We start from the raw sequence: 128,307 nt of genomic DNA, 5'->3' as shown, positions 1-128,307 counted from the left end.
TGCCCTCTTTCACATAGTGTGGCACGTGTAGCTAGATAATGGTTGGATTATCGCTGGTGATCGATTGTTTGTGTTGTAACCCATTTTTGGGTCCCCATACAAAAAATAAAAATAAAAATATAATAATAAAAATAAATATAAATATATGGTCGGAAGAAATTGGAAATAACAGTAGGAGGTTGGAGTGCTCAGAAAATGGTCAGAAAAATTGATTAAGGAGGTTCAAAAATACAAGGATTGAAATTTTGACAGTATATACTTGAATGATGAGAGCCTTGTTGGAAAAGAAAATTCAATTTGGGGAGAAAAGTCCAAAATTGGATGTTTATAGACTCAATTGGATTTATTGAAAGTTTAATTGAATTTATAGAGGGTTTAATTGCAAGAAAAATTAATTTTTAAGTCAATTTGGGCTTTAATTGGAAGAAATTAAAGTTATGGGGTCAAATTATAATTTTTGAGAGTTAATTTGGTCAAATCAGGGGCTTAATTGCATAAATATTGAAGTTTGATGGCCAATTAGGGACCTAATTGAAGAAATCCGAAACCAAGGACCAAACTAGAAAAGACGCGTAAATAGAGAGGCTGTAATTAACCAAATCAGGGGCCAAATTGAAGAATTAAAAGTTTATTGATCAATTGAGAGTCAAATTGCATAAATCAGAAACCAAGGACGAAAGTGGGAAAGACGACCAACTATAGGGCCGACGATTGAAGTTGGCAGGGATGTAATTGAATTGATTCTTAAAATCAAAATTGCATTTGAGGACTTGAGCGGACAAAGGATAAATTGGGGATTGATTTGGAAGTTGACGTGTTGGCGCCATATCATATATAAATGAAACGACGCATTTTATAGTATTGTCACGATGTACTTGTTATTTTTTAATCAAAAAGTTGCGGGCTAGTGTTCCTCACGCCCTAGCAAATGGGCAGTGCCCATGCCATTAAGGAGACGCGTATGATGCTTCTCAGTGGTCAAATCTGGCCAACCACCATCTAATTAGAAGCATAGTCGTGCCCTCTTGCAAATGGTATAGCGCGCGTAGCCAGATAATGATTGGATTGCCCCTTGGTGATTGATTGTTTGCGTTCTTTCTTTATTTTCTCTCTCCTGACAACTAAAGTGCATAATTATCCCACTAGTTTATTGTGCGCAGGTCTGGCAAGACTGTCAGACCCAAGGTGCTTGAGACACAATTAAAGTACTCTTTTACCCCTAAAGTCAACAAAAATTAGAACTGTTGACCAAGGACTTTCTTGGTTTTTCACAATATTCATAACAATAAAAATACTTATTTGTCCCCAAAATAATAATAAAAAAGGATATGCTCCCAAAAAAGGGTATTTCAAGTTTTTACAATTTTCATATATAATAAAATAACACTTTTAGCCTCAGAAAAGATAAAAAAAAAGTAGCTTGCGTCTGGTGTTATTGTCAGACCCAAGCGCCTTGGGTCTGGCTACCATGCCTAACCCAAGCTACTTGGGTCTGACAACCACTCCAGACCCAAGAGACTTGGGTTTGACAACTACGCCAGACCTAAACACCTTGGGTCTAGCATGCTACTTGACTCAAGGCTATTAAAATATTTACTATTGTCGCGGGTGCGCGGCGTCGCGACGAGTATTCCACTTTTAAAACTAGGAAGTGTGTATGATATTTATCTGGCAAATGTGGGGAGACAAGAAAATATTGTCTTTTGTTGGAAGAAAATGGAATGGGAGTCGCCACCTAGTATTTTGGTCACTAGGAACCCTAACTGGTCTCAGAGATTGGGTACGGGGACTGGTTGCGTAAAGGGAAGGTATTAGCACCCCAAATACGCCCTACCTAAGGTAAGCTGCATTGTTTATTTGTCTGATAAAATTCAAGTTCTCGTTATGTTTCCTAGTTGTTGGTCCGTCTATGGTTCAAGAAAAGTCCTCCTCAATAAGGAGGTTCTTATCTTATCGGGTAAAACCTAACCGTTCTAACGTCTATGTAAAATCATATTTTTAACATCAGGAATACGTTTTACGTATAAATTCGTAATCCCATATACTAAAAGAGGACAAAAATATTTTTTTAGAATTTTTGAAATATTGGCCTAGTTCTCATGGCTTGAATAAACTGGTTATTAAAGCCAAAATGCATGCTAATACATATATTGTTTTGAAATTTTCTTTGTTGTGTGAAAAATATGATGTTATAATATTTATATATATATGTTGGAGAGACTAGGCCGTATGCATGAAAACAAAACATTTTTTTTTTATGTCTTGACGAAAACCGGGTATTTTAATACCGGATTTGTATCTTTACAGTATAAAAATACAAACCGATATTGATCAAAATACAGTAATAAAAATTACATAAAATCACATATTTTTTGAAATAATTTTTCGAAGAAATTAATTAAATTTTTTTATATATATATATCTATATATAAATAAACAAAACACAATATAATATACATAATATATAATGACCTGTACAGTAACCGCGCATATTAACCAGGTGCTTATAATTAGCTGGTTACTGTGCAGCGCACAGTAACCAGCTAATTATATTTCCATTGCTGCAGAACGTGAATTCACGTTCTGCATGCCGAGGAAAACAACAGGGAAGAGGGGACAGAAAAAAGGGAGAGGAGAGGTACCTGGAATGAGTGATCGTGGCTGCTGTCTCCGGCTATGGCTCACGGTGGCGCTGGGTGGCGACAGGCGTGCACTAGTCCCGGCTGAAAGAAGCAGGAGCAGATTCCTGCAGAGGAGAAGGAAAGCTCTCGGCTGGATCTGTTGGTGTGACTGAGGAAGGAGCTGTTACTCCGGTTGCTGCTGGTAGGAGTGGAAGAGAGCTTTTGGGCAAGATGGTTGCTACCTCTGCTGTCGGTGTGGAGGCTGTCTGAATCACGATGGCAGAGGAGGAGATTTTTGTAGAGAGGAGAGGGAGGAAAAGAGGGGTACTGTGGCCTGTGGTGAGGCTGCTGGGTGATGGATGGGATGTGGTGTTTTGTGGTAAGGACAGTGGAGAGATCAGTGGTGGCGGCTGGAAGCCACGGCGGAGAGAAAAAAAAGAAAGAGAAGGCTGGTTGCAGGAAAACCGAGCAGGAAAAGCTGATTTTATCCCAATTTTGAGCTCCCTCCTGCCAACCGTTTCAGCATGAAAATTTCTCCTAGGGCTGGAAAGAGGGTAATCTTGTCTTCAATGGGGAAAAATTCTCAGCCCTTGATTCGACTCGAGGAATCCAAACCGTTGGTTCAAAGTGTGCACCTCGAGCTGCCAAATTTGGCAGCTCAAGGCTGTGAACTGCCCGAGGTGGCCACTTAGAGCCACTCAACGGAGCCGTTTCTAAATTTTTCGACCCGACCGGACCATTCTCCGGGATAAAGGGGTTTCAGGTGGAGATGTTGGCGCATTTTTTGTCGGATTTGGGGGCCAAACGAGGCAGAAAACACGCCTGGAAGTCGGCCACTCGGGCAGCTTGGTGGGGAAGAAAATGAACAGTAACTGGTTCTTTTTTTTTTTTAAAAAAAATGCAAAACGGCGCCGTTTTTGATAAAAATAGGGATTTCTTTGCCAATTCTCAATTTAGTCCTCCGACTTTCAGTTTCGTTCAATCTCATCCCTACTTGACCATTAAACTTTCAATTTCTTCAATTTGGCCCCCGGATTTTGTTAATTGCAGCCCCTATACTTGCACGCCTTTTCCAATGTGGTCCTTGGTTTTGAATTTCTTCAATTAATTCCCTAATTGGCCCTTAAACTTCAATATTTATGCAATTAAGCCCTTGATTTAACCAAATCAACTCTCAAAAATTATAATTTGACCTCAGAACTTTAATTTCTTCCAATTAAAGCCTAAATTGACTTAAAACTCAATTTTCCTTGCAATCAAAACCTCTATAAATTCAAATAAACCTTCAATAAAATCCAATTGAGTCCATAAACATCCAATTTTGGCCCTTTTCTCTTCAAATTAAATTTTCTCTTCCAACAGGGCTCTCCTCAGTCAAATATATACTGTAAAATTTCACTCCTTGTATTTCTGAATCTCCTCAATGAATTTTTTTCTGATTCTTTCTGAGCGCTCCCACCTCTTATTATTTTTCTAAACTCCTTTGGCTATATATTTTTGTATATATTTTGTGGGGACCCAAAAATGGGTTACAACAGATGCCCCCTCTTTATAATGCTTACGGAGCAGAGGTTTTGCGCAGTAAGTTTTATAAAGATAAACCCAAAACAGTCCCGAAACTGATTAGTTTGAAGCTTGATTGATCTGAAACTTGTCTTTTATAGCAATCCTCCTCAACTTGGAATCCCATAAACTATGATCAAAATTTAGTCATCTCGAGATCCCTTCTGGTGATCTCCTTTAACCCCAAAAACTTGGAATCTCATCTGGCGATTCCTTTACCCATAACCAAATACAAAAACACGTTTGTGGTCTCATTATGATGGGTGACCCGCCCGAATGGGAGAAGGAAAGAGTGGTCTCATTATTATGGGTGACCTACCCAGGTAAAAAAAGATGAAGAATGGTCTCATTGTATGGGTGACCTACCCAGGAAAAATGATGGTCTCATTGTATGGGTGACGAACCCAAGAAAAATGATGGTCTCATTGTATGGGTGACCTACCCAAGAAAAATAATGGTCTCATTGTATGGGTGACGAACCCAAGAAAAATGATGGTCTCATTGTATGGGTGACCTACCCAAGAAAAATAATGGTCTCATTGTATGGGTGACCTACCCAAGGGGAAGAATTCTTAGTAAACTCCATGCTTTTCTAAGAAATAGTTTCAATACGAGGTCCCTTCTAGCGACCTTCCTTGATGAATGTCGAAGTACGAGATCCTTTCTGGTGATCTCAAATAACTTGGAATCCCATCGGGCAATTCCTTTTACCAAAGCTAAAACATGAAGTTCCTTCTGGCGACCTTCATCGAAATACAAGATCCCTTCTTGCGATCTCCTTTATCCAAACAACTTGGAATCCCATCTGGCGATTCCTTTTATACAAAAGCCGAAATTTAAGGTCCCTTCTGGCGACCTCCATCGAAATACGAGATCCCTTCTGGCGATCTCAACAACTTGAAATCCCATTTGGCGATTCCTTTTTATCGAATGCTATCGATGTCGTTCTTCCTGCTAGCATGGTTTGAAAACCATTATCTTCTCTTCTTGTATGTTCTAGAATCAACTCAATGATTCTTTCTTCGTCCATAATCTTGTTGGAATGCGCTAAGATCTCCTTCTGTAACGATCCAAAAAACATACATGCAATGATTTATGATTAGATGCAATGCATGCATTCGTACCTGGTTTTGAAACATAGGCCCCATCCTCTTCTTCTAGTTCATGAGACTCCCTCTTAACATGAGCTTTACTTTTGAAGTCGTATGCTGAATTCATCTCTCGTGTTGCCTATCATATTCTTGGAGAAGAAGTCTTTCAAGTAGTCCTTTTCTCAAAATGTATGACTTGTATTTGCCTCTTTGTCATGCTTTTGTCAAATGTTTTAGCTTGGTTTTCAAATCTAATGGGCTTCCAACCAATTTTAAACACGTAAAACTTTTCAAAAAACAACTCGTTTTGCCCCCAGTGTAGGGGTGTGATCCTAGTCTGGGCTTTTATAGAGAAGAAATTCATTCAGCCAAAGATAAACTTTTTTAGTGCGTGAAGGGATAATGATGAATTTTTTTTTTTTTTTCAAAATGCACATTGTTATGGTTGATAAAGACAATTACAGATGATTATAAAGTGACCACTTAATCATTTATCCATTCATTACGCTATCAGAGGTAGGGATGTACTTTAGGGTTAGCTTTTCTTAAATTTTATATTAAACCATTTTATGATATAACCACTCAAACTTGTTCAAAAAAATGCATAATCTCATCATTTATTAAAAAAAAGGTAGGCTCAAAGACAAACATAAAATCTGGCTGAAAACATGAGCCCTGATTGCCCAACAGAGAAAATAAAAGCAATGACAAAAGCAAATGACAAAAACATGCTAAGGCAAATAAAGTTGTTTTACATTTTGAAAACTACGAGAAGTTCTTGGGTCAACCCGTTCTGTAAAGTCAACCGAGGCAATGCTTCATCTTCCTTCCCCACTTGCGTTTCCTTGTCTTCTCCTTCGATCTCGCCTTCTTCATTATTGACGATTCTTGACCAAGGTTTTCCAACCCTTTGTCGCACGTCAAAATCCGCGCGGCATCTGCTGGCGATTTTTCGTTTGTTCATTTTGCTTTGATTGGTTCGTTGGAGTCGCCACCTAGTAATTTATTGAGGGCTACTAGGAAACCTGATGTACTGGTCTTGTCAAAGATTCGCGGGTAAGGGACTGGTTGTGGTTAGGGAAGGTATTCGCACCCCTAACGCACCCTACCTGAGGTAAGCTGCTTCGTGGACTTGATGCGTTTTAAAAATAAAATTTTAGCCCAATTCTAAGGCTTTGATAAATCAGTTATTAGTTCCCAAAATATATGTAGATACATGTTCTACATTTTTATGGAAAATACAACATGATTTTTATCTGTCCTTTAGATATTTGTGCATATAAATTAAATTCATTTTTTTTCTTTTTATTCAATAATATACATAACAAAAAAACAAAACACGCACAACTCTTTTTCTATTAATATTTGTTTTTTTCTTTTCTTTTCTTTTCTTTTCTTTTTTTCTTTTTCCTCCACATTTACACAAAGTACAAATTATAAAAAAAAACTCAAAATTACACAAATATTACATTAAACAATTTGAAAATTACAAAATGAACCAAACAACCCGGAACAGTGTCAGGCCGACTTCTGGAGCTGCCAGAACAGTGGCGTCACTGGCGGCGCGTGGTTCCACGCGCCGCCGCCGATGAAGGTGGCAGAAACCGGTGGATCGGGAACCTCTTCTTCTTCTCTGTCTCCCTACGTCGGCGGTGAAGGTCACCGTCACCTGCAACAAGGAGAAACAACGCACAACAGCAGTTGATTTTAATTTTTTCTTTTTGGTCCAGATCGGCTTCTCTCCCTTCTCCTTCTTCGACTACACGGCGGGTCAATTTGTTGTGGGTTTCGTCTTCTCCTCTGCTTTGGGTGGCAGGTCTGGCGTTTGGGCGGCGATGGCTGTGCAGCAGCTGGTGGCCGGTTCGGGTCTGCTGGGTTTGTCGGGTGGAGATGGGAACGGCTGTTGACTCTGTGGGTGCTGCCGTGTGTTGGCTGCTGCTGGATGAAGCTTCGGTGTTGATGGAGATGAAGAGATCGGGGAAGATGAGGAGGCGGCCGACGAGAGGGGAGAACGAAGGGGAACGGCTCTGCCCTCCTTTTGGTCTGGCGAGCTGGCGGCTGGAGAAGGGAGCAGCTGAGAGGGAAGATCTGTTGAAATGGGGGAGCGGCTGGAGATGGCGTTCACAGTGGCTGAGGGAAAACCGGCTGTGAAGGAACAGCCCTGGTGAGATGAGGGGAGAGTATGGCTGGGTGAAGGTTTAGCTCCTGTGAGGGGAAGAAGGGTGTGGCCTGGTTTGTGTTTGGCAGAGGACAAGGGGAGGAGGAAAATCGTCTGGTCAGTGGGTTTCGGTGAGGCTGATTTGTGAGGGTGGGGAAGATCGGTTGTCCGGTTGAGGGAGAAGAGAAAAATAATCCAGGGGGGGCTGGCGGCTCTCTCTTTCGGTGAGGGAGAAGAGAAAAATCAAACGGTGGGGGGCTGGCGGCTGCCTCCCCCGTGAGGGGAGAAAAAATTAGGCTTTTAGGGTTTCTGTTTTTGTGTTGCCTCTCCCCTCAAATTTCAAAATTACCCCCCCCCTTTTGTTTGAGTTGTGAACCAGTATTTATAGGTAAAATGTTGCATGGATCTCAAAATTGGTCCCTCAACTTTCTTTCTTTTTTGTAAAATTTGATTTTTCTTAATTTTTTTGTATTTTTGAAAACGAGCAATATCAACGTCGACTCAATGAAGAAAATCAATGATTTTAAAAATAACGCGTTAAAAGTTGAACGCGTTCCAAATGTCGTTGAAAATTTAAATTCTTTTAAGATGATGCTAAAAATGCTAAAAACGATGCAAATGTATTAAAAATGTATTTTTTTGGATTTTCAATGTTTTTCGCTATTTTTGGATTTTTTAAAAAATTTATCAAAACATGGGTCAAAAATTGGGTAGCAACAGATGCCCCCTCTTTACAATGCTTACGAAGCAAAACTCCTCAATGTTTCGCATAGTAAGCTTTGTAAAGAAAAACTCTAAATGTTTCTTTTTCTTTTTTTTCGTTAACTTGAGATCCCATCTGGCGATCTTCTTTTTCAAAACCAAAGAATGTGTGTAGCTCGGTCAACCTGAAATCCCATCTGGCGATTCCCTTTAACCAAAGCTACATGAGATCCCATCTGGCGACCTCATTCAACTTGAACTTAAAAAAATGTGTGGTAGCTCGGTCAACCTGAAATCCCATCTGGCGATTCCCTTTAACCAAAGCTACATGAGATTCCATCTGGCAACCTCATTCAACTGGAACTAAAAAATGTGTGGTAGCTCGGTCAACCTGAAATCCCATCTGGCGATTCCCTTTAACCAAAGCTACATGAGATTCCATCTGGCAACCTCATTCAACTGGAACTAAAAAATGTGACGTAACTCGGTTAACCTGAAATCCCATCTGGCGATTCCCTTTAACCAAAGCTACATGAGATCTCATCTGGCGACCTCATTAAACCAAAACAAAGAATGTGGAACAAATGGTCTCATTGTATGGGTGACAAACCCAAGAAAAATGATGGTCTCATTGTATGGGTGACGAACCCAAGAAAAATGATGGTCTCATTGTATGGGTGACGAACCCCAGAAAAATGGTGGTCTCATTGTATGGGTGACGAACCCCAGAAAAATGGTGGTCTCATTGTATGGGTGACGAACCCCAGAAAAATGATGGTCTCATTGTATGGGTGACTAACCCAAGAAAAAAAATGATGGTCTCATTGTATGGGTGACGAACCCAAGAAAAAAAATGATGGTCTCATTGTATGGGTGACGAACCCAAGAAAAAATGATGGAAAACGGTCTCATTATGATGGGTGACCTACCCAAATGGAAAGAATGTGAAGTGCGGTCTCATTATAATGGGTGACCTACCCAGGTGGAAGATAGAAAAAATGTGAAGTGGTCGCGTTATAATGGGTGACCTACCCAGGTGGAAGATAGAAAAAATGTGAAGTGGTCGCGTTATAATGGGTGACCTACCCAGATGGAAGATAGAACAAATATGAAGTGGTCTCATTATTATGGGTGACCTACCCAGGTGGAGGATAGAAAAAATATGAAGTGGTCTCATTGTAATGGGTGACCTACCCAGATGGAAGATAGAAAAATGTGAAGTGGTCTCATTGTTATGGGTGACCTACCCAGGTGGAAGATAGAAAAAATGTGAAGTGGTCTCATTGTTATGGGTGACCTACCCAGATGGAAGATAGAAAAAATGTGAAGTGGTCGCGTTATAATGGGTGACCTACCCAGATGGAAGATAGAACAAATATGAAGTGGTCTCATTGTTATGGGTGACCTACCCAGGTGGAGGATAGAAAAAATATGAAGTGGTCTCATTGTTATGGGTGACCTACCCAAATGAAAGATGTGATGTGACAAGTGTGAGAAATGGGACTTACCTGGCGAAGTCCTGAAGGGATGATAGAAGAAGGGCCAGAAAACTTGGTGCTTCTTGATAATTCTTGATCGCAGGGTTTGAAAACTCGATGCTTCCTGATTGCAAGGTTGATCTTTTCATTTCTTTGAGATTTTCCTAACAGTAAGGTTTATCTCATCTTCTTCCCGTTTCAAGGTCACAACCATGATTCTCTGTTATCAACTCAATGATTCTTTCTTTGTCCACAATCTTGCTGGACTTCATTGAGGATCTTTCTGTAACAAATCATAAGTATGTGCAATGCTTTGAGGTTAGATGACATGCATGCATCCTTACCTGATGTGAAATATAGGTCCCCTCTCTTCGATGTTCCATCATCACAGGGTGCCTTTGTTTGCATTCCAAAGCTTTATTTGTCCTTCCCATGTACTGACTCATTCATGTGCTAGCCATCCACTCAGTTGTAAGTGCAGTGCCCAATCTAGGCTGTCTTCAACGGTTACTGCTCTTGTGGTTTATCAAGCTTGACTCTGCCCCCAAGTGTGGTGTTGCTTGATTCATCGTGAAGGATTTTCTCTCCTGGATTCTTCTAAGAATTATCCTCTGATTGGTTGTGTGCATCATGCCAACACCCATCATGATTGTCCATCAGTCATAAACTTGCCTCAAGCTGAAACAATACTCTTCAAGTAATGTTATCACCAGTCTTCATGGAAATTATCCAATCGTCCAGACATGCATCTCATAGCTTGCAGTGAAAGACTCATCGTTGTATGCTCAATGTTCTTTCTCATGGATTTCTCTCAGCTTGTCAAATCAGATAGTGAAAAGAAATGTCTCGACATCATCAATGATGTTCATGTTATCACCCATATTCATACGGTGAAGTGCGCATTGAGCTCCAAAACATATGGTCCCACAGTCAGTCTTGGTGAGTGCATCCTTCCAATATTCACAACTATGCGATAACATCGTTCAAAAGTCATAGCCAAGTTGGAGATGATAATATGACATTATCCTTCAAGTACAACATTGTTCCGCAATCAATCTTGGTGGTGTGCATCTTTTCATATTCGTTCGAATGCAACTGTATGCCCACATCGGTCGATAGCCATGTTTCAAAAGATTTCCTTGAAGTGTATCTTTGCTTTCCCGATTGTTGACGGGGTTCACTAGATCATGGACTATCTTTGAACAACATTGCCCCCAGTAATGATCTGAATGTTTGTCCTGCTGATTAGCTTTCTTTAAACACTATTGTCCTTAGTGCATTGATTCATCATTTGATCATCTTTAATTGCCCCCAGCTGATCTAAATACTGCTTGTTTTCCTACCCATGATCCACTGTATTGCCTCCAGGTGGTCAACTTTTCAAGGAGTGTCAAGAAGTGTTGATGTCATTCTTGTCAAGGATTTTGCAAATTCGGTCGATGTTCTTGTTGTTTAACAATCTTTCTTGTTCTGGAATCAACTCTCATATTTCAAAGATCATGTCAATTCAAGTCTAATTGTTGAAATGAAATCAGAGAGATGTCAGTTTTTGAAAATCAAGTTTCTTCGGTCAAAGATCCAACACACGTTATTCGAAATATACAGTCCTTTGATTGTCATGTATTTTGAAAACAGAAATTGACCCATTGTAAGACTAAAATGGTTTTTTTTTTCATGGTTCTTTGTATCCATTTTAGACTCTGATTTCGGGTATATCTTTTGATGGTCTATGATGAGGTGACCTTCTGTGAATTTCAAAAAACAAAAGACACAAGTCAAAACTTGAGGACTTATCAAGAAAGATTGTTTTTTTTTTTTAACACCAATTTTATCAGCATGCATAATAACCATTAGCTTAATCCATGAAGCTATGACTCTTATGGAAAACTCTTCAAGTTTTGAGATCGCCATTTATCGGTTCAGATTGCTTACTTGATTAAAAAGGGCTTTTAAAAGCACATAATGCAAGCTATGGTTCATGGCTATGAAAGAAAGGAATTTCACAAGCTCAAAAAGTGTTTGAGGATTTCAAAGACTTAGGATCAACATCAACTATTCATCAACTCTCTTTCTTGTTGTCATTGTGGAGAAAGTGACATATAACCTTGTTAATCTCAAAGATCAGAATTCTCTTAACATAGGTCATAATGTAAATCCAACTTTTTCTATGATGAATAATCAATCTAAAAATTTTTTTTTAAAGACACTAAAGGCTTTATCCTAGACACACCAAAAAACATGAAACTTGATTTTTTTAGTGTTGACTTTTGGCATTTGTTGTGTCTTTCTTCAATTGAAACCTCTTTTGCCACTCTTAGAATTGATAGGCATTCTCCTTCCTTTATCTTTGACTTGCCTTTAAGTGAAGGCAGATTCAACTTCTTCTTTTTTCAATCTCTTTTTTTTCTTTTCTTTTTTTTTTTGCTTTCTCACAGCCTTCCTCAAAGTTTTCTTGGATGGCCCTCAATCTATGGCTTTTATTCTTCTAGCCCTTTCTCAATCATTTGACTTTTGTTCTAAGCCTTTCTTTTATCCATTAGTCCAATCAGTGTCTTCAAAATATCTCTCATTTTTCCCCAATGTAGGGTGTGATCCTAGTCAGGGTTTCTTTTTGAAAGAAAATACTTTACCAGGCTCAAAATGGGACTGCAAGGGATAATATTTCAAGAAATGTGAAAGTATAACAAAGATGGCCTTTTCTCATTTCAAGCAAGGTCGGTTAGAATCGATAAATTTTGACCTCATCCAGTGCAATGATTTGGACTTGTAAGAATCATGATTCACGAGTCCATAACTATTGAATCCACTACATGTCATTATGCATACTGCTAAAACTAGCTATATGATGTGTGGTTCAGTTTCAGGAAGTATGAGTTCAAAAATTGTTTGGTCACCTCATGTCATTTTCAAGCATCAAGTTATTTCTGCAATCAAAATACTTTTAATCTTCAGGATTGATTAATCTTAATCGCATGTTGGAGCTTGATCAAAATATTTTGTAAAAATACCCTTTGAAAGAAGCATCTCTTGATTTCAAAACAACAGGAAGACAAAGGAAAGACATGTTTCGTTCAAGGAGGAGATGTGATCCCGAAACAAAATGCAGAATGGCAAAAATTCATAACAAAAATGATTGACAGTTTAACCCCTTCTTAGATCAGCCTCTTTGGCAATATCTCTGTTTTGCCAAGCAATTCCGATCACTCGTCATTCTGAGGATGTTCTAGCGACAATTTAGCCAATGACACCCTCCTTCGCAAACTCCACTCGTCTTTTGCTCACCAATTTGCGGACTCGATTCTTGCAATTATTCAATTGAAATGGCTAAGGACCCCACCATGACATCACATCTCTTGTCTGGATTATACCACCTAGAAAACGGTGGTTGCATGGGTTTTGTCGGAGTCAGGAAAAAGTCTGGAATCTGGCAGATGCTGGTAAATAAACCCACATGGCAAAGGAATGACTATCTTTGGCAGAGACATTGGAGTAGTTGATGCTTGAGCGAGACTTGACTAGGCAAAATAACTGAGGTTTCTCAATTGAGAGTCATCTTCTGATTCAACTCTCTTCATAGTTCTGGAATCCATGGCAAAACCTTCAATCTTTCCTCTCTTTATAGCTTGTTCAATTCTTTTGACAATCTTCACAACATCATGTCAATCTTCCCCTGTTGTTGTGGTCGTTTGTGGATTGTTGGAAACCTTCCAACAGCTAGGTAATCTTGGCAGCACCCGGAGACTTGCAGCATTGCCACTGCCGACGTGTGGAATCACACATTGTCAAAACTGGAAGAGAACTTGATGAATCTAAAACTCCTTTGTCTCCTCTTTGATTCCTCACTGATGGTGCAGCAAACAGACACCTGTAGAGGGAGCTCTGCTCTGTTGAAGTTTCAATCTTCTTTCTATTTTTCAGCCGAGGTTTGTCTCTTTTCCCTTCTTTTGCATTTTCAAGCTAACACCGATGAGAGAAAATTATAGATGATCAGAAACTGCTGCATCCCTTCTTGGATTCTCCACTTGCAGATCTACAAACAGGTTTCTGCAGAGAGAGCTCTGCCACGGTGAAGTTCTATATTTGCTCCTGTTTTCTAGCTCAAGTCTGGCTTTTCTGCCTACTACAGTGTTTCGATGCGGAAACTGGTGGCATAAATTTTCACATTTTCTGAAACTACTACATCCCCTCTTGCATTCTCCACTTGCAGAGCTACAAACGGGTTTTTGTAGAGAGAGCTCTGACACGTCAAAGTTCGACGACTGCTCATGTTTTCAGACTAGGTCTGACTCTTCGGCCTACTCCAGTGTTTCAGTGCTGAAACTGATGAGCCAAAGTTTTGTAGCATATGAAAGTACTGCATCCCCTCTTGCATTCCCTACTTGCAGAGCCACAAACGGATTTTTGTAGAGAGAGCTCTGCCGCGTTGAAGTTTAATGACGGCTCATGTTTTCAGACCAGGTGTGACCCTTCTGCCTACTCCAGTGTTTCGGTTCTGAAATTGATGGGGCGAATTTTTGTAGCATATGAAAATACTACATCCCCTCTTGCATTCCCCACTTGCAGATCCATAAAGAAATATCTACAGAGAGAGCTCTGCAACGTAGAAGTTCAGGGTCGAATCATGGTTTTTTTTTTCAGTTTTTTTTTCGGGGTTTTTTTTTTGTTTTTTTTTTGTTTTTTTTTTTTACATCTTGTGCCGCTGAACTGGAATTGAGCTAACAGTTGGGGTAACTTCAAAGAAGACTAATGCACCATGCACAGAAGGCTAGCAATTATTTGGTGTCATTGAAAGATATGGAGGCGATGAACAATTAGCAGTGCAACTGAACAAGAACCAAAGTTGTCCTTAGTTGATGACTGAAGGCATTGCTGTTGTTGTTCAGGACTAAAATGGAGATGTAACTTCAATGAGACATGGACAAGCAGTGTTCCCACAGAAGACTGTGTAGACATTCCCTTTCCCTTTGATGCTCTACACTTGATCAAGCATATCTGATTCTGGCTACTTCACCTCTGATGCTCTCAACTTCCTTTTGACAATGAGCCTTTCTCCGACAACTTTCTTTGCTTCTATCATCTTTCTTCATTCGCGCGTAGCACAACTTGTGTGGGAGAACCTATCTTTCAACCCGGTACATGCATGATAAATGTATGGACATGTAAACTATATGATGAACTCGCCCTTCGAGGGGTGACATATGGTCGTAACTCTTGTATGATGAAACAAGAATCTTGATTCTTGCCCAAACTCTACAATGAAAATTTTCTAAGTGACGGCCATTGGGTCACCCAAAAGTCTTGAGTTCAAGATGCTTCAAGAAGGGTTTGCCCTGATGCAAAACAATATATACGGAGCACACATCCTAAAGGCAGGTTCTAATTTTTTAAGTGAGACAAAAGGTAGGTTTATTACTTGGTCTCTAAAAAGGGTCTCTTGTTGTCCCAGTGATTGCCCTCGTGGAGGCAATATGGGGGCTTGTAGGCAATGAGATGGCACATGTCCAACTATTACCAGTCTAAGCACTCAACGAAGAGTTGGGGTTTACACAAACTTAAACCTTGACTAAAAGTCATAAGGTAAGCTGCTAGTCCCCCTCCTAACCTGAAGCTTGTGTGTGCTTTAAAAAATTAAAATATGTGATGCATGAGACAATTCTACAAAATGCATGAATAAAACAAAAATAAAACAAGACAAAAATGCAAAAACATAAACACATCAAATACACAAAGCTTAGTCCAATATCATCAGAAACAATACCTTCCCCAGTGGAGTCGCCATTCTGTCGCACGTCAAAATCCGCGCGGCATCTGCTGGCGATTTTTCTGTTGTTATGTGTTTTGCTTGCTTGGTTCGTTGGGGTCGCCACCTAGTAATTTATTGAGGGCTACTAGGAAACCTGATGTACTGGTCTTGTCAAAGATTCGCGGGTAAGGGACTGGTTGTGGTTAGGGAAGGTATTCGCACCCCTAACGCACCCTACCTGAGGTAAGCTGCTTCGTGGACTTGATGCGTTTTAAAAATAAAATTTTAGCCCAATTCTAAGGCTTTGATAAATCAGTTATTAGTTCCCAAAATATATGTAGATACATGTTCTACATTTTTATGGAAAATACAACATGATTTTTATCTGTCCTTTAGATATTTGTGCATATAAATTAAATTCATTTTTTTTCTTTTTATTCAATAATATACATAACAAAAAAACAAAACACGCACAACTCTTTTTCTATTAATATTTGTTTTTTTCTTTTCTTTTCTTTTCTTTTCTTTTTTTCTTTTTCCTCCACATTTACACAAAGTACAAATTATAAAAAAAAACTCAAAATTACACAAATATTACATTAAACAATTTGAAAATTACAAAATGAACCAAACAACCCGGAACAGTGTCAGGCCGACTTCTGGAGCTGCCAGAACAGTGGCGTCACTGGCGGCGCGTGGTTCCACGCGCCGCCGCCGATGAAGGTGGCAGAAACCGGTGGATCGGGAACCTCTTCTTCTTCTCTGTCTCCCTACGTCGGCGGTGAAGGTCACCGTCACCTGCAACAAGGAGAAACAACGCACAACAGCAGTTGATTTTAATTTTTTCTTTTTGGTCCAGATCGGCTTCTCTCCCTTCTCCTTCTTCGACTACACGGCGGGTCAATTTGTTGTGGGTTTCGTCTTCTCCTCTGCTTTGGGTGGCAGGTCTGGCGTTTGGGCGGCGATGGCTGTGCAGCAGCTGGTGGCCGGTTCGGGTCTGCTGGGTTTGTCGGGTGGAGATGGGAACGGCTGTTGACTCTGTGGGTGCTGCCGTGTGTTGGCTGCTGCTGGATGAAGCTTCGGTGTTGATGGAGATGAAGAGATCGGGGAAGATGAGGAGGCGGCCGACGAGAGGGGAGAACGAAGGGGAACGGCTCTGCCCTCCTTTTGGTCTGGCGAGCTGGCGGCTGGAGAAGGGAGCAGCTGAGAGGGAAGATCTGTTGAAATGGGGGAGCGGCTGGAGATGGCGTTCACAGTGGCTGAGGGAAAACCGGCTGTGAAGGAACAGCCCTGGTGAGATGAGGGGAGAGTATGGCTGGGTGAAGGTTTAGCTCCTGTGAGGGGAAGAAGGGTGTGGCCTGGTTTGTGTTTGGCAGAGGACAAGGGGAGGAGGAAAATCGTCTGGTCAGTGGGTTTCGGTGAGGCTGATTTGTGAGGGTGGGGAAGATCGGTTGTCCGGTTGAGGGAGAAGAGAAAAATAATCCAGGGGGGGCTGGCGGCTCTCTCTTTCGGTGAGGGAGAAGAGAAAAATCAAACGGTGGGGGGCTGGCGGCTGCCTCCCCCGTGAGGGGAGAAAAAATTAGGCTTTTAGGGTTTCTGTTTTTGTGTTGCCTCTCCCCTCAAATTTCAAAATTACCCCCCCCCCCTTTTGTTTGAGTTGTGAACCAGTATTTATAGGTAAAATGTTGCATGGATCTCAAAATTGGTCCCTCAACTTTCTTTCTTTTTTGTAAAATTTGATTTTTCTTAATTTTTTTGTATTTTTGAAAACGAGCAATATCAACGTCGACTCAATGAAGAAAATCAATGATTTTAAAAATAACGCGTTAAAAGTTGAACGCGTTCCAAATGTCGTTGAAAATTTAAATTCTTTTAAGATGATGCTAAAAATGCTAAAAACGATGCAAATGTATTAAAAATGTATTTTTTTGGATTTTCAATGTTTTTCGCTATTTTTGGATTTTTTAAAAAATTTATCAAAACATGGGTCAAAAATTGGGTAGCAACACCCTTTATCCCCTATTACTTTTGTCATGACCAGGCAATGGATTTGAATTGATATTGGGTGTGTCTTCAAACGACACCCATCCTATCTTGATGAGCTTCAACAACATGTTCTTGAAAGCGTAGCACGTTTCAAGACAATGTCCGGGAATACCAGCATGGTACTCGCAAGTCAACTCGGGCTTATACCAGATGGGGAATGGTGGTTGTAGTGGTAATGTAGGGATAGGAGCTATTTGTCCAATGCTCAGTAGTTTGGCATACATTTCCTTCAAAGGCATGGGTAATGGCGGTAGTTGTTCTGAGATGTACCTTGTATTTGGTCTTTGGTAGTTGTTTTGGTTGTTTGACTGGTTATTTGCTCGATTAGAGGAAAATGGTTTGTTAAAGTTTATGTGGGCAACATGAGGGGTAGGTATTTGTGGGTTGAGTGAATCCATTATATTGCCCTTGGACCCACCTTCAAAGTCGTAAATGTGACCTTCCATTTTTCTTCCAATAAAACCCTTTATCTCCAATGGCTCAGCTATACGTCCAGCTTTAATCCCTTGCTCTATTCTTTCAGCTATGCGTACCGCATCGTAGAAATGCTGAGATGAGCTACCCATTAGGTGCTCATAATATGGTGCTTTAAAGGTATTGGCAAACAAGGTCACCATCTCTGTTTCTATCAAAGGGGGTTGGACATGCATTGCCTCATCTCTCCACCTTTGCGCATAGGCCCTTACCGACTCTTGGCTCCTTTTCTCCATTGACATTAGACTTGTTCGATCAGGAGCGATTTCCATGTTAAACTTGTACTGTTTAAGGAAAGCCTCCACCAAGTCTCTCCAGCTCCTAATCCTGACACTGTCTAACTTCATGTACCAGCTCAAAGCGGATCCTGCTAGGCTATCTTGAAAGAAATAGATTAGCAATTTATCATCATGGATTACTTCTGCCATTTTGTTGCAGTAGGATCGAAGGTGAGTGTTTGGGCATTCCAAACCAGTATACTTAATGAACTCTGGTATCCTAAAATCTTTTGGCACCACGATGTTTGGTACTAAACATACTTCGGCTGCTCGCATAGGGTCAAACCAATCATTACCCTCAATTGCCCGTAATCTTTCTTCCAAAGCAGACAGCTTGTCTTGGTCCATCAAACCGGGAGACCTATTATCCGGGATTCCCTCCGCTGTTAAGTCCACAGTGACTGGAGCATGAGTTGGCTGGATAGGGGCGACAGGCACAAAATGTTGTTCATTGGCCGAGTTTGCCCCCTGGTTTTGAGATGCTTGAGGGATGTGAGCTGCTGGCGCTCCTTCAGGCTGTTGTGCTGATGTTCCCTCCCCATTCTTAGCTCTTAAAAGCTGCTCGAGTAAGTCGGTTAGTCGAGAAACTTCATTTTTTACGGACTCCAACTCGGTCTGATAATGTGACTCTAAGTGAGCTCTTTCTTCGTTCTCCATTCTCGATCTAGACCGGGTGTTGTGGACTTTGGATGTGGGACCTATGTTTCACGATCTGTCGTGCATATGATGAATTAAAAACAAATGCGTGATGAAAATATGATGCTCGTGCAAATGTATATCTTAAAGTCGATTCATGACTTTCGTAATCCTTTGGCAAGATTTCGGCTTAAAAACCTGGATTGATGAATTATTAATCATGATGCAAATGAACGTAAGATAGATATCCTAAGGACAAGTTCTATTTATATAGGTGAGAATGGGTAGGTTTTCTATCTGGTCTTTAAAAGGGTCTCATATCTGCCCAGTGACGTTCTTCGTAAAGACAGTATGGGGGCGTCGCAAGGAACGGTTAAAGTACGTATACCCACCATTACCAAGCGGGCACTCAGATATGAGTTGGGTGTTTCACGCATCTGAACCCTGACCGATAGTCATAGGGCAAATCGCTAATCCCCCACCTAACTTAAAGCTTGTGTGTGCTTCTCAAAATCAAAGTATGTGATGCATGTGACAGTTCTATAAGATGTATGAGACAGTTCTATACAAATGCATGAACAATATGTGTAAAAATATTTAAAGCATATAAGCATATAACAAAAGGAAAGGTATATTAAAAACACAAGAGAACAAAAAAACAAATCAGACAAAAACAAAGCTTAGTCCACAAGGTCCCCAGTGGAGTCGCCATTCTGTCGCGGGTGCGCGGCGTCGCGGCGAGTATTCCACTTTTAAAACTAGGAAGTGTGTATGATATTTATCTGGCAAATGTGGGGAGACAAGAAAATATTGTCTTTTGTTGGAAGAAAATGGAATGGGAGTCGCCACCTAGTATTTTGGTCACTAGGAACCCTAACTGGTCTCAGAGATTGGGTACGGGGACTGGTTGCGTAAAGGGAAGGTATTAGCACCCCAAATATGCCCTACCTAAGGTAAGCTGCATTGTTTATTTGTCTGATAAAATTCAAGTTCTCGTTATGTTTCCTAGTTGTTGGTCCGTCTATGGTTCAAGAAAAGTCCTCCTCAATAAGGAGGTTCTTATCTTATCGGGTAAAACCTAACCGTTCTAACGTCTATGTAAAATCATATTTTTAACATCAGGAATACGTTTTACATATAAATTCGTAATCCCATATACTAAAAGAGGACAAAAATATTTTTTTAGAATTTTTGAAATATTGGCCTAGTTCTCATGGCTTGAATAAACTGGTTATTAAAGCCAAAATGCATGCTAATACATATATTGTTTTGAAATTTTCTTTGTTGTGTGAAAAATATGATGTTATAATATTTATATATATATGTTGGAGAGACTAGGCCGTATGCATGAAAACAAAACATTTTTTTTTTATGTCTTGACGAAAACCGGGTATTTTAATACCGGATTTGTATCTTTACAGTATAAAAATACAAACCGATATTGATCAAAATACAGTAATAAAAATTACATAAAATCACATATTTTTTGAAATAATTTTTCGAAGAAATTAATTAAATTTTTTTATATATATATATCTATATATAAATAAACAAAACACAATATAATATACATAATATATAATGACCTGTACAGTAACCGCGCATATTAACCAGGTGCTTATAATTAGCTGGTTACTGTGCAGCGCACAGTAACCAGCTAATTATATTTCCATTGCTGCAGAACGTGAATTCACGTTCTGCATGCCGAGGAAAACAACAGGGAAGAGGGGACAGAAAAAAGGGAGAGGAGAGGTACCTGGAATGAGTGATCGTGGCTGCTGTCTCCGGCTATGGCTCACGGTGGCGCTGGGTGGCGACAGGCGTGCACTAGTCCCGGCTGAAAGAAGCAGGAGCAGATTCCTGCAGAGGAGAAGGAAAGCTCTCGGCTGGATCTGTTGGTGTGACTGAGGAAGGAGCTGTTACTCCGGTTGCTGCTGGTAGGAGTGGAAGAGAGCTTTTGGGCAAGATGGTTGCTACCTCTGCTGTCGGTGTGGAGGCTGTCTGAATCACGATGGCAGAGGAGGAGATTTTTGTAGAGAGGAGAGGGAGGAAAAGAGGGGTACTGTGGCCTGTGGTGAGGCTGCTGGGTGATGGATGGGATGTGGTGTTTTGTGGTAAGGACAGTGGAGAGATCAGTGGTGGCGGCTGGAAGCCACGGCGGAGAGAAAAAAAAGAAAGAGAAGGCTGGTTGCAGGAAAACCGAGCAGGAAAAGCTGATTTTATCCCAATTTTGAGCTCCCTCCTGCCAACCGTTTCAGCATGAAAATTTCTCCTAGGGCTGGAAAGAGGGTAATCTTGTCTTCAATGGGGAAAAATTCTCAGCCCTTGATTCGACTCGAGGAATCCAAACCGTTGGTTCAAAGTGTGCACCTCGAGCTGCCAAATTTGGCAGCTCAAGGCTGTGAACTGCCCGAGGTGGCCACTTAGAGCCACTCAACGGAGCCGTTTCTAAATTTTTCGACCCGACCGGACCATTCTCCGGGATAAAGGGGTTTCAGGTGGAGATGTTGGCGCATTTTTTGTCGGATTTGGGGGCCAAACGAGGCAGAAAACACGCCTGGAAGTCGGCCACTCGGGCAGCTTGGTGGGGAAGAAAATGAACAGTAACTGGTTCTTTTTTTTTTTTTTTTTTAAATGCAAAACGGCGCCGTTTTTGATAAAAATAGGGATTTCTTTGCCAATTCTCAATTTAGTCCTCCGACTTTCAGTTTCGTTCAATCTCATCCCTACTTGACCATTAAACTTTCAATTTCTTCAATTTGGCCCCCGGATTTTGTTAATTGCAGCCCCTATACTTGCGCGCCTTTTCCAATGTGGTCCTTGGTTTTGAATTTCTTCAATTAATTCCCTAATTGGCCCTTAAACTTCAATATTTATGCAATTAAGCCCTTGATTTAACCAAATCAACTCTCAAAAATTATAATTTGACCTCAGAACTTTAATTTCTTCCAATTAAAGCCTAAATTGACTTAAAACTCAATTTTCCTTGCAATCAAAACCTCTATAAATTCAAATAAACCTTCAATAAAATCCAATTGAGTCCATAAACATCCAATTTTGGCCCTTTTCTCTTCAAATTAAATTTTCTCTTCCAACAGGGCTCTCCTCAGTCAAATATATACTGTAAAATTTCACTCCTTGTATTTCTGAATCTCCTCAATGAATTTTTTTCTGATTCTTTCTGAGCGCTCCCACCTCTTATTATTTTTCTAAACTCCTTTGGCTATATATTTTTATATATATTTTGTGGGGACCCAAAAATGGGTTACAACAACTATATTCTTAATATTGATCTGCTGCGGAGCAAGAGCCAATATACTACTAACAACTAGTACAAAAGTTGCTTAAAAATGATGTAATTACATTTATGCAATAGCTTTTGGAGCCATAAAGTACCCAATAGTTATTCTTAACATCGATGATAATTACTCTAGCTTATAACATTTGTACGTGTTAAAGAACTAATTCAACTCATTATTCCCTAACACACACCCTCAAAAGAAAGCCTTTTGGGCTTGAGCTCATATTATCTTATCTTTAATTTTTCTCAAATAAATGAGGGTGGTGAGATTTGAACTCGTGACCGCTTGGTCATCAAGGCTCTGATACCATATCAAAAAACCAATTCAACCTAAAAGTTTAAGATGTTAAATGAGGTCTCAAGATATAATTTATATTATTCTCTAATAGTACAAAAGCAATTCATCAAACCGTTTGAAATGGTAAGACCACTCATCTATGGTGGGACGATTGGTATCCTTTAAAACTCTAGTCAGTGTTAGAAAATTATTAAATACTAACAAAAAAAAATATCATCGATAAATTATGGTGATGTTTTTCAATAAAAAATAATGTTGCTATTTTAGTCACTATTTATTGATAATATTTTTTGGTTGGTAAAGACCGAGAAAATTAGAAATAAAAATTAATAATTAAAAAAACAATTAAAATATTACATGTTAATATTACAGCCCGAAGAGACATGTTCAACTGAGTATTGCATTAATGGAAAATAAAATAAAAAATAATAGAGAGATTCTTGATAAATTATGAAATCACTTTCTTTTCCATGTCATTTGACAAAATTAAAGGAAAAAACCCCACTCAAACAAGGGCTGTGCAGCTTTGAAGTTAAATTGATATGGTATTAGAGTTAGAGAGTGTTTGTTTTTGTGATTCAATGTAATTTTCAAACAGAGGACTGCATAATGACCGAAATTAAAACCTCAAAAGATACCATGAAACTCACTCACTAAGAACTTCATTTATTTTTCTCACATAAATAGTTCCCATATCAACATAACATTAATTTTACATATTGATAAAGACACTATGAGCCGTCCATACTTCACAACTTTGCTTGCTTCTTCTAATCCACTGGAGAACTTTATTTAGTATTCTCACATAAATAGTTCTGATCATTTTACATATTGATAAAGACAGCAGAAGCTCTCCATACTTTTAAGCAGCACTCAACTTTGCTTGCTTCTAATCTTAAGGGCGCCCACAATTACGCTTGTAAGGATTTGGGCAACCTGCTGGTTTATAGGTGGGGATGGGATCTGCAAGATTCACGCATGTTATAGCAAATTCATGTTCACATAATCTGATATTATAGCAGAATCATCTTTATATATATATATATATATATATAAGATAGCTTACGACAGATTAATTAAATAATATATACATACAAAACATGAAATTAATGATTATCTTAACTTAATTAATGCTGGAAGTAAAAGTAAAGGTTGACTCATCAGTTTTATAACAAAAGTTTGTTTGCATGAAAAAACGCCGGCGTACACAGAGATTACACACACAAAATGAACTGCTTTTCTTAAGTTAATGTTGGAAATAAAATCTCACCTCGCTCGGCCAATTCTCGAGCAGTGCAAGTGGACGGGGGAGAGAAGACGATGGTAGCTAAGAGAATGCATGCGATAAGAAAGGCCTTCGAGTTCATCTTGGAAATATATGTGACTAACTAAAATGGTTATGCTCTCCTCCATTCCACCGCTCCTAGCTATTTATAGCCACCATGATTTTTAGCAGCATGCATTCCAAGGGAACTATATATTCTTGAAATTAAGTCCACACGAGCCCAAGATAATTAACGAACGTATCAAATACTTCGCATTATTGAATAAGACTACTTTGAAAAGTAAGAGTGCATTCTATCCACATATGCTGGAAGTAATCTTTATTTGAAATTTCTTTCCTTGTATTTTTTAATAAAATTACAACTCAGTCCTCATGATGAAAAACTCTTTGCAATCAGGTCCCTGCATGATTACTCCTAATCATGTAATGGCTCATTACACATATATATTTTTTTAGTATAATACTTGTAATTTAATGTAATAAGTCATTATAATTGTAAAAAAATATACAATACTTAAGAAGTAATAAATCAGTATATGATATGAATTATTATCACCTCCAACAAAACATGATGCGACTTTACGTGAGTCTCCAAAACCTAGAGAAAGACGGTTCAAGCATGTTATTATTATTATTATTTTTTTAGTATCACCTAATCCTTTGAAATTCTCAAATTAACAAACATGCAAGTCTTTAATAACCTGAAATTCGATCGAATCGGTGACCTCAAATATGTTATTCTTGGCCAGATAAGCAGTGGTCATCCAACGAAAAGCCTATAAGTTTTTATCGCACTCCAACTTGGTTCTACAGCTAAACTTACGAGTCCATATACAAAATGATCAATTATTGATAGTTAAAGGGGCTTGAGTCTCACTTCTCTCATGTACACAGATTGGTGGATACTTAAACAGCTCACAAGCCCATCCAAAATGAATTATTTTGTGCAGCAAAGTCCCATTTCAATAGCTGCGAGAATGAGTGGCCTCCGCCGATCTTATTCTTAAGTTTGTGCCATCATCTGACCAACTGCTCTCTATTCTGACGAGAACAAGGGCTGTCTTCTCTTCGCTTGAAGGAGAGTGTGAGATTATATATATATATATATATGTGAGTGTGAGTGTTTTCAAAAGTAGTTTGACATAACATCACAACATAATTCATCAATATAACTGATCAATCTCAGATGGGCCGGATATTACAGACAAGAGAACTTTCGAACGATAGAAATTATAAAACTTCAAATGCATATAACATAAATAGTTCTTCTGACGTAAATGGTTCTCATTTCAAAATAACATAGTAACACAACTTTCATATAGATATACACTACTAGCAGTCTATACTTTTTTTTTTTTTTTGATAACCTGGGGTGTTCGGGCCAGCTTACGTGCACCACGATTAATTCCCGGACTTACTGAACACCCTGCAAGCCCAGTAAATAGGTAAGGCACCGCAAGGATGACAGACATGCACACAAAAATTCGAACCTAAAATGCAGAAATAATAAATTCTCTACCAGGACCGCTAGGCCAAGAAACTGGGTGCACTAGCAGTCTATACTTTCAAGCACACAACTTTGCTTGCTTCTGATCCAAAGTGTTCGATTTTCAAGGGTTACCACAATCACGCCTCTAATTAAGGCTCACAACGTTTTTGTCTTGGCTTTCCATGGACATGCAATCTCGCCTATATTTTCATAATTATTCGTTGATTATAATGCTATTAAAACCTTTGTATTCTAGTATAAAAATATTTAATTTTATTTTCACTATACTTAAACATCTTTAAATTTATGAAGTATTATCTTGTAAGATATAAAAATATTAGAAATTTGAGTTGTATTATTCACTTTATTGAGAGAGTTAATCATGATAATAAAATCACTCCTGTATACCTTTAAAAGTTAGGTGAAAAGATCTTAGAATTGGTGAGGTGTTTCCACTAATGGATAATCTTGAAAAAGACATATCTTCAAGTGAAAGAAAAATCTTGAATAGGAAAATCTTCAAGTGTAGTAAATAGCTTGGTGTTAATTCATCAGATGATTTCCATAGAAAAAGATTCTTAGAAAGTGGATTTTTTTTATGTTTGGTAGTGTTATGAAAAATGAGTTGAAAAACACTTTCTAGTGTCTGCCTATGCCATGAAAAATGAGCTGGAAAATAACTTATTAATGTTGGAATTTATTTTTTCAAGTTTATTAAAAGAATGAGGATCAACTTTGATAGATGAAAAAATTAAAGGATGATGAAATTGAAAAAAAAATCTTATTTCATAATTATTTCAAATAAAACAAAGAGCAATCAAAAGAACAAAGGCCAAATCTGGCATATTAAAAATTTTAATTAAGAAAAGAGTAAGAGGAAAAAAAAATAACAATCAAAATAATAGGGATCAAAGTTGATATAAAAATCAAATTTTAAGAGATGAAATTGAAGAAAAAAAGATTCAAAATAAAATATATAATAAAAAAATTGAAGATCAAATTTAATATAATCAACAAATAACATTATATTTTTAAATTTTTTACAACTTCTGAAACGCATACTATTTACTATTCCATCCAAAATTAGAATTTAAAAAAAAACACTTTTTTAAAATTAAACCAAACCATTTTATTTTTACTAGAAAGTATTTTTTCTTAATCACCTTTTTAATTACTAAATAAACAAGAAAAAGTTCAGAAGATAGCCTAATTAAAAAACTATTTTACATACAAATTGGTGGCCAAAAAAAGTCAACAAAATCATGCCACCGAATTTGTGATGAAGATTGTCAGCAAAGACATGCCAGAAAAGTTTAATCCAGAAAAACATGCCAGAAAAGTCGATGATAATGGTGACGGGATACACATGCAAGGCATACTATTAGCTGTAAAGAAGATCTGTAAAGATTTCTTTTTGACTAAATTACTTCACCATTATTGTAGAAATATGTATACTTTGATTTAATAATAAACCACCTTTGCATTATTCAATATAAGCCACCTTCGAAAAGTATGGCTGCAATTCTATTTAATTACACGTGTATGGATGAAAATAATAACAAATTAACTCCAGTTTTTTGAGGTTTTTAATTAATAAAAATATATATATTCTATGTGTATAAGGTAAAGATTATAATGTCCAATTATATCTCCCGGGTGAATCATAAAAATAGAATGGAAAAAATAGAAGAAGCTTAAAGATGATAGTTACTCTCAACAATACCATTTATATGAACCTAAAATTATACTTTTCATTCTCACTTAGACAAGACCCAGTGAAAATTATTTATAAACTCTAACGTTTCGCGAGGATAGCCCCAAAACTACTAATCCAAGAACAGTTTAAAGATGATATGATTGTTAGAGAATAATATAAATTATTTCTTGGGGTCTCACCTAAAAGCTTAAGCTTTTGGGTTGAATTGGTTCTTTGACATGATATCAGAGCCTTGATGATCAATCGATCACGAGTTCGAATCTCACCATCCCCATTTATTTGATAAAAATTAAGCACAAGGTAATATGGGCATGTGCAAGTTTCAAGCCCAAAGGACACTTGAGGGAGTGTGTTAAAGAATAATATAAATCATATATTGAGACCTCACCTAAAGCTTAAGCTAGCTTTTGAGTTGAATTGGGCTTTGATGACCAAGCGGTCACGAGTTCGAATCTCACCATCCCCAATTTATTTGATAAAATTAAGCACAAGGTAATGTGGGCACGTGCAAGTTTCCAACCCAAAGAGCTTTCTCTTGAGAGGGTGTGTTAAAGAATAATATAAATCATATCCTGAGATCTCACCCAAAAACTTAAGTTTTCGAGTTGAGATAATTGTTTAATAATCATCATTTCTACATAAGTTTTTGGAGCCATAAAGCACCCAATAGTTGTTCTAGAAACTGGTGAAAATTACTTAAGCTTATAACATTAATTTGTATGGAAGCAATTTCATCAGACCGTTGAAAATGGTAAGAGCTCTCAGTATCAGTATCAGAATTCTTATATTTACCGATGGAATTTGGAACACAAGATTGCCTTCACAGGCTAGAGTTTCTGAGATGATATATATGTTATGCAAAGCACGCAAACTGAATACAATTTGTATTCATTGTGGTAATGGAGTGCGAAGATATAAATCATTTGTTTTTTTTATTTTATTTCCTTTCTCAAATTAAGGAGTTTTGGGTTAAAGAAAAGTTGTTTGAGGAGGACTGGCAGCCGGATGGTTGCCTTTTATTTTCATCAATTCAAAGGATGTATTAGTGGAGAATATAAATTATATATTAAATTTTATTTAATAATTTAAATTTTTTTATTAAAAACATTATATGAAAATTTTATTAATCAAATAGTTACGAATTCAAATTTTATTATTCTAATAGATATTAGATATATAAAAAAAAAAAAAGGTACTTACCTCCTATTATCTGCAAAATCTTGGATTGCATCAATTCATGGAAATTGAAAAGAAAATAATCATAATTGTAAAAGCATAATCATGGAGGAGGATGACACAAAACCGTACTGAAGTTTCCTGCTTGGATTAACAAGAATGTTCAATATAGGCTATTTTTTGTTTCATTATTTTCCTATAGTCTTTGAGGAACAATCCCAACAAACAGTTGAGATTTGCGTCGGTGACATTGACATATTAGGATAGCAATCATCTGAGTTTATTTAAATTAATATTTTTAAATTATTTTAAATTATTTTGATATGATGTTGTCAAAAATAATTTTAAAAAAATAAAAAAATATTATTTTAATGTATTTCCGAGCAAAAACCACTTTGAAAATCAACTACTACCATACTCTCAAACACCCACTTAATTACACTCTCTTAAAACTAAAAAGAAAAAAAGGAGGCATGTATAACACTCGAATGAGCAACAGAGAAGATAGCTAGAACATAGTCTAGCTAATTAAACACTTTATTTATTTTTGCATCAACATCAGTACGATAATACAATATAAAACCCGACAGAAATTAAAACCTCATGATCATACCAATACATGGTTGTTGACATGTGTTATGAGAACTTCATAGTTTATTTTTCTTACATAAAATGTTCTCCTATCATATTACCATGTTAATAAAGATACTACTAGCTGTCGGTCGACACTTTACTGGCTTCTAATCCGTAGTGTTCCATTCTCAAGGGATTTCACAATTCCACTTGTAAGCATTACTGTGACCCGGGAGGTGGCTTCTTTCCAGGTGGTGGCTTGACCGGGCCACGTGGTGGCTTCATCGGGCCAGGTGGTGGCTTGACCGGGCCACGTGGTGGCTTGACAGGGCCACGTGGCGGCATAATCGGGCCACGTGGCGGCTTCATCGGGCCACCTTGTTGCATGGAAGCGTCAAGTGTCCTGTATGGACCTGCAAGATTTACTCACACGTGTTAACGTGCTATGAAAATTATCACAAACTCAGTAAATATACGGTGCCGTGATGAAAATACTGTTAACAGAGGAGAAAGCAAAATATGGAGGACCAGCTCGGAAATCAAAGCAGGCATAGATGCAGCGTTATACATAAACATACACTCATATATGAACTGTTATCTGAACATATATTCAAATAAATATGAACTAGATAGGTGCATGATTATCTTAAATCAAAAGATCAATGGAAACGAAAGCAGATAGAAAAGGTGGGTTCACCTTCATGGGATAATTCTAGGGCAGTGGTAGTGGAAAAGGGAGAGAAGACAACGGTAGCCAACAGAATGCATATGATAAGAAAGGCCTTCATCTTGGAAATATTACTTTGTGTTTAAAATGGATATTGCCTCTTCTCTGCACTCTTATTTATAGCCACCACCACCGAAAATATCTAGGTGCTACTAATACTTTTTTAATATAATTGTTTTGAAAACAAATTATGTGGGAATTGATTTGATGTGATCTAATCAATTTGATGAGTCTTGTTGCACTTGTACAATGTTACGGCGATCATCCTCTCGGATCGGGATCGTCGAGAATGATGTGGGTGAAAAGGACAAGGAATTATTGTTCTTTATCAGTAAAAAAAGAGAATAAGAGTTTGTGTGTCTAAGGTATAAGAAAAGTACTTCTTAGTAAGGATGTCTTTATTTTATCAGATTAAAAACAAAACCGTTCTAATGCCAGCATAAAAAAATAAACTATCTTTTTATTTAATATCAGGAATATGTCTTACTTATAAATTCATAATCTTGTATATTAAAAGAAACAAAAAAAATCTTTTTTAATTTTAATATCAGGAATATATCTTTCGTATAAGTTCATAATCCCATATATTAAAATAAAAATTTTTGGTATTTTTAAAATGTAGACTAAAATCCTTTCAAATTTTACAAACTTGTTGTAAAATCCATATATTATTTTAAAAAAAAACATGTCAAAATATTTTAGATTTTTAAAAAATAAAAGCTTAAATAACTTTAGGATTTTTAGCCATATGCAAGAAAAAAAATATTTTTTTATTATTTTTTTAGGCTTTGTTTGACAAAAACTCAATTTCTTTTTTAATAAAACTACCAAATATAGCTTAATGGGTGTTTGCCAAACACACCCTAAAACCCAAAAACCCTTTAACAAAATTTATGGCAAACCAAATAGGGTATTAAAACCTTTGACCCATTTTTTTTTACTTGACTCGATCAAGTTGACTCGACTGGGTTGACCCGAGATTTTTGGTTTGACCATAAATCGAGCTAGAAATCCTAGTTTGACCCGAAAACAACCCAAAAAAAAAATCAAAAACAAAAAAAAAATAAAACACCCAAGAACATTAAAAAAAAATCAAAAGAACTTGAGCAAAATGAATCAAACACAAAAAAAAATGAATAACACCAAGAACAGTCAAGAAAATCGAACAAACCCAGCAACATGAAATCCAAAACAAACCAAATTTGATCAAAACGAAGGCATATACATGTTGGAAATCATGCAAGGATCGGTAATCTGACATCTATTTACTTCGATTATCACTTAAACATAACAATTTTATCAAAATAGGTTTCGGTTCTAAACCAAAACTCTAGGATTAAAAACCGTTAAAATCATGTTATTGATGCAAATAAACACTGGATTAATGGTTAATCATATAAGAAAGGGTTATATGCAAGGAAATTGACCGAAATTGGTCTGAACCTATAGGCTAAGACAACTTTCTTCTCAAGAACACAAAGAACATTGCCTAAAAAACCTAAAAAAGTTCCTAGCCAAGCCAGGCATTTTTTGTTTTTAAAACATGTTCTTTTTATCTCAAGAATTCAAAATAACATACACAAACATGTTTGAACCAAAAAACTAACTAAAAAAAAAACATCAAAGCATCAAAATCAAGCATGAGGTACCAAATCAAAAAAACTTTCAACTTAAAGCAACATATATGTTCATGCAACATGGATTCAAAATTGATTTTTTGAACTCATTAGGTGCATAAACAGACCTAGTAAACCCAGGATAAACACCATTGTTTTAACATGCATAGCTTAAGTTAAACAAAACTAAAACAATATTGTATATGAAAAACAAACTTAAATAATAACTTTCATGTATCAAAAACATTAAAAAAAACACTTCAAAATAGCTTCTTTAAATAAAATCATAGCAACGAAGAGGTGAATGCAACATCATTTGTTAAACATTTCAAACCTCTTTTCTATGCTTGTAAACATGAATATAAAACCAAATAAATAAATAAAACAACAAAAGCAGTCCACAAAGGACCTACTTTTGGATCAACAATGTATACCTAGAATAACTACTCTCTCTTGGCTTTTCTTTGGAAAATGTTGCCTCTTACAAACTTGCAAAGCTTAAGAAAACTTTTGTTTAGGCTTTTAGACCTCTACACTTATGTTTTTTATTGATATTTTTCTTCCCTTTCTTATATTTTTTCTTTTTTTCTTCCCCTCTTTTTCAGCCTTTTTTTATTTGAGGAAGGTATTTCTAGGGTTTTGGGAGGTCTTGAATCCATTTCTGACCTCTTAATCTTGAGGGAAATGATGTAAACCCTTGATAAGAACCCATAAGGAGCCTTTATATATGAACACACGAAAACCAAATCAGTTTTTGCATTAGGTTGCATTGTCAGGGTTGACTGAGTTGTCCATTTTCAAGGTCTTGTTGAAGCAATTATGACATCATCATCTTCTGAAACCACCTGAAGTTGGTAGAGGGGGTGCACACCTTTCATTTAGATCCAACTTTGCTCAATTTAAAAGTTAGTAACTCCACATTCATTCGTTTGAAGTTGTCGATTCGACCCGCCAAAACTGTCAAAATAGAGATTCAAGCTGATGAATGATGTGTCGTTCACCTTCTCTTCATTAAGTCTGAACAACAGTCATTTAGGGTTCTTAATTTAGGATTTGGTAAACTTCAATTAAGCCCCTGTTCTTTCAATTGCTTTTAATTATACCCATAAATGCCTCCAAACTTTTAATTTCATGCAATTTCACCCTTACCAAACTCAATTGCCAGCCCTAAAGTTGACTGTTATTTTCATTTTAATCCTTGGTTCTGAATTTGTGCATTTCGACCCTCAATTGACCAAAAAAACTTTTAATTTCTTCAATTTAGCCCATAATTAGGTCAATTTCAGCCCTTACATTCACATGTGTTTTTCAGTTTGGTTCTTGGTTTTGAATTTCTTAAATCAAGTTCTTAATTGTTAGAACTTTGTTATTTATGCAATTAAGCCCTTGATCTAACCAAATTAACTCTAAAAAATTGCAATTCGACCCATAGACTTTAATTTCTTCGAATTAAAGTCTAAATTGACTTCAAAAATCAAATTTTCTTGCAATTAAGCCTTTAATAAATTCAATTAAACCTTGAAAATTTTCAATGGAGTCCTAAACATTCAATTTTAAATTTTTCTTCTTAAATTGAATTTTCTTTGCCAATAGAGACTTCATCAATCGAAGATACCTTTCAAAATTTTTAATTTTATATATTTTGATCTTCCTCAACCAATAATTTCTTGGGTGTTCTAGTATATTCTTCTCATATATATATATATATATATATATATATATATATATGAACTACTCATCTCTTAACATATGTTCACATAAATATGAACCACATATATGCATATCTTAAATCATACTATCAATGAGGAGAAAATATGATTATAATTATTGTTATTTTGCTTTAATCCATCGTATATCACATAAAAAAAATTGGTCCTAACACATTTTGCAAAGGCTTTATGTATGATTATAGGAAAATTACTACACATTAGCTACTTTAATTTTACCTTCCAAGTTACTACGTTACAATAGTCTCCAACTTTCTTGTCCCTTTCTGACCTCAAAACAATTACTACGTTAATATTACCATCGAAGATTTGTAGGCGACGTTACTCTCTATACACATTGCCTTGTTGGATCCTTATACACTGAACTTGTTTCTATGCATGTTGACTCCAAGCCAATACAAAAGAATCATTTATACTCCAAGTCAATACTTACTCCGACTTGCTTGTCTCTTTGTACACGGAAGGCATCTTCGTGCAATCATCCTCAGTTCATGTCATGCAACACTATGGTGATATAACCTTATAAGATAGGTTGTTGATGTGATTACTAAATCCATAATTACTCTCAACAATACCATTTATATAAACCTAAAATTATACTTACTTATTCTCACATAAACATATATAAGACACACCAAACGTGTAATATATTTATTACACATATACGACGTCGCGGTGATCATCCTTTTTAATCAGGATTCTTCGACATGGGTGAAAAGAAATTATTATTTTCATGAGAACATCCAAGCAACCCTCCTCTATTTCATTCTCATTTGTCTTTCGTGATTTTGCTGGCTATGCGTTCATTTATAATGGTTTCCAGCAAATATCATGTGTCTGGATGCTGCCTCGCGAATCCAGACCTTGCCCAGCCGAGTGAGCGAAACAATTTAAAATGTTTGAATTTTTTGCTCAACATTCCAGTAAAAAGATTTTTAAATTATTTTTCAACAAATATTTAATAAACAATTAATATAAAATATCTATCTTTTTAAAAATACTTATATTTTATACCATTTGAAATTAATATAAAGATCCTTATAACAAAATAAATGATTTCTATAACAAGAACAATATCTAAATTAAAAATAAAATAATTAATTCAATTTTATTTCAAACATAAGTTATCAATTAATTGCTTCCAAATCAAATTCAATTTGGCATCTCATTTGATTCCAAACAAGGTGTTCAAGGTTGATTGTGGCGTTTGCATGGTATATCGTAAGGCAGTGAAACCTGAAATATTTTGTGCATCCAAGGAAATGGCCACCGGAAATGGCCGCCTAGTTGATGTGGTTTTCAGGTTCAAGGTGCGCCGATGCAAGCCAAAAGACTCTAATGCTAATCCCGTGCCAGAATGATAGTGCATCTACTGATCAAATTAGGATTCAAGTTTGTGCAAAGGGCCATACAAGATTAAATAAATTGTTTTTAAGAAACAAATAATAAATAACAACCATCGATTATAAATGACTACAGAGAGGCCCTCCGAAGAATGAATATACCCAGTGGCTATGTATAGATGTGCAAATAGTAAGGCATGCACAGCAGAAATGGCCTTTTTCTGATATGAGAAACAACTATTGGTGTTCAAACCTTAGAAAGGGCTGATATGGCTGGCCATCCTTAGCAGAACCTCGGGAACTAGTCGCCTTCTCGGAGGTGCCGTAGCATCCTTGGCTAGAGCTTCCTCATCACCAGCATGTATCACAGCGACCAGATGGCTGAACATTTCATCCTTACCGCCTCTTAGAGGATCCTGAGTGATGTGACCCCATCATTAGGATGAGTTGGATTCTCAGTGTCATAAACGAGTTTTGACAGCCAAGTAAATGAGATTATTAGTTGTCAATATGCCTAAACATCATGATGCTAAGCCAATTTTAATGAGATTCAGTTTAATCTAGGTGATTAGAAACAGAATATCAGTGGCATCTAATGAAGTGGTAGCAGGATTTGATTGATTAAAAAATGCACAATTTAGCTGAACATTAAACCAATCATAACAACAGCACTTACTTGAAGAAACAAGTCTGTATGGGTTTTTCCATCAAATAAAATTAGCTCAGCTTGTGCTCCTAACCTTTGAAGAGCAGCTGCAAAATCTATACTGCAAACAGAATAAAAAAAAAAGATATGTGAATATAACGTAGTGAATTGTCCAGGAAATTGAAATTAATGTTAAATTTCTCCCTAGAATATCTAAATCCAAATGGATTATGAGGCAACTTCATCTCTAATTTCGTTTTCGTCATAATTTTCAATTGAAATTGTATGGATATCTGAGACATTAAGGAGGCTGATTATTTCTAAATTAAATAACCCTTTTTTTTTCGTCATACAAGAAAGGCATTGAATGGAATAATGATAACAAACTTGATGTCTATTGAACTATAATCCACTTATATATCTTTGTAATATGAAGCACTTGATGTCTATTGAACTACAATCCACTTATATATCTTTGTAATAGGAAGCACATCATTGATGCCGAAAACAAGATATTCTAACCTGGCAGATGATGGTATTGAATAATCTGCTGTTCCATGAAAGAGAATAATAGGAGGCAGAAGAGAAACAGCATTTCCAATGCTTGGGTCTTCTATTCTAAGTTCAGGAGAAAAAGATTGCAAGGATTCTTCACCTTCCATCATGCTGTAACCACAAGTCAGAAAAAAACCTTATTCAGGAAAAATAACCTTAGGCAATAATTACATACTAGCATAATTCATCAGTAAATAGTGATCAGCATCCAGTGAGCTTATAAACAAACGGTACCTTAGAAAAAGAGCACGGTACAGGCCACGGTTGTTGAAATGATCGACTAATTTGCATAAATTGTACCTGTTCAGTGTTTCCAGGTAATCCATGTATGAATTATAGACCATAATGCCATAAACAAGCAGATAAGAAAGAGATGCTGAAACAAACAAATTACAGATGTCGAAACCAAAAATCCTCTATATATCATCGAATATACCAATGACTCATGATTAATTTGTAGTGTGCTGAACCAGACAGTGTTTTCTCTAAGACATCGAACTTTATTTTCCAAGTTATTTTGATCAATAGTTTATAAAACAAGATGACCAAAATTCGAAAAGAAAGTGATAACATAGCAGAGAACAAAGTACTGCAAAGGAAATTTCGTTGATTGATGTCCTTATGCTGGATTGAGTGCCATTTATGTACAGAGCACACACAGATGCTTAATAACTAGTGGAACTGGCAGATGTAATGACTCTACTCATTATCATGAGATTGTTGAAATATATATGCAGCCAAAGTAGTTAGGAAAACAGTTTATAGTGCTAAGGTGTTTAAACATAACCATTGATCCCACAATTTGGTAATATCATAAGCACATATTTCTCTCTGTTTAACTAAACCGCTCAATATAAGCAAAACAAACCAGTAAATAGTAGGGATCTTCTGAAAGAAACAGAAATCACATTGGTGACTCGTACTCTCAATAAATCATTCCACTTGTAAATGGTAAATAATGCTTTCCTTGATTTTAGTGAACTTCCACAAGAATCATGAAATAGTAACAGATGAAAGCTTACCCTCCAGATAAACCAAAATATGCCTTTATCTGGGAGACACTCCAGGAGATCCCCTCCTCTCCCTTAGCTTCTCTTATTGCTTGCTCCAAGAGGGCACAAGCAGAAATGTGTGCACCAGCGGATTGTCCCATTAGATAGATCCTACACAATAATAAGCAAGATGAAATCAGGGAAATAGTTTTAAGATAAGAAGCAACATGGAAGAACGAAGAAAAAATTATCCTATCACCTGTTAGGGTCACCTCCATATTCAGAGATGTTGTTACAAATAAAAGAGATCCCCTGAGATGCATCTGCAACCATATCACCAATGGTTCCCTGGGGAAAATTTCTGCAAAAGCATGTCGAACAAGTATGGTTGATGGAGGTAGACAATAAGTGGGCAATATGCAAGCAAGAAAATGTAAGTTCAGGATAAGTAATATTGCCAAAATAGAAAAGGCTCACGTTCTTCAAGCTATCATAAGTAAATATGTCCCTTGAAAATTTAAATGTGTTCTCCCCTCCCACGATAATGGATTTACATGATTAAAAACCAAGAACTACAATATGGTTCTGCATAAATTGAAACCAAATACCTGTAATCAATACATGCCACTATGATGTCTCTTTCTGCCAGCTGTTGTCCTAGTAGACATCCCCATGCTTTATACCTAGATCAGCATGAACACACAGCAATTTAATTTAAGACACAATAAATGGCCTCGTATCAAGCAAGAAAATTCATGACCATGTCATATTCTTGGGTCTTAAGTCCTGCATTCTTGAGGCTGTTTTGTATCAGGTAGCAATACTCCAAATGGAAAAAAGATTCATACATGGTATTAACAAATTGTGCCTTGGGCAGCTTACAAATGAATAAAGCGAAATCATCACAAAATCCAAGATGAAAAATGGAGAAATTCAAACTATGCAAATTCATCATGAACTCGAAAGGAAAGTCAGACAGCTACTTAAGATGGCTCACCCAATAATCCAGGCACCACCTGTGACAAATGCCACAACTGGCTTTGGTCCATCTAATGTTTTTGGTAAATAGAGATCCAACCTGTAAAATCACCAATGCATTAGCAAAATATAGCTTTGAGTCTCTGATGTATGGCATGCACAAGTTTACAGGTTATGAAAAAATAATAAAAACAGATTCAAATACCTGTTTCTTGGTTGATCACCATAAACAATACTCCGTCGAACCTGACTTGAGAAGAAATAATAATATGCAACTGCAGAGATCAAAGGCAAGTTATTTTTCATCAATCTAATCACTTCACAGAATCTAAAAAAACAAATTTCCCACAACTTCTTGAGAAGCACAACATTCAAGATTTCCCTGCCCATCTAATCATGATCTCCAACTTATAGTCAGATACATTGTTGGACATATCATTGAAAGAAATGTAAAGGTTACTTGTTAGAGGCACTGGAACTAAAGAAATTAATCTTTGAAGTTATCAACCAGGGAAAAGAAAGGAAAAAAAAAACAAATAACAATGTGCAGAGTATGATCAATGCACACAATCGTACCAAGATATTTACAATTGGTAGTTTAATGATCGGGTTTCCAAGTGAAAAAAAGTAGAAAATAGATCTAGATATGAAAAGCTCGGCAGGTTCCATTTAAAGTTCATGAAACTGAACCAGTTTAATTCATCTGAAGTAAAACAGAAGAAAACAGAATCTTTTTCCATGAAGAATTCTCAGTTCTATAAATTTGCTTACATTACATGTAGGGAGATTAATTTTCAATGCTGAAACAAAAAAGGCTGATTCACAACCACAAGCTTATAATCATTAGCTAATACTCATGTAACGCAAATGCACACCTTGAAGAAAGCCAGGCATAAGTAGAGCAGCATAAAAACCAAGTGCTGCTAATCTCGTGATCCACCGGTAGCCTACCCTGAATGAAAACAAATGATTAAACCATGACATAAGGCAAATGAAATTAAGCAACTATAAAATAAATAAATAAATCTTCTTTATTCCCCATCTCCTCTTCTTGAAATACTAACAATTTTAACCAAACCAATCATGACCAAGATAAGATCCAGCACATGCGACAACAAAAATCTGTCCAAGCAAGTTAACCAGATGGAGGCAGAAAGGGTGGCTATAGAAACAAGAAAATCATCAGATTCCCATGCCCTAGTTTTCCAAGATTTCATGTTTCTCGCTCAAAACAAACTCACGCTAGCTATCCACAGCAGTTGTTAGAAAGGAATCACCACCCTTTCACACATCACCATGAGCTAAAAACAAAGCAGTAGCTAAATAAAAAAAGAAGCCAGGAGAACCAGGCCACTATGGCTCCACCATGAATAACACAAATAGAGCTCTCCAAATTGATCTCAACACAAATTACCATAAAATGATCATACCATAAATGCATACATAAGCAAGCAAGAAAAAAATTAGTTTTTTTTCTTTTATTTCTGTTTAAATGAACATCAGGAAAAAAAAATTCCTTTTCCTTTTAATATGGATCTTTTCCTTTTTTATATCATCAAACAAGGAGAATTAACCTTCAATAAGAATACTCTAATTTACATAAATAAATACAAATTCAAGCAAAATATTCCTATACAGTAACAAATACACGTATAGATAAATGCATACATAAGCAAGCAAGAAAAAAACTGCTAGTACTGCTAAATGATACTCAAAGAGACGAAATGTTACCCGAGGTATCGGAGAAGAGTGATGGTGAGGCGAGTGATCATGTAAGTCTCAGCGGCAGCGTGACCGATATCTCGACTATAAGATCGCCGCATATCCGGCTTACCGGGAACTCGTCGCCGCGGCATTTGTTTAAAACTACCGCTACTACTGGAATACAGAGAAAGAAGCGGTTTAGCGTCCGTTTGATCGTTGCCGCTCAGTTTGGATTCAGTTCCGAATGAACGATTGCGATTTGGTGCCGGATCTGATGACGACATCGTGGCGATTAGATTTGGATGATGGTGATGAAGTGTGTTGTTGTTGGAGAGACAACGTTTGAGCTTGAAGCAGTGGGTAAACGAAATGGCTGAAAATGGATGGGCAGACGTCATTTCTCCAATTTTAAAAAAGGAATAATGGACTGTGGAGCTTGACAAAACTCCATTAGCCGCAAATCTGCAGTTACTCTTCCCAGGAAGAGGCCCCCTTGCCTGCTCTCTTTTGGAACATCGAGTGATTTTTTTCCATATAATTATCTTATTTCTTTAATATCTTTATTTATATATATATACACACACAATAATCAAACACAACCTAAATAAATTATCACATTATAATAATCTTATTTATACGTAATTTACTTAAATTGCAATTCTATCTTAATTATCATATTCAATAATATTGAAACTCGGTATCGTCTGTTTTGGTGTGAGAAAAAAACACACTCAATAACTCGAACTACAAAAACACTCCATCGTTTCACGTGTTTTGATTTGCTTTACAGATCAACTCACTAATATAATATAATCAATCCATGCAAAATGGGCATCCTATGTGCTTTGGTCAACGGTCAAGATCAAAATTATGAAGAAACACGGTATAAATCGGTGCATGAGTTGCCTGCCAGATAGAAGAAATCATGCGCCAAGGGGTTTTTTCCGCCATGACTGAAAGTGACTCGTGCATGGAACACTCTTGCAAGCAAACTTTACTCTTCTTTCTTGAGAACAGATCATGTAAGGCAATTCCTGCACGTAATTAAGCAGACCTGGCGAACTTCATTTTCAACTAGTATAGATGGCTGGCAGACGCTATCTTCGGGTCAGACTAAATTATTTTAAGGTGAAAAATAAGTCTAGTTCATGAGAAATTCTTTAACGGAGTAGTTGAATCAATCTTCTTATCTTAATCTTAAAATCTTTTGATCGAATTACTTGTTTAATAATTAGAATCACAAGGGAGTTTTTTTTACATCATTCCGTCAACTTGACAAATCTAAATACAATTTAGATAAGTGATAAAAACATAATTTAATTTTAAAAAAACAAATTTGAGATGGTCTTTATTTTAATAAAAATTTGTAAAACTATTTTTATTTATTACATGATATAAAAATAGATGCTCGTAAAATCAAACATCGACTCAAATACTCGTAAAATCAAACACCGACTCAATATTAGGATATTTGTTTTAGATTATGATAATCCTATAAAAAGCAAATCAAAATAAATTATGAAACTTAATTTTTAATCAATTCAATATTGGAGGAAGAAAATGAAAAAAAAATAAGTTAAAAATATTAACTCGAGTTAACCTAACAAACTCATAACTTGAATCATGGACTCCATTGAATTTAATAATTTTAGTTAACCTGTCAAACTTATATATAACCTGGAGTCATAATTCAATCGAGTTTAATAATTTTATTTTTTAAAACTATATTTTATTTAATAATACAACATAAAAAATAAACATTCATAAAACTAAGAATCGATACAATGTTCAGACGCTTTGTAAATTACAAGCATCGTGTTCAAAACAAAAATCAGTCATGAATTTAAAAGCAAATTAAAAAATAAAACCATTAAAACAACTCTAAGTATTTTATATATGATTGAAAATAACAACAAAACAAGAAATAATTATGAATTGTTACAATAAAAATATATAGATGTACAATAGGTTTTTTTGTTTTATTTTTATTTTAACGGTGCACATCTTATGATGTAGAAATAAATGGCGTTATTCTGCCTCAACTTTCTCAAAGATGCTTTTGTCCTCTCAAAAAAGAATCCAAAGAGATTGACACCACCAACACAATTGATGAAAGAATATGATGCTCGTTGAAAAATATGAATAAAATGAGTACAATTATTAGTAATTAATATCTCCACAACCGTCTAACATATAATTTTTATGATTTTATGATAGCATTTGTTCATCCACAAAAATATAATATGGAAAGCCTTGTTTATTAAATATAATATTATTGTAGTTTGTGGTAATATATTTACCATTCTTAAATTTATTTCTTGTTTTGTTGTCATATACAATTAATAAGTTAAGAGTGTAAAGACAATATTCTCGCGATACGATAGAGAAATATTAAAAAAATTACTAATATTTCTTTGACAAATGATATTTTTTAGGTATTTAAATTTCTTGTATGATTTAAAATTCTATCATAAATATATATCATATAACTCTATTTTAATATAATAAAAAATAAAAACTCAGTATTTCTACTAAATCAAGCACATTATTTTATCATGTTAAATCTTGTATTTTTTTTAATTTTTTTTTTACTATTATACTCATCAATAATTATTACAAATTTGTCATTATTAGATATGAAGAGGCCGGTGCAAAGAAATATGTCGTGGACGACAAATCCATTGACCAAGCTAGAAACTTCATGATGATTGTTGGAGAGTTAAGATTTATGGCTCCATTGACGAACTACCACCTACCTAGAAGTAGCTTCAAAGGAACATTCCTTGTATTTTCTTGAAGGCACTCATTCCTAGTATTTTCTTTCAAGGAAGAGACTAATCTCATGTTTGAGATTGTGGTTTCAATATAAGGTGTGGTTAAAATATAATTTTTTTTTTGTTTTTTTGAATTATTTAGATATATTGATATTAAAAATAAATTTTAAAAAATAAAACATATTATTTTGATATATATTTTAAAAAATAATTATTACCACACTCTTAAATATCCTTTAAAAAACAAGATGGTATTATTGTACAAGAGAGCCATGTACAACCTCCTACCACAAGTAAGGTAGATTTAATTTCTAAAAATAAAAGCTTATACTAAAAAATGATCCCTAAAAATGCTCGATGGAAGCTGAGAAAAAAACCATGAAAATAATTGATAGACCTCCAAAATATAACGTTGGAAAGGGAACCAAGCATAAATTTGAGGTAGATTCGCCACTCAATTCTCTATCATATAGGTGAAGTAGGAGTAATTATTTTTATTTGGGTTTAATTTTTATCAAAAAAAAATAACCAAATCAAAAAAATTAAAAAAAAAAACTCGAAACCGGTTCAAATCGACCGGTTTTGGTTCAGTTCGGTTTTTTGACAAAAACAAATTCAAACCGGTTAGGCTCGGTTTTTTTGGTTTGACTCGGTTTTTTTCTGGGTTTTTTTCGGTTTGGGTTCGGTTCGGTTTTTTCAGTTTCAGGCTTATAAACCCGAAACCGAACCGGTTAGCTTTTTCAAAATTTTAATCTGTTTTTTTTTACGGTTCTGTTTTTTCGATTATTTTTTTCCGGTTTTCTTGGTTTTTCGGTTTTTTTTCATACCCTAATGAAAAGTAAGAAAAACCTACACTGGTCCAAAGAGCTATGGATTTATCATTCATTCATGGAGGTCTCAAACCCTAGATCTATACTCGACTTTGATGCACATGGATTCGATTTAATTAATTATAAGACAACGCAAATCATGAATAAATTAAACATACGAAGAGGACATATCACACAGCTATATAAAAATCAAAACAAAGTCAACTTCATACACATAAAAAATAAAAGAGAAAAAAAAGAGAAAAATACCAGCATATTACTAGCATCATTATGGATCAAAGATATATGTATATATGTGTTTTTACTATTTTTTTTCTAAAATTCCATAAAAGAGAGATCCATATATTCATATCAATTCATCCAATTACATATTACCCAGATCAAGTTTAAACCAAACTGACCTTATATATTGATTTATATTAGATCCCAAGAAATCAAAGCTTGGATAATAACCCTAATATTTAAATAAAAATACTCTATAATATTATGAGATTTTCCCGGTGTTGTATAAAATTAAATCAAAGCTTGAATAATCACCCCAATATTAGAATAAATCTATTCAACAAAATATCATCATGAAAAATTAATCATCATAGATTTAAATAAATGTTGATCAGATTTTAGAAATCATTAAAAACTGCAGTAATTATTAATTTTTAAAATGTTTTTCATTTATAATTTTTTTAATTTTTTAAAATTTATTTTTCATATCAACATATCAAAACAATTTAAAAACACTAAAAAACCTAATTCAAAGTACAAAAATTTAAATTTTAATGAAAAATATATTAGGCAGCAACCTCAAACAAACAAACAGGATCTTAATCATGAGAGAGATGTTAATACTGTTTTTGTTTTAATTTTTCTTGGAAGTTATTGAGCCCGCAACAGCCTGTGTTCGCTTCTCTCAAGAATGTTACTGCTATGTGATCGTTCGAATACATTAATGACGCATAAAGACAATGCAGAGCAAGCAGCTATTTGGAGTTCATGGTCTACATCATTACAGCAAACTATAATTTAAGGCCAGTGAAATTCAAAAACATTATCCTTTCCCTCGATACTCTTTAAAAATAGTGTAAAATTTAATGCATTAAAATGAAAACTTCTGATCCTGAATCCAGACAGGAGAGGGAATGGGAAGAGGACCACTTGTGATCGACAGTCAAGGTTTATCCATCCAGGACCAAGCTGGCTCGTTGGCCACACATCTAGCTTTGGTCTTTTTCTTCCCGATAACAACTAACATCTCACAAGAGTCTTTCTTCCTTTCTCTCCATTGCTATCTATGGACACTTACCTAAACCACCATCTTTGAACAGCAGAGAGTGGAGTGTTCAAGAATGGGCAGTAACGGTGGATAAGCGGATTGACGATCCTTCCAATCTTTGCCCACACGCTCTGATGGTAACCAGCAGTCACAGGGGCATTATACATGAGCTTCAATAGCTGTCAGAAAAATTTCAAAAACAAGAAAGAAAGGCTTAGTTAGGTCATGTTTCTAAAATATTTTAGAACCCAGGATGAGGTTCTCCGTAGTGAAATAATGTACCCAAAGGAAAACGTCAGTTTACTATCTTAGCTGTAAGCAAGCATATGTCATCAACTAAACACAACAAAGAAAATTTAAGTGTCCCGTGAAAATCAAAGAACAGTTGGAATGTCACCACATTCTAACAACCACCAAGGACATGTTTAGGAGCAGAACCTAATAGTAGTAGCCCTTCCTGAAAACAAACTCTCACATGTTTTTGGTGTCATTTTCTTCATTTGATCAGTACACAACGACATAATTGTACCATCAATTTCTCATAGTTTGCTTCAATCATTTTGGCTTTTGCAGGATCAACAATTTTCAAGCTGGCTCCAAGTTCTTTAGTGGTAATTCAATTTCATATGTCCACACCTTCAGAATCCCATGAAATTTCCATGAATTATATAGGAGGAACACATTTGCCTAAGTATATGCGTTAATATTCTCTGTCTTCTAGCCTTCATTTCTTAAACTGCACTACTACAAGGTACTTATATTAGTACACTCACTTTTCAAAAGATCAATTTTTCCATCAAAACTTTGATTCAGTTTAAATGGATGAGCTCTGATTGTTTCCTTGCTTCCCCAACAAGAATGTCGGGACAATAAGCATGTCCTATTTAGACCCCCCCACCCACCCCCACCAAAAAAAAACAAGAAGAAAAAGGAACGGAAAGGGAAAAGGGGAGTTTGTGTACATTCAACAATAAAATTCATTCAGCACTGTCAAAAAACCATCTCAACCCAAAAATTTAAGCTATCAGGTAAGGTCGCAAGATATGATTTGTATTATTCTCTAACACACCCCCTCAAGTAAAAGCTTTTTGGAGTTGAAACTTATATAGATCCACTACTGTCTTGTGCTTAATTTTATCAAATAGAATAGGAGTGGTGAGATTCAAACTCGTGAACGAGACTCTGATACATTGTTAAAGAATCATCTCAACCCAAAACCTTAAGTTATTATAAAAAAACCCCAAAATGTAATTTATATTATTCTCTAAGATCAGAAAGTAATTTACCTGCCAATACATGAATGTTTGTATTATGTTGCGTTGCCACCTGCATACATCAAACCATGATTATAATTCCAAAAAGATAGAGGGTCAGATAAAAAAGAAAGGAATAGGTTTACCTTTAACAACTTATAATTCCAAAAGGATAGAAGGTCAGATAAAAAAGAAAGGAATAGGTTTAACTTTAACAACTTACGACAACAGGGAAATAATTAAGAGGAAGCCAAGTGCAATTTCGGAATGAGAGGACAGAATGTTGAGGGTAGTTGTGTTGGACTCCACCCATACACAAGGGTCTTCAAGGTACTTCCTACATAACCAAATACAAGCTTTTTAAGAATAGAAAAAAGAAGAATTACAAGATGGATGCTACAACTTCATTAGTTAAGAAAACAATCTAAAAATGAAACAACAGTAACACTAAATCAACTCCAGTCGAATACCAAGGACAAACTATAAAAACTTGTGCGAGTCAAACTACTGAAACTAAATATTGCATTAATTTAAGTGAAAATATGTTACTTCTCTACCTGTACAAGGTGGAACGACTGAAATTAGACCTCAAGAATTTGGCAACATGCTCCAGTGATCGGCACAAAATTGGAATTAAAGCAACTGCAAAAAAGGTCAACATCAATATTCCACATAACACTGAAACCAAAATAACTGGCCAATTAATGGAATTCAGAATCAGAAAATTACTACTGAGAAAATAGAAAATCAGAATAAAAAAATTAGAAGCCAATTAATGCTCACATCTGAGGCAAAGATGTGAAGTGACAAATGTAAGGCAGTAGATGACGTAGATAAAATCTTTGGTCGCAATTATTGACTGCAAGTAAGCTTGAATACCCTGCAAGTTCCATGCTCTGGGTCTCTACAAAAGACAAAACCCTAGTTAATGATGAATAACAGCAACTGTAATAACAGGAAGATAAGACTGAAAAATATGAGTTATAGGATAGGAAGGGGAAAAAAGAAACTGAAGCATATGTATTTTTGGTTACCCCATGTAGTGCGTATAAGGAATACAGAGATGAGCATGCAGTGCCCATAAATGACAGCCGAGATGCCCTACTTGAAAGATTTTTAGGTACGAGGGGAATAATTGCAAGCACAGCCACAATGAAAACCTGCAGGCAAGGATGGAAGCATATTAAGAGAAACATGTATTGAGTTGAAAGTACAATAGGGGTAAGAGATAGCCCAAATTACAAGGAGGGCTATTCAAGATGTTGATTTCCTATGGTCAAAACTTTTAGGTGAGAATTTTTAGTTCTCTAACACCAAGTGGTAGTTTATATTGGAAACTTAAAACCTATTCTCAAGAAAAAGAAAATAAATAAATAAATAAATAGCTATAGGTTTAAAGAAGAATAACCTATTAACCCCAACCCTTCTCTGGATGGGATACAAGAACCAGAACCAGAACCAGAACCCCCTTCAGTTCTCTTATCTCATTCTTATTTTCTGCATGGGATATTTCTTTTTTTTTTAAAAAAAAAAAAGCAGAAGAGAAAACCTAACAAATCTTACCACACCTGAAACAGGCTCTGAAATACGCGAAATTAAAATCAAAACATCCTAAAATGTTCTCTTGAAATTTAATCAGGACAGCCACATGGAGCCCTTCAGAAGTCAAGAGTGTTTTCTGATTATATCCAACTAGACTAAAAAAGATTTGATTCATCTAAATTAGGTCTATTTAATTTTACAAGCCAAGAGAATTGTTGAGTTTCCAGGTTTGTAGGTACAGGATGAATGTTTATCAGAGACTCATAAATTGAATGCGTTCATATTTTTGGGATTTTGACCAAACTTCATACAGGCTTCAGAGTTAAGATTAAATGACACTTATAAGATGCATCCATATAATGCTTTAATCCAAAAACAGGAATAGTTACACAAAGTTTAAGAAAATTCATGGCCCTAACCTAAGAGCAAAGCTGTCAGGACCATGACTGCAATGCCTGAGAAATGCGGATGGAAAACTCCGAAATTTCTATACTTTTCTTAATTCTACCAGGAAACCAACTCAATCTAATTTTTTATTTTATCAACCCTGAAATGCTATGTTCAAAAGGCCTAGGAGGTGGGAAGAGGCAAGGCCTAGGAGGTGGGAAGAGGCAGAAGGACGGTGGGTGGAGAAGGAAGTAGCTAATCATGTACAATGAGGAGCTCTTATAGTCAGAACCAGCTTTTGACCAATCTGACAAACATGAAATTTGAAATTACATCTGATGAGAGCTGCTCCATTATAACGAGTGTCTATCCAAAATTGATGTCCCATCTGATCAAAACTTTACTAGTAATTCAAGGAGTTCAACTACCAACCTAAATAAGAACAGACACGTGGAAATCAAAATTGAGGTTTCATCTAAGTTCTATGAGAACTTGGGAATTCAAAGAGAATGATTTGGATATTGGTAAAGTCTAAACAGGTAAAAGAAGAACAGCTTATGCACAAACAATCAGCTGAATATGTTGACCATCTAGTTTACCATTGCTAACAGGCTAGAGAATTTTGTAAAGTCATGAATGGAGCCGTGAGCTTTACTTGGGTAGTGGAAATGATTACCCAGTGTATGATCAATACAGAAGAAGTCATATTTTTGGCTACATCTACAGTAAAAAAAATTGAACTTGCTGAAGGGGATAAAGATAGCATTTCAAGGAGAACAATCATCTCTCACCTCCATTGACTTCTATATAATTAATATGCTAGATAGTCTCGGGTCAATAAAGCAGATTTTCTAAACTTTTCTGATCATTTAGTTTACATGTAGAGAAAAAGTACAGAATATAGATGAAGTTTTATAAGTTTTTTCTCATTCCTTGTGGAAAAAGTCAGCAACTCGTAAAAAGGTAAAAAATTGACAGTCTATAAACATCTAGAAATATGTAGCACACTTGCCAAAGTATTTCCAGAAAAGATTACACATGCAAACATATGAAGGAAAAGAATACCCTACCCAAGCATTGATAGAAAATTGTATGGTTTGTCGATCCCAGCGAACAGGGCTTGGATTTTGACCTGCAGTAGCTGATGGCCCAGAGGTTCTAGTAGTTGACCCTGCAGGAGAAATAGTTTGGTACAACTACTCAATCATATGGAAGAAGCAAAATGACAGAACAATAACAAGAAATTGAACTCAACTTTTATTACATATGCAGACAATGGGATCCATGTGACTATATTTTAATCAATTAAATAACTGGAGCAGAGCGTCAGACCTGTATTGCGTGGTCGAGGCTGGTCATTTGAAGGGGCTGATGATGAAGAGGATGAACCAGATGACTTTGTCGACTGAGATGAACCATTTGTAGACATTGCCTCCACCACTAGATCAGGGTCCTGCCAATTAAATGTGTACAAAGATTATGAGCACAGCATATAAATATGCAGCACCTCTTAAGAATTACTTCCCCAAGAAAACCAACAATCACACTAAGTGACAATGCAAGCACAAATGAAAACAGCAAAATGAAAAGGCAAAAAAAATCATCATTTGGCATGTATATGCGAGTAGTTAGTCATACGGACACGATATAAAATGTTAAAAGAAACATTGCAAATGTCATCAAATGACTAAGCAATACTCTATCCATCGTATCACAAAATCCCAATTGCAGAAACAAGTGCATTATTCAATTAAACCCACATATTATACAATACTAAAGAATTCAAAACCAAAATTCCAAACATTGCCGAAAACCCACTGATAATTTCAACCAAGATTCAAACTTCAATTATTTGTTCTGGCTTCTAGACAAATCAAGAATCAAGAAACTAGAACTGTCAATAACAGTACCAAACCTTATATTAGAAAAATAAAAAGAAAATCTGGGATTCAATCAAAATACTACATACATGCAAAAGTAATCAAATTGTAAGTAAGATTCTAAATCCTAAAAAACCGAGACCCATTTAAAATTAATCCGGAAAAACCCAAGAGTCAAGAACCAAAAGCAAATCAAAGTGAGAAAGAAAGATATGGTGTACGGACGATGTAGCGTTGGTAGAATTTGCGCTTGAAGTGATCGATGACATCAGAGCGAGAAGCCAGGTGAGGAGGGATGAGGATGTTGGACCAGTACTCAGCCCATCTAGGGTCGTTCTCGTAATCAAAAGCAGCCGCTGCTATCCTCTTAAGCTTCTGTGGATCCTCCCTTTCTTCTCCCATTTGTTTTTGCTAGCAGTATCTGATCTCTCTCCGGAGGATGAATAAACTTGCGAGGTTGAAAACTTTCTACACTCGACACAAATGATACAATTGGACACAATATAGTATAGTCAATGGATTTTTATTTTATTTTTATTTTACAAATGAGTGACATTTTACATTGACCTAAACCCGTTCACGACACAGTTTAAAATTTAAGTTACTGGATGAGAGGGTTAATTTTATTTTTAAAAAATTATTTTATTTTAAAAAATTAATTAGGTTTCACCAAATTTTGACCGTTAGGTTGAGTTTTAGGAATATGAGAATGGGCACATATTGGCAAATTTGATAATATTAGGGTTGTATCAACATTCTATATTTAAATTAATGACCGTCATATGAAAAAATATATCAATCTAAATCTATTACAAAAATTTGTGTTAATCTTGTAATTCCACACCTATATGTTAAATATAATTAGCTCAATTACTTACTTATTTAGTCGAAATAAAATGAATTTATAATAAGTTAGAAAATTATGATAATAAGTTTGAATTTTGGGTCATTATGTTTTTTATTAAAAAATAAATATATAATGAAAGACAGTATTTAAGAGAATTTTAAGTTTATATATTCACTTCAGAATAGAAAAGTAAGCTGTTTTTTTTTTTAAGAATAAAAAGAAGTTGATATTTGCATAAGTTAGGATTGATTTTTATATGATAGTTCTGAATTTTTATCTTTTGTTTGTGTGGGACTGACTTTTAGAAATATAGTAAAAGAAAAGGTTATGATTCAATAACTATAAGTTCAGTTAAATACTGAACCTAAACATATATCGTTAGACCCACCATCTCCTGACTCAGCCAAGCCTTCAACCTAAACAAGCATGAGTTTAATGAGCTGCTAAACTCATCATCTCTCATTGTCTATGAGTCTACAATCTACCTGACTCACCAATGCTAGGCCTATGCTCTCTTTAACTTCAAAGAAATCTCAAGTTCCCTAATGGGATCATGGGTTAGAAATATTTTATTCAGACAAATTAGAGATATTTTTATCCTAATGAATCAAAGATATTCTACTTGACAAGACAAGAATTTCTTATCCTGATACATAAGAGATTTTATCTTGACAAAATGAATATATTTTGCTAGTACGCTGACTTTTCCTTTTTAAACGGAGAAAGGGACCTCAGAATGGATATAAAGATAGGAAAACGATAACCTTCAAGGAGAGAGTTTTTTCTTATCTCTATTTTTCATATAATGGCATATCTATTCTAAAAAGCCATTTTCTTTCTAAAAAAAACTATAATGGATCTCTCTCTCTTAACCGACACTAATTTAATCGTTGGAGAGTCTTATCACAAGCTTCAATGTGGCCTTTAAGCTCATAGGATAATATCATATTTCATCATTATGTTAGTAAACTTTAAATAAGGTTAAAAAATGAATCAAATTTATTTTTTTTAGTCCTTGGAGATAGTAAAATAAGAATCTTTAATGTCTTATTATCAATTTTGGATTTTTTGTTAAACATCGTTGCTCCCAGGTTTATAATCTTATAGTATTAGACTAGGTTAAAGGGTTTTACTAAATTGAGATTTCAATTAAAAAAAGAATTAATGCAAAAAAAATGTTCTAGCCATAAAGAGTTATTTGATATTATTATTAAAACGCGGTTCAACAATTAAATCTTAAATCATTCAGACCTGACTCCTTATCTAGCTAAGGGTTAACACTAAACCATATAAGAGTTGTCTAGATGTTATTCAATCGACTTGGAGGGTCCAAATGCAACCTTAACGACTAGTAAAAAGTATAATTTTATTTTTTAAAAAAAATCAAGATGACCTTTTTTTTTATATTGAGACGACGACATATTGAATTGACCTAGGCTTCGCGATTAAACCCATCAAATCCATGATCTAGGTGATAGACTCTACTGGATTTAATAATTATTTTTTAAATTATTTTTTTATTTAATTATAAGATAAAAAAATATACGCTCAGAAAACCGAGCATAAACTAAGCACAAATCAAATGTTTGTATGTTTATTTGAAATTACGATAACCTTGTAAAAGCAAATCAAAATAATTTATAAAGATAAATTCAGAATCAAGCAAATATCAAATAATAAAATTAAAAAAATGACATAAATGAAAGGAAAACAAACGGGGGAAAATGCAAAAAAAAAAAAAAAAAAACCTAATTCATTGTTCATATGAACAGTGCATGCACTCTAAATCTTTTATAGTTATATTAGTATACAGGTCCACGCTACGCTACAGATCGAATTAAATTTTTTTAACATAATAAAAAATATCCAAGATGTAGAGAAGTAATTTGCATTTTTGTTAAACATGATCTAGCAGGTCAACCTTAAAACCTCTTGATTTAACTCCTTTTCTAGCCCAGTTTTAAAATTAAATACTATGGGCAAGTTGACTTAGCCCATCCAATGGCATCATGGTTAACCTATAAAAGAAGTTTGATGATGAAATTGACATAAAAAATCTCTCGACTAAAATTTTTACCTAACTCGAGTTTAAAATTAAACCTTGTGTGAGTTGCTCTGACGCGACTCAATCGACTTGGTTAGTTCAAAGGCAACCTGGCCAAACAATAAAAAAAAAATGATGATGAAATTGAAAGAAAAAAATGATGAAATTAAAAAAAAATCTCTCAACTCAATTCCTTGCTTAGATCGGATTTAAAATTAAACCACATGAGAGTTTTCTCAACGTGATCCAGCCAACTAAACTTATTCAAAGACAACTCAAACAATTATTAAGAAAAATCTGGGGATGAATTTGAGAAAAAAATGACAAAATTGATATAAAAAAAGTGGAATGAAAAAAAAAGCAACTAAAAAAGAAAAGGAGGAGTTTCACTGTTTATGTGAATAGTAAAACTCCATATTCATTTCCAAGTGTTTTAGTATAGAAGTGGTAATATAGTAATACTTTTTCTTACTCTTTCACAACTACTCTTAATGAAATAATATACGGTGAATGTTATATTATTTATTTAACTAAATGATATTATACATTAGTAATTTACATGTAAGACAACAAAAGTCTTAGGCTATGTTTGTTTTATGAAAAAATATTTTTTTGAAAAATAAGTTATTTTTCATTCTTTCGATGTATCAATGAAAATATTTTTTTGAAAAATAAGTTATTTTACATTTCATGATTTTTGAATGATGATAATAAGATAAGAAAAGTTGAATATTTGTAATAAAGAAAATGATAGTGGTTGTGTTGATGTTAGTTACAATAATAACAAAAAAATTTATGGTGCTCAAGTTATAACTAGTGGCATCCTATTAGTTACTTAATGGTTTCAACTTTAAAGAAATAAATAGATATAAGTAGGAGAGAGAAATCATAGATGGAGATATTCTTATTATTTTTTGTAGGTCATGGGTTTGATTCTCTCTCACTCACTTGTGTTTTTCTTTTTCTTCAAAGTGAATCACATTGAGTAACTAATATAATATCACTAGTTACAGCATGAGCACCATAAACTTTTTCTAATAATAACATTAGCTATGCTGGTAGTGTTTGTGATAGTAATAATATTGGTTATGATAGTTGTAATTGTAATAAGATAGTGGTTATTGTGGTAGTAGTGATGATAACTACACTTATGAAATGATAATTGTTTTTATAAGAAGATAGTGATGTTAGTGATAAAGATAATGACGGTGGGGTGACATCGTGTGGTTGTTGTTGTGGTGATGAAGCTTTTAGAAGGTTATCGTGGATGGTGATAAAATGATGGTTATATTAGTAATAAGATAGTGGTTGTGGTGAAAGCCGATGGGACTAGACAGTGATTATGATAGTAATTATGAAGATAATTCTAGTTATAAAGGGTTATGGTGGAATGATGATGAAGTGTTAGTTGTATTATAACAAGATCGTGACTAGATTATAGTAGTAAGGTGATAATGGTTATATTGTTTTTTTTTTTTATATGGTTGTAACCATAGTAGTGATGCAATAATAATTGTTGTGCTAGCAACGGTGATATAATGATAATAATAACGATGGTGTTAATGAATACTATAAATTAATAATTATATTTTAGTATTTATTTCCCATTGAAAAAGAATAATTTTTTTAAAAATATCAACATACTTTTTAAAATCTTATACTCAAATAAAGAAGCATAATTGATTAATGCCTTCACAAGATAACAATTTAATCAACACAAGATAGAGGTTTTTATGTTAATGGGATACGATTCCACCGAGTGAAGTATTATTCCATTTGAGAGGGAAATCTCTGTGATTATATTATATATCCTGGAGATGTTTGGAGCCTCTAAAGGGAGTCAGGTGAAATTTTTCCACGATTACCCCATTTAGGGGCAAGGGTATATGAATCTCTGATGCTAATGTTCCAAAAAAAAAAAAAAAAAAACTATTCTTTATCATGATAAGAGATTGCAGAAAGTTCTATATGGGACATAAATATCTTTGTTCTGTTGCTGCTCTGAGAATCTGACAGCTGACTATATTTGTTAGTTTTGGTTTTCCTAAAGCCGAATTGTTTCCTGTCTGTCAATGTCGCTGCCATGATAAAAACTTCATTTCTGGGGTGTGAAAAGTGTTCTTAAGAGCTGTAAATCAAGCAGGGTGGTAACGGATCAAAATGGACTTGGCTCAGATCAACTTCCTCGGCTGTTATGCCATCAGCATGAAATGATCTTTACTTGTTACTTTCCCTGTAGTTTAAGATAGGGTGTGTTAGAGAATAATATAAATTATATTCTGGGACCTCACCTAAAAGCTTAAGCTTTTGGGTTGAGAAGGTTCTTTGATATGGTATCAGAGCCTTGATGACCAAGCGGTCACGGGTTCGAATCTCACCATCCTCATTTATTTGATAAAAAATTAAACACAAGGTAATGTGGGTCTGTGCAAGTTTCAAGCCCAAAGGGCTTTCACTTGAGGGGGTGTGTTAGAGAATAATATAAATTATATTCTGGGACCTCACCTAAAAGCTTAAGCTTTTGGGTTGAGATGGTTCTTTAATAGGGTGGTTCGTCATTCTTGTAAGTGATTATTTAAGCGACCCCCCCCCCCCCCCCCTGTTTCTTTCCGAAGCAAAGAGTTTTTCCGTGAGAACCCATTGGAGACCAGACCATTCTTGAGACTTAATGGTTGGTAAAAACTAACAGCAGCCATTAGCTTTTATTCTAATTCAATTTCTTGCTCACTTTTCAATTGCTTTGGTGGTCAGCTTCCACCATACGTTGATGAGAAATACAAGAATGGTTGCAGTCTCCTGCACGACTTGAAAGCTAATTAACTTTGATCAACAATCCCCCATCCCAATAAGAGATGTGTATATAGGGAATGCTGAACTTCTGTTTCATTGATTGCAAGACATTTGAGATGCCTGATATAACAATCTGGCAAGCTTTGAATTACTTAGATTGCTGTGTATTTCTTCTGATAAGATTCCACTTCTTCCTCCTGACACCAGACCTTGAATATTCAATTCATTTTCAAGTTGAATGGCTTCATCCAATCTCTGTACTACTCTTTCATAGCATATATATCGTCCACAAGCTCCATTATCCATAGCTTCATAAACATGGACATGTGCTTCCGCCACCTTCCTCACATCTGATATTCCTAGGAGGCCCTGTCGTAGCATGATTGGACCACCTATCCATGAGATCTTATATGTTAAGTTTCAGTTGTAGTGAACAAAATCCAATCATTTCTTTTGGATTCTCTAGATGTTCCATTATTGCCTAGTTGTTATGTTCTAAATACAAGTATAAGTGTGATTCAGAGACAAACTTGAAAAACTGGAACTTCTTCTCAGAATCTTGGATTCGAACTCAAACCAAGTGGAACAAAAATGGATTAAATGTTGTTATTACCTTTAAGATATGGTATAGAGGTTTCTTTGTGAGCATGGGGGAACGATGTAGCTATGAGAAGGCCAGGACAAACAGTTACGAGTCTCACTTTCAATTCTTTTGACTTCCTCCAAGCAATCTCTTCTGCTCTCACCTTACCCAAAGCAAGCCAAAGCTGTTTTACATATTGAAAATCCATGGAGAATGAATACTTCACTTTTTAATCAAGTACCAAAATAATGGTTTAAATGGTCCTACCAAGAAAATTCCTACAGAAACGATTTATGCAACAGGTTTGAGTACCTTATTTTCTCTGCAAAATTCTTCACTGCTCCAACAACTCTCATCAACAACCCTGTCCAAATTGGAAGAAGTCCAGATGGAAGCAAGAAGAGAAGAAGTGAAGATACATCTCCTTATGTATGCTGCCCTACTACATGCCTCAATAACATTCCTTGCGCCTTCAGTTTCAAGGAATGCCATTTGTTCCTGCAAATTATAACGCGAACAGCATTTGAGTGATCTGGGATTTTTCTAATTATACTATGTTTGAAAAGCATTTGGATTTTTAACATTTTTTTTTGTGCCTGCAAAGTTCACAAATCACACCTAAAAACTTCAAATTCCCTGCATGATTAACATTAAAACTTGTTCCTGCACTATGATACTGCAGTAACTTACTGAATAACCTGAGATCCCGTGTGGATCAACAAAGGAAGAGGTGTGAAAAACTGCATGACAACCTCTAAATGCATCACAAAGACTTTCCAAATCTTTCATCTTTGCCACTACAACACTCTCTAGTTTATTCATGTCGTCTTCTTTCATCTGCCCTTTCAAGTCCTCAAAATCCACTGCTAACAGAAAACCAACCATGGTCAACAAACACAGAGTTAGTACTATCTGGTGGAAAACTACAAGCTAGGCTGCTGATCCAACCAAATCCTTCTCAGCTCTGACATATAAAGGAAGAACCCAAGAAAACGAACTCTTCTACAATCCATTTCCCTACAAGTGCAGTTATTTTCCCCCCAGAAACTGTATATATATATACTTACTCACCTTGGTTTTGGATAGTGACTCGAACAAGGTAGCCACGAGAAAGGAGCTCCTTGACTATATGAGAACCCAAGAACGAGTTCCCATCAGTTACACAGACCAGTTTATTCTCTCTTGCATTCAAGCAAGAACTGAATTTCCCCCCAACATAGGGCTTCCCCTTGTCCCAGCAGAAAGCCGGCACAGGTGAAGGTCTTGATAAAAGCAGCACTTCGTCTTCCATCATTCTCCCTCTGTTTCTGTCTAGATCTCTCTAATGTGCATGGCATTTAAAGGAAGAGGACTGGCAGCTGGCTATAAAAATGCTCGAAGCGGTAGATGGGAACATTAGCTGTATGGAACACAAGACACCACGAGGGTGGTAAGTATAGTCTTTGGCTCGAAATGAAGACCGAAATTTCCGTTATGTCAGAAGCCCGGATGCTGTCAAGTCAAGATCCAAGGTCATTCATGAATTATTATTATTATTATTATTATTATTATTGAATACTCTAAAAGGCGTGAGATATTCACGGTAGCAGTAGGTTTTTTTTTTTACATGTTTTTTTTTGCTTTTTTTTTTTATTCAAAATTGATTTCTTCTTCTTTTTTTTGTTTTTTTTTTTTAAAAAAATTTTTGTTTCAAAATTATCTTTGCTAATTTTTTTAAATATTGAGCTGGCTGAAAATTTAACTATGTAGTTTTTTTCTTTAAAACATTGTGGATTGATATAATATTCTCATACATTGTTTTCTTTTTTTTTTTAATGATTTCTTTATTTATTTTTTTTCAAAATGGTCTTTGTAGATTTTATTTTTTTATATTAAGTTGGTTGAGAATTTAGCTTTGTAGTTTTTTTTTTAAAAAAAAAACAATATGGATTGCTACAGTGTTTCCCCTACATAGTCTTTGTTTTGCTGCAGTGTTTCCCATATATTTTTTTAAAAAATTATCTTTATCGAATTTATTTTTTCAATATTGAGCTGGCTGATAGCTTTAGCTTTCCCCATATGTTTTTTTTTTTCCAAAATTGTCATTTTTTACATATTTTCTTTTTTTTTGTTTTGTTTTTTTCAGAATTATTTTTTTTTATTTTATTTTTTTACTATTGAGCTGGTTGAAAATTTAGTTTTTTTGTCTTTTTCTTTAAAACACTATAGCTTTCCCCACGTGGTTTTTTTTTTCGCTTTTGTTTTCTTTTTTGTACATTTTTTTTCATTTCTTTTACCCAAAATTGACTTTTTTTTTTTTTAGATAGCCTTTGTCGGTTTTTTTTATATACTGAGCTGGTTGAGACATTAGCTTTGTAGCTTTAAAAAAAAAATACTATGGATTACTACAGTGTTTCCCTTACATGGTTTTTGTTTTGCTACAGTGTTTCCCCCACATGTTTTTTCTTTAAAATTATCTTTGTTAAATTTATTTTTTTAATATTGAGTTGGTTGAGAATTTAGCTTTAGCTTTAGCTTTTCCCACTTTTTTTTTTCATTTTTTTAAATTTTCCCCACGTTTTTTCATTATAATTATAATAATTATTATTATTATATTGTATTATATTATATAACTGTTTTTTTCTTTTGTTTTTTCTTTTTATTTTTTTTTAATGAATTTTTTTTGTTTGATTTAGTTTGTTAATGTTAATTTTTTTTTATTTAGTTATCAAATTTTCATGATACGAATCTCGGGTTTGATGGGTTAACCTGATTTGACGAGTTATTTTTTTTCATTTAGTTTAGTTTGTTAAAGTTAATTTTCTTTCTATTTAATTATCAGACTTTCATACTTTCATGACACGTATCCTGGGCTTGACGGGTTAACTTGGTTTGATGGGTTAACCCGGTTAATTCTAGGTAAACCCGTCATTTTTTTTCTATTTAGTTATTAAACTTTCATGACGCAAATCTCAGGTTTTACGGGATAACCTGGTTTAAAAGGTTGACCCAATTAATTCAATGTTTTTTTTTTCTTTTTTTTCATTAGTTTTTTCCTTCCTGTTGATTTTTTTTTTGTTTTTTTTTAATTAATCTATTTAATTATCACACTTTTATGACACGACCTTATAGCCAGACCCACATCCAGTATTCGTGGGTCCGGTGTTACAGCCAGACTCACTTAAACTTGAGTCATGTAAGTTTAATTTTATTATTAATATTATAAATATTACGCTTAGGTCAGGCGTTGCAGCCAAACCCAAGATTATTGGGTATAATTTTGCAGAAAAACCCAAGATTTTTATTTTTTTATTTTTTTTAATATGTTTTATGCAAAAAAAAATGAGTCGCGGCATCGCGCGGGTATCAAAGCTAGTTATTATTACTTCTCGTAGAAAATCATCTAGAATCTGTATATGAAGAGTTGAAGATGGCTTTGGTGTTCAATGAGCGACCAAACACTGCCATAACTTTAATTAACCATAAACATGACTTCGATTAAATTAAATCTATTGTTTTATAATTGAAATTAGCTAATATAAGCACATAACTAGTAAGAATTCTTATTTATATATTAAATCCGGTCCAGCCTATTTTTATTCTAGATCGAATTAAAAAAAATTAACTTATAGTTGTTCGAATGAGCTTTCATTTATTTTGTTAAAAAAATATACTAATTTTGATTTTTAAAAAAATTAATTTGAATTAATATACTCGATTTATGACCTTGTACGGGGCGGATATTATTAAAAAACTATGCTTTTCATGGTAAGAAGTTGACCAGGGAAGTTAACTCTTCCTCCAAACAATTTATTACATAGATCCAGCCCCAACCTATCACATTCTCTGTTTATTACACCTGTCCTGTTGGATTTGCTAACTAATTAGTTTTAATTAATATTTAGTAGTGTAATAAGTTTGTTTTTAAAGAATTTTTTATTTAAAATATATTAAAATAAAAAAAATTATTTTTTTAAAATTTATTTTTAGATTAGCACATCAAAATAATAAAAAATATAAAAATAATAATTTTAATCGCATGACCAAACTACTCTTAGAAGTTCAAGGTTTTTTTTTTATAAAAAATAGCATATATTAAAAAAAATCACAAAGTAGTATAGTTGAAAAAAATTGTAAAGTAGTAAACTGAAAATAATTAAAAAAAATTAAATTTTAATTAATTGTTCTATTTGGAGGAGCACAATCTACAAAAATTTTATTAGTTATACTCTTGATAGAGCAACTTAGTTATGCTACTCGTAAATGCCGAGTTAATTGGTTGTGTTGCAATTTTTTTCTCTCTTTCTCCTTCTCCCTCGCTAGACCAGCCATTTCCCCTTTTTCTCTACCGCTAGTTTTTGTCGCTTCATAGCCTTCTTCCACCGCAATATCATCGCCCCCTCCTTCTTCACCCACCGTCACCGTCACCATTCCCATCAGCTCCACCTTCAACAATTTCAAATTAGCACTTTTTATCATTTTTAATATTGTGAAATTTATTGTGTTTTAATGATTTGTTGGGTTTCATTTTGTTGTTATGTTAGGTTTAGTTAAATTTAGATCAATCTCAATCAGGTATAAATTGCATTATTGAACTGATAAATTACATCAATTGTGTACAAATGATAATTAATGAATTAGGTATTTGGTGATTATATTGGGGTTTATTTTGTTACGTTAGGGTTTAATTGAATTTAGATAAATCAAGCATAAATTATATCAATTAGGTATGAATTGCATTAATTGAGTGCATAAATTATATAGAAATTAGATGAACTAGACTACTAGTAATTGATAAGAAATGTCGAATTTTCGGGAGAATTGGGGTTAATTGATGATTTGTTTTTTTTTTAAATAAAATGCAAGGTAGTATAACTGGAAAAAAAATTACAAAGTAGTGCATAGAAATTAAAAAAATAAAACAGTATATTATACTTTTATTAATTGGACAACTAAGAGTAAAACAATCAACAAAAACTTTATTATTAAAATTCATAGGTTGTGTGAATAGGATAGGAGGAGAACTGCCGACCACTCTAAAATTTCCCCTCACTAGACTAGAAATTTTCCCTCTCCTTCACGCAGGTTTCCCTTGCCTCCTTCCACCACAAAAACGACACCCTCTTCTCCTTAGCCCACCGTCACCATTTCCGTCACCACCCCTTTAATGATTTTAATTTTTAAGTGACCACCCTATCTCATTCTTAATTTTGTGAGATTTGTTATGTTTTAGGGATTTGTTAGGTTAGGATTTAATTGAATTAGATCTTTTAGGTATAAACTAGATTTTTTTATGCCTCCAGGCATGTCAATTTTTTTCTAGCATAAAAAAAGATATTCAAACAGTGAAAACCTAAGTGAATCTGAATTAACTTGACTATATAGGGATCCGAGATAACCCAAAAAAAAAAAAAAAAAAAAAAGAAGAAAAAAGTTTAAGGTCTAATAGCGTAATATCAAAAGATAAAATAAAAAAAAATAAGATTAAATCGGGCTAATTTTTGAAACCAACAACTTTAGTAATGAAACTGAGATGATCTTATAGAATACCAAAACAAATCTTGAACAAATTTCTTAACCATTAAAAAAATAAAAAGAAAACAAATAATAATAAAAACAATGAGGACCAAACCTGGTGTAAAACTAATGAGAGAAAATAATAAGAGAATTAATCGAAAAATAAAGATAAAAAAGAGCAATTAAAAGAATGAGAACCATCATTGAAATAAAAAAACAAATGAAATAAAATTTCAAGGGACAAAATTAAAAAAGAAAAAAAATTAAGAAAATGATTAAAAAAGAGCAATTAAGAAAATGAGGACAAAATCTAGAAAAAAAAAAGAAAAAAAATAAAATATTGAGGGACAAAATTGAAAGAAAAAAAAACAAACCAAGAAAATGATAAAAAAAAAAAACAACAATCAAGAGAATGAATACCATATTTGATACATAAACAAAACAAAATCAAATGAAAAGGGATTAAACTAAAAAAAATCTAAAAAGGAATTTAAAAGAAAGAAAGACCAATCAAAAGAAAAAGAATCATAATTGAATGTTTTTTCTCCATTATTTTTTTTTTATCAAAATAATATCATTTTTACTTTTTAGCTGAATAAAAAATCAAGTGATTAGCTATAGGGAAATCATGTCAACACCCACTGATTTTTTTTACCATTTGTTTTTATCAAAATAATATCATTTTTACTTCTTGCATAATAATAAAAAATCTGATTGACCCTGGTAACTCCGATCATTCAACCTAACACGTGACCCGAGATATGACAGGGGTTAACTCCCGGACCGAGTTTTAAAAGCATGATAAAAAAAATAAACATCAAATATGATATGAAAATTCAATGAAATTAAACAATGGGGGATGAAATTTCCAAAAAAAAAAATCAATCAAGAAAAGAACTCAAAATAAAAGAAATTGCAATCACAAAAATGAGGATCAAATTCAACAAAAAAAATTAAAATAAAATTATTAGGGATGAAATTGAAAAATAAAATCCAATTAGAAAAAAGATTAAAAGCAAAATAAATAGGAATTAAAAGAATGAGAATCAAATTTGATAAAAAAAACATAAAAAATCAAATATCAAGAGATGAAATTGAAAAACAACTAAATTAAATTTAATACAATTAAAAGATTGAAAATCACTTTGTAATTTTGCAAAGCCAACACATCTTTTGAGATGGAGGAGAGAGCAAAAAGAGGGGAGGAGAAAAACTTTGTATTTTCTTTGTATTATATCTAGTTATTATTTATTTATTTGTCTATTTATTTTGGTGAGAATGCATGCTAGGAATTTTTTAGGGTTATATATTTTCTCTTCAATAGAACCTTCTTCTTATCCAGGAATCTCTCGTTATCAGCTAGGATTTCTAGATTAGGACTCCTTGTCCATTTTTACATTCCTAAATCTTCGTCCCATGTGCAACACCTAGCTATCTACTTTGCAAAATTCTAGGTGTGGTAGGAAAAGCTTTCACAAGTACGTTTCCAGAGCAATCTGTGTTAGGAACCTGGGAGGTCTAAACCGTGTATGAAAGTAAGTTACTGGCAATAAACAAAAAGCGGAGGAACACTAGGAAAAGAGCAAGACTCAGCAGGAATAAGTGGATAGGGGATTTTCATTGCTATAATATATATGAATACAAATATGGACTCTGAGGATACAAAATGCGGCAGCCATACACGTGAAATCGTGTTAGCTGACAATGATAGCAGTACAAGTGAATGGAAGAGAATGTACATGAATTGGCAGTGGCAATTCTTGCTGAGATTGGATAGGATCTCAATCAAGGGTCTCAAAATCCAACCAATGAGCACCGTCACTCTTTAAATCAGCTACAACAAATTCCATGTTATAGATTGGAAATTTAGGAACTTTTATGCATCTGAGGACTAAACGTTAATCCCCAGGATCTCTACTCCTCCAGCTACTCTGAGTGCGATCGAAAAAACCTGAACTATAGTCTTGGTTACCAAATGCCAACCTCTGAAACATTCTGATTTGTGCAGAGTGTTGTCTTGAATCAAATATTTCACTTTGGCCAGGTTTCATTCCGTTAGATAGATCCGATGACTCATCTAACAAGTCCAAGGCTCTCACCACCTAATATGGAAAAAACAAACAACAATACTATTAGCCAGGCTTGTCCAATAAGGTAATGAATAAGGAAAATATTCCCCACACAAACACATGACAACCTGACTCATTCGTGGCCTTTTTGCAGCTGAATGACGCACACAAGCTGCAGCTGCCTCAATCATCCGAAACATTTCACTTGGAACATAGTTCTTCTCCAGCTCTGGATCAACCAATGCTTCAAAGTCTTCATTTTCAAGCGCAGTTGTGAGCAATGGTCGAGCCTGACAATTTGAAATGTTCAATTAAAGTGTACCATGTCGTTAATGTTACAAATGGCAATATATATGCCAAGACCCTGCCAAGCTGCGACCAAGCACCAATGAACACATCCTGCGGACTTAAAAGTAGTCAATATTTTGCACAGTTCTAACACTGGTGGATTTGGGGTTGCCAGAAATTCTGAGCCCAAAGAAGCTTGCTCGCATTTAGAAAGTTTAATTTTTTAAAACAAGATGAATATGAAAAACTTTGAAGCCAGATTAGTAAAAGCTCACATTAATACTGTGAAAATAGGTGCACAAAATTGCAAACATGACTGTACATAAAGTTCGATCTTGAGCCATTGTTTAAATTGTGAGCTTGTAAAATGCTTAACTAGTTAAAAGATAAAATTTGACATTCCTAGAGAATTCAAATAGGGAAATTAGTTCTCAGGGTAATAATTGGACGTCTCCAACATTTTATCAACCAAATAAACCATAAATATATCTGTACCTCTTGAATGTATAGCATCAACTAGAAAATGGGTTGGAATGGTTATTGAACTTACCCATTCAACGAGGCTTTCATCACCTATTGGCTGAGAAGCATCCACAGGCTTACGGCTTGTAATTAGCTCCAAAAGCACAACCCCAAATGAATAAACATCAGATTTTTCAGTCAACTTTCCACTTGTTGCATACTCTGGAGCCATGTACCTGGAAAATCAATGTTCAAAATAGAAATAAAAGAATGTTAGGGCACACATTACCAGGACATCAACATTAAGAATTACATCTGCACTGTGCTATGAACAAAATATGTGAGCACAAAAATGCCATCTAAACTCCATCAGCTATGAAAAGAATACGATTTTCCTTGTGTGCTATGTGTGCTCTAAAAAAAATCATACAGTTAAAAGATAATAATACCAGTAAACATTAAAGTAAAGTCAGCTTCCTTTCACACAACACGGTAGATTTAGCTTTCTTTTCAACCTTTGTAAATTGCTTTTCACGACACAAGCTTTACCCGTATGAATAAGCATCACAATAAATGATAAAAGAAATAAGTAGTTAGGGCACCTACCCAAAGGTTCCCATCACACGTGTGGATACATGTGTATTTGAATCCAGTTCCAGAGCTATCTTAGCAAGCCCAAAATCTGAAACCTAATATAATAAAATGTGCTTAATAAAGAGATTGGAATTTGAAGAATTTATCATAGAAACAGAAGAAAACAGAAACATGTTCCAAGTGCACAGAGATGGAACATAATAGACAGCTTCCAAGTCTAATAATGCCAAAGAAAATTGTTTACTTGATAAAGGAATAAAATATTCCACCAGTATTCTGATGGAAAAAGTAATTGGCCATAGGGGCAGTTTCCCCAGAGCAAAACCTGGTTCTTAGTGTTATTAGGATTTTCAGAAACAGACATACCTGAGCTTCAAAATTGTCATCAAGAAGGATGTTAGATGACTTGATATCCCTGTGAATAATTCGTGGATGGCCTGATACACATCACACAAAAAAATGAGACCAAAAAGTCTGTCAATGTTGCAAACTTACAAATAGAAACAGATGTGAGACAGTAAGGAGAACATAGTGCAGGAGCTTTTATGCAAGTACCAAGTGATATGTAACTGGTGTGATGAGGACAGGACGTCATATAATATTTGCAGGATGAAGAATGCATGTTGCCTACATGTTAATTCTGCTAACAACCAAGAACCACTTCAACTGTTCTTGTTCCTATTCAAATTACTCAAGAAGGTTTTCAACATATTATCCAACTGTTCTAGAATGCGTCTTGGATTTACACTTGATCAAGTAACGATGAAGAAATTATAATTGGCACTTGTATGCCAAAATTAAAAATAGAAGGACAAAGCTTCTAGTCCTAGGACTCAAATCATTTATGTCCTCTGTTGTCAATGCAATTTGGTAAACGTAAATTGTCAAGTCCAAGAAAAACAGGAAAATTACAATCCTCATGCAGATAAGCTATGCCACGAGCTGCACCAACAGCAACCTTGACCCTTGTTGCCCAATCCATATGCGGCCTGCCTTCACCTGCAAAGGTCTATAAGAATTTAGGAAATACTATTTGCAGTGGAGCTTCAAGCATGAAGCATGAAAACCCCAAAATAATTAAAATGAAAATACTTTTACTAAAATTAATTGAATAGGATAAGAGGGAAAAATTAGCAAATAGCAAAAGATTGGTAAGAATCCGAGCCAGCACAAAAACATCTAAAACCCAGTAAGCGTAATAGCCTGTTGCAACCAACACAGCCACAAGTCACATAACCATTTTTGTAAAACCTATTCACAAATATTATACTTAGCTGCCGGCATCATAATTCAGCAAGTGATTTAGCCAACATAAATTTTCAGGAAAAAAATGTTTTCAAGGCATACGACATTTTTAAAAGATCTGCGGTGAAAATTCCAATACGATTGGATAATTTTACGCCAAGCAAATATCTCATGATAATTTGAAAGAAAATGTAACATGTCAGATGCATCAAGATAAATCATTCATGGAGGAAACTAGCATAAATTAATATTTCATATTCTAAACTATGAGCTTACCGTGCAAATGGTAATAAAGAGTATCGTTGGGAAGGTAGTCATAGACAAGCAGTCTTTGATGCTCGGATATACAGTAACCCACCAGTGAAACCAAATGTCGATGATGCACTCGACTAATAATCTCAACCTCTGCTCTGAATTCACGCTCCCCTTGAGAACCACCAATCTTTAATTGTTTCACAGCTACTTCTCTTCCATCAACCAGGACACCTTTGTATACACAACCAAATCCACCTTCGCCTAGACGATTCTGTGCTGAAAACCCATTTGTGGCTTGGACAAGTTCTTCATATGTGAACCATGACCTTGAATTATTTATCACACCTGACTCTGATGGTGAATAGATGAAATCACTGCCAGAAGGACTGCCAACCAAGGGAGCTGGAGGATAAGGTTTTAGAAATAGTGAATCTGTAAAGCAAGACTTTCATTAATTCCCATCACATATCAGCAAGCATTTAAATATTCTTTCTGGACAACCTAATAGCATAACCTCAGTATGTCTTTCAAATAAAAGAAAACATCATTACTTCAAAACTTTGAAGCCAATAAACTTAAAAAGAATATTTGGCATAGCTGCTCATTTGAAAACAGATGAGAAAAGGAGATAAATGTCACATTATGCTTTAATCCATAAACTAAGGTCAATAGGATAGGGAAACCAGAAAATGAACTAGATCATTGTTCTGGATCAAGTAAAGGCGCCAAAAAATGACAAGCCAAGTACTAGAAAAATAAATAATTAAGAAGAAACCAAGACCAAGACAACTAAAGTAACTATGATTCAGATATGATATTGTCTAAAAGGGTGATTGGAAGACAAGTAATTGCACTAATTCAAAAGGGCTTAGATACAATCCAGCCTCCAGGACTTGTTTTACAGCCCCAAAACAATTTGTTAAATTGTTAGATGTCAACAGCGTGAATCAATGCATTAGAGATGCTCTATAAATCATTAATTGAACATCCAATATCATTTCATATCTCTAAACAGGGAAAGCTATCAGATCGGTCTTTGAGAATGTCTTGCGGGGGGATTGTGTTAACAGACAAGTATCATCTTTTTACACTGATTGGAACATATCCCCTCACAAGGCTTATCACTCCAACAAAAAAGATTTTACTTCACTGAAGATCCAGATTTTGCATCAAGTAGCCATGTTCCATATCCTCATTCGCCAATTACAAACTCTAAGGGCTTTTAAACAGCACCATAACGGCTTCAGCAACGAAAATTTCAGAGAATCAATCAAAACTAGCTGCATGACCGATTACAATAGAGCAATGTTCAATAAATTACCTGAATTTTGTGAGGAGGCAAATGGAGAAGGCATAGTGTAACCAATATTTTCTCCTTTTCTTCTCTTTCGCTTTTGTGCAAACCACACAGCCATCACTAGAAGACTGAGTGCTACAAACCCAACCACAATGCCTATTGCAACTGCACCTCCAGTGTTTGAACCCCCTGGACCGCTGGATGAGGTATTCGCAGAGACATTGGTGTCATTAGTTGCTCTAGCAGTTGGTTTCTCTGTTGGGATAGAGGGAATGGGTGAGGTAGGACTTCCTGTTGCTGATGAATTAACTGGAGGAGCAGGAGGAGATATTGACGGAGGTGTTGATGAGGTTGATGGAACTGATGGAGGTGGTGAAGGCAATGTGGGTATTGGAGGAGGAGGAGAATTTGTTTTTGGAGGAGGACTATCAGATTGAGAACTAGGTGCTGGAGTAGTGACTGTAGGAGGTGCAGGGGGGGTTTCAGGGGACTTTGCTGTTGGCGGAGGAGGCGAATTTGTAGAAGGGGGTATCGGGACATTTGCAGGAGGAGGTGGAGAAGGTGAAACAGCTTGAAGGGGAGGTGGGGGTGTTGGAGAGGCTTGTGGAGGAGGGGAGGTGCTTACTGGTGGTGGAGGGGATTCATTCGGAGGGGGCGGTGAAGTAGTAGAAGCAGGGGGAGGCGCAGCAGGTGGTGAGGGAGGTGTTAATGCTGGAGGGGCTTGTGGTGGGGATGCCGGGGGTGATGGTGGTGGGGCAGATGGTGTTGAGGGAATTATTGGTGATGGTGGTGGTGATAGTGGTTGAGCTGGTGGGGAAGCAGCAGGTGGGGTTGGTGGTGGGGTTGGTGGTGGGGTTGCAGGGTTAGATGGTGTTGAAGGCACTGGAGGGTCAGTGGTCTGATCAGGCTGAGATGTCGAAGGAGGTGGTGAATTGGTTGTAGAATCTGGTGGTGATGGTGGTGAAATAGAGATTGGTATTAAAGAGGGGGAAGAATCTGGTGAAGGTGTTAAGGAAGCCATGTTTGTATCTAACAAGAACAAGATGTCTAAATTTCTTACGAAGCCATTTCCAATTTTAGGAAAGTCGGTAACTAAAACCTAAATCTTAAATTGCTTATTACACAAACATCAACACTACATCATTTGTCAGATACAATACTCCAACTATACAAAAGACTCGAGCTTTGTCAACTCTTCCACTACCAAATGCCAAAATTCTTCAACATATGATAAGAACGTACAAAACCAACTTCAAAAATTCATGCAAAAGTAATTCACTTTATCTTGTTCACAGGGAAGACCCAGATCCTCTAAATCCCAGACAAAGCTCAAACAACCTAAATTTACAAAAACCCAGTTCTCAAAGCTCCACAACGAGCAAAACCCAGATTAAAAACCCCTCAAAACTTGAACGAAAATTAGATCAACTAAGCCAGTTGACTCCAAAACTATCTCTTCTTTTTTTCAACATTAATGCGCAAATGCACCATTCCCAGATCACCAAAAAGACAGCAAAGAAGACACAGAAGAAAAAAGCTCTTGCATGTCTTTCAAAATGAAGATTTTTTGGCACTTTGGTTCCTTACAAGTTGCAAACTTTGCATTCTAATGGTGTTCTTTCAAGAAAGTATCTTTCTTTTTTCTTGCAAATGGAGGTGTATGTGCCCACAAAATATGCAAAGAACGTGGGGGCAACTACAGAAAGCCAACCTTTAGTCTTTACTCACATGTAGCAGGAAGGAATGGACGATGGATCGATAGAATATAGTGTGTGTGTCAGAGAGACAGAGAGAGAGAGCTATTGGAATTTTTGCTTTTGGTAATTCAACCACACCGATTTTTTTTTTTTATGTTTTAAAAGTATCTTTAATAAAATAAAATTAATTAATATTTTTAATATATTGATATTAAAAATAAATTTTAAAAAATAAATAAAATATTATTTTAATAAATTTTAAGTAAAAAATATTTTAAAAAAATTACTATAATAATACCAAATAAACCTTTTAATCTTTGTAATAACAGTGATTTTAAGTAGAAAAAATAACAGTTTCAAATTTCAATAGCATAATATCATTTTGAAGAAGATTTGTTTTTTTTTTTACTTATTTTGTTTTAAATGACAACATATCTAAAAACGAATTTTCTATACTGAATTAAGGTTATCTTCCTATCAGGTTTTAGATTTAGATTGAATATTCACATCCAAGCTAATTTATCATAAGAAAATTTATTATTAAAAAAATAAATAATTAAGGTCTTTAAACCAAGAGTGGAATATCCTTAATTAAATATATAGTTAGACTGGATATATATACGTCCCTTAAACCATGTTTAACTTGCACGATCTCTTTCGTTACTTCCATAATTTTTATCAACGAAATTTGACTGTTGAATTTCTTTTACGCATCAAATTCTGAACTTGTTACCACCAAGTAATTTTGCAAGAAATTAATCCTAATTTGAGCAGTACAGAAGACAGATTTATTTAAATTATTAGCAAATTGTTAATTACTGTAATTAATGTGATTAGCAATAATTGATCCGCGAGTGCAATAATTGTTACTGTATATGTGATGACAGTTGGCTCTGAAAGATTAAAAAAATACAGGCTGAAGGTAACGTTCAGAACAGAGATAATGGCTGGAAAGAATAATGGAGTATTTAAAAAAAAACAAAAACAAAAACAAGCCAGCCCTCAACACCATATGATACCAGTAATCACATACTACCATGCAGAACTCGATCGGCAGAAGCTGGCTGCCAAGTTGTAGCTGCTAGTTTTTCTTCTGGTGTTGTTAATGGTGGGATCCTCTGCAAGTTGGTTGAGCTAACGATGAAAGCTTGGTCTCTTGCCTTTTATTTTATTTCTTGCTTGTAGTTTTAAGCCAGGATATACAGGTCAGGTGTGCCGGAGTGTGCTGCCCTACCCAGGCAGAAGAAAATTGCAAATATATATTTTGCAGCAGTCGTAAAAAGAAGTTGAAAATATATAAACATATATATAACTAGTTGGTTTGAAAAGAATTTATATATATAATTCTTGTACATCACGTATAATATATACTTTCACTGTTTTAAATTATTTGAATAATTATTTTATAAAAACCACACTCTCAATGGTAAGTAAGATTGCTTATATGCCTCTGCATTTTTTAATTTTATTTGTTTGAATAGATAGAACAGAAGGTGGGGAGGTTTGGATTTTGCATCTCCTAGAACATTAATATTTATTTTAAGATAGCAGTAAATTTATTCTAAGAAGAAATTGAAATTTTTTTTTATCATCAATGCACTAATTTAAGTCTAGGTCTATATATAACTTGTTTAGTCGTAATTTGAAAAGAATTTAGTCTATATATACATGAAATGAAAGATAATTTAAATTATTGGATTGAGATGGTTTTTTGACATGATATCAGAACCTTAATGATCAAGCGGCCACGAGTTCGAATTTCATCATTTCTATTTATTTGATAAAAATTAAATGGGTCTGTGCAAGTTTCAAGCTTAAAGGGCTTTCATTTGAGGAAGTGTGTTAGAGAATAATATGAATTATATCTTGAAATCTCAACTAGCAGTTTAAGTTATTGGATTAAGATGGTTCTTTGACATTATAAAAGTCGGATAACTATTAAAAAGTAAATTATAATAAATCATAAAATTTAATATTCAATAAACTAAGTGTTAAAAAGATAAAATTAAAAAAAATATATAATTTTTTTAAGAAAAACAGTATTTAACAAGAACAAAACAATAAGAATGGAAATGAAATGTTTCAGCTGGAATTTGAAGGAAATTTTCAGAATAGATCAAAATTCTAAGAAGAATAAAAATTTATTCCAATTTATTTAATTTCTTGAATTGAAATGAGATATATATCAGCCATTCCAAAGGCAACGGTACAAAATTATCAACCTTTATTCCCATGCATGTTCTTGCGACCTCACCCACAGCTTTCTTCGGTCAGTATTCAGTATTCTAATATCATTTTCATGCATATATACTTTTACCAATATTCTTTTAGACACACCTCCTTGAAGGATTATAATCACCACTCTTTGTCCAAACAAAAATTATGGTTAGTGATAAAAGCTTGGGGCCAAGAAGTTTGCTCTTTCTGTGGTCTCAGGTTCGAGCCATGTGGTTGCTCATATGATGGCCACTGGAGGCTTACATGGTCGTTAACTTCAGGGGCCGTGGGATAAGTCAAGGTGCGCGCAAGCTAACCCGGACATCCACGTTAAACTATATAAAAAAAAAATTGTGAAGTTGAATAAGGCGTCTTGTTATGTGGGAAATTATTATTGCTAGGCCTGAATCTAGATGGTGTTTATTATAGCGATAAAGATTATTTTTTAAAATATTTTGTTAGTTAAAAATATATATTTTTTATTTTTAAAATCTATTTTTGACAAATTTGATGCCAAAACATTTTGCAATTCTTTGTTCGAGTGGATAAAAAATATATATCAGACAAGCAATGAAAGATAACAAATTTGATTGCAAAACTTGAAAGAATTTCGCCATTACCTAGTTCCTAAGCAAGGATCCCACCCTTTCCCTGACCTGCACTTGAAGGACATAATCACTTTATATGAATAGAATTTTGACAAGCTTTTAAGAGATTAATTAATATATAGACCAAATAACACAACAATGGGATTTTTTTAAAATGTCAATTTCAATTTGGATTTTGAAAATGTAACTTAATTGGTTTCTGAAAAAAGGGTCAGCAAACTTTGCATTTCGTTTTATTACCAAAGAATTTCACTAACCTAAAAGGATAGATAATGCCTAACAAATAATAAAAAAAATAAAAATAAAGAAATATTAACTATAATACAATATTTATAAAACAACATTATCTTCGTTAGAAACCAGATTATAAAAAAAAAAACTAAAAAAGTTCACCAAGACACATGTTATTTTGGATTGAATCAATATAAAGACAATTTTTCCCTTGCCAAAAAAATGACTAAGCATGCAATTAGAGGTAGAAATATCTTTTTCATGTGATATATTTGACGTTGCATATTTGATTGGGGGCAAAATGGTACATGCACTTCCTTTTGCTACAATATAAATATTATTTTGCCCTTAAAAGGACAAAAAATTAATCTTTAACGAAGGGCACTTTTATAATTTAAGATAAAAAAAGGAACAGTAAAAGTATTACCATACTGGTGGGAGGGAAAAAAATATACATGTATAGAGAGGCTTATTCATCCTTTTCTTTTATTAAAACAATTAAATGGTAGAATTACCCTTGGAATTCAAAAAATCAAAGGCTAATTGATGAGGTGTTTAGATCTTTTTAGACTGGTTTTTTTTTGTTATTATTAGATTTTAACACGGGTGTCTCGGTAATTTTAAGTTTAAAAATATTATTAAAAAAAATTGCTGATGCGTGCGTTAATGGCCTTTGTCAAAACCATGACACCAAGCAATCTACAATTTGTTTTTACTATTATAAAAGAGAAAACTATTCAATATTATATGAAAATATCGAAAACCATGTTACATAGACTTGTATAATTTACTAAAGAAAACATTATATGAAAATACCAATAAAAATAATTGGTGCAATAAATCCTAAGATTAATTTCTAAATATTCAGATAAAAAATATAAATTTTAAAATAAAAAATGGGCCTAACATCACAATTTCTTAATTCATTTTTTTTGTCTAAATAATTTTTTAATTCATTTAAAAAATAAAAAATAAAAAATAAATAAATGGACCTAACATCACAATCTCTTAATTCATTCTTTTGGCTAAATAATTGTTTAATTCATTTTACTTGACAAAATAATTAGTCATCTCCATGGACCCAAAAGTCCAACCCAACTTTCTTCTAAAGCCCAAACAATGATAATCAAATTAGACCAGCCCATTTCGATTCATCTTCTTAAAATCAGCCCAATAACAAGCCCAATACCAAGACCAAGCCCATTCTTCTTCTTCAACTTCCAATATTTTTCTGCAGAGACATTCACACAGTTACAATTTTACAGTTTTTAACTGATTTTGTCTTCAAGAATACAGGCATGGCGGGATTGCTGGCATGGGCAGCAGATGTCGTAGGAGCCCATGGAAACAACCATGAATTAGAAGAAGACAGAATCCCAATTGTGTTCACCGATGACCAACAAAAGTATGTTCAAGAATTAGATTCAAAGGCTTCATCTTTGAGCCGTACGATCCAAGATCTACGGCTTAGATTGCCTCCACCTGATATCTCTCAACGTCTACCTCACCTTCTTGCTCATTCTATTGCATCCAATGCTGCTCTTGCTCTCCAGTTGAATGCTCATTCTGCTACCAAAGAGCAGGTAAAAATGCAGTCTTTGAGGTAATCTGGGGTTTATTTGTATCTGGGCTGGGCTGTTGTTTTTTTTGGTTTTATTTATGGGGTTGTTGTTGAATTGTGTGGTCTTCTTTTTGTGTTTCTGGTTTATGGCATCTGGGTCTTTTGTGTTTTTGGATATTGGTGAAGCGATGGGTTTTGTTAGTGTTTTGTCTTGCTTTTATGCTCTTGGTTCGCTTTTTACCTGTTATTCTCATTTGGGATATTAAAATTGGTTTAGTTTTTATGGATGGTTCTTCTTTTGATAAATATAGAAAAAATTGTAGGGGATAAGTATATTATCTTATGTATTGCTGTCGATCTCTTCAAGTGGAGATTTCATTGTGGTTAATTTTATACCCTTAAGATTTGCCATTTGGAAGTTTTGAAGCACAGATTACTATAGATAATTTGGACATGCAAAGTTCTACTACTGGGTGAATCAAATGCTCAAGTTGTGTTCTAAATTTCTTGCAATAGAAAGCCATATACTCAGCTGACTCTTGGCATTTTATGAGTCTATCTAGGCAAAGCTCGATTAGAAGTATCTCTCTAAAGATGTGAATAGAGTTTAGTTCTTTTGTTTTAAAAAAAGTGCTATTAGGAGTTGTTAGTGACAAGACATTCCATTCTGATAATATATGTGGCATGCAACCTTCACATCAGTAGAGGACAACATGTGAAATGGGATGATCATTGAATTCGTTTCCTTTCCAAGTGAGAAACTATTGAAATAAAAACTGAAATTCAGTTACTATGGATTTCGGTAATTTTTTTTTTATAATTTCCTTTTCCTTTGTTCCTGGTACACTGGAGGACCAAGCTCTGGAGGAACCTGGGTTGACAGCATAGAGAAAGCTTTTCTTTTCCACAAGCCATAAGTTGACCCTATTAGAGGAAATTTTGATGTCCATTGCATGATGCAATTATAAAAGTCTCAGAGCATTCATTCATGCAATGAAGGACATTAGTAGAATATTTTTCAAACTTTCCTTCTATGTGCTCTAATCTAGTGGGGCCATAACTGGTAATGCCTTTTTATTGCACAACATTATTTTCCAAATGGTTAAATGTAAAAATACTTGGTTAACTTAAGCATTATCATTTGCTGAATATCTGTAAACTCAGAGAGGCTGGCTACTTCTGTCAATTCTATTTTTTCCCTCTATAATTTCTACTTGACAAGACCAATCTAATAATGTAAATGAATCAGCACATTTTCAAAAAGAAATTTTCTTTCTTAGTGTAATGTTAATTTGTGATGGTGAGCCAGTGACATGTATTGCTGGGAACCTGGATGAGTTCTGGTCCAAAGGCTGATTTAATTTCTATATAATAACATTAAATGATTATTCCCTTCTGACCTTCAAGTATTTTGGATCTATTTTTATTACAGGCCCAATTGAGAGAGGTGACCCTTCAGGAAGAAAATGCCGAGTATGAAAAGGCTATATTAAATTGTGAGAACAACATACATGAGAGAATACAGGAAGCAGATTTACTTCTTAGGAAGTTACAGATCAGACTTGCCTGCCATGTCTATATGCTTCTCTGATGAGTGATGTGCAATTTTTCTATGATCGCTTCAGTCATTAGTCATAACCATACATCTCCTGGTGTCCTGGCATTCTTTATTTTTTCTGCTTCAATAAATAGACTTCATTCGCCTTTCACTTCCTTTATTTTTTTTTCTTCTGTAATTTAATGTTTGTTTTTATGTAATGAAATGTTAGGAAATGGATGAGACTGAACAAGCTTTGATGGAGGAGCTAGAAAATGCAGAAACTGCAATGGATGCTGGACAACACGGAAACTCTGGTGAATCAGTTAATGCATCTGAAACAGCAGTTGAAGCTGGATCAGATGCAGAAGCTGCAAAGTCTGATATATTAGAGAAGTTGGATAACAAGAAAAAAGAATTGGTAGATTTGCATTTGTCTACTTCTTACAAGCTTTCTTTCTCAACTCAGCTCCTTTTGTTATAAGGTCTTGAAAATCTTCCCTAATTCTCTTCAGAGTTCATTGGAAGAAATTGTTCAAGGTTTAGATAAAAGGTGGATGCAAGTTCAAGAGAATGCACTGAAGCAGCCTGCTCCAGGTTTCAAATATCAGAAATCTTCTTGAAGTTTGATAGTCTTTCTTCATTTTGTGTGCGTGTGTGTGAAAGAAAAAGAGAGGGAGCTGAGATCAGACTTTAGTTTACATTTCTTTCCTTGCTTTCTGGAAGGTTGTCAAAGGGACAAACTTGAGTTTGGTTTCCAAGAGATCAGCGTTTGCAAAGACTAGGCCATGGTTATCAAAAAAGTTTTTGAAATCTTAAAATTAAATAGCGTTAATGATTCAAAACACTAACAATCACAATTGGTTAAGATCTTAGTAAAATAGGTTGTTGAATCAGTAAAATCCCAATTTTACTTTATGATTTTACGATTTTGGAATTTTGGGTAAATAAGAAATTTGGGCTATTTTGGACTTCCATGAGTCAATGGTTTAGAGGCCTGAGTCACATGATTTGATATGACCTTGGTGTCATGAGAGTACCTAATCTAATTCCATTTTGATGAAACCTTATACCATAGAATGACTTGATATACCCAAGTATGTTTGTCTACCTGGAACGACATTTTTCTTTTGTTCAGTGTGGCCAAAGCCTTGTTTTGCATGAGCACGGTATTGATCCATGGACACAAGTATGATTAAATTACATATCTATGATTAACAGTAAAATTAATTGGTTACAATTGTTGTTAGAGAAATGATTAATTACTAATATTATCGCTTGAGCATAGGTATATTATTAATCTTGTTAGTTATTTTTTGAGTTCGTAAAATCTTATAATTTTACGATTTTACAATCCGATTTTCAGGACTCTATAATGATCCAAGTAAAAAAAGTGATTTTAATAACATTGGGCTAGGCTTTCCCTGGAATAGGATTGCAACATTTGGGAAAGTGTCTTGTGCTAGGCTTCAGGTAGGATTACAACCTGCAGATGGGGATTAGATTTGTTGTCTATAGTGGATGTTCCATGGTGATCTCTTGATCTGATTGCGAAATGGTGTTTCTTTTAGTAACTCTCTCACAGTGTTTTGTTGATGTTCAGTGGTTAAACATATTCCTTTTGTAATTAGTGACAAGATAACCTATGCAATTGGTATTTAGTAGAAAAATTATCACTCTTGAAGGAGTAACTTGCACAGGGGAATTTGACATGAAAGTGATTTTGCCACAGCTCAGAGAGAGAAGTTATTGGATAAACAGCTTCATAGCCTAATCGAGCAACTAGCAGCTAAACAGGTGGATTGTACAATTTATTACAAATTGGCTACTACTTATGACTTCTGTATCAATGTGGAGTAGATACCTCATGGAATAAACACCAACCTTTGAAAATGGTGTCTTGTTTGTAGGCACAAGCAGAGGGCCTGGTCAGTGAAATTCATTTGAAAGAGATGGAGCTAGAAAGGTTGAATGGATTGCGGAGGAGGCTTGAAAGTAGCAATGTAGAGGGCAATACTGCCAGGAATCGGTTTGGAAGAAGCACCTCGGACAAGGGGTCTGCTTTTGCAGACTATATTGTCGACAAGCTACCGTATTCCACTGGTGGCCGAACTGAGCACCAACAGAGACTCATGTTCCTGAGGTCGGCTTTTGTTATTTACATTTTATTCTTGCACATTGTGGTTTTCATCAAGCTTTCATTTTGAGTAGCATCAAGGAAATTCATTTTCCTCTCCATATTTGAATGTGAGATATTTCCGTTGTGTAAATCATTATTTTGTAACGGAGTGGCTAGTTCCTCTTTCGTAATGCAGTTGGTTGCCTGGACTAATTCTCTCTCTCTCTCTCTCTCTATATATATATATATATATATATATGCAAAGAAGCTGTTTGCCACTTCCCAATTTTATGATAGGGTACCGCAGACTTGCACATAAACGAAAAATTAATGATTAGTGGGAGAAAAATAGGAAAAAAAAACAAGATAAAGCAATGACATTAGAGGGAGGAAACAACATTATAGCTGTGATTCGTAGAGTTTTCGATGTTCTCAAATTGAGATTGACCCAAGAAATGTAAAATTTAGTTGGATGAGAACTTCATGAATATAACATAATCCAATTCCAAAACATTCATCATTATCTGTAAGTGGTGACATAATCAGTAAAATACAGTGGATATAGTAACATGAAAAGGAGGATTAACGGGGTCCGGACCAAGGAATAGAGATCTTGCAAAATGAGCACCCCTTTTGTACTCTATTCTTTAGTTCAATACCAAACACCAGAGGTGAGGATGACTGGGCTGTTCAATTTATTTGATACATATGTTTGTCCATGGCTTCTCAAAATGCAATTATTTGAAAGCTTCGGTGCTTCTCTGATAACAGCTAGAAGTAGTGGATTTGACCCCATTGGTATGTTGATTTGACTGTTGGTATGTGTAATGTGAGGGGAACATGAAAGCTTTTCCATGTTCTTGTCTCATATGTTCTTAAAAACATCATTTACTTGTAAACGATAACCCATTACAGTACAAATTAAGATTACAAAGAATAATGAATAGTGTTGATAAAACGTGTTGAACATATAACAACATATTCATATCTTCATGAAATAGTTTTCTGTAGCTTCTCATAAAAAGATCTCCACGCTTCCTTCCTCATCATATAAAGTAAGAACTCATTCCAAGTGTCAATGGGGCCAGGCAAGCACCAGTGAACGCAGTCAGCTACAGTCACATTGCTATGAGGTGAGCGACCATAATAGTTTGGGTGCCCGTCTGGCCTCAGCAGCATTGCTTCTGTCGTTGCTAGTAGCTCAAATTTTAAACCCCCCTTCCTCCCTTCTTTCTGTGCTTTCCTTAGCTCTTCAACTTGTGTCAAGTAGAATTCCAAGTAATACCCATCAAACTTCATTTCCTCGCTTGTAAAGGGCATTGTCCTAATACAATTCCCTCCTTCATTCCACGCTCCATTTTCGAAGTGTGAAGGAGAAAATGTCCTTAAAAATGTAATGCCCTTGTAGTTCTTTAGTCTTCGAAGGGTCTCAAACGCAGTTCGAAATGCCATTCGGTAGCCATAATACTTTGTGACAGCAGTAATGTTTTCCATGTAGCAGTTATGACAACCAACAATCTGACCATTGATGTAGTATATAAGAGGACGGAAGAACCATTGTCCAGCTGAGATGATCACATAGTCGAAATTCTCAATCTGACTAGCCCATGCCTCATCAGCTTGGTCTAAGTAAAGGCTCATCAGGCTGTTGAGGGAATGACCATTGGGGTCTGCATCACGGGACTTAACCAAGAACGGAGACCAAAGAGTTGCTAGAGTAAACCCGTAATCAGCATAGAACCAGCGTTTGAAATATGTTGTGTCTGCTGTATACCTATGAGAAATATCCTCAGGATGGGTCACCTGAAAGACAAGAGCAGGAATGAGAATCAACTTTGTATCAGAAATTCTTGGTGCAATTACAATAACTTGAATCACTCAACATTGTGCATCTAATTTTGATATGTAGAGTTTAGACACTGATCGTCTGGTCAATGAAATAATTACATCCCAGCAAATTCTGGTTTAATTTTAATGGTGCGAATCATTATGATGTGAAGCTTGTAACTCGAGCCATCGAGTGTGCTTGGTGATTCAATGCACATGAAGATATGCAACGATGAGTGATTAAAGACTTACACTGGATAAGAGACATAACAATGATTGCATTTGGTTCCTTCCTACAGAGTCTCCGACGAAGGCCATCATCTTCCCTCGAACAAGTTCCAAGAACTGCTTTGCATTAAAGAAAGGTAGCTCACATTTCTCTGGTCTCCACCTCCATTTCATGAACTCCGTATCAGGTCTGCCAAATTTCATGCAATTGTGCTGGTCGATGATTAGGCTACAAGTTGCATCAGTGTAGTAAGGCCCATTAGGATAAGGAATCCATTTTCCACTAAAAATGTCACATTCCTTCACTATTCCTATGTTTCTCAAATCACTGATATCAATCTTAGGGGATGGTAGTGGTGAACGTGAAGTTGTCAACAGATATAGAGGGACGATGGTGAGGAAAACTAGACTGAGGGCTAGCAGCAGCAGCTTTTTGGGGGCGCTATGCTGGGTGTTCTTTCCATTGGAAAACTCAATGTCATTAAACTTCATGGTGAAGTAAAATAACAAACTTTGCATTTGTGCACACTATATGGGGGCTTTAGTGATGTTTTTATATTGTTTCTGGACATGATGATACATTCATATAAGATTTCATTACCTACAAGATTTTATCATAATAAAAAAAGTTAAAGTTAAATATGTAAAAATTCAAGATAAAATTATAAATATTTTCATAAATCCACTTAAATATGAGATGTATTGAAAATTATAAGGAAATCAAGTTTAAAAAAAGATATTGAAAATAAATCAAATTTTAATTTTTTTAAAAAAACAAAGGAACTAGTCAACTAATTTAGAAATAATTGGATTAAGTTATAATATATTTACTCTTCAAATTAGAATTTTCTATGAGTAATTTAATTCTTTGTTTGTGTAATACTTAAAGTTTATAAATAGACTTGTAATTAAAAGTATAATTTAATAAATATAAAGATAAATACATTGGAAAAAACACTTAATAAGATTATCTTCCTCTCAAATTTTTTTCTTGTTTTTCACTTTTGCTTATTGTTTTGCTGTCCATGGACAACTTTTTTTTTTTTTTTCTTTCAACAGATAATACACCTTTTTATTTTTGGTGAAATATCGTAATCGATCAGTAATTGATAGCAGGCTTAGGAAATTCTTAGCCTTTTCGTTTCCGCATCAATTTTTCCATTGACATCCTTTATAGAGGTAAAGTTTGAGCACCAGTGCAAGATCACAATCATGATGAAAATGCCCTTTATTTTGTTAAAGCATGCATCATGATCATAACTGAGTACTACTTAGCCTTTTTCATTGTCATACTAGTTTTGCTTAGTTTCATACTAGTTTTGCTTAGTTTTGCCAGTATTCTCTGTGCATAAAGGATTTAAGTACCTTACAGACTTGATTTTTAGTTTGCTTAACAATTACACATGCACCTAATCCTATTAACCAGCAGCAACCATAATGAAAATCAAAACCATGTGCATTAACTTTTGTCCGACACACTTTTGATGAAGTTGGAAATGATTCAAGCCAAGTCTTCAAATAGAGCAAGCTGAAAATGGACTGCATTCCTTTATGCTGATTCTATCATTCATTTTTTAGGCACAGAAATGCGCACATAGTTTTGTCTAGGGTCACATGGGAATAGAGCTGCAGAAGAATTATAACATAATCAAACAATGATCACATTTTACAGTAAGAAATTGGCAGCAATCACAAGGCTCATGAATAACATTGCGCCACCTCATGGTGTTTAGCATTGCAGGTATCTTCAACTGTAAGTATTGGACTGCTCTTCTGGTTATATTTAGTGCCAAGTGAGCCTGGCGTGGCTTAGGAGCAAAGTTATGGATGATTGCATATCGCATTTTAGTGAAATTGGGTTCATTCTATGCACAATATTTCAACACTTCTTTTCGGTGGAAACTTAAGTACCTTCTGCTTTGATAATAGAGTGCTAATCATTCATGTCATCTGCTTCTTTCTGAAATAAAATATCAGCTGGGACCTATTACACACCTCCCTGCCCAGTGTGACAACCAAGGGTGGGACTTGGTAGACTGTTGGGTTATTAATTTATTATATCCACGAGAAAAATGATATGGAAGCACTTTCCTTTTTTGCTGTAAATTACTTTACTATCAAATTGGTCTGAGAAAAAGGAACTAGCGGTTGGGAATTAGAAGAAATGGTTGCCGAACCATTGTTGGTCATTTGGTTTCTCAGCTATCAGTCCAAATGTTCGTGCACATGAATTTGAACAATATTGTGGCTGGGTTACTTAAAGATGATGAAGTTATCTTAGTTGATGTTTAGATAAAGAAAAAGGAATATTGGAATTCTTTTTTGAAGAAACAAAATATATTGGGACTGCTCATATGCAGTTCATTATTCAGAACCATACTAGAATCCTTGCATTTGCTGTCAAGGCAAGACTTACCGACATTTTTCTAGGGTGAAGGCCTGACTGCATTCATTTATCTAGTAATGGCTAAAAGCATTTTAGCAGTCTAGCAAACATCAAGCACATTATATCCCCGGTTTATTCTGGAAGATCAAGAATTTAGGTCAAAAGGTGATGATTACCTGTCTGGCATTAACGCGCGGTGCCTGTGGGGTATGCATAGAACCTTTGATTAGTGCCTAGTTTTATTGTTGTTGATCTTCTCTGCACTTGAACAGGAAATTCTGAACTGGAACTAGAAGTAATTAACAATATTATCCTTCGGTTGATCGCACATGGCATTCACTTTATCAGATTTTTATGGTGCTTTTCTAATTTTTACCAGCCGTTTCTCAGGAGTTAGGAGCATGGCCAAATGGCCGACACTGACTCAGAAACGATGACAAATATATAATAAACAATAAAAACTGGAAATCAGAACCATGTTCATTCACACTCCACACATAAACTCCTCCCAGCCATTTGCCAGTGTGAAAACCGACTCAGATGCGACAACATGCATTTTTTTTTGTCTGCAACCAAACGGCTCCTCGCCACCTTTCCCTCTTCAGCATCTGAAGCAAGAGCTCGTTCCAAGTATCAGTAGGGCCTGGTAAGCACCAGTGAACACGATCAGCAAGAGTCACATTCTCAGGTGACCAGTGTCCATAATGGTTTGGGTGTCCATCTGGTCCCACAACCATTGCTGCAGTTATGTCTAGCAACCTGAACTTTAAGCCCCTATTTTTCCCTTCCGTTTTTTCTCTCCTGAACTCCTTTACTAGAGTCAACGACAGCTCCAAAACATCCCTTCAATTTCATTTCTCCACTGGAAACGGCTGCGTCCTGACACAATTGCCTCCTTTATTCCATCATTTTCAAAATGTGACGGTGACAAAAGTCCTAAAATTATATATATATATATATATATATATTAAAACACAATTATAATATGCATACTAAACAATACTACACAAGTATAGACTTTATACTTGAATAAAACTAATTTAAAGTAACCAAGCTAAAATTCTAGCTTGTTATTGTCAAGAATTAATACTTTGTTCTTAAAAATTTATTACTGAGTATTTTTAAAGATTTTCTTCAATAAATCTCCTAGTATTTGAGTCAACCAAATTAACCTTGTGATACATGTTATAAGATTAATATAACTCAATAAAAAATAAAATAAAATAAATTATAAAATTCAATTCTTTATAAATTATAAATTAAAAAATAAAATCAACACTATTGAAATAAATAGTATTTTGCAAGGTAATGCATAATTCTTTTAGTGTTTTGTTAATTAAAGTTAATATGTATTTTCCCCTGATCTTTAACTTAACATACGAGTGGATTTGTGGTTTGCCAAAAACAGTATGTCTCAAATTTGAGTCCCACCTTTATAATTCATACAGCTAATATCAGAAAAGAAAAGAAAAGATCTTAATCTAACACTGAGATGATCATGCTAGGAACTGGAATTAGAGATTTTGCCTATGAATTAAGATTTTTTTACAGGCCTGTTTTAGGGAAATTGTCAAATAGGCCTCTTCTCTTGGAGGCTTTTATTCAATTTATAATTTTGGACCTGACCCATAACCTATTATTTTGTTTTTAAAATGATATACCTAATAAAAAGTCCTCCATCTGGGATCCATCATCCATGGAATCAGCTGCAAACCTCCAAGAACACACATTAATCTTCAAAAGCCTAACATTTAGGTTAGCATTGCATAGTGGGCGTCCATGGGTCAAGATCACCCAAAGGAGGTCTAGGTAGGATGCAAATGGAGGCTTTTGGTTTATTTGTTTTGTGTTTTAAAAATATTTTTGAAAATATTTGATTTTTTTATTTTTTATTTTAAATTAATATTTTTTGGTATTTTTAGATCATTTTGATGTGCTGATGTCAAAAATAATTTTAAAAAATAAAAAAATATTATTTTAATGCATTTCTGAGTAAAAAATATTTTAAAAAATAACCGATTGTATTCTCAAACAGTCCTTATTGGTAGGAAAAACCAAAATTTAAGCCTTACCTGGCAACAACCACAATACAATGATGTTTTATGAGCTTCTTGAGTTGTACTCATCATGGGGCTGTTTTCAAGTGTTTACTTTAATAAAGATTTGCAATAATTTTTGTTGTCATACTGACATGTCCTTTGTAAGTGGAGAGAGCTTCCTGACATGTCTTTATTGACAAGAGAGGAACGTGTGCTTCGCATTGCTGTTGTATATTCATGAAAGTTGATATCCCTGCATCTTATGGACAAGGCTAAATCATTTACATCACTTTGGTTTGGATTGGAGCAGTGACCAATGTTTCATTGCATTATCTTCTTTTGTCTCTCTTATGTCTAGTCTCGGTCCTAGGAATTAGTGGCCTGTCGATATTTTTTCTTCGAGGAAAGGGTTCCATGAATGATCTCCATCTTTAACCTCTGCGTATGGTCCTCTTCAAGAGGAAAGAAGTTTGCCTGTAATGGACGGGGAGTAGCTATCAAGAAAGCTGAGGTTCCTTGCAGCACTTGTTCTGGACTGAGTTATTCCAACACCACAAAAAACCAATTCAGTTTCTATATCTTTTATACTTTAGAATGTCCTAAAGAAACACGCATCATTGCGGGACAAGATTTTGGTGGAAGATACAGCATGGAGCAGCAGATTGGAGCTCTGGAGTCAGCAGCGTCATGAGTTAATCTTTTATTGTCTTATTACTGTCAGGAAAAACACGGGGGAGATAACAAACAAGGCATCAGGGAATTCCTGGAGACAATCTACACGCCAGAGCAATATCTGAAACTGTCATCAGTATAGACGCACTTGAACCTGAAGTTTGCCAAAACCTAGAACTACCAAGGCAAATCTTATGGTAACATCTGAGAAGAACATAACATTAATTTTCCAGCTGAAATCATTCTTCAAGTTGGCCGTTGCCTACAATTTCCCAACTCCTAATGTTGACAAACTTAACACATCTGATGTTCAAAGGAAGCAATTTCAGTAACTGTCTGTGACCATAATATTGGTGGCTGAGTCAAAAAATTAGAAGTTTTAATTTCATTCGAAAATTGATTTATGAGTTCCAAGCAAGCCAAAACGTGATTCACTGGAGAAGGCTAAATATAGATATTTAAACTCCAAAATCAGTGCTGAAATACAAAATTTTTGTCCTACGCATAATAGAATGAAAAGTAAAGCAACTAAACTCGAAAACAAGCAGAGGAGTCCAGTTATTGAATTGCTTAAGCAGCACCAGCACCCTTTCCCTTCTTCCTCTGGATCTTCTTCATATAAAATTCAAGTTCTTTTCCTTCCAAGATGTATCTGTTGAGGAAAAGATAAGTAAGAAAATAAATAAGTTGACATTGAAAGCCCCATGTACTATCAGAGTATATAACTAACTCTTATCAACTCACCCATCAGCTCTGCCACATTGACCAGGTCGAGAAGAGATGGAAGCCAACAGCCTACCACTTCCAAACTGCTCTTCTATGTGAGGATCTAGCTTACGAACCTGTTGACGCTTCTCAAGCTTCCTGATGACATGGTTGCTCTTCTTTGTTTCTTCTGTAGTTGCTTCTCCTTCCTGCTGATATACAAGACAGAACATTTTAATTAAGAACACCACACAAAGAAACTAAAAGATACTAATATGTCAAACAAAATCAGGAAACAAGCAGAAGATAAAACAGCCGATTACCATGCAAAAACAATTATTAAAATATAGTATGGTTTCTATCTTGTTGGCAACATGAACAACACTAATGACCCTAGCACACAAATGAGCCATAGAAAAACATCATCAATAAGCATTCTGCTAATCTTAAATAAAAAGAGAAAAAAAGAGAGGCAGTATTGTTATATTCTATAAACAAACAGGGCGATCCACAGCATTCAATATTTGCATTGAAGTTATGTTAATTATCAAATTTATTGAAGAGAAACTTCGGAGGAAAAATGGTTCACCAGAATATTCAGGATACAAGAGAAGAAGAAAAAATCAAAATGAGGAATGACATTGAGCACACACACACCACACAGCCCTTAGTACAAGAAATCTTATTCTGGAGAATATACGGATGGGTCAAAGTCACTGAATCAAAATTCATGCTTTAGATAGTTTTGAAGGCTTTACAGGAGCAGCGAAACATTGAAGCGAGGAGGGTTCATATTGATTCCATAAAGCTAAAAAACAGATCAACTTCTCTTATCCTATTCATAAACAACGTTGGAGAAATTCAGTAGATCCCATAGAAGTGGCATTCTTACACTTGGGAAAATCATGTTAATAACGATCATGGGCATCCAGCAAACATCCTCAACGTGAAATCAAAAATCAAATATAAAAGAAACAGAAAAGAAGCATTATTCTGGTAAAGCATATACAATAATACCTCAGGGGTTTCCTTCTTCACCACAGCCTTCTTCTTCCTACCAATGTCAACCCCATAATGCTGAAGGTACCATTGCTTGAAAGGGGCAGCATCCACCTGAACAATAGCACTTTTGACAAGAGTCTGGGTTCGGACAAGCTCATTGTTTGAGGCATTGTAAACCACATCAAGAATACGGGTTTTGCGAGTGACAGCTTCACTGCCCCACGAGTAGTTCCCAGTATCCAATCTGAGGGCCCTCCACTTCACATTGCCTCCTCGCACACGAATTCTTCTGACAGTCTTGTTGCTTGAGAGCTTAGTGCTTGCAGGCTGACGGCCTAGCTCATACCTTCATCAATCCAATAAGCAAGTAATTAATATAAATAAATAAATAAAATAAATATTGAAACTAAGGAGAATTAAGGAAATTGTACTTTCTCTTCTTTCTCCAGGCCTTCTTCTTGCCTCCAGTGGCACGCCTCTTGTGCATAGAGTCACGTGAGATACCTTCAAAGACATAAACAGAGACACCATTTTACAGCAGAACACAACACAGCACACAGAGATATACTACTTTTTTATTTCAAGGCAGAGAAACAGAGAGATAAATTTACTTACCCATGGTTGCAGTTGCGGTTGCGGTCTTGCGGAGACCACTGATTTTATGTATCTGCTCCTAAGCGCCTCTCCTTCGACTTACCAGCTCTGCTATTCGTAAAACCCTAGTTGTCTGTCAATACGGGGTAGTCTTGTCATTGTACATACCCCTCCTTTTCTTTTCTTTTCCAAATATTTTTGGCTCCACATTGAACTCTAAGACAGATTAAAAAAAAGGTGACGCTATTATGAATATATTTTCTGGTATAATAAAAGTTTTTAATTAAGGAATGCAAGCATAGTTTTGAAACCCGGTCAGCCTGGCGGGTTGATTTGGGACTTGACCGATCCGGGACTAAAACTAGACCGAGTTGAAGAAAAAATAGGAAAAAGAAAAACCCGGTGTGACCCAGCTGACCCGGTAAGTTGACTCGGCGACCCGGTCAAAAACCTGGTTGCAACTCGTTGACCTTTTTTTTACTAAAACGATGTCGTTTTGATTTTAAAAAAAAGAATTGACCTAAGCGACCCGGTGACCCAGTTAAAACTCGGTGACCTGGTCAAAACTCGGAATCCAGATCTTGAACCGGGTTTAAAAACTATGAATGCAAGGATAATATTTGTGTTTAATAAAATATATTGAAAGATACAAGAAGAAAGAAAATCAAATAAGACGCCAAGTCAAGTAAAGATTTAAACAAGAAACAAATCTTTTATATATATATATATATATATATATATATATATATATATATATATATATATGAAAGATTGATATCTTGTCATGCGATTGATGTCTTGTCATGGGCTCATCATGAAGTGATTGAGAAGTATCTAAGTTTTCTGTATGTGACAATAGTCATTTCCTTGCCAATTATAGGTTTATAATGAGAATGCTTACATGTTCTACGCTCGGTCAATTCTGTATTTTCAAGGTAGTAAAACATGTAGAAGTTTGGACACATGTTAATTTTTTAGTATCATAAACCGAGAGGTTTCATCATGTACTTGGCAGCATAAAAGTTCTCTTTCAGTCTATCCTCTTTAGATAGAATGCTTATTGTTCATTTAATAATTCTGTCATAACTAGCCCCACTTAACCCATGATCTGACTTGATGGTGAACACTTGTACAACGACCGATAATTGACTGTGATTTGTGTAACTATCCCATAATGGTTCGTCAGAATCTTTCAAAAGATAAAAAAACATGGTCGCATGTACATTATATTGTTCATCTATGATTGGACATTGACCGGCATGACTTTGATTCATTTACATAGCATCCATAATCATATTCCTATAAGGATTATTATTGTCATCTAAAACTCCATGCATATTGTAAGAACTAGAAGTTGACCCAACCATCCTTTCTACCATGGTATCGTGAGGAACATATGGTTCTTCTTGTGCATATATACCAACACATATATTTCTCAATGAACTTTTTCTGTAGAAGATGCATTATTACAACATCTGAATAGAGAAATCTTTTTTTTACACATCTTGCATAGACATCTAATGCCCCCTCCACTAATATTTCTAGGATTAGATAGTGCATAATTAATAAAACTCTGAACTCTATTACAATAATTCATCCTCTGCAACCTTTAGGATGAATCTCTATACATCCATAAACGATTATCTATTACTTATATCAAACATATATAAAATAATTATGACAAAATGTATTAATTAACTACGTACGTTAACTAAATAAATTTTAAAAAATATTAATTTAGATCAAACTTATTCAATCTATTTTAATAGTACTCTTAATTCGTTATCAATTCTTTACATAAATTCAAATTTCAATATATTTACCGAAAATTTCAACTCGACAACAAAATTGACAAAATATAAAACGGATCCGTTAAATAAGTAATTATTTATTTCATCACAAAACATCTAAGTAAGAAATTCCACATGAGTTTCATTAATTTACAAACAAATATAATTTTACAAAATCTAAAACAAACCCTAACATGTACAAATCATAAATCCATATAATAAATTTGTATGAGAAAAAACTATAAAACAAGTTAACACCCAAACAAAATACATTTACTACAAAAAAATTTAACATTTTAAAATTGAGTTCAAATAAAAAAACAGGTAGATTTGCTTATATAAAATAAAGAATCATCAATAAAATTTGAATCTGAATACAGATGCTGATAAACTGAGTGTTGTGATGACCGAATTTATTGTGAAAAGTTGAATTGTGTTGAGATTAGAAAGGGAGAGAGTGATTGTTTGTTGTAAAAAAAAATACATAATAAAAAAAGAGAAATGAGAGAAAGGAAGGGAAAAGAAAATAGTTTGATTGGCAAGTCATAAATTAAATATTATTAATAACATTATTTATATAATAATTTTATCAACAATTTTATCATTCGTTCTGTCAATTATTGTGTTCATACCAACTTTAATAAATTGGTATGAACACATTGACCTCAAAACTTTTTTTTAAAAAAAGAATCGTATCTTCTAAATGAGATAAAATCTATAATTGCAAAATTATGAGGCCCAGAAAGGTATCAATACAAGGGAAATGTATGATTTCTTAAAAAACGATGCGTACGAAATCTTGATTTAGAGATAGGTTAGATGAATTTAAATTAAATACCACAAAACACACCCAATTAACTCTCGAGTGCATTTAATTAAATGCCACAAACTATATTTTATATATGCTCAAGAATTTGCCAGAGAGGTCAGAAGGTCAATATAGCTCTCAAGTATTGCGTGGTCTGCCTTCCAAGCTCTTAATGCTTACATTGTGACCTCTCACAGTCACTTGCATTCATTCATTTCATCTCCCCAACCCCTCCACTTCTCCTCTTCATTTTCAGTGTGTACCACCATATCTTCATCCTCTCTCTCCAACCTTGTGCTAGTGCCATAGATTATACAGTCTCTCGCTCTCCTTTTCTTGCTTGTCTACAAGTTATCTTCTTGCAAGTAATAGTTCCTCAAGGCACTCTTTCTTCTCTTTTCTTGATCTACTTTTTTTATGGCTTTTTGTGTTTTTCTAAAAGGTGCTGATAGTTGTTTTTTTGTGGCTAACAGGTGCTTTAAGGTAGTGGCTGGCCATGATGACGATGGGACTGGGGAGCTTGGTGATGAACTTGAAATCGAAAATAAGAAGTTTGAAGATGAAGAAACCTTATGATAAGATTGAGAAGAGTGATAGCATGAGAGTTGAGATAAGAAGCAGGAAGGCCAGGAAGCTCGTTGAAGAGACATTGAAGATCGCTGATTCTCCAAAGACCAAGACGTATGCTTTCTGATCAGTACTGTTCTTGATCATGATCATCTCAGATCCCGCAAGTAATTAGAGGGAAGACATCTCGTAGTTGTGTCATGTTTTGATGTTCCTTTCTTTCCTTCTTGATTAAGCATGTTTTAATTATAGAAGATGATACAAGAAGGTTGCCTTTAAATTTGTTGGGGGCATGCGTTACTCTTATTTTCTTCTTCATCTCCATGGCTAGTTCATACCATAAGCACATATAAATAACCCCATTTCCCTTAATAAATCCTTCTGATGCCCAGCATGACTTGAATTTGCATTACATTTTGTACCTCATCAATATCTCTATCATGTGGTGGCACAAATTGTGCCATAAAGCTATCCACCTTAAAAACATGTCAAGATAAATTCATGGTACACATGTAGCAAGGCTCCAGCCAAAATATGTCACGAAGTCATGGTCCATGGATTTTCACGATGACCATATATATATCAAAGAGCTCAAGGATATGATACAAACAATCTCAAAAATATTATCACAACTGAGAGCATATGGTGTGAATTCCTCCTGGAGCTTGGGATGCTCCAAAACGAGATAGATTTTCTGTATATTCATAATTATGTTGTTCATGATCATGGGCCATCTTCTTGCAGGCTATATCACAAGGTTTAAAGACTTGTTCTCTTTCATTGTAGGGCAGCTAACATTTGCTTAATTTAAAGTAATAGATCATCATCCGTGAGAGAATCCTCCTCTACGTATTTGTTAAGGCAACAAATTAAGAAGTAGAATATGCCTCCACTGTTTGCTTATGATCATAAATAAATAAAGACCTGTTCTCTTTCATTGTAGAGCAGCTAAATTCTGCTTTAAAGTAATAGATCATCATCCGTGACAGAATCCTCATATAGGTATGTGTTAACTAACAAGTAGAATATGCTTAATTTTCCACTGTTTGCTTATCATAAATAAAATAACTACGTACTTCCTAATTAAAAGCTGCATTAATCCTTAATTAGGCCAGTACTGCTAGCTCGGGATGGCGTAATATAAGTAAAATCCATCAACAATTCAACATGTGTGAGTCATATACATGATTTAATGAGAAATTCGAAAATTAACGATGGTTTTCGTCTTTCTTTTAAAATGGGAGAAGAGGTGAAATATGTGAAAATAATACAATATATAGGTCCATTTTAACTATACTTATTTTTATATATTTTCCCTAGATATGAAGTCAATATCTCAATTAATGTGGAATATTGGGAAGGTCTGCGATAATATTTGGGGGAAGAAAGATGAGAGGAGGACAGAAGCAAAACAACAAGACGCTGGTGAAGGTGAAGAGGATGGGGAAGATGAACGGGTATTTTGACAAGTTTCAAAAACAACAGTTTTTTGTGTGAGAGAGTAGTTAGGAGGAGAAAAACTGAGTTTGCAACCCACTAAAAAGCAGCTTGATGTTGCTTTTTAGGTTGAACACAAATTATAATGGATTTCACAAACATAAACTTATATTTAGAATATAATCAAACAACTTAATTTTGTGTTTTGCCACACAAAAGCAGAAATAGCAAAAAAAAACCCATAATAAAAATAATTATAATATCAACAATGGTTCGTTCAAGTGATTTGATTTTTATTTTTTTTAAATAAGGTTTGGAGTTTGAATTTTATAAATAAAATACATAATCACTTAAAGAACTTTATCCTTTAATGACCCAACCCGGTTTGATCAAATTAGTTAGGTTTCGTAGACTTCTAGATAACAAGATTTAGAAAAAAAAAAAAAAGTTATGGTCTTTCTGGTAAAATGAGGAGGAGAAGAGGTGAAATATGTGAAAATAATAAAAGGGTACACATTAACTATACTTATTTTAATATATTTTTTCCTGGATAAGAAGTAAATATCTCAGTGTGAAAGAATTTCAAGTTTGCACTCCGGCCTCTAACAATTTGGGAGCTGACCAATATTGATAACCCACCAACTATATATATGTTCATATTATGGATCATCGTTAAGTCAATCCACGTTATAAAGCTAGCTAATAAAGACGACAAATAATTAATCCATGCCTGAAAGAGTACTACGGTCCAAGGTGATAAGAAGTGATGAATGATAATGGAATATAAAGCATAAAAAAGGCGTCCATATCGCATCCCACTTGCCCTTTCAATATTAATATTAGCAAACTATCTAGATGGTAACCCTATGATAAGAGCTTGGAATCAAGAGGTTTGCTTTTTTTGTAGTCTCAGGTTCGAGCCCTGTGGTTGCTTATATGATGGCCACTAGAGACTTACATGGTTGTTAACTTCAGGGTCCGTGAGATTAGTCGAGGTACTAGCAAGCTGATCCAGACACCCATATTAAATTAAAAATATATATATTAATATTAGCAAGATAGAATGTAAAGGGAAAGGGAGGCTAAGAATATTCATACGAGACAAAACATGGAAAGTTGGTCATGATGTGGCACTTATTTGGACATGAAATCAAGATTTGAAGGTGGACACATCGTGTGTTCAAGAATCTTTTATTTATTTATTTTAAAAAAGAAAGTCCATTCTCACTTATCTTCCCCTATATTTTTATTTTATTTTATTAATATGAATATTCAAATTAACTTGTATGCACTTCGATTAATTCTACGGGTTCTAAAATTAACGATTATGTAAGCCTTCAATAACTAGGTGTGATTATTTTCGGTTCGGTTCGGTTTTTATCAAAAAAAATAACCAAACCGAAATTATTATTTAAAAAAAAACCAAAACCGAACCAAAACCAAGTCAAACCGACCGGTTTTCGGTTCGGTTTTTTTAGGGCAAAAACCGGTTCAAACCGGTTTGGCTCGGTTTTTTTCGGTTTCGGTTCGGTTTTTTTGGTTTTTTGCTTATAAAACCGAACCGATCTGGTCGGTTTTTTCAAAATTTTAATCGGTTTTTTTTCAGTTCGGTTATTTTTTTCCGGTTTTCTCGGTTTAATCAGTTTTTCGGTTTTTTTGCTCACACCTACCAATGACCCTAAAATTTATAAAACTCGAACTGGTAATTTCAAAATACAAATTTAAAAATTGATCAGTTAAGCTATACCTCTCAAAAATTTTGTTTTTATATTTTAGAGAGAGGAGTGTCCACATAAAATGGTACACGGCAGTCCAAGAGGGTCGCGAAACAAAGGTGGGTGGTTCAAGAAAATCCAAGTGGTAAGAATCTTCATTTATTGTAGAACTAGACAAGGGAATAAACACAAGAAGGAGTGCATATGCTACATTCATGTCCATACAAGCAAGACCTTGTCTCGTATTGCAAGGAGTCAATTGATTATACAGTTCTCGAGGTTTCTTAAATTAAAAACAAAATTCAACTGCCCTGCACAATAGAAAGTGCACTAGTTATATGATTTGGGTTTTGATGCGGGTGGGATAAGTTTTTTTAAAAAAAAAAACTAAATAAAATATTAATATATTTATTTAATGTAAAAAAATTAATATGCACGTGTTATTAATATATTTTTTACATCAAGTAAAAAATATAACCGTGAATCACAAAATCAAAATTTATATATAATAAAATATAATAAAGATCATGTGTATTAATAAAAATATAAAATTTTAAGTTAATTTTTAACGTAGTCAAAAAATAAAATAATATTACAATTACTATAGTAAAATACTATTTTTTTGTCCGTGTCGAATAAATTTTTCAAAACAAAAAGTGTAAAGAAAAAAACATTAAAAAAAAATATTACAAAACAATAAAAAAATAAATGGTATAAATAGGTTAAATGTAAGAATAAAAAAATAATATATATTTTTTTAAAAAAAGTATAAAGATGAAAAAAAAAATAACAAAAAGGAATGATGTAATCCATTGTCGGCCATATAAGGAGATTTAGCATCATTAAATAGCGGTGTGCTACTAGATTTTTCCTTTTTAAGTATTTTCTTGATTCTCTCTCTCTAGTTCCTCACAAAAGCTTCATTAGGTTAAAAGCTTATCATTAGGTTAAAAGCTTATATGGTTGTGTAATGTTCATTAAAAGAAGAAAAATGATAGTCATCTCACCTTTTTTTGAAGGTTGGAGGAGAGAGAAATCAAAAAGAAAAGTTTTGAGAGTTGTTTTCTATGTCTCCTCGATTAATGATGATGTAAGGATTGTTGGATTCAGTTAATTGAGGGCTTGTATAGTGATTCAAAACAAAGAAAATGGTGGTAGTCTTGCAGAAATGGAGATCGAATATGAGAGAAATCAAGGAGGGAAGTTTGAATTTAGAAAGAGAAAGACAAAGTTAGGGTTTTTGTGAGAAAAAGCTAGGAGAAGATGAATTACGTTCTTTTAAGGTTTATTTTCTACCTTTCAGCTCATATTCTCTAAAAACAATAATGATGGTTCAGGTTTTGGTGGAAGAGATGATAAATAAAGTAATTGTTTTTTTATCTTCAAATAACTTAATTTTATTTTGGTTTTTTTTTTTTTTTTTTTTTTAGTTTAACGTGGGTGTCATCGACTAATCCCACGGGCCCTGAAATTAACGATCATGTAAGCTTCCAGTGGCCATCATATGAGCAACCACATGACTCGAACTTGAGATTACAAAAGGAGCAAACCTCTTGATCCTAAACTCTTATCACTAGGCCACCACCTAGATGATTTTATTTTTTTTATTTTATTCTTTAGCCCATTGGACTTTTATTATTTAATCCCCAAGCAACTTCATTTTATTTTAATCCCTTATTTATTTATTTATTTGCACTTTAACCGCTTGTTCTATTTTACTCTCTATTTTAATTTTGAATTTTTTATATTTTTTTCTCACATAAACGACATTAACTTCAATTTGATTAAAGAAATAATTAAAAATCCCAAAAAAAGCATGCAAATAACCGATATGCATCGAAAACATGTTTTTTTTTAAAAAAAAAATTATTTTTAAAAAAAATTAAAAAAAGAGAGTTGAAATTGGATTACAACACTCCTACCTAATTATTATTATTATTATTACCACGTACACCCTTTGAAGACAACCAAGGAGCTAATTCCCCATATTATTTCGCAAACATCATATCTTAAATAACTTTATCACTCAAATTTCTTAAGCTACTTAAAGTGTAAAGTCAAACTCATCCTTCGAACAACTTGATGGCCTCTGTAAGCTGATGTCATGCCTCCCTCCATTAACAAATCATTTGACCTTTCTCCTCTGTTGATCTTGAAATTTAATATTGCAGTACTTTTGTACACGGCAGGAATTTATTTTTGCAGCCCCTCGGTCATGCTGATTTCTAATTATTAATTAGGACCACACACACACACCCCCATTAATTCCTGACCAGGGTTTTTATTTTAATTTAATGTTTTGTGCAGTAGTAATCTGCCACAGAAGTGAATTTATTTTTAAAAAACAAATTGAAGTAATAGTTTTTTTGTTTTTTTAAATTTGTTCTTGAGATATCATCGTATCAAAACTATGGAAAATCATAAAAAGCTATAAGTATTGTTTGTCTGCCTCTACAGTTACATACATTCACTCATTTCATCTCCGTCACTTGTTCCCTTCCACTTCTTCTCTCCTCTGCTCTCCCTGGTTAACTCCTCTTCGAAAGTGGTACCGCCATTCACTCCTTAATTTTAGTCCTCTGATAATTATAAGAAAACAATCTTGCTGATTTCTTTTCCCAGCTAAAGTTTTATCTTCTTGCAAGTAATTCCTTTGAGGTAGGTAGGTAGGTACTCTTTAGCTTCTTTTCCCTTTTTCATCTCTGTGTTTGTTTAAAAGCGGTTAAAATCATTGATTACTTGAATAGCAGGTAATTTTAAATAGCTAGAGCTAGCCATGGTGATGATGGGACTAGAGAGGTTGATGGTGTTCTTGAAATCCAGAATGAGGTTCTTGAAGATGAAGAAACCTTATGATAAGATTGAGAAGAGTGAGAGCATGAGAGTTGAAATAAGAAGCAGGAAGGCCAGGAAGCTCGTTGAAGAGACATTGAAGATCGCTGATTCTCCAAAGACCAAGACGTATGCTTTCTGATCAGTACTGTTCTTGAGTATATATTGAAGATAATATTTACATGTCCTTTCTCTTTTAATTATTAATTATTAATCTCGTCTTGTCTTCTGTTCCTCCATGGCTAAGCTCTGTCATGGATGATACAATAGCACAGCTCCATTCCCCCCCGATCCTTCTAATCTTGAGCATAATTGCAATTTACAACATTTTTACCATAACAAATAACTTCATCAATTAAAATAGCTGACGTTTATATATTGTGGCATAACTCTTTGTTGAATGCATGGGATCAGTCGAATTTACTTTTCACACGATCATTTTAGATTTCAATCCAAGTAGAGGATATATAGCAGTCATAACATGTAAAATCCACCCGTTTAAAATTAATTTTTGTTAGAATGGCTGCATGAAAATGATACAAATATACCCTGATATTGAAATTATACTAAGCACATACAAGAATGTGCCAAGAACATATCGTGTATGCAAGCAGTGATCCATGGATTTGCTATCTCAAGAGCTCCTGGTGTATGTAACTCAGGGCCTTGGACATTATCAACAACATATGGTGTGGATTCCTCCTTGGACGTGGATCACAAACCTTTGGGAAGTGATCATGGGTGGTCAAGTTTGAGTTGCATATGTATCACATGATTTGGACTTTAAAGACTTGTTTTTCTCAGTCATGAAGAACTTTCGGAAGCCATTAATAACGAATAGAATATGCTTCATGTGTTTCCTCATTAAAGCGATTCACTTAATTTGGTCAAATTACTTAAAAAAAGAAAAACCCTCTTCTTCTTTTTTAGTTTTATGGCTTGAGATTGTATCTTCGAGCAAGTTAATATGCTTCCTGTGTTTTCCCTAAAATTTATCAGCCTCTGATATAAACAGCTACGTACAGATCTGATCATCATTGCATATTATCCTTCTCTGACAACTGGGGCGCTGACACTGCAGCCACCCAAATACTTCATGTTCATGTGAGGATCATCGTTAACTGCTTGAATCAAAAGTTAATTCTGTCCACGTAATAAAGCTATAGAGATGATAAAGCTGTACTTAAAGATTAAGTGCTGGTGATATTTTTCAATGTGAGGTTACTCCAAGGAGTGATGAATAATTAATGGGATATAAAGCAGTAGTGAAGAGCTAAAGCAGCAAAAAAGAGCACAGATGACTTGCCCTTTTCAATATGAACGACAAGGAAAAAAAAAAAAAAAAGGCAAAAAAAAGATGGTCGTGCGATTAAGGATCATATTATTCATTATTTATCTTCAAAAAGTTAGTTGATTTTCACTTTCCACTAATTTAGAAAGAAAAATTTATATTTATGTATGTTTTGTTTATCTTAGTCAATGCAATGCAATGTTTTTAATTAGAATAATTATTTCTGTTAAAAAAAATATTTTATGATTGTTAAGTAAATTAATAAAAAAATATCAAAATAATATATCTATAATTAATGTAATAAAAAGCTAAAAAAATCATAAATATTATAAATTATGTTCAAAATCTATTAAAATATTTTAATAAAAAAATTGATTTCAATCGAGTTTTCATGAATAATTTATTATTAGTATTATTATTTTCAGATCAGATACATAATAATTAAAAAACAAAATTATTAAAATTCAAAAAAGATTATAATAATATGTAAAAATCATGTCAAAACTGAAAAGTAAGTGAATCTGGTAAATTTTTTTCAGAAGGTAAAAAAAACAAAGGCACAACACCTAGCCCACCCGTAACAGACTAGGCCCATGCGCCTAGCTCTGATTTCATTTTTTTATTAAAGGGATGGACAACAGGTTATGTACCCTTTATTTTTTGAAATAAAAGGTTATTGATGATGAATGTATTGCAAAACGATTCGTAAAACAAATTAACCGTTAGAATCTTCATGAATTATATAATTAAACAAGACAACTATCTATAAATACATTCTAAATAATCTAAATCTATGCCCTATGATCCCTAAGGGTGAACTATTTGTAAATTGTGTTGTTCCAGAAGAAAAAAAAAATGCATTCTTTAGAATTCAACAAAACAATAAACACTCATCATCAATTTAAAATTATAAGAAAAAATTAATGGATAATATTTTATCTTTCTGGCTATTAGTAATATAGATCCTACAATAACAATATTACTCTTGAGGACTCAACATTCTTTTGTAAATGTACAAAAGACTCATACAAGTTATATGATGATGCAAAATAATATGATTTAAAGAAAAGAAAGGAAGAAGAGGAAGAAAACATTAGGAAAAAGATGAAAAGAGCAGGAGAAGAGAAAAGAAAGGGAAGAGGAGAAAAAAACTCAAATTTTTATTAATTCATCAAAACCCTCCATAATATGAAAATTACATATAAATACCAAAAACCTCATCACAACCAACAATGAGGTTTATAGTCTACTAAATAAAATATCCAACAAAATAATATAAATTAAGCTCAATAATAAACCTAAATAAAATCAATTAACTTGGATGTGCTTAATTTTCTAACCAAAGAGCGACAAATTGGACAATATTTTATTGTTATTCAATCATATATGAATGTGAACTGTGTCACAAGTTTGATATCCGCACAAACTCTTCCGGTGTTGGAAAATACAAAAATATCCTTTAACATCAAGTTTTTTTTTTTTTTTTGCTTCCAATGATATTATGATTGTTTTATTATATAATTAAGATGAAAAAAATACTTATTTATTCCTAATTAAATTAGAAATGACAAATAAAGTATGTAAAAAATCTTCTATAACCTTGGAAGCCTGTACAAATGTTTTTAATGATTTTAGGTAGAAAAGCAAAATTATTACATTGTTTCAATAAATAAAGTCAATGGGTGTGAAGCTAAATTAATTTTCCAGGACCAATTAGATTTTGTTAATAGCACAAGTTAGATTGTAAATAATAATAATAATAAAATTGCGAGAAATTCTACAAACTACATTGAGATAAATTCATTCCTCATCCTTAAATAAAACTACAAAGAATTGATATAATTATTTTTATGTAGTTTATGGATAGCTACATTATAGAAATGATCCTCACTTTCATTAATCCGGAGTACTTCGATTTGTTAAGTACAGCAATTGATATTTCAGGCATCAAATTAACAATGGTTGCGAAAAAAACACTCCAGTTCCAAGAGAAAAGAAAGAAATTCATATCCATACTAGACCTGAATTAATGAGGGGCATCTAACAGCAAACTGCCAGGGAAAATCTCCCCTAACCATCACACTAGACACCGCAAATAGAAGCGAGAGGTGCAGAGATAGAATTGCTCAAAGATTGTAATACATTGTTGCAATATAACCCTTCAAAGCAGGGGATCAACATATGAGAACTATTGGGAAATTAGTGAACCTTGAGAAACAAGACAGGGAAAACGCGTAGCTGCTCGACCAATGCAGAATTTCTACTGGATGGTGCACCGTAAAACAATAGCTAGGCTTATAAACCAAAAAACCGGGAGAAAGAGGGTTTGAGAAAGGAGGGATGTTAGCTGATATTTCACTGCAAGTACATTATCTTAAGCTCATCTCCTGGCAGGGTTTGGAGCTCTAGCCGATGCCTCATACACACTACCAGAACGAGTTGGTGGCGTTGCAGACCCGTAAGGCATGTTGTTTCCAGCTGCCATTTGCCCATGTGGTCCGGCGACACCTCTAGCTGGTGCTTCGTACCCACTTCCAGAATGAGTTGGTGGAGTTGCAGACCCGTATGGCATATTGTTTGCAGGTGGTGCCACATGCCCTTGTGGCCCAGCGGCACCCCTGGATGCTGCTGCATCATAGCCAGCACCCCTGGATGCATGATAATTAGGTAGTCTCTGCGCATCATAACCTTGTCCTCTTTGTGCATCATATGCATGTCCTCTCTGAATGTCATAAACAGCAAGTCTCTGTGGATCATAACCGGGTACTCTCTGAGCATCATATCCAGGCCCTCTCTGAGCATCATATCCGTGTCCCCTTTGCATATCATAGCCAGGCAATCTTGATGCATCATAACCAGGTACTTTTGGTGGCTCATAGGCAGGGCCTCTTGGTGCCTCATAACCAGGTTTTGAGGGCGCAGCACCAGATTGAGCCCCAGCATAAGGAGTCGCAGTACCAGCACTAGCATTACCAACAGCACCAATATTTGCAGCACCAGAGTTATGAAGAGCAGGATGTCCCTGTTACATAAACCACAATTCTATCAATTCATTTTTATTTCCAGAAGCTGACAGAAAATTGAGCCATCAAAGGAAACAACAAAGACAACAGCAATGAAGACTCCCATGCTCAACAGAGTTGGCCCTGATCAGTTTGAGCCTTGTAATAGCATATGGTTAGTTTTGCCCAATCAACAGCCTTTTGTGTTGATTTTACATGGCAAAATCTGTGTTGCAAACATAGTTAAATATAGCAAGCGTTATGCGTGCCCCAAAATGTATTTTGGTTTCTTCAGGCTTGCTTTTGGTTAACCGATTCTAAGTTTACAATTCACTTATGACAAGCAGTTACATTTCTTCAAAATGTCACCACTATCAAATTGATTATTTTCCATCTGTGTCCCAAAAACAGGCTTTAATTGGGAACCACTCTGGAGCCAATTTTGTACCAACTAATTCCAACCGCATAATAGCCATCAATTGCAAACATTAGCTACATTACCAGCTTCACTATATAGATGCGCTCCATGTCCAACCTGAAAGAGACTACTAGAGGGTCTAAATTATAACAACCTCGATTCTTTGGCAGGCAAGTCTGAAGTAGCAGTAACCAAACAAAATTAGCCATCTGATACCATAACTCCAATTACAATCATAACTTCAATTACAATTATATCTGGCCAGAACTTAAAATGAGTCACACCAGAAAGAACACTTTGGAAACCAGTTTTTGATTTTTATGATCACCAAATATCTGCCTTGTTTCTAGTTATAAGCTCTTACTCATTCATACTTGAGATAATTATTCTGCCTCAAATACCTAGGAAAATCTTCAAAGAAACAGTCGAAAGAATATCAAGATATTCTCTCAGGAATAGTTGCCTATTTTTGTTTTGCTGTATTGTTTCTTTCCCTTTGATAAATTCAATTTCAGAAGCAATCAAGTTCCTGACATCCAGAAACCACCTCCATGTTTTATCATCATTGCAGAAGCAGTTTACACGTGTTTCTCTAGTTTAGTATCATTCCCTCACGTTTCTGAAGCTTCACACATAAGCATATAATTTATTCCAAATCTCAATGTAAGATGAAAATGCAACTTGCATACTTGCCAAGAAATATACAGCACCAGTTCACTAATATGCATGTCAAGGATTTTTTGCATCCACCAGAAAACTTGCATGCATTTTAAACTGTCTTTAAATGTATAAAGAACCCACGCCAATTCTTACAATTAAGGGATTCTAAATAATTTACCAAAGAAGAACCCATTGATAAGCCATTCACAATTCAGCAATACTCATTTGACACACAACCACAACAATGATGATGACGACGACAATGATGATAACCTAATAAGCCCTAGATTTAGTTTCCAGGGAAAAAAAGAAAACAAAATTTTAATGTCCAGCCTAATGTCATGATGGAGCAATGAAATCAAAAATCAAGAAGTTAGATTGTTGTTCAGGCATAATCATCTCATTGAAATTAACCTTATTGCATCAACTATCTTTACTAATAAGGCAAGTGAAGACAGAAAGAGGAATCAACAATACATTTTCTAATGCATATCTATAGTATAGTTCACCATCCCTTCGTAAGTACATTAATGTTAATAATAAAAACCGATAGGATTAGAGTATCAAAGAGACCGAGACATAGTAACTATGACAACCGTCAAAGTGGAATTTGACTCACCTGGCTTTGCGGAATGCCATAGCCATCTTCGTATATATTTTTTCCTGCCGGATGCCCAGATGCCTCACTCTCGTTCCCAGCGGGGCCACCATAAGGCCCTCCTGCAACTATATACAGAAAATGAACCTCGTATAATATGCAACAAAATCTAGAAAAAAAAGGAGCTCTAAATGAGCAAAAGAAACAACAAGATTACCATTTCTTATATCAACATTCGCTGTTTTAGTCAATTCTGATCTAAGCTTTTCCAATTCCCTAGACATTGTGATATAGTTCTTCTCCATCGTCTGAAGTTGCTCAAGGTGGTCATGAAATAATTTCTTCTCGTAATCATATGAAACCCTACACAGTCAACACGATAAAAGATGATGGAATTTTCATAAGTGAAACCAAATCATTCATAAGAGTTAACACACAAGCATGTTCAGCTTAGAAATGAAAACTGTAACACTGAGGAAAAATGAGTCCAACAGAATGATTTGCGGGTAAAATTACTCAGGAAAAGTGCACACCATCAGTTAAAGGAAACATTAAGTTGGCAGAGCAGACATGGGTATAACAATGCTTTAGAATGGAGCATTTTTTAAAGACAAATGTTCAAACATTTAAAATTAATTTTTACCAAGGTAAATTAAGAATCAACAAGATAAAATAGAACCAATACCTGCATCGTTGATATTCCTGTCTGAGACCCTCGAGTTCTGACATCAGAGCAGGAATCTGCTGCACATCTACCTGGGCCCTGTGAAGATCCTGACTCAACTGATGAATTTTAGACACAAGTTCCTGCCTCGTTACAAGCAAATTCTCAGCCTCTACCCGTGCCTGCTGCAATTCCAACCTTACAGGCTCTGCGTCTTTCAATTCAGTTTCCATCTTGCCTATATTATCCACAAGTCCCCTCATTTGTTGCTCTCTTTCAGCCTTGACAGCTCCAATGTGAGCATGTAATAACTGCAACTCATGTTGAGCAGCAGCAAGTTCTTGTCTCAAGGTTCCATGAGTTGCTGCAAGTCTCTGGTTCTCCGTTGCAAGTCTTTGCATCTCTCCATGTTGTGCAGCAATCTTCTGTTCCATAACTTCCGGGGGAGGCAACATCTCAAAAGGAGGAAAAGGGCCTTGCGGCAGACGTAGTCCTGAGCCAAATGAATCAGGATGAACTATACCAGATCCTGGAAGAGGACGCCTTAAATGAGGAGGTGGAATTCGACCTTTACTCGCCATTTTAGCTTAACTAACTCTGACCTGTATCAAGAAACCATACTGATAAAATCATATGAAATAATCAAAGCAGCATTACCAAGAAACACTAGAGTTACTTTCTCCACATTCTGCACTCAAAAACAGTAAATAATTATAGGAAGAGCAATGCGCCAAAGTGAAATCATAAAATTTCCATTTAAAATCAGTTCCTCAATTCTATTCACGATCAAGCATCATGGTTAAAAACACATCAAAAGCTGGAATAACACAGCATATAGAATTCGTGTGACAGCAAAACCAAAAAAAAACCTCCTTCTAGAATCATAAATTCCATGTTACATCATATTTATTCAAATTCAATCAGTACCCATTTTATACAGAAGCAATAACAGTCCCATGCAATTCAAGACCTCAAATTTCAGAATAAAATGTATTTATCTGCAAAACCCACCTCTTAAAATTAATCCCGGTTCATAATCTATAATCATTAAATTTAATACCATCAAAAAATTAAAATGTTAAAACAAAATCCCATTTTTTTAATTCGATGGAATTGAGCTAATTATCCAGTAATCATTTTTTTTAAAAAGAATTTACTGGTGTGCTATATTATTAAAACATAAACTGAAACGAAATAAATAAACAAAGAAAAACAAGAAGATGAAAATCGAAGATAAATGGAACAAGACGGTGAAGTTGCTGAGGATTACCTGAAAGGAGAGGCTGCAATTGCGCGATAACGGATGATGAGAAAAAAAAAATACAGCACCAGCGATTTGCTGATACAGAAGAGAGAGGGGGGAGGGGGGGGAGCTCTCACGTTAATCACTCACAGCTACAATATTTACAACCAGGGACCAGGACTTGCTGTTACGACGACGTTTCTACATTTGTTTTGTGCGAGGGGTTCTCGCTTCTTGCTTATTACCCTAAGTATCAGTTGAGTTTCAATTCTTTAAATTTTATCCATTTACCCTCAAATGCAACCAACATTAACTGTCTAATATTAATTAAATACTATTTTGAGTGAAATTGATAAAAATCAAAAGTTCTGGGACGTAAATTAAAAATGGGTTATCATCAGGACTGAATTGAGGTTTACTTTTATGCATGCATGCATGTATATGTGTGTGCATGTATTTTTTTTTTATTTTTTTAAATCAATTCTAAATAATAATATGAAAAGCTAGGCTTCGTGATAAAAGCTAAGCCTTGGAGTTGGAAGATAGCAAAAATGCTTATGATTATTCAAATGAAAAAAAAATCCGAAATATAAAAAAGATATTTTGGCTACGTGGTTAAGTTATTACAATATTCCACCCTATAAGTTGATCTAATTAATGGTTCGAGTCCCTAAAATTACTTCTTCTTCTTTTTCTACCCCCGGGTAGGGATTTTTTTTAATTAATTTTCATATTAATCAGACCAAAAGGTCTTTTTAAGAATCATAAAAAAAAGGCACCTCCATATCGGTTTAAGAATTTAATATTTTTTTTCTAAATTATGTCCCAATATTTTAATTGTCGAGGCAATCTCTCTCATCCATACTCCATCAACTCATTGATAATATAATCTCTTGAAAATATATTTTTATGGCATATGCTCGTGGATATTCTAGATTGGAAAGGATGCTGGTTAAATTTCCAAAACCAAACTATTTATTACCCTACTATATTAGAAAATTTTGGTTCATAACACCGAGGCCCCGCTTTTTTTTTTTTTCAAGTTGTTTTTAGACTAACCGAATCAGTTGAATTACGTTTTATGTTGAGGCAACTTCTAGATGGTTTAATATTAAAATCAAGTTGGACAAGGAATCGAGTCTTGTCTTTTTTTTACTCTTAATTTCATCATCAAACTCCTTTTAATAGTCATTTGAATTGTTTTTAGACAGGTCAAGTCGATTAAGTCACGTCGAGGCAATTTTTATATGGTTTAAAATTAAACTCGGACTAGGTAAAGAACCAGGTCGAGAAGTTTTTTCCTATCAATTTCATCCTTTTTGTCTCAATATCGTCCTTGGATTTTTTTTTACCGGTTAATTAGGTTGCCTATAGACCAGCCAAGTCGACCAGATTACATCAAAATAACTTCCTCACGGTTTAATTTTAAATCTGGTCTAAACAAAAAGTTGGATCATAAAAGTTTTTTCGATCAATTTCATCCTTTTTTATCTCAACTTCAATCTCAGACTTTTTATATCGATCAACCAAGTAGCCTTTGGATTGGCTAAGTAGACTAGTTCATATTGGGACAATCCTCACACAGTTTAATTTTAAATCCGAGATATAAAAAATCAAATCATAAGATTTCAAGGTTGTTTGTTTGATCATGTTTGATAACAATGTCAAATAGTTATCTACGAACTAGATTTTTTTATATTTAAAAAAATTAATTTGACTTGCAGCATAGCGCAAAACTATAAACTGGTATCTTACTAAATATTATTTGCAAAATGTTTTTTATATTAAGTAAAATAATGCAAAACCTGTTTAAAATAAGGGGTTAGGTTTTCTCCCCCAAATCAAAATTATTCTTCTAACTTTCTTTCTTATTTTGTGGAGTTTTGATTAAGTTTAATTGAATCAGCTTGAACAATTAGGTTTTGATTAAATCATTCATATTTAACCAAGTCAACAACTTAGACGATTCAATTAAAACTTCAATCCAATTTTGATTTCTAGATAACTAGTTTTGAATTAACTTATTAAATTCAATCATGATCTAAATATGAGCTCAATAGCAAGTATCAACGATTGAGGGAATAGAATATATATATATATATATATGTCTGTGATATAATACGGTACAAACTAAAAAAAAATTATAATGTAAAAAAAAAAGATGTAGATATATATGTTGGTTGTGTGTTTTAAACAAGGAAGAGAAATAGGTTATTCAGGTTATAAATCTAATTGGTCTAATAAACTAAACTAGTTTCATTTAATTATATAATAAAAAAAAACAATAATAGTAAATGGACTGGATTGAAAAAAATATAATCATGATAACCTATACAAAAAAAATACTTGCCAAAAGAGAAAAATTATGTAGCTCATTTTCTACTCAACTTAGTGTTAAAAAATAAAATTAAAACAAAAAAAAATAAAAAAGATGACAAAAAAAATAATCCAAATCAACCTGAGTTATATATCATGTTGAACTTGCATCTTAGGTCGTGGGGCCGATATAAACTCATTAAAAGCAAATTAAAAAAAAATGATACTCAATTCCCAACAAGTTCAATATAAATAAATGAAATAAAAAAAAAATCAATTTAAAAAAGAAGAAGAAGAAACACCAGCAAAGCCGAGTAAGTCCACCAAACCCTAGATTATGCAAACGAGATAACCTAATACAAGGGAAAGCATGAAAAATTATGAAGTTCGGTTCTCAACCTAACCCAATATTAAAGGATAAAATAAGAAAAATATTCAATTTAAAAAAACTAAAAAAGTCCTAAGTCAATCCTAGTTAACCCGTCAAATTCGCGACCTAGATCATGAAAGTGAGACAACTTCATAGAAATACAAACGAAGAAAATCATGAATCCTACAAATCCACCATTAAATGATAAAATTGAAAAGAAGATCAATGTAAAACAAAAGACCTTAAAAAAAGACCAATAATAACTTGAGTTAACTTTTCAAACATGTGATCCGGGTCATGAGAATGGATCACTTCATAAAACAAATCATGAAGTCTAGCTTCCAACAAATTCATTTTTTAAGGATGAAATTGAAAAAGAAAATCAATGTAAAAAAAAATCTAAAAAAGAATCGATCTCAACTTGTGTTAACCTTTCGAGTATGTGTCAACTTATGTTAACCTTTCGAGTATGGGACTTGGGTCACGAGAAAAGGATCGTCTTATCGAGAAAAACTATGAAATTCAATTTTTAATCAATTCAATATTTAAAGATGAGATTGAAAGAAAAATAAATTTAAAAAAAAGGACCCATAACCAAAATCAGCAATAAAAAAATAAAATTAAATTTGACACCAAAAAAAAAATAACACGAAACCTTTTAATTTTGGTAAACCCATAGGAAAGGAGAGAGAGAGAAAAAAAGTTTATTTGAACCTTGTCATCACTTCCCTGTTAACATGCATCGGACCATCGGTAAGAGCTCATCACGTCGCTTCCAACATAACTAATGATGATGGTGTTCCATCATCGAAGAAAGTCATATGAGCCACTAAGCCATGCATCATACCATTAGCAAGAGCTCGTCGCGTCACTTCCAATGCAATTGATGATTATGGTGTTCCATCATCGGAGGACGCTGCATGAGCCACTAAGCCATGCATTGGACCATTGGCAAGAGCTCGTCACGCCGCTTCTACCACAATCACGATGATAGTGTATGTCTGTGTGTGTATATTGTTGTTATATTTTTTCTTGTTATAAAACGTCACTCTTTTTTATGATTCGACCCCAAGGGTTTGCAACAAAGAAAGATAAAATCAAAGCGTATAAACTTAAGACATCGATATAACAAAGAGTGACGTTTTATAACAAGAAAACAAATTATTGTGGTGGCAGAAGACAGAACCACTGATTCAGACCAAGGCAAATGCTGTTGTCTAAGTCTCGTATTTTATTGAAAGCCTAATTGCAACAACTAAATTTCAATAAAAAGCATCTAATAGCAAAAAATCTCTTGTTCACCTAACAAGAAAGATTTTCTCCTTTTAATCTAAAATGTTCATCCTACATAGCACCACCTGTACCGGCTCAATTTCTTGTCACCTGAGGAACTTTGTCCAATGATGCTCTTATTTTCTCCTCATCGAATGACAAGTCAACCATCTTTCCTTGCAAATACTTCTCATAAGATTTCAGGTCAAAATGGCCATGTCCACACATTGCCATGAGAATAACCTTTGCTTCTCCAGTCTCTTTACAATGCAGTGCTTCCCTTATGGTAGCAGCGATTGCATGAGTTGGCTCCGGTGCTGGTATCAGTCCTTCCGACCGAGCAAATTGTATGGCACCTGCATTGAAATAGAATTGTAAGCTTAGCGTTTTATTTATTGCCTCCAGGACAACTTATGCATGGATGATGGATCCCCACTTCTACAATCTGACTGTAAATTTCACAGTTCATTAATAATTCTGCTATCAACATGAATGAAACTTGTATCGGTGCTGGTCCATAAGGAGGAAGACAGTTACCTCGAAAGCACTCGATCTGAGGGATTGCCATTGCTTCCATGAAACCCAGTTCATACACATGAGAAATTAATGGAGCCATGCCATGGTAACGCAATCCACCTACAGAGTAGAAAATGTATTGCAATATAGGATTAGAAGAAGAAGAAAATGAAACTTTAAACATATCTGAGTCTTTAATAGAAACATCACATTACCAGCATGAATAGGGTCAGGAATGAAGTCATGTCCTAGAGTGTGCATCTTCATTAATGGAGTCATTCCTGCTGTATCTCCATAATCATATGCGTATACACCTTTTGTCAGTGAAGGACATGCTGCAGGTTCAACAGCTTTTATGACAGGGTTGATTTTCCCATTGAGCTTCTCTCGGATGAATGGGAAACTGAGTCCTGCAAAATTGGACCCTCCACCAGTACATCCTATTATCACATCAGGGGTTTCACCAATAGCCTCCATTTGTTTTATGCACTCCTCACCTATGACTGTCTGATGCAACAAAACATGATTCAGCACACTCCCCAAGCAGTACTTGGTGTCAGCATTTTTAGCTGCAACCTCTACAGCTTCTGATATAGCTATTCCTAAACTTCCTGGACTTGACGGATCCATCTGGAGAATTCTCCTACCAGTCTCGGTAATGCTTGATGGAGATGGGTGTACCTTTGCACCCCAGGTCTCCATCATTAATCTACGATATGGTTTCTGATCATAAGAAGCGCGAACCTGCCACACCTGTACAAGGATTTAGAAGAAGATGCCAATGGTTCAAGTTAGGAATAGTAACAAAATTTAAGTGCAGGATCAATGTATTTTAAAACCAAAAGCTTCGATAGGCACTTGGAAGGTGAGCTCTGAAATAAAATAGCAGGGCTGTGGCTACTTTGCCTAGACGACCCTTTCATATATAATTAGATTTAATCTAGCCATCCCCTCGTTAAAGGAAGAATATTTTACTGACCATGCAATACACTGTCCTCGTTGCTATAGAAATGAGGAATTGAAGTCGCGAAGTTCATGATACAATAGCTCTTTAGTTAACCGAATTATGAGTAAACCCGATTTGATTCAACCTATTTCAATGCGTGAAAATACTTGTTGAGATTGATGAATAACTTAAACATTGTCTACCTCACAGTCAAGACCAAATAAGCTGCACGCAAAGGCCAATGAACATCCCCATTGGCCAGCACCAGTTTCTGTCACAACATTCTTGATGCCTTGCTGCGCATTGTAAAAAACTTGTGGGACTGCAGTGTTGGGTTTATGGGATCCGGCTGGACTGCCACCTTCATACTTGTAGTAAATTCTGGCAGGTGTATCGAGAAGCTTTTCCAACCTCTTTGCTCTAAATGCAACAAAAATCATGTAAGATACTTCTGACCAGGGGCCAGGAACAAAAACACCTTAACGCATAGTCTATGATTGTAATATCAGAATAAACCTGATCAATGGAGTTGGGCGCCAGAGACTGTAAATATCAAGAACTTCTTCCGGGATATCTATGAACTTGTCAGTGCTTGCCTCCTGCCTAATCAACTCATCAGGAAATAGAGGAGATAAATCTTCAGGTTTGACTGGTTCAAATGTTTTAGGATGCAGTGGGGGAGGAGGTTTCACTGAAAGATCTGCAACAACATTGTACCACTGATGAGGAATGCCAACCGCTTTCAAATCAGCATTCAGAGAAGCTCTTGCTCTGACTCTGCCTCCATTTGAAAGCCTCGGATGCCTAGGCCTCGTTTTCAACACAAAAGACCCAATACATTGCTCCCAACCTTATGAGAGAAACAAAAACAAGGAAGACAAGTCATTGACAACATATTGAGCAATCAATATTTAGGAATTTCGTGTTGTGAATAAATCTGTCCACTACAAATCAATACAGGAGAGTATTTGGCAAGTAATGGAGAACTGCTTCAGTCTGAGTAGCCTTGACAAATAAAAAGATGCAGAAATGGAAAAGTGAACAATTCTGTAACTACTAATTCACATATGCAATCTTATGCAGTAGCAGGAGCCTTTTGCCTAATCCTTCGCAGAAAGTATTAAGGGAAACTGTTCTGAACACCTCTGGACAGGGAACATCTACAGTTATTACCGCAACCACCAACATTTTGCACGAAAATTGAGCTGCCTTATATGCTATACATGACACAGTGGTGGTTTTTGAGTTAGATAAAAGCTTCATTGACCAATTTTCTTGAACTTTCCAAGTTCAAGAAAGATGCAGGCAAGTTAACTTCAGGTTACCAAATTCTTCAGCAGACAATCCAGTAATCAAAAGTTTTCACATGATTAAAGAAACTGCAAATTTGGTCTGTATCAAGTCAAATATCCATAGAAGCTCAAACACAACAACCTAACAAGTACAAGATCATAAAAGAAAAAGAAGATCGCAAGAAAAGAAAGATGAAAAAAGAACTTTTACCTCTGATGGAGATTCTTGATGGGCTTGAAATGAGAACTGGATCTGCTATGAAAGTTGCTTGAATGGCCATATCCAGCTAGTGGTTTTCTCACTTCCAAGTTGGTCAGTCTTAGACCTTGGAAATGATATTCAAAGTATAGACCTAGTACTAATATGTTATTCAAGTTTTTGGCACATGCAAGATGAGTAGACGCCTAATTTAATGTGCATTAATTAAATAGACGCGATCATGTGGGAAATGAAGTATTGTGTGGTTGAAGTGCTATGAACTGCACTGTTTTTCTTTCTTTTTTCTGGCAGTGTATGCACTGAATTTGGATGGACTCACCTGGGAAGACAGGAACATTTGCCTGGAAGTAGAAGCAGCCGTGGGGCACGTCAACCAAACCTCAATGTAATGATTGGATATATATAAAAGAAAGAAAGGTAAAAACAATGGAGTTATAAATATATTGAATTGAAAAGAAAATAAGTTTATCATTGAAAAAATTTGAGGTGGATTTTTATTTTATCATTTTCAATTCACATAAAATTCATCCATATATTTTAATTTTAAGATAGATTTAATATCTTGGTAATCAAACATACTGATACTACTATCTTTTTCCAGTCAGCTAGTCTAATAAATTATCTCGGTTATTTAAAATGTCAATAACATAGCTATCAAATCCAATCCGGGGTTGACCCGGTCAAGGGAGCGGGTCCTGAATTACACGGGTTGACTCGAGTTAACCTAGAAAAAATTTAAAAAAAATATTTGAAGTTTTAATATTTCATATGAAAAAAATTAAGAAACAACTCATGTGAATATAGGCTATACATGTTGTAAATAATGAAATTTAAAATATTATTTCAAAATGTTTTTTTATCCCACATTGAAAAGATATTATACTATCCTTTTAAGTTGAAGCATTTAAACCAAAAGAGTTTTTTATCCCACATTGAAAAAACATAACTTTTTTTCTTGTGAACATAGAGTATATATACTAAATGGTTTTAAATTTTATATTGAAAAAATAAAATATTTTTCTAATATTTATATAATGAACTTTGAAAATGATTAATAACCAACTAAAAAAATATAAAATGAGAGATCTCTAGTAAGGAGAAAAAACATATTTTTTTTTAAAAAAGAATCTTTATCAGATTTTGTTGGGTTAATTAAATTTAATTATTTTATTATTTTTTCTAGTCTTTTATCTTATTCAAATTAGTCCAGCCACTATATCCCGGATGAACCTCCCATAACAACATTCCGGATTTAATAACTATAATCAATAACTCTTTTCAATCCGTTAGTCTACTAAATTATCCTACTATCTAAACATAGATCCCATGATTACAAGAACATAAATACCACTAGCTTTTTTCTCAATCAGATAGTCTAATTTCATCTTTTTTATATATTCATATCATAAATAATAAATAAATAACATGTATTGAAAGAAATTACAGTTATATGATTCTAGAAGTTTATTATAAATAGCGAAAGTGAAGGACATTTACTGTACTTGTGTCGTAATTCCATGTTACTGGACAGATCATATGACCTCTCCTGTACAAACAATTATTCAATCTTCAAACACCTATTTAAATCATACATTTCAAGCCTTCTCTTTTAGATACAAGTTTCGGCCAAGGTGAGTTTCTACCATTTTAAATTTGTTTTTAGCTTTAATCCCTGTCTAAGATTATTATAACGATTTAAGTTTAAAGTATTTTTTACTTAGAAATGCATCAAAACAATATTTTTATTATTTTTTAAAAATTATTTTTAAAATCAGCACATCAAAACAATATAAAAACATAAAAAAAATTAACAAAAAACAATTAAAATTAAAAAAAAAACAGTTTCAACCATGTTTCAGACAAATTCTACATTATTCCATCTCAATTCATCAGTACATGATTTATTTCACATTTCACAAATTAATTATATAATTGTACTCATATATCTCATCAATGTCTCATCATATTAAAATGCTGTAGTCAATCGTGTGACTTGTTCCGTCCCCGTCCCGGGTTCGACTCTCTATGTGCACGCCTGTCACCCCCGCGGTGCCTTACCTGCTCCTGGGCTTGCAGGATGTCCAGTGGGCCATGGAGAATAGTCGTGGTGCGCGTAAGCTGACCCGGACACCCCACGAAATCAAAAAAAAAAAAATTTCAAATTTCTTTGGAAATTTAACTACAATGAAAGCTTTATGCTTTAGTAGAACGACTCCACTTAACTAGATTAGTTGGAATCTATCTTTTAGTAGACCAACCCGACTTGACCAGCTTGAGCATATAAATTGCATTCGAGCACCAGCTTGAAACTTCAAGAAAAGTCGTCAGTATCAGAGCTTTACTTGAATAGATCCCAGAATGTATTGCAAATTGCACACTCAAGCACTTCTTCTGTGTTTACTCTGGCATGGTATATGTAAGCAGAAAATGGTGGATGCTACGTTTAAAGAGCGATGGCGAAAGTGACTGCTCTTTTATATATCGACGAAGATCATTTGGACCTCCCCAAAAACAGAGAAAGAAAAAAACATTTGCTAGTCGCACGTTGTTTTATTAGAACTAATCAAATTAGTAAATTACAATGTGAAACACTCCTCTCGTGCCAATGTTGCAGAAATGGTATGCTTCTCAATCGTACAACTCCCAGCAGCTTCATTAAATCTGCATAACCACATCATAAAACATGTGAGCCTTGGGAAAATAAATGCTTTTACAGCAGCAACAAAAACAAGCAGCTCAGCCAATTCAATATTTGACAGACATGAATGACTAGCTAAAGAGATAGACTTGGGCACAGAAAATACATCATGATTCAAGTTTTCAACAGCCAATCACCAAGTGCTTTTGCCTTTTGGAATCAAAAAAAAATTTGTAAAGGGTCAGGCAAATCTCATCAGTTAATGAGCAGGGAAACAAGAATCTTGGTGTCTTCAAAATTATGGATTGCGCAAAACTGGACAGTATGTGTGACCACTTGCGGGGACTGACCATGGGCATCTGAGGATCTAAGAGAGAAGGATCATAGCGGTAGTACTTTTGGTTTGCGTTAATTTTGCACGTTAGAACAGATTGTTCATATTTCTGTAAAGCAGAAGCCTTCAAATTTCAATTATTTTGAAACATCAGATCGTGGCTTTTTCTTTATCACTTTTCAGCCAAACAATCACCTTATTCAGAACCCCAGGCCCGCTAGCAATTCGTAGAGAAGCAGCTCAAGCATTTAGTTCAAGAAATGCCTTGATAATACCCATCATTTGTCCCCCAGGAAACCGTCCAAGGCATCCTCTTGCTGCTGCTATCTCACTAAGTTCACAAACTGAATCACCACTGAAAGCTTTAAGCTGTTTGCTGCTCCTCTCCTTTTCTGCGCTCTCAGTTTCCACTAGGTTTTCACCAGCCTTAACAACTGGAAGAGGAAATGGATCAAGGGAAGTTTCCATGATGATAGACTCTCCACCTACTGCACCCACAAAATCTCTCAACCGGCACATGGAAAATGGAACTGGTTCAAAACTATGGTCTCCATATTCAACTGGTGTAGAGTGATCTCCAGTGACACAAAGGAAGTACTGGAACTTTCCAGTTGATTCTGCCTGCAAGAGGAGCTTGGCCAGCTGGCCTATAGCTCGATCCACAGCTTCCAATGCTTTAACTTTCAAAATGCTTGCCTTGTCATGGCCTGCATCATCTATTGCCTGAAATACCAAAAATCAAGTAAATCAATCACCAATAAGACATTGAGACCTTGTAATCTAAGCATAGAGGTCAGACATTCAACCTTTCAAACAATTTTCTATCTAGACCAGATAAGTCACAAGGGAACAAAATAAACTGGTAAAGCAATTAGGGAGAAAAAAAAGAGCCTCCAAGCAATAAAATGATTTTTAGAGCCATCAATTTAGCCTTGTCAAGAAATAAAATGAGCTATTTTTCCAAACAAAATGCTGAATATGTCCTGAACTCTTACAGTCTAAGCTCAATCAGTCTCATTCTTTTTTTGGGGGCATTGAATCCTGGAAAGGATCCATCTACTAGAAAGTCTTTGGTCTGGGACTAGACAGCATAATTTACAATTTCTGCCTAAAATGCTAGCAAGCTCATGATAGTATTTTCTGTCTAACAATGATTAAATGAAAGTTTTAATTAAAGAACAGAAAAGAATGAAAGAGGCTATACAATAAAAAAATCTCATTCTGCTACAAAAGGCAGCATTGTTTTAATTGTGCAGTTGATGTGAAAATGGCAAAAAGATAAAGATAATACACGGACTTAGAAGGTTAAGACCTTAATATGGAGAAACCCAAAATCATAGCCATCTGGTCGTCCTGGTTTGTGCTCGTCCTCCCCTGGTACAAATACATTGGGAGAAGACGCCAATGGAGCTGAGAGTGCCTTAGCTATGACCGTTGCTTTGGAAGTCAAAAGTGTTTGATAATCTCCAGTTGCTCCAGGAGCTTCTAGGATATCAATATCTAATGATAGCCCTAAACCAGCTATGATTTTAGTGGGAGCTACCATGCATGGCCATAAACCATGTTTATTTTCAAAAGAAGGAACCTGCACAATAATAATAAGAAATATACTCAAATCTGTACAGCATAAAAAGACTATATATAAAACATCTCATATGATACAAGTCTTCATTGAAAATTTCGGATTCTTTGTTCCTTTTATACCCAATAATCTTCAAATAAGAACACTAAAATCCATCAATTTTTTGTTGCAACCTTAATTATTGCACAGACATGGCAGCAGAATGCAACAGTCCTGCCCCTCTCATGCCGCCAGTGATGTTTAGTGTTGCTAGATGTGAAATTTTACCTCCCATACAATTTTTCATCCAAACAATGAGACATTCACAACAAAAAGCAAGACCACCCAACCAAGCCCAGGACCAAACCAATACTTGAATAATCTAGAAGTTTCTCATGTTGGCTCAGTTATTGTTCATCAAAAAAGTAAACATCAAGGGAACAGTATCAATGAGGTTTTTCAATTGATAAAGCAATTCCCATCTCCTGATGACTAAAATGAATAAGAAATTGAGATTTAGTTTCCTAGATTTCTCACTGCCTTATCTGGAAAAAATGGCCATGATTCATTGAATGATTGAGACAAGGCACCTCAATTCGAATGCCACATCCTCGTAAGAGGACAACATTAGCAATATTCTTTCCTTCTGCTGCTCGTTTTGCATTTAATGGGTGAGAAACCAGAACACGAGATATCTCCCTGGATAACTCATTAACAACTGCAGCTGTATGTCTTGCCTCATCAGTGTCATCTAAGGCTTCAGCTTGAAGAATTAAGCGGTTGTCCTTCAGTGGATCTGTTCCTGATATATTACAACTCAGTCTTGGCCCTTTCACCACCACTCCACATCTATGTTCTGTGGCATACCTGTAGGAAGTGGTTTCTTGTCATATTTTCATCTTGTGTTAGAACCTTGAACTTCATCAACCAAAGGACAAAAAATGTTTCATAGTATAGGTTTCAGACAATTTACATGGGTTTATACTGGATAATTGGAGTGGTATAGTGAAAAAAGACAGTTGGCCAAGCACATTTACCATGTTGAACTTGCTTAGTTAGGCATGCTTTTTTTCTCCTCTAACCTTATCTTAAAGTCATTTAGATGTTACCAATATAGAAGACACAAACACCCCCAAATAACCAGACAATAATAACAGAAAAGGGTAATTAGCATATATATAAGAAAATTTGAAACTTGAAGGTTCCAATCAAACTTTTAAACGAGAAGATCATTGATGCAATTTTCTAAAGCAACAAATTGAATTAAGCCATTCTCAAACACCTAAAAAAAAAACTTGGTAAGAGCTCCTTCACATCAGTATGTGAGTTTGATTTTTCGAGTTTGTTTGCAGCCAACAAGAGCAAGGTTAACTCAAATTGTTCATTGACGTGAAGAAGTTTGCAAAGAGTTTGTGAATAACCTAGTCTAAGCAAGTTCATCTAATCGGTTTATTTGAGGGTCCATAAATTTCAGATAAAGAAGGGTGACTGCAAAAAAATAGAAGGGTGGCCAGTTAAATTTTTTTGAATATCCAGTTTATTTGAGTGCATTCTTGTTGTCTTGATTAATCAAGAAATTACTGCATTTGCAAAGAATCTGCACCTGACTCTGACTTCATATTCCGGGAAAGACGGCAACTTCATTCCATCCAGAGCTGCACAGAGAATTGGCCCTTCTTTATCAAAATGCCTGTCAGCCCTTCTACTGGTGACTATTCCAGTTTCCTCATCTAATGTTGCAAAATTTGACTGCAGATAAAAAGCAAACAGAAATGGCATTAAATGGGTAAACCAACAACAACAAATTCTAGTTTCTCCAATGTTAAAATGTAGTGCGCAAAACACGTAACTGGAAGCATAAAATATGAATAACAAAAAATAGAAAGGGATGGAAAGGAAAAAACCATTGAGCTATGTTAGAGCTGGAAAATTGTCTACTTCACAGACTGCAGGGCTTTTTCTACCCACCAAGTTGACACAACTCTCTGTATTAATATATAGGTAAAACATAAGGGACTATTGGGGGAAAGAGATTCACGTTAAGGCCATGAAAGTGAGTAACAAACGTTTTAAATGTTCCCACTCTCTGACAGGCAGAAGAGTTTTAATGTGGAGAGCATAATCCCATTAATAAGTAAAAAACAATAGCAAGATAATTCAAGAATGTTCTTCTCTGATTTAAAAATGCATCACAAGAAAAAAGGAAGAAGCACATGGGATTAAATTCAAGATCTAAGCACATATGTTGTAATCATGTACAATTTCTCTTGATAAAGACAAATCTTTCCATCCCTGTTTCTAGGGTATTAAATATAGTTTCTTTGTTCAGTTGTGCATGCAGTGAGTAAAGGTTCATGAGTAAATGACAAAGTTCATTCTTTAAGTATGGAATATAATAACTCTATTTACTACGACAACATCCCACATGCTTAATACAAGAACAAGGTAGTAATCACCCAAGGGGCAAGATCACAATAAAATAAATCTTGAAAAGTGGTTGAAGTAAGCAAAGATGCATACTCACTTTGAATGCAATATCGCCAGGAGACATTGCCAATCCAGCACCCATGGACTCAAAGGCTCCTCGACCCTTGTAGTACACTCGTGGGTCATAACCTAATAAAGAAAGGTGAGCAGTGTCACTTCCACAACCCAAGCCTACTTCAACTGGGTCCATAAGGCCATTAACTCCGGCAGATGCAATAGCATCTAAGTTCGGCACGTTCGCTGCTTGCAAAGGAGTCTTGTATCCAAGTCTTGGCAATGATACATCACCCAACCCATCAATCAGGATAAATGCCACTCTCCTCTTTGGATGCTGGGCAGTAACCATGCTTCTATATGTTACGTCTAATTCTGCCTCCTAGTTAAATTACAAGTAGCTGTGCAAAAACAACATGAAATGAAAATTTTAATTATAGGTTAATTCAAAGCAAAGAGTTTCCGAGCTGAGTCAGAAGACAATTTAAAGCTACATCAAATATGAAAACAAACTGCTTTGAACTCATGTTCCTTAAAATGTACTGATTTCAGTTATGGCGTGCAAGTCAGTGGTAAATCACACGGTGATTAGAATTATCATAAACTCAAAAAGCCAGTGACTTCAACAAGTAAATCATTAAAGTAAGTGATACATTGGTGATATACATATCTAATTCAATCAAGGTGCTTTCTAAATTGAAAATCCATAATTACTTCACTGTGGCAGAGACTGATTTCTTCAAATTAACAGCAAAACACAAATTGGGTTTCTCACATTATAGCGAAAACACAGTAAAAAAAACGACCAAAACGGTCTAAAATCAATCAAAGAATAGCCCAATAAAGTATTAATCAACAACAACAAAAAGAAAGCAAAAATCAAGTGCTTCAATTCCTCCAGTCATAACTAACCAAAAAAAACTTTACTTTCAATGATTCTCCGATGAAATCTTAAGAAATTAACAGTTTCATGTTAATTAAGGAATAAAACAATAACAATTAAGGAATTAACTCTTGCCTCAAAAGACCAAAAAACGAAGAAGAAGCTTCAATGGTGATTTCAATTTAGTTTATTTGGTCTCTGATGAATCCACTGACGAGTAGGGTTTTGATTGTTTAACAAAGGAGAATCTTTAAAAGATGAATATCAGGGTCAGTGTCACCCTTTTGCTCTGTTCTTGCTCTGGCTTTGAAGGGCTAAAACTAACAGAGTATCAAGAGTCCAGGCAAGTAGATTTAAATAAATAATAAATTTGTGTATTTACGTTTATCTCTTATGATGTTTGGTAAATTAACAGAATTGCCACTTGAGGGGTGTGGTTGGTTATCTGGATATTCGTGCTCTGCTCTCAGATTTGTCTCTTCCAAGATTTATGCATGATCAAGATACTAGAGTTTTTGTTTATGGCATTAAAAAAATTAAAAAAAAAAACAATCTTAATTGTTTGGGTCAACTTAAAAAGCTAGAATAAAAGCTGAGCCAAATGATTAGGATCTTCTCTCTCTAAATTTTTCCATAAAATGTGTATAGAAATGAACATCCCTTAAAAAAAAATGAATTGGCGTAAATTAAAAGAGAGAAAAAAAAACATCGAAGACACATCAAAGCTTTGATCAACACATCTTTATGACTATTAGAAAAAACTCGAGATGAATCTACGATCATCAAAAAAAGTTATTAATATTGGCCAGAATGAACCATGTTGTTATAGGACTAAGAAAATTATAACACCTAGGGGTGAATTCGACATTTCATTAATATTAATAAATAATACAATTTAGTTCAATTAAACATAATAACCAATAATATAATAAAATGCTTAAAATAAATAGGTAAGAAAAAGAATTTGTAAACTCAATTTGTAACATGGTTCAACAAATCACATTCATATTTTAACTACCAAACTGATATTCAGTATTGTATTATTTTACTAGTTTAAATTCAAAAATATAATAGTCATTTAATGAATTGACGATAAAAATTTTACACTATTTAAAAATATTATTTTTTAAAAATATTTTATCATTTGATGAAACCAGATTAAAATTTTTTCCTCTTAAAAAGATATATCCTCTTCAAAAAAAAAAATTCTCTGTGAAATGACCTCTTCTAATATTTACAAGTGTGATTTCCCCTGCATCCTTCCATTTTCACCTCCAAAACAATTCACCATTGAAGAGAAAGAATCCAATCTTATTTTTCTCGGTGCTTAAATTAATTGGCAGCTCAATTGAGATTTTCTGGTAGGGACGGAATCATCATAGTCACAGCATTCCCCACCTTGTGCTCGGGGTAAGTAAAAAAATCAAAAAATCAATTAAATTAAAAAAAATTAAAAAAACTGAATCGTGAAAAAAATCAATTAAATTGATTAGAATATTTAAAAAAATTAACCGGTTCGGTTTAGTTTTGATTTCATAAGCCTGAAACTAAAAAATCAAATCGAACCGCAGTTAATAACCGAGCCAAACCGGAAAAAACCGAGCAAAATTAAAAAAACCGAGCCAATCGATTGGGTTTCAGCTAAACTTGATTATTATTTTAGATAAAAACTGAACCGAACTGAAAATAATCACTCTTACCCGGTGCGTATTCACTTGTTTTTCTGTGATTCCACCTCACTTGCTCTGCTGAAACTTTCTTTGGGTAGACGTTCAGCATAGAAAATAGCTAAGTTTTAAATGGTTGGCTTCATCCCTCCCTGTATCTCTGGATTCTTGGCCTTGCTAGTATTAAGCAAGTTTATCTAAGAGGATGGAGGAGGATTAGGAATAAGTTTATCTAATCCCTGGTTTTACCTTTACCTTTATAGTTTGCCAATTTTTTTGTCCCGTCTACAGTCTTTAGACGAGCACGACATGGATGGCCTACTGTTCATCAGGGTTGGGTTGGATTTTTTATAAAATAAAAAGGTAATGTTCAAACGCTGTAAACGTATTTTAAAAAAATTTATGACTAGATATTATAAGATTTTCTTAAAAAAAATTGTGATTATCAATCTTTAATAATTCAGATATAAAAGGATAAAATTATATAAAAAACAAGTAAACCAAACAAAATCTAAAAAAATAAAATAGCAACAAACTTGGGTGAAGTCGTGAATGAGATTATAAGAATGGAATAATGTAATAGAAAAAAAAAATTTAATTTTAAAAAGGATCGCGTTTTGAAGAAAAAAACAAAAAAGATTAAAAAAATAAAAGAAAAAAAATGACCTTAAAAATTAATTAGGCCTTTTGGCCAAATTTGTTGTCTATATCATAAGACGGAGATAACTTGATTAAAAGGAAACCGAAGAAAATAATAAAGTTTGTTTTTTAAAATAAACAACTTTGAATAATATAGTCAAGAAAAAAAGATGTCAACTCATGTTCACTTTTCAAATCCATCACCCTAGTTAGTGACTAAATTGGATGCCCTCCATTTGGAAACCATTATTTTAAAATCAACTTGATCCGACAGGTTGACTCGTGATTCAGGAGCTTAAGTCGGGTAGGGTTCTAGAAAAAATTAGAGGAGAATTAACCTGGTGTGAAACAATAAAAAAAACTCGGGTTAACCGTGACTCGATCAACCCGAGGCAAACTTAGTCAAAACCATATCAAAATTCGTTGAGTATTTTTCTTTGTTTTAATTTTTTTATAAAATAAAAAAATTTGGTTTACTTAACTAACTTATGTAGTAAAAAGAAAACAAAAATGATGGTACTCAAAATAATCAAATCAAGGAAGAAATACTAATAAGTAAATCTAATATCCAACACAACATAATAAAATCAAATTATTTCTTAATTTAAAAAATAATATCTGTAAAAATTAAGATTACAGATCTACCAATATGACTCTTACAGTAAAAATATTTATTAAAATAAAAAACTGGAAATATTTATTTTTTAAATAAATTTTCACCTTTTTTTTAAAGTCATAAATTGCAGTAAAAATACAATTCCTATATAATCCCCGTATGTTTCTCCCAAGTCATAAATTGCACCGTGGGCCTTTTCCCTTAAGAAAGATCGTAAAAAATGCCTCTATTTCCCATCTACTTGACAGTTATGTCTCTATAATCCCCTTCCCTAGGGAGAGAAGGCCTAACTAGTAATATAGGAAATTCAATCTCTCTGCTAGCTTCAAATCAAAGCTTGACTAAGCAGGATAGGAAGCAGCGAAGCTAAGTAGCATGTCAGGGAAGGGATTAGCTGGGAAAACTTGATGAGCAATTGTGTCTTGCCATGCTTATTAATGTTAAAGTTGTATGTAAGAGGATGAAAAAATAAAGTGTGCATCGACATAGATAAATGGTGATTTGTTCTGGAGTTGAAATTGAAAGCAGGAGGGGATAGCAATTAGCATGGTATCTGTAGGAACAGTACCTATGAACATTATCCAGGGAGCTGCTTTGGTATATACATGTATGAAATTTTTGGCTCTGACAAGGGCTCTACAACTCTCGCATAAAAATTAATGGATCGGTGCTGAAATTATTGCAGATTACATACAATGAAGCTTTATTCCAAAAACATCTGTAGATCATTTTGCTAGTACAATCGGTAAAGTAAAACAAATCATATTCTTCTTAGAAGATGTGGAGAAGGGATATTTCTTTTCTATAGCCCTTACTGGCATCCAATCATGTGTCCTTCAGTGCTTTTCTTTCTTTTGTTCTTTGTAAGGAATCTAAGCTAGACAAAGGATTTCGTTCTTCTTTACCTCTTTGCACGTAAAAGACCAAATAAGGCTCTGTCTTCTGATGCGTGTTTGTGATGTGCCTTCATATGAGAGAAACGCAGGAGTGATTTGTTTTCACTGTTGATGTGCGAAGAGATTTTACAAGTATTGACTTGGGATTTATTCTTAGAGAAATTTACTACTACATAACCAGTACATTATCTGTGAAAAGATCGTAAGTGGCTGGGGAATTATATCCAAAAAAGAATAAATGAATGCACAGTTCTTGGTTTCTGATGTTAATTTTAGCTTTTCATGCTCTTTTCCCTCTGCTTGCATGTGCACACAGCCACGCGTAGATTAGTTTGTGTCATAATGATGAAACTATATATTTACTGCAGCAACTAGTTATATATGAGACATCAGCATCGGAGCTGGATATAATTAGAGATATTTCTCGGACCTTCCCATCGCATGTTTTCTTCCAGCAGAGACATGGTCCTGGTCAAAGGTCGCTGTACAATGTTTTGAAGGCTTACTCTGTGTATGATAGAGATGTTGGATATGTTCAGGTCTGAGACTTGTGTGATTTATGGATCTTAAATTTACTTAATTCACTGACTGGAGAATGACAGTTCAATTGTTAAAAAATGCAGGGGATGGGATTTTTAGCTGGTTTACTACTTCTTTACATGAGTGAAGAGGATGCTTTTGGTTGTTGGTTGCATTGCTGAAAGGAGCGGTCCATGCTCCAATGGAGGGATTATATCAGGTAATTCATTTATACAAAGAGCTTCTTGTTCACATTTGTAAAGTTGTGGTTAGCTTAGATTATTGGCTGTGAGATGCTAATTCCCTACAATCATAGATATAGATCACTGTCAACTCAGCACAAACTGGGCGAGATAAAGCAACACGATGCGATAAGATTTGCATTTATACATCTCTACAAGTTTTCATGTGGCTTTGTTGTGGTGGCTTGGTGTTTCAGGGAGAGTGCTGAAAGGAAGCGTTATCATCCATCAACTTCCTTGACAATACATGCACCATATAATGGTGGTGTCACTTGCAACTTTTCACTTAATAGTAGCTTATAGAATTATATCCTCTGTTAGCGTTAAAAAAAATGAACTATGCCCTCTGCTGATGAAATCAGGCTTGAATTTCCTCTGTTTCTCTCCCACGCACACCACTCGTGCACGCTTACACTTGGAATGCCTTGATAAGGAGCTGGGACCGCTTCTTGATAATTTGTTTAGCCAATTTCAGAATTACAAGATGCATATTTATCTACATTACAATTTCAAATACCATAACCTAGAGGGGTGGCTTACCGCTTCCTCAAACTTAGGAAAAGGCCAGCCACTATGGAGTTTTAACTTTGATTCCGTACTCCTTGTTATTTGGATATGTTCAGGTCTATTTACCTTGGTAATAATTACACTTGCTACTTCTTAGAAGGAGAGTTGATTCACTTCATTTCTTTTTGCTTCTTGTTCCTAGTTAAAGATTGCAAGTCAACAGAAGTTTCTTGTGCCAACCAGCTCATAAAGATTTTCGCTGACAGAGAATTCTTATCCAGCCAGATTGGGTTGGTAGTGGGACATCATCACAGAATTAGGGCAACAGAAATGCTTCATCTGTGTCATCATCGAGAAAACGTGCAGTTGCAAAATTGTTCTTGAGTATCCTTAAACATTGTAGAATAGGTGAAGATATATGTTGTCTGGTCCCCTGTGCTAAGCCTGCAGATACACATTGCTTGGAAGCATCTTGATTCGTTTTTCAATTAGAAGATAGATATCAAGAGCACCATTGAAGAATCGCCTTTTTTTGATAAGTTCCATGCATTTGCTGCATCATGTCTAGTGGTTTACTTTCGGCCCATGCAAAAGCATAAGCTCTAATGAAGCTAATGTCTCGTCAGAATTTATTCCTAAGCAGTGGATGTTCGTGCAATTTGACAGAAGTGTCGGCATATCTTCCCTTTAATAATGGTGCTGGCAACCATTAAGGTTAAATTTGGTTAGGGTTTCAAGATAGAACAGAAACCTAGAAGATTTTAATAAAGATATAAATTCAAATTTTGTTTTCTAATTCAAGTATTAAATCCAATTAATACATTTCCCTTAAAAATTAGTGCAAAAAAGGAATGTTTTTTCTAATTCAAATTTTAAATCTATATCACATCTACTAAATACGTTTAGGTATTTTATTAGAAGAATAGCTTTCTCTCTAAGTAAATATTTGTTGAAGAAAAAAAAAGGCTTTGTCACTAGTAAAGATGTATTTGAAAGCAGAATCTAAATAAAACTGAAGAAAAAAAATATTTATAATCTGAATGTATGGTATATTCTCTTTTAATATTTTGCAGCATTATTTTGTTTAGATTAACGTGATTGCTCGGACCAGCTTGCATGCACCTTAACTAATCTCACGGGTCCTGAAATTAACGATCATGTAAGCCTCTAGTGGTCCTGATATTTGTGGGACTCGAACTGGTGATCTCTAAGGAGCAAACACAGAGTCTGATCAGTTGAGTTATACCTTTCAGGGTTAGCATTATTATTCTTTGGGTAGACTGTCAGCATACACATTATGGCCTTGTTAGTATTAGGGTGTGTTTGGAATAGAGGTGATCATTTTCAGTTCGGTTTGGTTTTTATCAAAAAAATAACCAAACCGGTTTTTTTAAAAAAAACCAAAACTAGTTCAAACCAACCGGTTTCGGTTTGGTTAAGTTATTTTGAAAAAAACTGGTTCAAACTCGGTTCGGCTCGGTTTTTTTCGGTTTGGGTTCAGTTCGGTTTTGTTGTTTCGGTTAAACCAAACCGAATTGGTTGGTTTTTTCAAAATTCTAATCGGTTTAATTGGTTTTTTTTCACGGTTTTGTTTTTTCGGTTTTTTTTTTTCAGTTTTCTTGGTTTAATCGATTTTTCGGTTTTTTTACTCATCCCTAGTTTGGAACGCTTTTTAAAAATTTTAAATTTTTTTATTTAAAATAAAATTTATTTTTATATTTTCATATATTTTAATGTGCTAATGTTAAAAATAATTTTTAAAAAATAAAATAAAATAAAAAACACTTTAAATAATTAACCATAATTCCAAATATATTACGGCCCATGAAACAAGACACGTCCAAGAGGATCGGAAATTACGAATAAGTTTATCTACATCTACCAATATGACTCTTGCAGTAAAAATATTTATTAAAATAAAAAAACTGGAAATATTTATTTTTTAAATCAATTTTCACCTTTTTTATAAAGTCATAAATTGCAGTAAAAATACAATTCCTATATAATCCTCCGTATCCCAGGACTTCGAAAAAAGAAAGCCTGAGATCTCTCCCACCTTTCATGGCCACCAAAGTTCTCCCGCCAAAACAACTCCAAAACCTCCGTTTCTTCATCACAAGGTCTCTTAACACCTCCTCCTCCTCCTCCTCCAAAGCCGCCGCCGCCTCTCCTCTAAATTTGGCTGAAAAACCCGAACCCCCTATCCAAGAACCTCCCACTATCATTCAAGAACATGCAAAACCATCCATTCTAGACTTTAATGACCATCAAAAACTTTTCTCAAATTTGCCAACCACCAAACTCTTGCACGCATCTTCAATTCTTCACTTGGTTTCTATAGGTCCTCTGGTTGACTTTGGGATGTGGGTTATGAATTCCAGGATTATGGAGACAGATAATATTGTACGTGATGTTGTGTTAAAGACGGTAAGGCATACGTTCTTTAAACACTTTTGTGCTGGAGAAGATGTTGTTGAGGCCAGAAGGTGTTTTGAGAGAGTTAATGAAGCCGGTTTGAGAGTAATGTTGGATTTTGCTGTTGAATATACAAGTAATAATGATGCTTGTGATCAGAATCTGAAAGGGTTTCTTGATTCTGTTCAATTAGCCATGTCTCTTCCTCCATCTTCTGTAAGATTTATGTCTTCCTCAATTAGCCATGATTAGCCCCATTTTTTTTTTCTGTTTATCAAGTTAAATTTGCTCTTTCTTTAATTAGTTTTCAAGGATCTCGGGTCTCTGTTCTGTTTCTCTTGAAATTGCTTTAGAGATTAGATATGGATCCTGCTGTGTATGTTAGTTTTACAGCTTAGGATGCGAGTAGAATCCTTGATCAAGTTGATCATGTGCAAGCAGTCGTGTCCAATTGGACTCCATTGGTCATATTGCACACCATTGACCATAAGAGTTTGGCAATATATGCATCACAGAAAGTGACAGAATGAGAAACAATGACTGTCCTTTTCATGGTTGAGGTGCCCCATCAGAAATTGAACACACTAGCTACAAGAACACTTCTTTCTTTTGGTTTTAGGGGCGGGGTGTCCTCGGGCAAGCTTTCGCGGATCTTATCGAGTTTGTTTTGTCTTTCTTTGATTTTGGCAGAAAGAAACCGACTCTAATATTGTAGGCTAATTTTATGTTTTTTTTTACTCGCATCAGGTGAGCAGTGTGGTGGCAAAGGTCACAGCAATGTGCCCCTTAAGCTTGTTAGAGAGAGTTAGTGATTTGTTAAGGTGGCAACAAAGAGATCCTTCCTTCAACCTTCCATGGAAACAGAACAGTTTTCCAATTTTTTCTGATTCTAGCCCTTTGTATCATACACTTAAAAAACCAGAACCATTAACCCCACAAGAAGAGAATGATCTCCAATTAGGCCAGGAGAGATTGTGGAAACTATGTGAAAAATGTGTCCAGGTCAATATCCCGTTGACGGTGGATGCAGAGCATATATCAGTTCAACCTGCCATTGATTACTTGACGTATTTGACAGCAATCAAGTACAACAAAAATGATAATCCCATTGTGTATGGTACAATTCAAGCCTACTTGAAAGACGCAAAAGAGAGGTTGTTACTTGCAACAAAAGCCGCTGACAAGATGGGAGTTCCTATGGGGATTAAGTTAGTGAGGGGCGCTTATATGTCAAGTGAAAGAAAAACAGCCTCTTCGTTAGGCTATGAATCTCCAATTCACAATAGTATTCAAGAGACACATGCTTGCTACAATGATTGTGTTTCTTTCATGCTTGAAAAGATCGCTAATAGCTCAAATGCAGTCATTCTTGCAACACATAATGTTGAATCAGGTAAAGAGATGAAGGAGACTCATGTGTGATTAATTATAGCCATCGGCATTGCCTTTGGATTTGATACAGGGTTCTGTGTACATTGTATAGGAAGATTGGCAGCGACGAAGGCAATAGACTTGGGGATTGAGAAGAGGAACCAAAAGCTTGAGTTTGCACAGCTATATGGAATGTCAGATGCGCTTTCATTTGGTTTAAGCAATGCAGGTTTTCTGGTTAGCAAATACACGCCATACGGGTCTATTGAGATGGTTATCCCTTACCTTCTAAGGAGGGCTGAAGAGAATAGGGGACTGTTATCTGCTTCAAGCATTGATAGGGAACTCACGAGGTAAACAAACTTTAACACGGACTCAAGAATCTAAAACCAGAGGAGGGTTTTGGAAAAAGGTCCCAAGAGTCATTCATTTTTGTTTTTCTGCAGGAAGGAGTTGAAGAGAAGGCTTAAAGCTGCTATATTTTGAAGTGAAGTTCAAAGCTTTCAATGACAAGCTGATAACAATCTCTACAAATAAAGAAAGTTAAAAATAAAATTTAGATGTAATGTAAATATGTAATCAAAAGCAAATTACTCGTTAATACAAAGTAATTCATGCTGTATTACAAAAAGAAAACTGTTCGTAGAATTATTGAATGGTAATGTCCTGCGACAGATTTAATTAGATCTTCCCTTCTGCTTCACTACAACCTGAAAAGTTGAAGTCATTCTTTTCTTACCCTCAAAGGGACAAGCATGTTGATTTGGATGTAAACTGTGAAAGCAAACTGTAATCAAATAGAGCTTTCATGAGTTCAGCAAAGTTCTTGTACATCAAAGCTTGAAAGAGACTTGAATGGTTCTTTGCCTTCCTGCAAGCATTCAAATTCACATGCTAGGTAATCAGCAAATGAGTATCAACTTGCCTCTGCACCAATCTGAGCCGTTTACACTGTCGAAATTACCAGGACAGAATCTTAAAACACGGCCATTAGAAAATGACATTGTTTCCATGATATGGATGGCTGCCATTAAAGTCCAGCTAGGAGTAGTTGCTAGTCAACTTATTTTAATGATCTGGAACCCTAGATGATGAGGTTTTCCAGTTTTATGTTGTGTGGTAACAAATCCTTGTAGCATCCATCTTTTCCTTGGTGTTTATTATGTTCCATATTTTGTCCTAAAATAATGGGCAAGAGCTGATGGTGGAGTGATGGGGAGATCAAATCCTTCAATTAATTTTTGTGTTAGGTCAAAAGGATAAGAACTGTATCTGAAGACTAGATGATGTGGAAAAAAGATCCAAAATGTAATCCATACTCAATTTCTCAGTTCG

The 128,307-nt window shown here is 34.7% G+C and overlaps 11 protein-coding genes and 5 long non-coding RNA genes across 19 annotated transcripts; 4 read left to right on the top strand and 12 right to left on the bottom strand.

Annotated features, from left to right (window-relative positions):
* Positions 1 to 23,024: 23,024 nt before the first annotated feature.
* Positions 23,025 to 23,973, bottom strand: LOC112324764 (uncharacterized). Its single transcript, XR_002978782.2, has 2 exons — positions 23,660 to 23,973; positions 23,025 to 23,352 (listed from the first exon to the last, which is right to left on the bottom strand). It is a non-coding gene; the product is annotated as an uncharacterized LOC112324764 (long non-coding RNA).
* Positions 23,974 to 28,545: 4,572 nt separating this feature from the next.
* LOC112325798 (uncharacterized) lies at positions 28,546 to 29,942 on the bottom strand. The gene is made up of 2 exons (XR_002979658.2): positions 29,327 to 29,942; positions 28,546 to 29,042 (listed from the first exon to the last, which is right to left on the bottom strand). It is a non-coding gene; the product is annotated as an uncharacterized LOC112325798 (long non-coding RNA).
* Positions 29,943 to 34,049: 4,107 nt separating this feature from the next.
* Positions 34,050 to 40,093, bottom strand: LOC112324618 (isoprenylcysteine alpha-carbonyl methylesterase ICME). Its single transcript, XM_024588289.2, has 11 exons — positions 38,945 to 40,093; positions 38,089 to 38,165; positions 37,419 to 37,488; positions 37,233 to 37,313; positions 36,844 to 36,918; positions 36,495 to 36,596; positions 36,266 to 36,406; positions 35,478 to 35,543; positions 35,211 to 35,354; positions 34,719 to 34,809; positions 34,050 to 34,458 (listed from the first exon to the last, which is right to left on the bottom strand). The coding sequence occupies exons 1-11, from the start codon at positions 39,313 to 39,315 to the stop codon at positions 34,297 to 34,299; spliced, it is 1,380 nt and encodes a 459-aa protein (XP_024444057.2). The 5' UTR covers positions 39,316 to 40,093; the 3' UTR covers positions 34,050 to 34,296.
* A 3,348-nt stretch (positions 40,094 to 43,441) lies between these two features.
* Positions 43,442 to 49,360, bottom strand: LOC18107415 (uncharacterized). Its single transcript, XM_006373413.3, has 9 exons — positions 49,079 to 49,360; positions 48,306 to 48,426; positions 48,044 to 48,144; positions 46,079 to 46,204; positions 45,828 to 45,948; positions 45,602 to 45,686; positions 45,268 to 45,381; positions 45,078 to 45,117; positions 43,442 to 43,970 (listed from the first exon to the last, which is right to left on the bottom strand). The coding sequence occupies exons 1-9, from the start codon at positions 49,253 to 49,255 to the stop codon at positions 43,818 to 43,820; spliced, it is 1,038 nt and encodes a 345-aa protein (XP_006373475.3). The 5' UTR covers positions 49,256 to 49,360; the 3' UTR covers positions 43,442 to 43,817.
* Positions 49,361 to 54,416: 5,056 nt separating this feature from the next.
* LOC18107416 (cinnamoyl-CoA reductase-like SNL6) lies at positions 54,417 to 56,469 on the bottom strand. Its single transcript, XM_006373414.3, is given in 6 exon segments — positions 54,417 to 54,926; positions 55,148 to 55,301; positions 55,430 to 55,615; positions 55,808 to 55,980; positions 56,189 to 56,400; positions 56,402 to 56,469. Coding segments are annotated over 6 exon segments (1,077 nt in total). The 5' UTR covers positions 56,455 to 56,469; the 3' UTR covers positions 54,417 to 54,627.
* Positions 56,470 to 62,202: 5,733 nt separating this feature from the next.
* Positions 62,203 to 68,619, bottom strand: LOC18107417 (proline-rich receptor-like protein kinase PERK8). Its single transcript, XM_006373415.3, has 8 exons — positions 66,848 to 68,619; positions 65,548 to 65,958; positions 64,939 to 65,025; positions 64,393 to 64,463; positions 64,039 to 64,121; positions 63,521 to 63,668; positions 62,811 to 62,972; positions 62,203 to 62,715 (listed from the first exon to the last, which is right to left on the bottom strand). Exons 1-8 carry the CDS (start codon positions 67,842 to 67,844, stop codon positions 62,512 to 62,514), a joined length of 2,163 nt encoding a protein of 720 aa, XP_006373477.3. The 5' UTR covers positions 67,845 to 68,619; the 3' UTR covers positions 62,203 to 62,511.
* Positions 68,620 to 72,788: 4,169 nt separating this feature from the next.
* On the top strand, positions 72,789 to 77,006 carry LOC18107418 (uncharacterized). The gene is made up of 6 exons (XM_006373417.3): positions 72,789 to 73,159; positions 74,570 to 74,692; positions 74,907 to 75,095; positions 75,190 to 75,271; positions 76,407 to 76,471; positions 76,585 to 77,006. Exons 1-6 carry the CDS (start codon positions 72,875 to 72,877, stop codon positions 76,879 to 76,881), a joined length of 1,041 nt encoding a protein of 346 aa, XP_006373479.3. The 5' UTR covers positions 72,789 to 72,874; the 3' UTR covers positions 76,882 to 77,006.
* Positions 77,007 to 77,663: 657 nt separating this feature from the next.
* Positions 77,664 to 79,389, bottom strand: LOC18107419 (protein trichome birefringence-like 19). Its single transcript, XM_006373418.3, has 2 exons — positions 78,873 to 79,389; positions 77,664 to 78,596 (listed from the first exon to the last, which is right to left on the bottom strand). Exons 1-2 carry the CDS (start codon positions 79,365 to 79,367, stop codon positions 77,784 to 77,786), a joined length of 1,308 nt encoding a protein of 435 aa, XP_006373480.2. The 5' UTR covers positions 79,368 to 79,389; the 3' UTR covers positions 77,664 to 77,783.
* Positions 79,390 to 84,303: 4,914 nt separating this feature from the next.
* LOC18107421 (40S ribosomal protein S8) lies at positions 84,304 to 86,428 on the bottom strand. 2 transcript variants are annotated; one of them, XM_006373421.3, is made up of 5 exons: positions 86,268 to 86,428; positions 86,084 to 86,156; positions 85,668 to 85,998; positions 84,690 to 84,862; positions 84,304 to 84,597 (listed from the first exon to the last, which is right to left on the bottom strand). In XM_006373421.3, the coding sequence occupies exons 1-5, from the start codon at positions 86,269 to 86,271 to the stop codon at positions 84,516 to 84,518; spliced, it is 663 nt and encodes a 220-aa protein (XP_006373483.1). In that variant the 5' UTR covers positions 86,272 to 86,428; the 3' UTR covers positions 84,304 to 84,515. The 2 variants fall into 2 exon arrangements, with proteins under 2 accessions (XP_006373483.1, XP_006373482.1); XM_006373420.3 differs by having other exon boundaries at positions 84,690 to 84,859.
* Positions 86,429 to 88,792: 2,364 nt separating this feature from the next.
* LOC18107422 (uncharacterized) lies at positions 88,793 to 89,693 on the top strand. The gene is made up of 2 exons (XR_002978653.2): positions 88,793 to 89,209; positions 89,318 to 89,693. It is a non-coding gene; the product is annotated as an uncharacterized LOC18107422 (long non-coding RNA).
* On the bottom strand, positions 89,297 to 95,593 carry LOC127904462 (uncharacterized). Its single transcript, XR_008057700.1, has 2 exons — positions 95,413 to 95,593; positions 89,297 to 89,413 (listed from the first exon to the last, which is right to left on the bottom strand). It is a non-coding gene; the product is annotated as an uncharacterized LOC127904462 (long non-coding RNA).
* Positions 94,652 to 95,684, top strand: LOC18107423 (uncharacterized). Its single transcript, XR_002978654.2, has 2 exons — positions 94,652 to 95,225; positions 95,314 to 95,684. It is a non-coding gene; the product is annotated as an uncharacterized LOC18107423 (long non-coding RNA).
* Positions 95,685 to 98,782: 3,098 nt separating this feature from the next.
* Positions 98,783 to 103,458, bottom strand: LOC18107425 (protein FLX-like 2). 3 transcript variants are annotated; one of them, XM_024589342.2, is made up of 5 exons: positions 103,299 to 103,458; positions 102,050 to 102,630; positions 101,582 to 101,727; positions 101,386 to 101,492; positions 98,783 to 99,708 (listed from the first exon to the last, which is right to left on the bottom strand). In XM_024589342.2, exons 2-5 carry the CDS (start codon positions 102,607 to 102,609, stop codon positions 99,067 to 99,069), a joined length of 1,455 nt encoding a protein of 484 aa, XP_024445110.2. In that variant the 5' UTR covers positions 102,610 to 102,630; positions 103,299 to 103,458; the 3' UTR covers positions 98,783 to 99,066. The 3 variants fall into 3 exon arrangements, with proteins under 3 accessions (XP_024445110.2, XP_006373488.3, XP_024445111.2); XM_006373426.3 differs by having other exon boundaries at positions 101,386 to 101,486; XM_024589343.2 differs by having other exon boundaries at positions 102,050 to 102,648; positions 103,299 to 103,448.
* A 3,712-nt stretch (positions 103,459 to 107,170) lies between these two features.
* On the bottom strand, positions 107,171 to 110,567 carry LOC18107426 (uncharacterized). The gene is made up of 6 exons (XM_006373427.3): positions 110,195 to 110,567; positions 109,208 to 109,541; positions 108,895 to 109,111; positions 107,961 to 108,498; positions 107,767 to 107,865; positions 107,171 to 107,585 (listed from the first exon to the last, which is right to left on the bottom strand). The coding sequence occupies exons 1-6, from the start codon at positions 110,262 to 110,264 to the stop codon at positions 107,326 to 107,328; spliced, it is 1,518 nt and encodes a 505-aa protein (XP_006373489.1). The 5' UTR covers positions 110,265 to 110,567; the 3' UTR covers positions 107,171 to 107,325.
* A 2,092-nt stretch (positions 110,568 to 112,659) lies between these two features.
* LOC18107427 (uncharacterized) lies at positions 112,660 to 118,437 on the bottom strand. Its single transcript, XM_052448250.1, has 7 exons — positions 118,236 to 118,437; positions 117,261 to 117,618; positions 116,340 to 116,485; positions 115,327 to 115,603; positions 114,488 to 114,760; positions 113,371 to 113,898; positions 112,660 to 112,864 (listed from the first exon to the last, which is right to left on the bottom strand). Exons 2-6 carry the CDS (start codon positions 117,567 to 117,569, stop codon positions 113,416 to 113,418), a joined length of 1,488 nt encoding a protein of 495 aa, XP_052304210.1. The 5' UTR covers positions 117,570 to 117,618; positions 118,236 to 118,437; the 3' UTR covers positions 112,660 to 112,864; positions 113,371 to 113,415.
* Positions 118,438 to 125,208: 6,771 nt separating this feature from the next.
* Positions 125,209 to 127,656, top strand: LOC18107429 (proline dehydrogenase 2, mitochondrial). Its single transcript, XM_006373430.3, has 4 exons — positions 125,209 to 125,817; positions 126,349 to 126,994; positions 127,085 to 127,325; positions 127,419 to 127,656. The coding sequence occupies exons 1-4, from the start codon at positions 125,248 to 125,250 to the stop codon at positions 127,456 to 127,458; spliced, it is 1,497 nt and encodes a 498-aa protein (XP_006373492.1). The 5' UTR covers positions 125,209 to 125,247; the 3' UTR covers positions 127,459 to 127,656.
* Positions 127,657 to 128,307: the final 651 nt, after the last annotated feature.

This window comes from Populus trichocarpa, chromosome 17, assembly GCF_000002775.5.
Source record: "Populus trichocarpa isolate Nisqually-1 chromosome 17, P.trichocarpa_v4.1, whole genome shotgun sequence".
Lineage (NCBI taxonomy): Eukaryota > Viridiplantae > Streptophyta > Magnoliopsida > Malpighiales > Salicaceae > Populus > Populus trichocarpa.
Note: the sequence above shows the minus strand (reverse complement) of the source record. Positions and strands in the feature narration are given on the sequence as shown.

Bases quoted from the DNA above. Each gene is read 5' to 3' on its own strand.
- LOC18107415 (XM_006373413.3), bottom strand. From the start codon at position 49,255: ATGGGAGAAGAAAGGGAGGATCCACAGAAGCTTAAGAGGATAGCAGCG. The intron at 46,205-48,043 runs GTAGGGTATTCT...CCTTGCCTGCAG, and splicing joins AATTTTCTATCAATGCTTGG to GTTTTCATTGTGGCTGTGCT. The intron at 45,118-45,267 runs GTAAGTTGTTAA...TGATGTATGCAG, and splicing joins TTAATTATTTCCCTGTTGTC to GTGGCAACGCAACATAATAC.
- LOC112324618 (XM_024588289.2), bottom strand. From the start codon at position 39,315: ATGACGTCTGCCCATCCATTTTCAGCCATTTCGTTTACCCACTGCTTC. The intron at 38,166-38,944 runs GTAACATTTCGT...GTTTTCATTCAG, and splicing joins ACTCTTCTCCGATACCTCGG to GGTAGGCTACCGGTGGATCA. The intron at 35,355-35,477 runs GTACCGTTTGTT...TTGTGGTTACAG, and splicing joins TACCGTGCTCTTTTTCTAAG to CATGATGGAAGGTGAAGAAT.
- LOC18107419 (XM_006373418.3), bottom strand. From the start codon at position 79,367: ATGCAAAGTTTGTTATTTTACTTCACCATGAAGTTTAATGACATTGAG. The intron at 78,597-78,872 runs GTAAGTCTTTAA...CTTGTCTTTCAG, and splicing joins TGTTATGTCTCTTATCCAGT to GTGACCCATCCTGAGGATAT.
- LOC18107427 (XM_052448250.1), bottom strand. From the start codon at position 117,569: ATGGTTACTGCCCAGCATCCAAAGAGGAGAGTGGCATTTATCCTGATT. The intron at 115,604-116,339 runs GTGCAGATTCTT...CACTTCCTACAG, and splicing joins GAATATGAAGTCAGAGTCAG to GTATGCCACAGAACATAGAT. The intron at 114,761-115,326 runs GTGCCTTGTCTC...ATTATTGTGCAG, and splicing joins GATGTGGCATTCGAATTGAG to GTTCCTTCTTTTGAAAATAA.
- LOC18107421 (XM_006373421.3), bottom strand. The intron at 84,863-85,667 runs GTATTATTGTAT...CTTGTATATCAG, and splicing joins TGAAGAAGGAAACCCCTGAG to CAGGAAGGAGAAGCAACTAC. The intron at 84,598-84,689 runs GTGAGTTGATAA...TTTCCTCAACAG, and splicing joins CAATGTGGCAGAGCTGATGG to ATACATCTTGGAAGGAAAAG.
- LOC18107417 (XM_006373415.3), bottom strand. From the start codon at position 67,844: ATGGCTTCCTTAACACCTTCACCAGATTCTTCCCCCTCTTTAATACCA. The intron at 64,464-64,938 runs GTAATTTTCCTG...GATGTGTATCAG, and splicing joins AGCTTATCTGCATGAGGATT to GCCATCCACGAATTATTCAC. The intron at 64,122-64,392 runs GTATGTCTGTTT...TTATTATATTAG, and splicing joins ATGACAATTTTGAAGCTCAG to GTTTCAGATTTTGGGCTTGC.
- LOC18107425 (XM_024589342.2), bottom strand. From the start codon at position 102,609: ATGGCGAGTAAAGGTCGAATTCCACCTCCTCATTTAAGGCGTCCTCTT. The intron at 101,493-101,581 runs GTAATCTTGTTG...TTCTGTATATAG, and splicing joins GAATGTTGATATAAGAAATG to TTGCAGGAGGGCCTTATGGT. The intron at 99,709-101,385 runs GTGAGTCAAATT...TTTATGTAACAG, and splicing joins ATGGCATTCCGCAAAGCCAG to GGACATCCTGCTCTTCATAA.
- LOC18107429 (XM_006373430.3), top strand. From the start codon at position 125,248: ATGGCCACCAAAGTTCTCCCGCCAAAACAACTCCAAAACCTCCGTTTC. The intron at 126,995-127,084 runs GTAAAGAGATGA...TACATTGTATAG, and splicing joins AACACATAATGTTGAATCAG to GAAGATTGGCAGCGACGAAG. The intron at 127,326-127,418 runs GTAAACAAACTT...GTTTTTCTGCAG, and splicing joins ATTGATAGGGAACTCACGAG to GAAGGAGTTGAAGAGAAGGC.
- LOC18107426 (XM_006373427.3), bottom strand. From the start codon at position 110,264: ATGGCCATTCAAGCAACTTTCATAGCAGATCCAGTTCTCATTTCAAGC. The intron at 107,866-107,960 runs GTAATGTGATGT...TCTACTCTGTAG, and splicing joins TCCTGACCCTATTCATGCTG to GTGGATTGCGTTACCATGGC. The intron at 107,586-107,766 runs GTAACTGTCTTC...ATTTCAATGCAG, and splicing joins TCAGATCGAGTGCTTTCGAG to GTGCCATACAATTTGCTCGG.
- LOC18107418 (XM_006373417.3), top strand. From the start codon at position 72,875: ATGGCGGGATTGCTGGCATGGGCAGCAGATGTCGTAGGAGCCCATGGA. The intron at 73,160-74,569 runs GTAAAAATGCAG...TTTTTATTACAG, and splicing joins ATTCTGCTACCAAAGAGCAG to GCCCAATTGAGAGAGGTGAC. The intron at 75,272-76,406 runs GTTTCAAATATC...ATTTTGCCACAG, and splicing joins ACTGAAGCAGCCTGCTCCAG to CTCAGAGAGAGAAGTTATTG.